The 144,179-nt window shown below is 40.6% G+C and overlaps 1 protein-coding gene across 1 annotated transcript; it reads right to left on the bottom strand.

The window, feature by feature from the left end:
- Nucleotides 1-17,445: 17,445 nt before the first annotated feature.
- On the bottom strand, nt 17,446-76,884 carry LOC124621981 (NEDD4 family-interacting protein 1-like). The gene is made up of 5 exons (XM_047147518.1): nt 76,724-76,884; nt 76,362-76,493; nt 24,883-25,105; nt 20,660-20,845; nt 17,446-18,749 (listed from the first exon to the last, which is right to left on the bottom strand). Exons 1-5 carry the CDS (start codon nt 76,748-76,750, stop codon nt 18,646-18,648), a joined length of 672 nt encoding a protein of 223 aa, XP_047003474.1. The 5' UTR covers nt 76,751-76,884; the 3' UTR covers nt 17,446-18,645.
- Nucleotides 76,885-144,179: the final 67,295 nt, after the last annotated feature.

Consider the following 144,179-nt stretch of genomic DNA (forward strand, 5'->3'; position numbering starts at 1 on the left):
TGTCAACAATTACCGTCCAATCTCCCTTCTAACAGCTTTATCCAAAATTTTTGAGAAAGTAATGTATTCAAGAGTAGCTTCACATATCTGTAAAAATGAAGTACTAACAAAATGTCAGTTTGGTTTCCAGAAAGGTTTTTCAACAGAAAATGCCATATATGCTTTCACCAGTCAAGTTTTGAATGATCTGAATAACCACCCATTGGGATTTTTTGTGATCTCTCAAAGGCTTTTGATTGTGTAAATCATGAAATTCTGCTAGACAAGCTCAAGTATTGTGGCATGAGTGGGACAGTGCACAAATGGTTTAATTCGTACCTAACTGGAAGAGTGCAGAAAGTTGAAATAAGTAGTTCTCGTAACATGCAAAGATCAGCACATTCCTCAAACTGGGGAACTATCAAGAATGGGGTTCCACAAGGGTCAATCTTGGGTCCTTTGTTGTTCTTATTATATATTAATGACTTGCCATTCTATATTCATGAAGAGGCAAAGTTAGTTCTCTTCGCTGATGATACAAGTATAGTAATCACACCTGAGAAACAAGAATTAACTGATGAAATTGTCAATGCTGTCTTTCAGAAAATTAGTAAGTGGTTCCTTGTAAACGGACTCTCACTGAATTTTGATAAGACACAGTACATACAGTTCCGTACAGTGAATGGTATGATGCCATTAATAAATATAGACCTTAATCAGAAGCATATAGCTAAGGTAGAATATTCCAAATTTTTAGGTATGTCCATTGATGAGAGATTAAATTGGAAGAAACACATTGATGATCTGCTGAAACGCTTGAGTTCAGCTACTTATGCAATAAGGGTCATTGCAAATTTTGGTGATAAACATGTTAGTAAATTAGCTTACTACGCCTATTTTCACTCATTGCTTTCATATGGCATCATATTTTGGGGTAATTCATCACTGAGGAATAAAGTATTTATTGCACAAAAGCGTGTAATCAGAATAATAGCTGGAGTCCACCCAAGATCATCCTGCAGACATTTATTTAAGGATCTAGGGATATTCACAGTAGCTTCTCAGTATATATACTCTCTTATGAAATTTGTTATTAACAACCAAACCCAATTCAAAAGTAATAGCAGTGTGCATAACTACAATACTAGCAGAAAGGACGATCTTCACTATTCAAGATTAAACCTAACTTTGGCATAGAAAGGGGTGAATTATACTGGCACTAAAGTCTTTGGTCACTTACCAAATAGTATCAAAAGTCTGACAGATAACCAACAAGTATTTAAGAAGAAATTAAAAGAATTTCTGAATGACAACTCCTTCTACTCCATAGAGGAATTTTTAGATACAAATTAAGAAAAAAAAGAAAAAAACAAAAATATTAAAAAAAATAAAAAAAATAAAAAATAAAATATAAAGAAAACAAAAAACCACACAAAAAAATAAAGTTGTTATATTAAATTAAGTATGTTGTTAAATTAACCTAATTATGTCATGTATTGGAAAATTCGACTCGTTCCACATCATTACGAAATATCGTATTCATGATCCATGGAACTAGTATTAATCTAATCTAATCTAATCTAACACCTCAAAGAGTGTGTGTGTGTGTGTGTGTGTGTGTGTGTGTGAGAGAGAGAGAGAGAGAGAGAGAGAGAGAGAGAGAGAGAGAGAGAGAGAGAGTGTGTGTGTGTGTGTGTGTGTGTGTGTGTCAGGAAGAGGGGGGGGGGAGGGGGGGTGGCTCCATGATATTGGAACCTCTACACCTATGTGTTCCTCAGCCTTAACAACAGTACTGATACATGTATTCCACTGTCAGAGGTATTGGAACAATTTTTGTTTATAATTTTTGACTTGGTCATTTCCAGACCAAGGCCCCTTATTTGAAATTGATGTATTTACTCTTCTCCATCGTACCTGAAAGTTGGGAACAGCATCATAGAATCACCCTATATGTTGTTGTTGTGGTCTTCAGTCCTGAGACTGGTTTGATGCAGCTCTCCATGCTACTCTATCCTGTGCAAGCTTCTTCATCTCCCAGTACCTACTGCAACCTACATCCTTCTGAATCTGCTTAGTGTATTCATCTCTTGGTCTCCCTCTACGAGTTTTATCCTCCACGCTGCCCTCCAATACTAAATTGGTGATCCCTTGATGCCTTAGAACAAGTCCTACTAACCGATCCCTTCTTCTGGTCAAGTTGTGCCACAAACTTCTCTTCTCCCCAATCCTATTCAATACTTCCTCATTAGTTATGTAGTCTACCCATCTAATCTTCAGCATTCTTCTGTAGCACCACATTTCGAAAGCTTCTATTCTCTTCTTGTCCAAACAATTTATTGTCCATGTTTCACTTCCACACATTGCTACACTCCATACAAATACTTTCAGAAATGACTTCCTGACACTTAAATCTATACTCGACGTTAACAAATTTCTCTTCTTCAGAAACGCTTTCCTTGCCATTGCCAGTCTACATTTCATATACTCTCTACTTCGACGATCATCAGTTATTTTGCTCCCCAAACAGCAAAACTCCTTTACTACTTTAAGTGTCTCATTTCCTAATCTAATTCCCTCAGCATCACCCGACTTAAATCGACTACATTCCATTATCCTTGTTTTGCTTTTGTTGATGTTCATCTCATATCCTCCTTTCAAGACACTGTCCATTCCATTCAACTGCTCTTCCAAGTCCTTTGCTGTCTCTGACAGAATTACAATGTCATCGGCAAACCTCAAAGTTTTTATTTCTTCTCCATGGATTTTAATACCTACTCCGAATTTTTCTTTTGTTTCCTTTACTGCTTGCTCAATATACAGATTGAATAACATCGGGGAGAGGCTACAACCCTGTCTTACTCCCTTCCCAACCACTGCTTCCCTTTCATGTCCCTCGACTCTTATAACTGCCATCTGGTTTCTGTACAAATTGTAAATAGCCTTTCGCTCCCTGTATTTTACCCCTGCCACCTTTAGAATTTGAAAGAGAGTATTCCAGTCAACGTTGTCAAAAGCTTTCTCTAGGTCTACAAATCTATCACCCTATATATGCTTCCTAAAATACATAAAATCAGTCACCTAGGACACACCGTTGTGGCTGGATGCTTGACCCCACAGAAACAATCTCTGCCGTTTTGGACTGACACCTTCAGCCTATTATCCATAGCATACCCTCCTATGTAAGAGGAACTAACCATTTCTTCCTCTGAGTCTCCACAGTTCCTGTCCCTTTACCAACAGATGTCCTGCTCATCACTCTTGATGCCACTTACTTCCCTCTAAATGAGCATCCCCAATGCCCATGGCCATGCTGATATTGAGCAGGACCCATCCCAAAGCCCTAATGACTACAGACATACAACCTCCTTCCTGGTCAGTATGACCAACTATGTCCTCACCCACAATTACTAAAAACAAATCCATTGCATGGTCAAGAGCACCCACATGGCACCACCTTATGCCAACCTATTCATGGCCCATCTGTAGGAATGTTTACTAGCCACCTAGAATCTCATATCCCTCTCACCTAGTTCAACTGATTCATGATGTAAATTTAGGATACTTTATATGCACTCTTCAATACTTCCCCCCTCATTCATTTCACCTGGTCCTCCTCAGGCCAATACGCCACTTTCCCTTGTGTCGACCTCCCAACTCACATGTGGCTCCATCAGTATCTCCAACCACACTAAACCTTCCAACTACCAACAATACCTCAATTTCAACAACTGCTACTCATTCCGCAGTGAGATGTCCCTTCCACGGAGCCTGACCACATGCGGTCATTACCTCTGCAGTGATGCCACTGTACAAGGTTGATGGGGACCAGGGAGGAAACTGAGGCAGTGAGACTCACTTCACCTATTTTGGGGAAACCCGTTTTGTCCAGTGTCAGGAGAAGGCAAATGCAAAAGGGTAGGGGTCTGTTAATTGTCGGGAGTTCTTAAGCATGGTGAACAATGGTATCCCTTAAGGAAATGGCAGCAAAGGACAGGAAAGGCCTACAGATGTATTTAGTGTGTATGCCAGGGGTCTCTTTCAACATGTTGAAGATGCTATTTTGGCAGCCATTGAGGGAAAAAGTTGCAAGCAACTGCAGATTGTGGCACACGTTGGAACAAATGATGCCTGTCACCTGGGCTCTGATAACATTCTTGGTTCATTCCAGATACTGGCAGAGAAAGTTGAGAAGACAAGCTTTACGCATCATGAGTGGGCCTGGACTCCTATATAATGGGCCAATAGGATGAGTTGGAAACAGAAGTGTGGCCTTCTATTTATAATGAATAGCGTATGCACAATCTGATAGGACTGTAGTGTCAAATGATGCGCAAGGAAAATTTGAGTGGGAAAGAACTAAACTAAAAGCAATAATTTTAGTGAATATTGATGACCACGAAGAGCAAATCATTGCCCTGGAAATATTTAGTGGATATCACAGAAATAAAAGTAGACTGTCATATTTGTTCTTGGTTAAATTAAGTTTCAAAAGGCCAAATATAATAGGCATTATTCATCATTTGAAGAACTGTAAAATATTTCAAGGTAGTCAGGCATCAACTGATGGTGCTTTGTCTTTGTAGGTTGTGTGTGAAGGTGTCAGCCTCAGTATGGTATGTAGGGGAGTGGTTTTCTTTCAGTATCCTTCCATAATTTCTCCCTTGTTTAACCATCTTTACTCTGTCTTCACCTGCATTTGCCTTTAGAGTTTGTTTAGGAGATGAATCATTGGGCTAACAAGAACTTTTCCTATAAAGTGTAGGTCCTATAAAATTTATTTTACTTGTGAATACACACAAAGGATTTATCTGAATGTGATGAAAATCAGTAAATATGATGTACATGAACAGACTAATGAATGAAAACAGTTTCAGAAAAAATTGGATGATTTATTCACAAGAAAGAGGTACACAAACTGAGCAAGTCAGTAATGTGTTGGCCCGCCTAGGGGTCTTATGCAAGCAGTTGTTCAGCTTGTCACTAATTGACAGAGTTGTTGGATGTCATCCTGAGGGATATCGTGCCAAATTCTGTCTAACTGCTGCGTTAGATCATCAAAATCCCGGGATGGTTGGAGGGCGCTCCCTATAATGCTTCAAACTTTCTCAATTTGGGAGGGATCTGGCAACCATGCTGGCCTTAGTAAAAGACAATCAGTAGAAACACTTCCTGTATGCAATCAGGCATTATCTTGTTGAAAAGGAAGCCCTGGATGGCTTGCCATGAAGGGCAACAAAACAGGGCATAAAGTACCATCAAAGTACCGCTTTGCTATAAGGGTACAACAGATGACAACAAAAGGGGTCCTGCTATGAAAAGAAATGACACCCTAGACCTTCACTCCTGGTTGTCAAGCCATATGGTGGGCGACAGTCAGGTCAGTATTCCACTGCTGTCTGGGGCATCTCCAGACATGTCCTCAGCCTGTAATCTCATTTATTGAGTAGCATTGTCTTCAGTGGTGAGTCCAGCTTCAAACTGAGCCCTGATGACCAGCAAAGGTGTTTCTGGAGATCCCCCAGACAGCGGTGGGATACCAACCTGTCACCCAGCATATGGCCTGACAACCAGGAGTGATCGTCTGGGGTGCCATTTATTTTGATAGCCGGACCCCTTTGATTGTTATCTGTGGCACCGTTACAACACAGCGGTAGGTCGATGATATTCTACACCCTGTTTTACTTATTTATGGGAAGCCATCCTGGACTTGCATTTCTGCAAGATAATGCCCGCCCGCATACAGAGAGTTTTTATTGCTTGTCTCTGTGGTTGTCACCCCTTACTTTGGCCAGCAGGGGCGCCAATGTCCCCCCCATTGAGAAGGTTTGGAGCATTATAGGCAGGGTTCTCCAACCATCTCAGGATTTTGACAATCCTATGCACCAATTGGACTGAATTTGACACAGTACCCCCCACAAAGATATTCAACAATTCTTATCAGTCAGTGTCAAGTCGAATAATTGCTTGCATAAGGGGCCAGAGGTGGACCAATGAATTACTTACTTGCTCAACTGTGAACCTTTCTCTCTTTAATAAATCATCCAATTTTGTTGCAACTGCAATCACTTGTTCATCTTTACATGTATATCACATCTATAGATTTATGTCTCATTCAGTAATTCCTTCATGGTGCACTCTTTTTAATGTCTTATAGTACATACGTAAAAATACACGAAGGTTGTGTGGAGGTGGACTAATGTGATAGTATCAAAATACGTACAAGGCTGCAAATTTGAAATTATGAGCTATTTACAAAACAGGTGCAGAAAGAAAGCAGTGTACATCATGTTACATTGTAAGAAAATGTTCTGCATAAATACTCTTTGGAAGCAGTTATTATTTGATTCTATTAGATTTTTTTCCTCTAGTGTTGATATTTTTCTGTAGGTCATGTCAACTTTACTTGCAATATGATTGTTCCAGGAGCAGGATTCTAAGGTTTTCCACACATGTAAAGCAGGGGACTAGACTGTATTAATGATTTTGGAGTGTTACGTAGAGACCCCATTGTAGTTTTGTGCTAGAAGGCCTAATAAACACAGTTGTACAGCATCATTGGCTGGGATTCTGGTAAGAGGGATGCTCAGAGATCTAGTGGTAAGTCTTTCCACTGGCAGCCATTTTGGTACCTTGTGTATCCCTAACCCACTTCAGTAATCTTACTGGGGAAAGAGGACCTACAGTCTAAGGTGGGATCGGAACTATCTGTAGTCCCTGGCATACCTTCACATCATTGAGAGGTGAAGGCTAGAGTAAAACAGGCTGAAAAATTTCAACATCTGGCAAGGATTCAACCCTGCAAACTTTCAGTTCAGGTTTACCTACGGTTGGTTTGAGAACATTTTTCCATACAAGCAACTTATTGCTTGGTACCCCCATTTCCCTTTTATACTTTCACTAATTGTGATAAACACTGTACACAAATCTTACACTTGGTCTCTCCCCTGCACCCCTCTCAGCTTGGTGCCTCAAGCAGTGCCTTGTGTTGCTTGTGCTTCAAAAATACCCTGGGTTTATCATTAACAAGCCAAACTAATGTGCAAAATACCACTGTCCTACTGGAAAATAAAACCATTTTTTATGTATATTCTGCAAGATGCCGAACTGTGTAGCAGAGGGTTCATCATGTATTGTGCTTCCACTCCAGATACAGTTTTTTTCCACATTCAGATTTGCCTTAAGTATATAAATACATTATGCTGTTCAGTACTGCTTCTGTGAAATGCAGTTCTCCTGCTCTAATACAACTTCCTAAGCATCCCTACACTAGTAATTTAATGGTTGAAATTACTGCACATATTTGGGTTGCAACTGTGTACACACTAATTCTAAAGCTAAAAATATAAGGACAACCAGAAAATAAACTAATCCTTGATACAGAGAAAAATTGTATTGTTTTGATTTGTCTTATTCACCATATTGTCAGTTCAGTTAATTTTTACACTTCTTTTTTCCAGCTGGGTGTTAATGACTTCAAATCCAAAGCTTAAAACAAAAACAGATCACAGGTTAAATTAATGGCAGAATAAACTCAGCTTTATTCAGTGGGAAACAATGGCATGAGTTTGCTTCTCAATATCAGTGAAACTGGGGTTGGTTGTAGCCATTGCTTTTCATAGGTAGTCAGTTGTTTCCTTACTAACTTAAAACACATGCTCTAGCAGATGAAGTAAACATGCAGCCATTTAAACCTGTGCATTGATGCACCCAACTGTCTCACGTAAAAGTTTAGTTTGTGTGCATGACAAACAATCACAATTAACTGACAGACAGCTTAACCTGACTGATGTAATATTAGTGAGAACTTCTTACACAAACAGTATAATGTTTTTCATAGCCAGTTAAGAGAAGGCAGCTGCTATTCAGTGTAGTCTTCATCTTTTCTTCAGTTTATTTTAAACAATGCAAGAGAGAATTTCAACTTCAGTACATTGATGCAACATAGTTCCTGTAGGTCCATCTTAACACTGAACAATATATATTTTTTTTCCCACGTGGAATGTTTCCCTCTATTATATTAATACTGAATAATTTTGAAATGTCAGGAACAACAGAATAATAAAAACATTTGTAATTTTTTACTATATCATGAAAAGGATAGATCACTACTCACCATACGCTTGAGATGTTGAGTCGCAGACAAGCACAACAAAAAGACTGCTAACCAAGTAAGCTTTTGGCAAAAGGCCTTCTTGTGAATTAACCAACACACACACACACACACACACACACACACACACACACACAACTCATACACGTGTGACCACTGGCTGCCGAGTCCAAACCATGAGCATCAGCGTATGACAAGAGAAGCACCTGGATGGTGAGGATAAGGAGGAGGCTAGGGCAGGAGGAGGAGGGGGAGGGTTAGCAGGGTAGTGGTGGAGGATGGTAAAGTGCTGCTTGTGGGAGGATACAGTGAGGAGGTGGGGGAAGGTAGAGCAGCTAGGTGCAGTTTGGGAGGTTAGACAGAGGGCAAGGGGAGAAAAGAAGGGAAGTAAAAAGATTGTGGCTGCATAGGTGGGACAGAAGGCTGGAGTGGGAACAGGGAAGGGGATAGATGGGTGAGGGATAGTGTCTAACAAAGGTTGAGGCTAGGAGGTTTACAGGAATGTAGGACATATTACAGGGAAAGTTCCCATCTGCTCGATTTAGAAAAGCTGGTGTTGGTAGGAAGGATCCAGATGGCATTTCTTGGCCACAGTTTGTCAGTGGCTATTCCTGTGGATGGACAGCTTGTTGGTTGTCATGCCCACGCAAAATGAAGCACAGTTGTTGCAACTTAGCTTGTAGACCAAATAAATGGTTTAACAGGTAGCCCTGCCTTTGATAGGATACGTGATGCTTGTGATTGGGCACAAGTAGATAGCGGTAGGAGGATGTATTGGACAGGTCTTGCACCAAGGTCTATTACAGGACTATGAACCGTGAGGCTACGGGTTTGGAACAGGGGTTCAGTAGGTTGGACAAGGATATTGTATAGGTTCGATGGGTGTTGGAATACCACTGTGGGAGGGGTGGGTAGGATAGTGGGTAGGACATTCCTCATTTCAGGGAATGACGAGAGGTAGTCAAAACGGGTGGAGAATGTGGTTTAGTTGCTCCATTCCTGGGTTGTACTGAGTTAAAGAGGCAATGTCCTCTGTGGGTGGATGGTGGAACTGTGGGAGGAGGTGGTGGGTGACTGGAGAGATAAGGCACAGGAGATATGCTTCTGTACAAGGTTGGAACAGTAATTATGGTCTGTGTAAGCGTCAGCGTCAGTGAGACCCTTGGTGTATTTTAAGAGGGACTGCTTGTCACTATAGATGTGACGGCTATAGGTGGAAAGACTAATGGAAGGAACTTCTTTGTGTGGAATGGGTGGCAGCTGTTGAAGCAGATGTATTGCTGGTGGTTGGTACATTTGATATGGATAGGGTAGTGATGTAGCCATCTTTAAGGTGGAAGCCAATATCAAGGAAGGCGCCTTGTTGGGTGAGGACGACAAGGTGAAGCAAATGGGGAGGGGGGGGGGGGGAGGGTGATGCTGAGGTTCTGGAGGAATATGGATGGGGTGTCCTCATCCTCGATCCAGATCATGACAATGTCGTCAGTGAATCAGACCCACATGAGGGGTTTGGGATTCTGGGTGGTCAGAAATGATTCCTCTAGATGGTCCATGAATAAGTTGGCATAGGATGGTGCCATGCAGCTGCCCATTGCTGTAACCCAGATTTTTTTGTAGGTGATGCCTTCAAAGGAGAAGTATCTGTGGGTGCAGACACAGTTGGTCATGGTGACCAAGGAGGAGGTTGTAGCTTTGTAATCCATTAGGTGTTGAGAAAGGTAGTGTTCAGCAGCAGCAAGGCCATAGGCATTAGGGGTGTTAGTGTAAAGGGAGGTGACATCAATAGTGATGGGCAGGACACTGTGTGGTAAGTAATAGAACAGGAATTGTGGAGAGTCAGAGAAGGAAATGGTTGGTATCATTTATACAAGAGGGTAGGTTGTGAGTAATAAGCTGAAGGTGTTGGTCTACAACAGCAGAAATTCTTTCAGTGGGGGCACAGTAACTGGTCACAATGGGGCATCCTTGGTGGTTGGGTTTGTTGACTTTAGGAATCATGTAGAACGTAGGAGTGCTGGGAGTGGTAGGGGGTGAGGAGACAAACAGACTCTGGGAAGAGGTCCTGGGATAGGGCTTAGAATTTGAGGAAAGACAGATGATCTTGCTGCATTTCTGGAATGGAGTCACTTCGACAGGGTTTGCAGGTGGATGAATCTGAGAGCTGGTGGAGTCCTTCTGCCAGGTGATCCTTGCAGTTCAAAATCACAGCGGTGGAACCTTTGTCAGCAGGTAGAATTATAAGGCTGGGATCAGCTTTTAGGTGGTAGATTGTGGTTCTTTCTGTGGATGTAAGGTTAGCTTGCATGTTGACGGCTTCAGGGAATGACGGTGAGTAAGATTCATGATTAAGAAATTCTGGAAAGTTAACAGGGGGTAAAGCGCAATCTTAGATTGAGTCTGATTGGTAGTGTTGGTAGCAAAACAGTGTTTCCACTGTAGGGACCTGGAGAAAGAGAGAAGGTATTTAGGAAATCCAGTATGATTGAATTTGTTTGTGGGACAAAAGGTAAGGTGTTTGGAAGGGACTGTGTTTTGGGTCTGTTTACATTCTGGATTCTGTATGGTGGTGAGAGTGAGCTTTTGAGGGTGAGGTAAATGTAATAGGTCGGTGAGGCACAGTTTCTCAACTATGAGAGGGTGTGGGGGAGGTTTGGAGGTTGTTGTAAAGGTGGTGAAAGTGTATGGACAGGTTGGAGAGTTTTCTTGAGATGGCATTGTGCATGCTGCTCTAGTTCCTCGAGGGCAAGAGTTTCAATGTGTGACATGGCATCCAGGAATTTGCTATTGCAAAGCAGGGGAATTTTATGGATGGAGAAGAGGCACTGCAAGGAAATTTGAGCCTGATTTACATGGTTTTGCAAGACTATGTTGGTAAGGGTTAAGCACTGGTGGAATCAGAAGAGATGGAGGTCACTGTGGAAGGGGGAGTTGCAGTCGGAGATGGGTAATTTGATGGTAAGGCCATTAGGGGGGATTCCAAGCAACAACTCGGGAACATATTTAGGGCTGGGTTCTGGCTAGGGATATGAAAACTTTTCTGTATTCTACATCTGCATCTACATCCATACTCCGCAAGCCACCTGGCGTTGTGTGGCGGAGGGTACTTTGAGTACCTCTATTGGTTCTCTCTTCTATTCCAGTCTTGTATTGTTCGTGGAAAGAAAGATTGTCGGTATGCCTCTGTGTGGGCTCTAATCTCTCTGATTTTATCCTCATGGTCTCTTCGTGAGACATATGTAGGAGGGAGCAATATATTGCTTGACTCCTCGGTGAAGGTATGTTCTCGGAACTTCAACAAAAGCCCGTACCGAGCTAATGAGCATCTCTCTTGCAGAGTCTTCCACTGGAGTTTATCTATCATCTCCGTAACGCTTTCATGTTTACTAAATGATCCTGTAATGAAGCGTGCTGCTCTCCGTTGGATCTTCTCTATCTTTTCTATCAACCCTATATGGGACGGATCCCACACCGGTGAACAGTATTCAAGCAGTGGGCGAACAAGTGTACAGTAACCTACTTCCTTTGTATTAGTATTGCATTTCCTTAGGATTCTTCCAATGAATCTCAGTCTGGCATCTGCTTTACCGACGATTAATTTTGTATGGTCATTCCATTTCAAATCACTCCTAATGCTTACTCCCAGATAATTTATAAAATTAACTGCTTCCAGTTGCTGACCTGCTATATTGTACTAAATGATAAAGGATCTTTCTTTCTATGTATTCGCAGCACAATACACTTGTCTACATTGAAATTCAATTGCCATTCCCTGCACCAAGCGTCAGTTCATTGCAGATCCTCCTGCATTGCAGTACAATTTTCCATTGTTACAACCTCTGGATATACCACACCATCATCCGCAAAAAGCCTCAGTGAACTTCCAATGTTATCCACAAGGTCATTTATGTATATTGTGAATAGCAACAGTCCTAAGACACTCCCCTGCGGCACACCTGAAATCACTCTTACTTCGGAAAACTTCTCTCCATTGAGAATGACATGCTGTGTTCTATTATCAAGGAACTCTTCAATCCAATCATACAACTGGTCTAATAGTCCATATGCTCTTACTTTGTTCATTAAACGACAGTGGGGAACTGTATCAAACGCCTTGCGGAAGTCAAGAAACACAGCATCTGCCTGGGAACCCGTGTCTATGGCCTCTGAGTCTCGTGGACGAATAGTGCGAGCTGGGTTTCACACGATCCGTCTTTTTCGAAACCCATGCTGATTCCTACATAGTAGATTTCTAGTCTCCAGAAAAGTCATTATACTCTAACATAATATGTGTTCCAAAATTCTACAACTGATCGACATTAGTGATATAGGTCTATAGTTCTGCACATCTGCTCGACACCCTTCTTGGAAACAGGGATGACCTGTGCCCTTTTCCAATCTTTTGGAACGCTACGCTCTTCTAGAGACCTATGGTACATTGCTGCAAGAAGGGGGGCAAGTTCCTTCACGTACTCTGTGTAAAATCGAACTGGTATCCCATCAGGTCCAGCGGCCTTTCCTCTTTTGAGCAATTTTAATTGTTTTTCTATCCCTCTGTCATCTATTTCAATATGACACTTTGTCAACTGTGCAACAATCTAGAGAAGGAACTACAGTGCAGTCTTCCTCTGTGGCCTTTAGTGTGTCATCCTCTGTTTCAGTGCCATTTTGGTCACAGAGTGTCTGGACATTTTATTTTGATCCACCTAAGACCAAAATTTCTTAGGATTCTCTGCCAAGTCAGTACATAGAACTTTACTTTCAAATTCACTGAACGCTTCCTCACACTACATTTCGCTTCGTGTAATTTTTGGTGCAGATGACAAGGGCAAGGCTCCATGGTGCAGGATAAAAACACACAAAAATATGCAATGGGGACTTGCATGGCACCATTCTATGCCAACCTATTCATCGACTGCCTAGATGAATCCTTTCTAACCACCCTGAACCCCAAACTCCTCACCTGCTTCAGGTTCACTGATGGCATCTTCGTGATTTGTATCAAGGGTGAGGACACCTTATCCACATTTCTCCCGGACTCCAACACCTGCCCCATTCGCTTCACCTGGTACTCCCCAAACCAAAAGCTACCTTCCTCGATGTTGACTTTCACCTCAAAGATGGCTACATCAGTACTTCCATCCATGTAAAACATATCAATAATCAACAATACCTCCACATTGATGGCTGTCACCCATTCCATACCATGAAGTCCCTTCCATACAGCCTAGCCACCCATGGCTGTCACATCTGTAGTGACAAGCAGTCCTCAAAACATAGCAAGGGTCTCACTGAGGCCTTTACAGACCATAATCACACTCCGACTCTTGTAAGGAAACAGATCTCCCGTGCTCTATCTCTCCAGTCACCCATCACCTCCCGAAGTCCCAGCAGTCCAGCCACAGAGGAGCATTTCCTTCATGACTCAGTACTATCCAGGACTGGAGCAATTGAATTATGCTGCAACCTCTGTGCTGCATTTACATGGGCATGACAACCAATAAGATGTCTGTCCACACAAATGGCTACTGACAAAAAGCAGCTGGACCTCCTAGTTGCTGAGCACACTGCCCAATACGATGTTTGTCTTTTAAATGACTGCTTCACAGCCTGTGACATCTGGAACCTTCCCACCAACTCCATTTTCTGAACTGTGGAGATGGGAACTATCCCTGCAATATATCCTCTTCCTTGGTTCCACTTCAGCACTACACAGCCTTCTTTTCCATCACTGCGCCCACAGTCTTTTTACTTCCCTCCTTTTACACCCTGCCCTCTCAACTGCACCTAGGTGCCCTATGATCTCCCATCTAGTCCCTATCTCCTCCCACAAGCAGAACTATATTGTCCTCCACTCCTATACTGCTATGCCTCCTCCTCCCCCTTAACCCCACCACCCAGACTGTCTCTCCATCACACTTTGATGCTCACAGTTTGGCCTCATCAGCCAGTCAGTAGTGGTCATGCATGAGTTGCATTTGTGTGAATGTGTGTGTATTCAGAAGAAGGCCTTTCGGACGAAAGCTTACCTGTTTAGCAGTCTCTTTGTTGTTCCTGTCTGCAACTCAACATCTCAACTACTTAGTGAATAACAATCTATCATTTTTGTAATATTGTCACTACCCCATTCGTGATTTTCTTGTCCAATTCTAATTTCTTTTTTATTTTTCTAAGGACATCATATTCATCATTGACTGTAGAAATCATATATTCCGCAACTGCTATTTCAGCAATTCAGTCATTATAGTATGACATTCAGTGCCTAAAAGTAGAATTATGTACATTCTAAAAGCAACAGAAATTTACAACTACATTAAAAATGATTCTAATGACTTACTTAATGACAGACTGATTTAAGAAATGGAAGACTTCCAAGCTATTCTACATGAAAATGATAGAAAAGAACATGTCATAAGGACACATTACTTTGCATCTTATATGGGTTTACTGCTCTAACATTTTCTATAGAAATGCATGTAGCTAGGTTTCATAATATGTATTGGATTATAAGGTTTTTATTTGGTAACATGGAAGAATCATATGCGCTATCCCTTTTATTTTATTCATTTTTAGAATCTCTTATGTGAGGTATTTTACCATTCTTCATAAATGTTATGTAACATGTTTTGTAAGTGCTGCCTATGTTTTATACTGGTTGCAATTTTTATACATGATAACAGAGAGAGTCAAGTTATCCCCACACATTTTATTTTTGTAAATTAATTTTATCCTATATATTTCATTTTATCTTTACAGTGTTTGTCTCATCTATCACTGCATAATTATCTTTCACACTTCTTTCAATAGCATTTTAAGTACTTTGAATTTATTAGTACATATACATATTTTCTACATAACTATGTTTCCCTGATCATGGCTTTGTAAAAAAGACAGATCTTTTATTTATGAGGTAGCATCTTGTGATGTATTGTCTCAATTTGTTATGCTGCACTATTGGCTGTATCAGTGGCAAGTTTTTTTGTGCCTTCTGGTTTTTTATCAGTTGCAATACATATGCAAACAAAGTAATATATGAGATAACTGTTGCTATGTTCTGTGTGAGTACCTAAGCCAGTGAGAGACCTTCTGACATATGCACTTTTCCTCACCAAGTGACGGCAGGAAACAAACACACACACACACACACACACACACACACACACACACACACAAAGGTTTAACTTATGCAAGCTTTTGGAGCCAGTGGTCTTCCTCCTGACAGAAGAACTGACGGGAAGGAAGAGGAGTGAAGAAAAAGGAATGGAGAGATTTAGGAAAAGGGGTGCAGTTTAGAAAAGTCACCCAGAACCCTGTGTCGGGGAAGACTTACTGAACAGGATGAGAAGGAAATACAGATTGTTCAGATTGTTAGGGACTGCATCGGACAAGATTTGAAAACCTGAGAGCTTAAAGGTGGAAGACAGGGTAGTATGCAAGACAGAGATTACTACTAAAACATCATGCATCATGAGTTAATAAGAGTGAAACGCTAAGTGCATTGTATGTAACAGAGGTGGGGGAGGGGGGGGGGGGGGACACTGAAATATGAACAGGTCAGGAAATGAAAGATGTAGAAAACTAAAATGGACTGAAGAGAGGAGTAGTTACTGTGAAGAAATGCTGAGATGGATGGAATTAACATAGATTAAGGCCAGGTGGGTGGTGAGAACCAAGGACATGTTGTTGCATTAGTTCCCACCTGGGAAGAATCCAGATGGCACGTGATGAATCAGGCACTGAGGTAATGACTGTCATGCTGTACAGCGTGCTCTGCAACAGGATATTGTGTGTTGCCGGTATACACCCTCTGCCTATGCCCATTCATCCTGACTAACAACTGGGTGGTAGTCATGCCAATGTAAAAGGCTGAGCAGTGTTTCCATAACAGCTAGTATATACCTGTTAAATGACTGGCGAGTATCCCTTTGATAGTATATGTTTTGCTATTTACAGGGCTCGAAAAGGTGGCAAGAAAGGGTGTTTCGGACAAGTCTTGCAGAGGGGATGGTCACAGGGAAAGGAGCCATTGAGTAGGGAGGTGGGTGTGGAACTATCCAGTTACATTATACTGTCAAAAACTGATTATTTTTGTTTTTATATGTATTTTTACACTACTCTGCTACAAATAAATTTTCCTGTTGTGTCTCCTTGTATCTTACAACTATATTATCATACAGAAGGCTGCATGTTATCAACAGACGTAAAAAGATGTTATGATAAGAAGCTTACAACTGTTATTGCTGGAATGTGGTATCTTTGGTAAGTGCACAGACAGTCCAAGTTGTGAATGAATTTTAGCACCAATTGCCTTAGTTAACATGTAAACAGGGCCTAAGAGCATTGATTTGTAGTGATTTATATGAATGTTGTTAACATTGGTAACAGTTCACATAATTTTCATCATTTTACAACATAAGAGGCTTTGTCCTCATTTGATGTTACTGTATTCCTACAGTGAAAAAACTTAGTTTTGACAGTGACATGTATACATGTAGGAGGATTTTCAAGTCTTATGTGCCAAAGCAAAATGTTAGTGATGTATTATATTCACTATTTTTGTAATGTACTACTGCCTACATGACATGTTTCTGCAGTTCTCTATATACACTCGGTGCCTCATTTTTGTATTCTTTTATCTTTTGTAGTACACCGCAAAAAAGTCTCAAAGGCTGAAACTGCAATTGTGAAATAAATAATTTCTACAGTCAGCAGTGAATAAGACGTCCTTTAAAAAATTCTACTTGACTGTGAACCCCAACCACATGAAGTTAATGAATTGCAAAATATCTGTATAGACATACATAAAAAGAGGGCAGCACAGTTCAAACATTTTTGAGGTGTTTTATGAGATTCCGAAGTATGTGGATATTTTTCTCTAGACTCTCAAATGTGAGTAATTCTCGCCCCTTTATGTAACATACGTATGGAGTATTTTTATTTCATGGCTTAATTTACAGTCTATTCAAGCATGCAACTATGCATGAATATATTCCAAATAATCAATTTTGTATTTTTCAAACTGTAGAACACTCATCTCAGTTTTTATATCCATTGTGATAACTCGTGACGACAAAATGTACAGCATCTTATCTCCTCTACCATCTTTTTAATGAAGCCTGAAAAACCCAAATTTTGGACAGGTGTTATCTTTATTCAGTGTTTCTCATATATCTATTGAAAGGGTATGTTATATATACATATTGAAATCAATATCAGCTCTTGGAGATGACCGTGCATTGCACCATGAAACTATTACACTTGCAACTTCATGGATCAACAGCACACAAGCCAAATTATGAATCATTTATACACGGTTGAGGGGAAAAGGTATGGAGATGTGATAAGTAAAAAGTCATTACTCTTACACAAAATGTTGAGGAAAGAGTTTAATGAGAACAATAAAATATATTCACATCATTATTAGAAGAGACTCTGATGTCTCAATTGTGTATTTTTCACGACTAATAATAAACAAAGTTTTTTTTATTTTTCCTTTCAGGAAAAGCCTATTACACTTCTCTACAAATTTTTTAAAAAATAAGACGTGTTAAGTACAACTTTATGACTGCTGTGACAACTAACAAAACAGAAAAAAAAATCTGTTTTATTACTTACAAAAAGTGCTCCCTAAAATTATATGACTGGAGATACAAATCACATTTTCAAACTTCATAAGTTAAATTTTAATTTTAGGCCTAGCCCCAAATACTGTGAGAGTTGTTGCAACCTTCACATCATCTACTTTATACATTCATGGTTACTTAGAGGAATGTATTTTAAGTATAAACACCGGGAGATGCTTGACAATAAGCGCCAAACACACAGCATTTTTAACACTGTGTGCAAATACTAACAAAAAAGTCCTATATACTTGTTAAGTACCATAGAAAAATAATCACAATAAGAGCATGGTGCACAAAAACAACACAACTGTGCAAAATGTTGTCACTGCTTTTAGTCATACCCTTAGATATAAATTGCTTACAGCCTAGAAATCAACCTTATTATAGGACTAAAGTTGCATTTTTTAAATTCATTTTACAAAAGTGTCCCAGCATCTAAATATCACCACAAATTTTTATTTCATGTGTTGTGCCTACAGTCACTAAAGCCAATATTCTATGATGCCTGAAACCACATTTTACATTTATAGGCAAGCTGTTTCCCTTTTTTTGTGGAGGATAATTTTTCTACTTAAAAAGCACCTCTAAAAAATTCTTACTCATGGCACACAGTTTTTGTATGCTTTCTGTGTGACCCTTGTGTGATACTGTGACACAGACTTTAATTATGCTCCAATATTTCATAGCAAAATAAAAGCCATAGCGTGTCAAGAATAATTACTGCAGCACAACATATTGTTGATCTGAGACTTGGGTCACTTAATTTATTGAAAGCAGTTGCCCCTTTCCTTTAAACATAAAATAAAAAAAGTATGGCTCATTGCAGAAACTAGAACTGTACGACACTCACACGAAAACTGGGAACAATTATAATCATTACTGAGGCAAAGATGCTGCAGTGAAGGATTTTACGTAGAGCTAAAAAGAAATTAAAAATTAATAGAAGAAGAGCAGCCGTTCCTGCGCACTGCCAGACAAAAGTCGCCAACCTCTTTTAATCTTCAGATATTGAATTATGGCACGTACGCATATCAACAAACCTGCAAAAAATTAATAAATACAGAGAACTTAATGATACATCCACATAAACTTCAAATAGTGGCTGCAAAATACACTGCCTGACCAAAAAACAGAAGCACCCAGAAGGGGAAAAGGGCACAAAATGAAACTTCATCTGTGGGAAGATATGTGATGTTATTCAGTGGTTACAAAACTGAGTTAAATCTACAAAGAACTTGGCAGTATGAGCCAACTTATCGCTATGACGTTGCATGCCTCTAGACTGGATGCACACACTGATTTGGTTGGGAAGGGTACCATAAAGCTGTTGTATCATCTTCTGAGGCAAGTTGGCCCCACAACTATTGTGACTGGTCCTTGATATCCTGGATACTGGCACTGGCATGGAGATGATGTCCAATCTGGTCTCACACATGCTCTATCGGGAACGGATCTAGGGACCTTGCTAGTCACGAGAGTACCTCAACATCACACAGATAGCTTGTAGAGACAACTATCACATGTGGATGAGCATTGTCCTGTTGAAAAATGACACTACATTGTTGCATGGGAGGAAACCCTTGAGGACACAGGATGTCCGTGATGTACTGTTGTGCCATCAGCGCACCATCAGTCATTACCAGTCATGACCTGAAGTCATATGCTATGTCTCCCTACACCACAAGTAATACCGCTGCACCTATCCAAAACATTAGAAGAATAGGATTTCTCCCCAGATCGCTGCCATATTTGCTGAAAATGGTTATCTAGGGTAGTGCGGAACTGTGATTTGTTACTGAACTCAACACACGCCACACACAAACAGTCCTTGCTTCTCGGTCACAGGACCACTCCGACTGCATCCATTGATGTTGGGTTGTCAATGGCAATTTACATGTGGGGCAGTAATTCTCTAGTCTGGTTACAGACAGTCACTGACTAATGGTGTGGGATGACACAGAATACTGGATGGAGTCTATTTCTTGTTCTTTCATGGCAAGCAATGATGCAAACGGCCTACAATGTGCTTGCTGCACAATAAGGCGATTCTCTCCTGGTGATCAGACTAGGTCGACCAGAACCTTTATGATGAGTGTGCCTGTCCTCACATTACCATGCCACTGTCACACCTGAATGCCCCACAGATCGGCATATTTCATGATTCAACCAGCTGACCATTTCTGACCATTTGGAGACACAGTTTGAGGGCCCCTAAAACTCTCTCAGGTGCTGATAACACAGTCATAAACAAAACATGTCCATATGGGGAATCCTGGTTTGATTCCCCATACCACAAGGGATTTTTTCCTTGGTGGGAAGGGGTGTATGCAGCCTCATGAGGCCAACAAGGAGTTACTCAACTGATCAGTAGCAGTTCTGACATCAAGGAACCTGACAATGACTGGGAAAGCGGTGTGCTGAACATGCACCTCCACACCTTATCCAATGATGCCAATGGCGATGATGCCATTGGCAGAGGATGACACGGGCCAGATTTGCCTGTCTAGTACCAGAATCTGGAACTTCACTATCTATATCCTACACAAATATGTGGCATCTCCATGTCATTCAATATGACCACACACCATCTGACACTGTTCTTGCCTTTCATATACCCTACCAGATCTGGTAACAACACTAAACATTAGAAATAATAATCCACTCCAGTGGATGTTCTACCTGTCACAGAGAGTTGAATTCTGATCATTTACATATGAGACAACAGTGTGTACTTGTATGAAGTTATGTTAACATCCAGCCATATCTTTTGGGTGCACCACTTTTTTTTTTGTCAGTTACTGTATCTGAAGCACTGCAAATCCTGGGTAATACAAGCTACAAATTACTCCACCCCTCTCTATTAAATGGAATCAAAGAATTTTACAGTTTTTCTACAATATTCTATTTAACAGTACAGAAAGATTCAAACTCTATACGAAAAGTAGCTTACCAAAAGTCATGATTATCCACCACAACCAACTATTCTCACGTGAAGCCAAGTCTGTTGAGTGTTTCACAATCAAGGTCCACTTGGCAAGTGAAAGACCAAAACCGGAAAGAGCTCCATATCTTGCAGCAATTGTGTGACAGAAGCACATCAGCAACAAAAATCCAATCCAGTTGAATAAAAAAGCAACTGAAAAAGACAAGTATTCTGTTGCAATAAACATCCATTAACTGCATAAACATTTACAAAGAAACATTTTATACTGTGTAAAAGTGCATATACGAGATTGAAAGGAAAGAGGAGAATGAGATATATGGGAAAGAAAGAAATAACAGTTGTGAGGAAAGAAAAATGAAAGGAAGATGGAACTTAATGTTCCAATGGCATCGAGGTCATTAGGAACAGAGCATACGCTCGAATTGTGACAAGAATGGGGAAGAAAATCAGCCATGTGCTTTCAAAAGAACCATCCTGGCATTTGCCTGGAGCAATTTAGGACAATCATGGAAAATACAAATCTGGATGGCCGGATGGAGGTGGTTTGACCCTTCATTCTCCCAAATGCGAGTTCAGTGTGCTAATGAAAAAGCCACTAATGGTTTCTGAAACGGAAATGCTTGTACTGTTATGTAATAACATGCACACATGTTAGAGATTATGAACCTGCTCCTAAAAACTTTACTACATTGGTCACGATTTATTTGAACACTTCTTCTCAAATTTTCTCCACATACAAAACAGTAAGACTATCATCAATATTATCCAATCATAACATACAGAAAAGAGTAACTAAAATGAAAATTGACCGGATACAATAGTACATATAACCACACAAAACCAAACAAGGAAATGTGCCCATGGAATAGATGAACAGATACTGACGCACCGGTTGTAAGGACAAGAACTAAGAACGCAGTACACTACCTGACACCAGATCTGTTCACCATCCATACGATTAACATAATGGAATCTCAGGTCTGTGCGGGAGTCACAGAATCCTTCAGTGTGTGTGTAACCACTACTAGAAAAAAAACCACACACACACACACACACACACACACACACACACACACACACACACACACAGAGAGAGAGAGAGAGAGAGAGAGAGCAAGTTGATGCAGAGTATGAGATAATGATGCTGGGTGTACTCCCCTCCAATTAAAAGTCACTGATATTGTGCAGATGTCTTTTATATCAGCCCGAGGATGAAACTTCTTAGCAGATTAAAACTGTCTGCCAGACTGAGATTCAAACTGATGGACCTTTGCCATTTGTGGTAAAGTACTCTACAAATTGAACTACCCACACACAACCTGTCATCACAGTTTTACTTCTGCCAGTACCTTGTCTCCTACTTTCCAAACTTCACAGAATTCTCTTGCAAAACAGTCCGCCTGCTTAGCTGAGTGGTAAAGTGCTCGCCTCCCATGCAAGTGGGCCCGGATTCGATTCCTGGGTGGGTTGGAGATTTTCTCCACTTGGGGACTGGGTGCTGTGTTGTCCTCATCATCATTTCATCCTCATCACTGGCGCACAAGTCGCCCAATGTGGCATCGTCTGAAGTAAGACTTGCACTTGGCGGCTGAACTTTCCTGAATGGCGCCTCCTGGCCGATGATGCCACATGCTCATTTCCATTTTTCATGCAAAACTTGCAAGACTAACACTACTGGAAGAAAGGATATTGTGGAGACATGGCTTAGCCACAGCGTGTGGGATGTTTCATTTTGCACCCATGTTAGAGATTATGAACCTGCCTCTAACAACTTTACTACATTGGTTACAGCCTGTATGAACACTTCATTTCTGGAAACATACCCCAGGCTAAGGCAAAGCCATGTCTCCACAATATCCTTTCTTCCTGGAGTGCTAGTCCTGCAAGTTTGCAGGAGAACTTCTGTGAAGTTGGGAAGATAGGACACAAGGTACTAGTGGAAGTAAAGCTGTAAGGACAAGTTATGAATCATGCTTGAGTAGCTCAGTCAGTACAGCACCCTCTTGTGAAAGGCAAAGGTCCCAGTTATGAGTCACGGTCCAACACACAGTTTTAATCTGCCAGGAAGTTTCATATCAGCACACATTCCACTGCAGAGTGAAACTTTCATTCTGGATACCAACAATGTCCAATGGCTTGCAGAATGGTCTATCTCAGACAGTACCTGAATTGTGTCACACAAATAAAAGATGTCACCAGTGACCTGAGCATAAACCACATTGGCTGTTCTATCTTGGACCATCATGATACCCAGGACTTGGAATCCCTCAAAAGTTTGGTGACATGTCTCAATCAAAATGCAAAGCTCTATCAAAATGCAAAGCTCTGTCAAAATTGTGCATTGTATTCAAAGACAAGAGCACGGAAGAATGAAAATCATGGTCAGATTCAGTTTTGTGCAGCAGCTAAGAGTTTCTTTCACACAGTTTCTTGTTAGGACGACTCAAGGGAAACAGTCAGTCAATTCAATTTTTATGTCCTGGAGCTGTGGATAGAATGTGTGCCTATAATTTGCATAAATGCCAATTACTTTCAAGCATTTACTCTCCTTCTCATTTTCCTGAAAACTGTTTTCTATAGCACCATGCACTACTTATTACCTACCTTCCAGAAGAGAAAATCTTTAGAATGATGCTAGGAATGTTGGTCTTATAGTAAGAAATACAGATATTTGTAAGATCAGTATCCTCACATTAACCAGATGCTGCATTATCTAAGTTAACATATCTCTGCAAGCAGGAGCATTTCATGCCATTTTTTGAATTTTGTTTGGTTATACGATAAAACGAGTAATAATCTTGATCATTTTGAGCTCCACAGCTGACATGTACTAATATTAATGAGAAACACCATAGCCATATTAATACACATTTATTGTCACAACTGCTTTCATTGGTTACATCATCATCACCATGTCATCATGTTGCCAAGTTGTGTCAAAACCATGTTTTAAGAGGTCTAGCCTTTTTGTGTAACATCAGAGACAAAATCTATGTGACAATCACCTATAATATTCTGCCGACTGCCTGGAAAAGCATGGCGAGCAGTAGGTGCATGTGACACGGCATGTTGTATACACCAGACTCTGTGAGCCTGCTATACTTCTGCCAGTAGGTTGGTGGAATGTTTGTGTGATCGTCTTTTCCAGATTTTGCCTCTAATGTTATATATGACATGGTATTGACATAAATAGGCTACCTCATTTTGAGCTAATGAATGAAACAGGTTGTGCCAAAATAAATGTATATCAGTAGGGTTATCACACTTTTGATTGATCATTAATATTAAAATTATAAGGAAATATGATTAAGATATAGGCAGTCAAATTTTGAAAAACAACTGCCAAAATTATAGTAGATATCCCATAAGTAATGCTCAGTGTTTTGTTTTATTTTTAGAATAAAAGTGTGAAATAAAACTATTTTCATACTAGAGATATGGATGTCATCACTGTTTTTGCAATGGTAAGTATGCACTTGAAGCTACTCTGAAGACTGACTAGGTGAGAGTGGAACTGGTAATGTTTGCTTTCTACTATGATAAACAGAAAGACTAAATGTCAGCTCACTCTGGATATCAACAGAACAGAATGGAAGGCAACGTCATCATCAAAGGGAGGTGTGCTCATACAAGATGAAATGTCAACAAGATGCCACCTTGTTTAGCTCAGTACCAAATGATGACAGTAACATCACGAGATACCACCCACGGCACCAAAAGCCTGAATATAATGAAACAAATAAGAACAGTTTCTTAATGGCCAAAGAAAACTTAAAAATGGATGTTCTTTACAAAGTTTGTATCATTAATGGATGAGAAGACAAACAGGGAGAATATTGTCCAAATATAGACACACAAAAACTGCAAACAATATTTGGAAGGCAATATAAAGAACCATTTTACCTTATTCCTAGTTTACTTCTAAGTATCAAATAATATCATGAACTTCTGTATCGAAATACTCTCCTTTAACAGTGCTGAATCCTTATTGGTAAAAAGGTTATTTAATGAAACTTCTTTCAGCAATTTGTGGTATCATTTATGAACAAAACCAAGATGAAGAGACAAAAGCATGATATCCACTACTATAACACAAGTGAACACAGCAGGAGTACGGTGACTTCCGATGATGTTAGCAGTCAACATATTCCGCCTTTTCGCACCTGTCTCCAACTACTAATCAAAATGCAAGCGCTATGTCTAAGATATCTACGAAAAGTACAGCTCACCTAAGAAAGATGTGAAAAACATGAAGTCTGTTCCAAGAAGACCTGACCCATTTTCGTTGTCAGCTGCTTCAGTGTCAATAGCAAGAAATGCCAAAGGTACTCTGCTGGATTCCCCCTGTAAACTTTTCTCTCGCTGAACTTCTTCATATGTAGGTAGCTTTGCTCCTGCATCATACGGAGGAGGTGCAGAGAAATCAGCCTTTGGTGGAGGGATGTCATCAGTCTGAAAAGAATAATAATTGCACTGCAAATATAAGGTACAAACAGATGAATATTGTTCATACCACTTCCTGACAAGAGAGTACAAAATCTTCACTTTTGTATATTTATAATCACACCTGTTTGATAATGTAACACAACTTGCTAACAATAAACTGTACTGCTCTAGTTTTGTTTGCAGTGAGAGTTCCCTGTAGAAAACAGTGGTAGAAGCTTCTCAAAAAAATGGCGGGAAAAACAGTTACCTACAACAATTGATGATACTGGGAGAAGTGAACCAAAAGTTGCTGTTCAACTGATATTTCCTCTCACGTGATCACAAATTTAGAAAGTACTCCTAAAAATGTGAAAATATAAAAATTTCAGGCATGTATTTTCTTTATGTAACAAATAAGAAATTTTACACTACTCAATACAGACACTGATAAATTTAGAAAGCTGCAGGCAGCTCTCCAGCACACAAATTACGATTTTACTTTTAGTAATAATGATTTATATGATGAACTTCTGATAAAATTTATTGATTTCTGAATGAGCTCAAGAAACTTTTAACACTTGACAACCAACAATAAACTACATAAATGATTTAAGTTACCTCTTATCTCACACACAAAACTGATTTTCCAGATCATTTTTAATCTGGTTTCTCTCATCAGAGTTACTTGCAGATGATACTAACATTGAAATAAGTAGCAACTCAAGTACAAGGATTAAGAAACAGCTGCTAATCAATTTTTCACTAACATTATTAGAAGGTTTGAAGATAATTCACTGTCGTTAAACTTTGAAAAGACCCATTATATGCAGTTCAGAATCTGTAAGAGATTTCCTTCCAGCATGTGTATAACATAAGATGTGTAGATCAAAGAGGCTCAAAGTGTTAAATTTCTGGGATTTCAACTCGATAATAAATTCAGTTGGGGAAGGGCATATTACATAATTGCTTAAGCACCTAAATAAGTCCGTATTTGTAGTGAGAATGATGTCAGATGTAGGAGACATAAATATAAAAAAAACTCGAATACTTTGCTTAAATATAAAAAAAACTCGAATACTTTGCTTACTTTCATTCTATTATGTTGTACAGGATCATATTCTGGGGTAACTCATCAAACCAATTTTATGTGATAAAAATAATTTGTGGTGTAAATTCAAGATGATCATACAGAAACCTGTTCAAGGAACTTTGTATCTAACCACTGTGTCTCAGTATATTTATTCCTAATGAAATTTGTTGCAAGTAATACATCTCTATTTCCAACCAATACCTCAATACATAGTGTCAATACTAGGAATAAGAACAATGTAGATAAAGACCTAAAATAACTTACCCTGGTCCAAAAAGGGGTCCAATATTCAGGAACACACATTTTTAATAAATTGCCGGCAACCATTAAAAACTTGGTCTCAGATAAAGCATGGTTTAAACAGAGTTTGAAAGATGTTTTGATAGGCAACTCCTTCTACTCTATAGATGAATACCTTAACAGAGACTGTTAAGCCAGCTTAAGTAAAAATTTCAGTTTTGACAGCACTTTGTCACAACTGGTATTTTGTGTATGATAGATTTATTAATATTGCATAACAATGTTTTGTTCTGACGGCATGTTTACGCTGTAAATATTAGCTGTTCCAGTTTACCGCATAGTATTCACCTATTTTGACAATCTACTGACAAACGATCAGGATAGTAAGAATTATATTCAAATGTTTTATGTTTTTATGTTATACTTTCTGACATGTTGTAGTTCCCTCAGAATTTTACGAAAGTCTGGAGACACTTGTGTTCCAGCCGTTTTGAACACGCATTATTTTAAAGTAGGGCGTAAGGATGAGCATGGGATACTGCACCCATTTATTGTTTGTGCAGGCGAAACTGGAAGGGAGATAACTCATTGGCGCTGGCAAGTGTTCAGCGCGACCTGCCAAGAATAATTAAATACGGCCCGGAAAGTCCGTGGCCGGCTGCAAAGAGTAATGTAGCTTTGTATCGTTGAAAAACAAATGGAGTGACTTGAGATAGACTATTCATTAGACACTGAACTGCTGTTCAGAGTATGTGGACTGGATGTGGGAAGTCAGCCACGATAAAAGCTTATGTATTAATTGTGTTCAGAAATGGGTAATTAACTGATTCTGGGTGCCCGGTAATGTGGGGGCTTACATTATAAAGTTTAGTTGTTTTTTGTACAAAGTGGAAATAAATATGTTCTGCTGCATTGAAGGATATTCCAAGAGTAGCGCATTTTTTAAATAAGAAGAGAGAGAGCGAGAGAGTGAAAATTTCCCCTTCCTAGCAGTGAAATCTTCGGAGAAGCGTCCGGTGCTAGTAGAAGACATCGGCGCTGCAAGAAAGCAGAACCAGCATTCTTCAACAAGTAAGTCCACGAAAATGCTTAACATTACACTGGGCCACCACAATGTTCCACACCCCATGAGAATAATCTCATTTTTTTTGGGTCTATGGAATGAAAACTGAATCTAATCTAATCAATTATAATGGCACATACATATAATAGAAGCTGCACTCTTATATCTTCCAAGCTGTATATATACAAACAGTTCAATTCTCTTGACAAAATTATCAAATGTTGCATTCCATGCATGAAGAACCTGTTTCAACCATATATAGCCTTTTTGAATGTGTGAAGACTTTTTTTTTGATCTGCGACACCTTGAGGGATCTTTATTTAGTTCCTCGTACAGAGCAGCATTTTTGACATCCATTTGGTGTATATATAGATCCTCTTCAACAATGGTTAACACCAGTGTTCTAATGCAGCCAAATATGAAATAGGCACACACATTTCATCATAATCATAACCCTCTCTCTCAGGACAGCCTCTGATTGCAAGCCTACCTGATACCTTTAAGTATCTCCACCTTGATTATGTTTAATTTTGAAGACCCATTTGTTATCAACTGGTTTCTTCTCTGCACTCAGTCAACCCCTTCACCTCATTAAGTTCCAATGACTTTATTTCTTCAGTGATAACTTACCTTCATTCATTTTCATCATGTCTCCCTTGTATATCTTCATATCATTCAGAAACATAATCAACAAATGGTTTGAAATATTGTGTTAGGGGCATAGTTCTGCATGGGTTTAAAACGAACAGTGAGAAATTCATAAATGAAATAATTATAAGCCTTTGAAATATAGTTTTACAGGAGACTTAAAGATCGGATGGATAGACAGAATAGTAGTTGAAGGAATGGTTGATATAATAGTAGGAGCAGGCTGTGATATGAGTACACACAGCAAATTGTCAAGGATGTGGGATACTGCTGTTATGTTGTGAAGAGGTTAGCTGAGAAATGTGACGAATTGAGATCTGGGCCAACCTAACCTTCAGACCCTTAAGAAAAGCTCAATTAATGTAGGCTGAGCTCAGACTGCAATGAGAAGAAATTATTAACTGTTCACTTAGAATTGCCACAAGGGTCAAGAGGATTATCTAATAAGAGGCACTGGCTTTGACCTGTGATGTAATGTTAACGAATGTGGCAAAGTCATCTCTTGGTGCATACTTTTACAGTTCGGTTGTTAGTTGGCAAAGCCAATAAATGTGAAAACCAATTGCCTAGTTACGGTGACAGACTGATCTGCAGTTTACCCCGTTTGAAAAAAATCACCACTGATATCATATTATATAACCATGTTCTTTATGACATTTGTTGCATGTTTCCTGTGTCACTGGTCAAAGCTGCCAACTAATACTAAACATTCCTCTTTGTTTGCCATTATGTGGTGGCTGATGGTAGTAGATGTTGTGATAAAAGTTGAAAGACTTTATTTCAGATCAATATTCATTTGCTTCTGCTCCTTACCAACATTAGTTTTCAATATTGTGGGCAAATAGTGACTTCATTATACATATCTATAAATTTAAACTATTTCAAACTCAATTACATGCAATACTTCTGTGACTTTTTCGTATTACATTCACTTTTATTTAAGAGTGCACAGACATACTGGAAACACTATCATATCTGTTAAATATGTGTTACTACATTGGCTGCACCGAAAACGCTGTCAGCATTGACCAAGGCAATTCGACTTCTATTGGTACAGCTACTTCCCTTAGCCTATGTGCAGTAACTCTTCTTAAGAGTGAATGTTCTGACAAAAATGATTCCATAAAAAAATTAATATTATTATACAAAAGAGAACTTAAAATTAGTAAGTCTATGTCCTCTCCTGCAGATCTCATACTACAAATAAATACACGGTGGCACAAAAAGAATGCACGAATTCGTCTTGTGTAGTGCCAGTGGTGGGAGTGGAATGGCAGGGTGGGCGACATCTTATTTTGTAGGTTACAGTGCCCAGTTTCAGTAACAGTGGCGTAATGAACAGTTCACCACCACCTCTTTGCTGTTGAACATTTCTTCAAAAGTAATGAGTCTACGATCACAGTTCAATGGCTTTTCCATACGCACTTCACATGTTCCATGAAATGGTTCGATACTTGATTGCAACACAATACTGCATTGGCTTGCCTCTTTTCGCACAGCTGGATCAGTAATGAAGCAGACATCCTCACGTGGTTTGAATGCAAGGAAATGTCGATAGAGTAAAGTCCTTGCTGCTCCACTACACAGCGAGCTCCAACTCTGGGCTCGTCTCGTCGCTCAGTGCAGCACATCCTGAAGGATGAGTTACATTTTCATCCTTACAAAATTATGATCATGCAGAAGATTCACGACTGTGATTATGATGAACAGAGACAGTTTTGTGAGAGAATGCTTGTTGTTCTTACTGCTGATGATGTATTGATGATGAGCAATGAAGTGCACCTTCATGTATGTGGTTATGTAAACAAACAAAACTGTCACTACTGGGCAGCAGACAACCCACAATAAGTGCAGTAAAAAATACTGCACACTGCAAAAGTGACAGTGTGGTGTGGAGTGTCCAAAGTGGGAGTCGTTGGGTGTTATGTTTTTGAAGTAGGCAGTGTTAGTGTAATAGTGAGTGCCACATGTTATGTTGCAATGCTACACAATTTTGTGTGGCCACAACTGGACACTATAGGGATAAACATAGTAGACATGTGGTTCCAACAAGATGGCGCCACAGCTCACATGGTTAATGATTTGATGGCAGCTGTTCGAGAAACATTTCCCCAACACATGATCTCATGTTTAGGCAATGTCCACTGGCCAACACACATACCAGATCTGCTGGTACTGTACTGCAACAAACCTCACACATGCAATGACCTGAAAGTTACAATACATCAAAAAATTACTGCTGTTTCACATGATTTATTTACGAAAGTGATGGTGAACTTTGAAGAAAGAGTGTTAACATGTATTCAGGAAGAAGGTCTCTATCTGCCTCGCATTATCTTTGAAATGTGAAAAAGTGACAATTTGTACATTGGGTACATTACCAACTGTAGTGATGTGAGTACATATTGTATGTGAGCGAAATACAGCCAATTATACTAGTTTGAAATCCATGTGTTCTTTTTGCACCACACTTTACTGCCTGTTCTTCACATTGGTATACTGGGAACCAACAACTTTGAAACAGTCATCAACACTAGTAAGGGAAGGCTGTCTTCAAGGCAAAAGCTGGCCTGAAAACCCCAGTGCTTCGCCAGGCATGGTCCTGGTGTAGGCTATGTGGTATGATGTAGCCATATTTCTACCTTAAAACTGACTCACTCAGCCACTTAAAGAGAGACCTACAGTTTAATGTGGACTTTAAACAAAATAAAACTCAGCATTTTCACATATGAAAGTCATTTCCAGAGGGGAAAGAAGCAATATGTAGAAAGAGGAGGGAGGAGTGCAAGAACAGGGCCAACTGATGATCAAATCTCATCCTTGGATTTGTATTCTGACACTTAAACATTTAGCTACACATAACTATCACAATATTAGTGTGTGAAAAGCAATCTATCACATAAAAATCTGGAACAGAAGTAAAATATTTTCAAATAAAGTAACACTGCTAATGCAATAAAGTTTATTTCACCCTGACTCTTAACTCTCTTTTAGGTCTACGAAGTACATGCTCATTCTCATATATTAAGTGAATGTAGAATCTGCCAACACCAGTCATCTGCTCTAACTGATATTACAGTGACCTGAACAACTCACTGAAATTCACTGTGCATAAAATGGATGCCATAAAAATAATATAGTTATTATCCCATCAACATATTTGTAGCTTTGCTGACTCCCACCCAAACTACCTCCTTTCAACATAATCCAGACTTGTGCCACACTATAGTTCAGTTTGTCACTATAGCCAACATCCCAAATAATATGATAAAGTCCAGCCCATCACACCACTGTATTTGAGACCAAGCAATTGGTCCTGAAAGATCTTTCCACTTCAAGGCTCAGTTATAAATTTTGCAGCCACATAATAAAATATTTAAATGACAAAGTACCACCAACTAGTAACTTTTGTGGTCCAAAGCAAAAATCGCAACACTGTTTTGAAGAAACTTTAATTCTATAGCATGAGAAGGACAAGAAAGGACACAAGTTGCACTCCGTCTGGATGCCTGAGGCCATGATTCAACATGCTGAACAGCAGCCATTTTTGGAAAATGTAAGCAACTGCAGACTGTGGCACACGTTGGAACAAATGATGCCTGTCGTCTGGGTTCTGAGGTCATTCTTGGATCATTCCAGCGACTGGCAGAGAAGGCTGAAAAGCCCAGCCTTGTGTATCGAGTTTCAATGAAGCTCACAATCAGCAGCATTGTTGCCAGAACTAATTGTGGCCCTTTGGTTCCGAGTTGAGTGGAAGGACTGAATCAGAGACTCTGAAGGTTTTGTGACAAGCTACGCTGCGACTTCTTTGACTTGCGCCATAGTGTTGAGAATTGTACAGCCCCCTCAAAATAGGTCAGATGCAAACTGCACATCAGAGGCTGCTACTCAGGTAGCTGACTGTGTGGGGGGTGCACACAAGGGTTTCTTAGATCAGGCGACTCACCATCCAATCCAGATAACAATAGCTGTAGGAAACCCAGAAGTATCAGTGTAAGACTGAAAGAAATACCTCCCATAAGCGAGACTATTAAAATCATAATGATAAACTGCTGAAGAATTCGCAATGAAGTGCCAGAGTTTGAAGCTCTCATGAAAAGCAGTGAAGCTCACATAATATTAGGTACAGAAAGCTGGTTGAAACCCGAAATTGATAGCAGTGAGATTTTTTGGGAAAATTTAAGTGTACATCGAAAGGATAGACAAATGGGAAATGGAGATGGTGTTTTTGTCACAGTAGACAACAAATCCACCGAAGTAGAAATTGAAGCTGCATATGAGATTGTTTGGGCAAGACTCAGTATCAGGACTGGGTATGATAACCAGATCCTCATATCACCCCCCCCCCCCCCCCCCCCCCCAGACTCATCTCCTGATGTAACCGAAAACTTTAGAGAAAACTTCACTTCACTTGTACGAAAGTTCCCCAATCACACTGCAATTACCAGTGGACACTTTAATCATCCAACAATTAACTGGGAAAATTAACAGTTTGTTAGTGGTGGGTGTGATAACACATTCTGTGAAGCTTTACTAAATGCCTTTTCTGAAAACTACATAGAAAAGATAGTTAGGAACCCCACTCATGATGGAAGTATTTCTGATCTAATGGCAAGAAATAGACCTCACCTCTTTCAGAATGTCCACATCGAAACTGGTATCGGTGACCATGTTGCGGATGAGGCAACAATGATTACCAAAGTACAACTAAAACAAGCAGAAAGATGTATATATTCAGTAAACTAGATAAAAATATGGTAGGAAATTGAATATTTCAGCTCAGGGCAGGAGCATTTACAGGAACTCAGGCATAAGTTTAAAATAGTTGGTCATGCAGTGGATAGATATGTACCCAGTAGAACAGTTCATAGTGGTCGCAAACCTCCATGGTATACATCACAGTAAAGAAATTTCTAAACGAACAGGGATTAAGAAACAGAGATTACAGCATAATAGGTGTAAAACAAAGCCTAGGGCTATAGAGGGGGGGGGGGGGGGGGGGGATGCTGAATGAAATGTGTTTGGCTGTCAAGAGAGCAATGTGTGATGCATTCAGTGACTACTGTAGCAGAATACTGTCACGTGATCATTCACAGAATCCAAAGGAATTCTGGTCATATGTAAAGGCTGTTAACAGAACCAAACTTAGTGTCCAGTCCCTAGCAAATGAGACAGAAACTGAAATTGAAGGTATTAAAGCAAAGCTGAAATGCTTAACTCAATTTTCAAATGATATTTTACAAAGGAAAATGCAGGAGAATTGCCCCAATTTAATCCACACACTACTGAATAGATGAAAAAAATAAGTGTCAGTGGTGTTGAGAAGCAGCTGAAATCATTAAAACTGAACAAAGCTCCCAGCACTGATGGAATCCCTGCCAGATTCTATACTGAATTTGTGGCCGAGTTAGTCTCTCTTCTAACTATTCTATCGTAGATCCCTTAAACAAAACCGAGCGAGGTGGCGCAGTGGTAGCACACTGGACTCGCATTCGGGAGGACGACGGTTCAATCCCGCGTCCGGCCATCCTGATTTAGGTTTTCCGTGATTTCCCTAAATCGCTCCAGGCAAATGCTGGGATGGTTCCTTTGAAAGGGCACGGCCGACTTCCTTCCCCATCCTTCCCTAGTCCGATGAGACCGATGACCTCGCAGTTTGGTCTCTTCCCCCAAACAATCCAATCCAATCCTTAAACAAAAAACCATACCCAGTTCTTGGAAAATAGCACAGGTCACATCTATCTACAAAAAGGGGACTAGAAGTGATCCATAAAACTACTGTCCAATATCCACGATATCAACTTGTTATATAATCTTACAACATATTCTGAGCTCAAACATATCTTGAACAGAAAGACCTCGTCAATGCCGGCCAGCATGAATTTCGAAAACATTGATCATGTGAAACCCAACTAGCACTTTTATTACATGACATACTGAAAGCTTTGGATCAAGGCAATTAGGTAGATGCTGTATTTCTCGATTTCAGAAAAGCATTTGACTCAGAACCACAATTACACTTATTGCCAAAAGTACTAGCACATGGGCTATCAAGTGAAATTTGTGACTGGATTGAGGCCTTTTTTGGTACAGAGGACACAACATGTTATCTTGGATGGCGAGCCATCATCAAATGTAGAATTAACTTTGAGTGTGCCCCTGGGAAGAGTGTAGGGACCCATGCAGTTCATGTTGTATATATGAATGACCTTGCATACACTGTTTGTTGCGGGGTTCAGTCTAGAGACTGGTTTGATGCAGCTCTCCATGCTACTCTATCCTCTGCAAGCTTTTTCATCTCTGTAACTACAGTGATCTACATCCTTCTGAATCTGCTCACTGTATTCATCTCTTGGTCTCCCTCTACGATTTTTACCCTCCGGCACTAAACTGGTGTTCCTTCGATGAGTCAGAACTTGGCCTACCAACAGATCCCTTCTTCTAGTCATGTTGGGCCACAAAATTCCTTTTCTCCCCAATTCTATTCAGTACCTCCTCATTAGTTACGTGATCTACCCATCTAATCTTCAGCATTCTTCTGTAGCACCACATTTCAAAAGCTTCTATTCTCTCCATGTTCAAGCTATTTATCGTCCATGTTTCACTTACATACATGGCTACACTCCATACAAATACCTTCATAAAAGGACTTCCTGACACTTAAATCTATACTTCATGGTAACAAATTTCTCTTCTTCAGAAACGCTTTCCTTGCTGTAGCCAGTCTACATTTTATATCCTCTCTACTTTGACCATCATCAGTTATTTTGCTCCCCAAATAGCAGAACTCATCTGCTACTTTCGTTCAACTGCTCTTCCAAGTCCTTTGCTGTCTCTGACAGAATTACAATGTCTTCCACAAACCTCAAAGCTTTGATTTCTTCTCCATGGATTTTAAGTCCTACCCCAAATTTTCCTTTTGTTTCCTTTACTGCTTGCTCAATATACAGATTGAATAACATCAGAGATAGGTTACAAACTCTGTCTTCTCAACCACTGCTTCCCGTTCATGCCCCTCGTCTCTTATAACTGCCATCTGGTTTCTGACCAAATTGTAGTAAATAGCCTTTCGCTCCCTTAATTCACCCCCGCTGCCACCTTCAGAATTTGAAAGAGAATATTCCAGTCCACATTGTCAAAAGCTTTTTCCAAGTCTACAAATGCTAGAAATGTAGGTTTGCCTTTTCTTAATAAATTTCCTAAGATAAGCCTCACGTGTTCCAACATTTCTATGGAATCCAAACTGATCTTCCCTGACGTCGGCTTCTTCCAGGTTTTCCATTCATCTGTAAGGAATTCATGTGAGCATTTTGCAGCCGTGACATATTAAACTGATAGTTCGGTAATTTTCATACCTGACAATGCCTGCTATTTTTTTTTTTTTTGGGGGGGGGGATTGGAATTATTGCACTCTTCTTGGAGTCTGAGGGTATTTCACCAGTCTTATACACTTTGCTCACCAGATGGTAGAGTTTTGTCATGACTGACTCTCCCAAGGCTATCATTAGTTCTAATGGAATGCTGTCTACTCCCAGGGTCTTGTTTCAACTTAAGCATTTCAGTGCTTTGTTAAATTCTTCACGCAGTATAAACTCTCCCATTTCATCTCCATCCACATCCTCTTCAATTTCCATAATATTGTCCTCAAGTGCATCGGCCTTGTGTAGACCCTCTATATACTCCTTCCACCTTTCCACCTTCCCATCTTTGCTAATGACTGGTTTTCCAACTGAGCTCTTGATACTCGTACAGGTCTCTTTTCTCCAAAGGTCTCTTTAATTTTTCTACCCCTAGTGATATAAGCCTCTACATCCTTGCATTTGTCCTTTAGCCATCCCTGCTAAGACATTTTGCACTTAATGTCTATCTCTTTGAGACGTTTGTATTTCTTTTGTCTGCTTCATTTACTGCATTTTTATATTTTCTCCTTTCATCTATTAAATTCAATCTCTCTCCTGTTACCCAAAGATTCTACTAGCCCTCGCCTTTTTACCTACTTGATCCTCTGCTGCCTTCACTAATTTATCTCTCAGAGCTACCCATTCTTCTTCTATTGTATTTCCTTCCCTGTTCTTGTAAATTATTCCCTAATGCTCTCTCTGAAACTCTCTACATTACTACTTTTTCCCAGTTTCTTCAGTTTTAATCTACAGTTCATAACCAATAAATTGTGGTCTGAGTCCACGTCTGCCGCTGGAAATTTCTTACAATTTAAAACCTGGTTCCTAAATCTCTGTCTAACCATTACATAATCTATCTGAAACCTTCCAGTGTCTCCAGGCCTCTTCCACATATACAACATTCTTTCACGATTCTTAAACCAAGTGTTAGCTATAATTAGATTATGCTCTGTGCAAAATTCTACCACGCACTTTCATTGCGCACCCCCTGTCCATATTCACTTATTACTTAATAGTAAAATCAAATACCTTGCAGAGAATGCAGTTATCTATAATGAAGTACTATATGAAAGATGCTCCAAAAATATTAGTATACTACTGGCCACTATTGTGGCCAATGCTCTTAATGTGGATCAGCATCTCAGCATTAAGAACATACCTAAGTTAAACATGGATTTGATTGTAACAGGGCTTGCATTTTACCTAGTTCTGGTTTGTGAGTACCTGATCCAGGAAGATTTGCTTTTATCTGCATTACTGATGCACATATTTTCTATGTTTAGGCATCTTTAATATGTTTCATCATCAGCTGACTTTAAAAACTTGTACGAAAAACAGGCTTAGTTACTTATTTCTGAGTTCCTCCATCGGTATTAAAAGTCACATGTGAATATTGTAATTTATTTTGTTGTATAAATTTAACTCTGTTAAAAGTATCTGAAGGTCAAGCACGCTCAGTTGTCACCCTGATTTTCTCTGTCATGGTTGGAGGCCCATGTGCTATTTTCCATTTATTTGTTATGCAAATCTAATATATTCTATGTGTGTATTTTAAATCTGTACTGAACTGACCAACCATTTGGGGCCTGGGTGCGAAAGCTGGCTATCCTGCATTGCCTAATCCGTGCATTTTAGCTCCTTTATTTGCTTTGAATTTATCCTTTGTTGGTCAATAATAAAAAAGTTACATGTTCTGCTTTCATGAAATTTTTTATTAAATGTCTGAAGTGATTTTCAAGCAGCCAAAATAATTGTTAAATCCACTGAGTGCCTGATTTTATGATGCTTTTCAAATTGAGATGATCTGATTTGTTATAAAATAAAAAGGGAATTCTCTGGAATATACAAAGGACAGTAATTTAAGGTTTTGCTAACTTTTTGTGGTGTTTCCTTGAGCTTGACTGTTCACCATTTTTACGTTACATTTGGCCTCCGTGGCAAGCTTGTCGTCGTTCATGTTAAATTCAACCTCCATGACAAATAAAAACACTGAAAATGATCACTTTCTTAATTCTCAGCACCTTATCACTTCCAGATCCAAGCACCATGCCATTTCAATGAAAGCAGAATGTAGTGCAGATAGTGTGCTGGTATTATAAATAAATTATCAATTTTTTGTGGGGAATAATTTCGTTCAGTGTTGGCAAAGTGTACTTCTTGTTTGGTTGATTTCAAATGACTAAGGTGGTACTGGCTGTGGACACGAGAACTGTACTGGGGATACCTTACCTGATCAAGGGCAAAATCCAATACGAGCTCACGACATGTTGCCTACCTGTACAAGGCAATGTGGCCAAGTTAAGTCGATGTTTGCACAGTCCACTGGACTACTACCTCAAGACTGGTGAGGTGGGTGATGCCTGAACTTTATGTGGTATTTTGCTGCCTGGTGTGCAGGCAAATATTGAGTTACTGCAGGGAACTGTACCTTCTCGTTCACAGGTCTTTAGAATTCAGGGCTATAGGAACTATTTGTGTAACCACATTCAGGCTTTCAGTATGATAAATACAGATTCTAAACAAGTCCCTCTTATTGAATAGCTGCATAGTAAAAGCATTCAGTTACAACTTGATGCCAGTTTGCTGAGTTGGCAAGATACTTCTACGCGGAACGAAGATGGTTCGCTTCCTGACTCTCGGTGAGAGGTTAGGAACATCAGGTAGGAATTGTTTGGGTAAATGGAAAATCTTTAACAAATTAAATAGTGCACTTCAGCCAACAGTACAGAGCATTGATAAGTTATTAATAGACATGAACAGTGAGATTGTAGATATTTTGTGGTTAACCATTTGTTTGTAAAATCAGGCAGAAGTCCTGCAAATTACCTATTCTGTCATATTTCAAATTATTTTCTTGTTAGCTTGTGGTAAATGGAGCAGAATAGTAGCTGAGCCCCTTGATATGGGTGAGCCATTTGTTGGCTTCTGTAAAAAAAATTGCTAGAGGGAAACTTTTCAAGTAGAATTAAAAATGAGTTTTGCTTTAGGGTTTCAATATTGGTGGCAGCAAATAATATTCTACAGGTATGTGTTCAGAAGTCTAGCCATGTAGCACCTTCACTAATAAACTGGAGACCTTTGCTGGGTTAGATAAAGCAGTGGCGAGTATAGAAAACACCCAGTTCATGATGAAAGTGCAGCATTCGCGAACCTAAGTTGGAGATCTTTATAGCAAAAATATGCACCCTGATGATAAAACATGTGGCATCTGACAGTACAACTAGTTTTTGGTGCAATGAACCAGTTCACCTAGTGTGAGACTGTCCAGTACCATAAGCATGGTCAAATGGAGCTGACACTATTGGATGGTGGTTCTCGGTAAGAAGTGCTGTGGGCAGCTCAAGAGCTGCAATAAGGTAAATGGCATTTCTAGCTCAACTTTACCATTTGTTTGTACCACTGTAAATCATGATCCAACATGTGCTTTACTTGACTCTGGTAGAAACATCTCTTTGCTAGTCCGCCTGCTTAGCTGGTTGGTTACATGCTTGCCTCCCATGCAGCGGGCCCGGGTTCGATTCCCAGTCATGTTGGAGATTTTCTCCACTCGTGTTGTCCTCAACATCATTTCATCCTCATCACTGGCACACAAGTCAACCAATATGGCATCGACGGAAACAAGACTTGCACTCGGCAGCCGAACTTCACCGGATGGGGCCTCCTGGCCAACAATGCCACACGCTCATTTCCATTTTTATCTCTTTGCTAGATTATCATTGGTATAGCAAGCATCTTCACATTTGTAAACTTCCTTCTTCACAGGAAGTAACTGAGAAATGTTATGGTTGTTGGTGAGTTGTTTTCTGTGTTAGGCGAGATCCATGTTTATTAGGGATTCACATGCCGCCATAGCCACTATGTTTAACTGTTGTCAAGGAGGATCTGTCAACTAATGTACTGTTTGGTTATGATTTTTGAAAGAAGACAGAATGCATTTTGGATTATTCAAGTACAGAGTTTCTTTTCAAGTTTCAGCCTAATGAAAGATATTTTCTGTTGAATGGCGTGTAATGTTAAAAGACGGAGTTGTTACTTTTAATGTAGCTCATCTAAGCAAAACTGAGCCCCATCAATGTCTTCAAGTGCTTGGAAAATTTACTGATGTCCTTACTGATAAATTAAGGGTCAAGGATAAGACTCAGTCAAAATTCAGCTCACTGATCAATTACCTGTCACCATTCTCCCCTAGTGAAAGGTATCACCAAAGTACAACCTGAAATGGTACTTTAATCTGCTTAATAAAATGTATGGAACATGAGATAATGTGGTACAACTGAAATTTAAACATAACATTTAAAATACTAGGAGAGCTTCATACAAGCAGAACCTCCCAGCTGCTACATGCCTAAACTTACAGTGTTACATTTTTAATTACTATATCTACTTTTTCTTGTTCACTGAACTGTTTGCTTATTTTGCTCCTTCCCAAGACTTTAATTACATTTAATTACATGCCATGTATTTTGCATGTTCAGACTGCATTTACTTCATCCTTCACTATTGCTCCTAAGAAAGGAAAAGTGGGCACCAAGTGTTGCTGTTTCAATGAAGAATGATGAATGGAGTCATTTTTTGAGGAAACAAAGGACCAGAAAACTATTTACGAGGTATGCAGCACAAGTGTTGCCGCTTTGAAGAATCTTTGGCATCATTACCAAAAAAATCTATCAAAATATTAAAATTTTTTCAAAAGTTATGCCTTGCGGAATGTATGTCTTCTATGAAACAAAACTAAAAAAGAAAAAATTCTCTTGATGAAAAAGATGCTGGAAACGAATCAGTTGCTTGAGCAAGTTACAAAATAGTGCACAAGATGGCACAATGAGGAAAACCATTTACTGATGACAGCTTCATCAAAGAGTGTGTGATGGAAGCAGAACATGTGTGTCCTAAGAAAGCCTGTTTGTTTGAAAGTGACAGCTTCTGGCAAGTTAACTTGTTTGGAGAATACAGAAAATTGGAGAGAACATTATGGTACAGATATGCAAGGAAATTAGGAACTATTTGGATATTCTCTGACACTGTTTACGTCTACTGACCTCTCAAGTATGTCACAACCTCTCGTGTTCATGGTGTCAATTTAAATTTCAGATAATATAAGAATTGGCATCTATTTGCAGCATGTGTGGGATGACAACATTTTTAAGGAAGAAAAGAAAAAAATACGCAAAACTATAAAATTAAAAGGTATCAGCTTTGAGGTGTTACAGTTGATGAACAAAAAAATGGTTGTCATGAGGAAGGGTCTGGTGGGGTAGATCAGAACTCAGTTGGAAGGCTTGTAAATTCTAGGTTGTCTGTTCATACACTGCATCGTATATCAGCAAGCACTCTGTGAGAAGGCCTGAGATATTTCTTGCATAGTGAAACCAGTTGTTTCAGTGGTGAACTACATTCAGAAATAGGCACTCAATCACCATCAGTTCCAAGCCTTTCTTGAAGAAACTGATTTGAACTCTGTGACTTGCCTTATCATGATGCAGTGAGGAGGCTCAGCTGCCACAAAGTCCTGTTCCATTATTATAAGGTCCGAAACGAAATACGTGTTCTTCTCACTGAAAAAGATAAAGCTGGTGCACACCTGTTAGATACCAGCTTCCACATGAATGAACCATGCTTGAAACTTCAGGGAAAGTGCAAGGTAACAGATTAAATTGAGCCTAAAATCTATTTTAAAAAATCTGCAAACACGAAAGTTGACAAAGAAATATCGACTTTACAGACCAGTTTAAGGTCTATAATACCACATAAATGAAGGTGCACAAACAACTATTTGGTAATAACTATTATATCATGAATGCTCAGTTTAGTATGTATCACTAACATTGTTTTTGTTGTTGTTGCTGTATTCGTGTTGCTGTGGACTTCAATCCAAAGACTGGTTTGATGCAGCTTTCCAAGCTACTCTATCCTCTGCAAGCCTCTTCATCTCCGAGTAACTACTGCAACCTATATCCTTCTTAATCTGCTTACTGTATTCATCTCTTGGTCTACCTCTGCAATTTTCCCTTCAATACTAAACTGGTGACCCCTTGCTGCCTCAGAATGTGCCCTATCAACCGATCCCTTCTTCTGGTCAGGTTCTACCACAAATTTCTCTTCTCCTCATTCTATTCAGTACCTCCTCATTAGTTATGTGATCTATCCATTTAATACTCAGTATTCTTTTGTAGCACCACATTTTAAAAGCTTATATTCTCCTCTTATACGAGGGTTGCAGCTTAAATAGTGGCAACTATTTATTCACAACCAATACAAAAGAATTACCTGTTTGCACCTGCTACTGTCCATCAAAGTAGCCACCAGTGTTGTGTAGAACCTGTTGCCAGCAGCGTGGGAGGTGTAGTATACTGTTAGCAGAGCCTGTTCTGTTAATGGTGCGAATGGAGCGGTCTACTGCCTGTCAAATCTCTGGAACAATTCTGAAGCGAATGCCACAAAGTGGTTCCTTCATCTTCAGAATCAAATCAAAGTCACAAGGACTTAAGTCCGGGGAGTATGGTGGATGGTACGGTACTTCCCAGTCCCATTGACCAAACAGAGCAGCCACAGCTTGCGCTGTATGCGCCCGCACACTGTCATGCAATATGATGGGTGGGTTGCACAGAAAGTGTCGCCACTTCTTTCATAAAGCTGGTCGCAGGTGATGCTCCAAAAATGAACAGTAATACTCTGCATTGACGATCTGCTGTGGCACATTCAATCATGAGCCAACTCCGTTGTTCCTGTTTTGAAAACATAGTGAGACTCACTACGTTAAAACAGCTCGCTCATAAGTGACTATGTTTCCCTCGATTGTGAGAATGCCGGGGACATGGGACGCGTGAGTCCGTTTGCTCGGAGGTGAGGTAGGTATGTCAATGTCATGTGCTATCGGCGACAATAATAAATTCCGCTGCATAGTGTCTCCACAGCAGTGTTGCCACTATTTAAGTTCGAACCTATGCACAAACTGATTATCATCCATGTTTCACTTCCATACTTTACTACATTCCATACAGTTACTTTCAGAAAGAACTTTCAGACACTTACATCCATACACAATGTCCTCCCTATTTCGATCATCATCAGTTATTTCGATTCCCAAATAGCACAACTTATCTACTACTTTAAGTGTCACATTTCCTAATCTAATTCCTCGGCATCACCTGATTTAATTCGACTACATTCAATTATGCCCATTTTGCTTTTGTTGATATTTGTCTTATATCTTTTCAAGACACTGTTCATTCCATTCAACTGCTCTTCAAAGTCCCTTGCTATCTATGACAGAATTATAATGTCATCGGCAAACCTCAAAGTTTTATTTCTCCTTCATGGATTTTAAGTCTCACTCCAGATTTTTCTTTGTTCCTTTACTGCTTACTCAATATACCGATTGAATAATGAAGTGTACAATCCTGTCGCATTCCCTTCTCAATCACTGCTTCCCTTTTGTGCCCCTTGACTCTTATAACTGCCATCTGGTTTCTGTAAATAGCCTTTCACTCCTTGTATTTTACCCCTGCCACCTTTAGAATTTAAAAGCAAGTATTACAGTCAACATTGTCAAAAGCTTTCTCTAAGTCTATAAATGCTACAAATGTAGGTTTGCCTTTCCTTAACCTATCTTTTATAAGAAGCCGTAGGGTCAGTATTGCCTCACGTGTTCCTACATTTCTCCGGAATCCAACTGATCCTCCCCAAGGTCAGTTTCCACCAGTTTTTTCCATCCATCCGTTAAGGATTTGAGCCAGTATTTTGCAACTGATAGTTTGGTAATTTTCACGTCTGTCAGCACCTGCTTCTGCTTTCTTTGGAATTGAAATTATTATATTATTCTTTAAGTCTGAGGGTATTTTACGTGTCTTATCAGGGGGTTATGTTTTTATACACGGGCGTAGAATTTCCCGTCAATTTAGAAAACGAAACTCAGGGAAGAAAACCCCTTTTGGAAAGGTTTTTGATATGCAGCAACATGTACGCTGCATATTTTCGTATTACGAAAGCATAAATTAGAATTCCACCAAACACCACATGTTACTTTCTGAACCACTGAAATAGAGATTGCGATCCGCTTTTGTAAGCCAGTCGTAGCTCATGTCACGTGATCCCGCCAGACGATGACAGAGGATATTCAGACCACAGGACAGGTGATGTAGTCAGCTAATAGCAACATCACTGTTAGGTAGCGCGGACACACAAACAGGAAAAGTTAATGTTTTAAATTCATATACACAGTTTTACTACAAGAAAAGCAAAGCTTTCAGATATAATATTGGTCTCTAAGGTTAATAAGCTGCAAGAGAAGCTAAGCTTTCACATATAATGTTGATCTTCTTTGCGCGTGTTACACTTCAAAAAATGGTTCAAATGGCTCTGAGCACTATGGGACTTAACTTCTGAGGTCATCAGTCCCCTAGAACTATTTAAACCTAACTAACCTAAGGACGTCACACACATCCAGGCTCGAGGCAGGATTCGAACCTGCGACCGTAGCAGTCGCGCGGTTCCAGACTGTAGCGCCTAGAACCGCTCGGCCACCCCGGCCGGCGTTACACCTAAAGATAAGTCACACAAATGTGCCAGTAAAATCTTTAGCCGAGTCCAGGGACCTGTCCTCAAAGTGTTCCACAAATAAATTAGCTACCGCAGAAGAGAGCGAGCTTCCCGCAGCACTACATCAATTTGCTCATAATAACGACCTGAATGTCTTATATTCTGGGCTCTAAATACTCCTAAATGGGTAGTCATCAAACGCTCTGTGATTTAAGAAATTCATCGTACATTCGAGGCATATTTCAATTTGCGTAAAAGGAAATTTACTTTGAAAGTAACGCTTTTCAAACCACCATTCGCAATATTTTCCCGCGCCCAGTTAGAAATAGATACGTTTCGGTAGTTGTAAGGGAGCGCTAGGTAACAGGCGCCACCGCGCTTTAAGAGCTACTATGACCCAGGAAGCCCGTATGTTCGTACGTGTAAAGCATTAAAAGGTCTTACGTCATAAAAGAAAAAAGACATCATCCAAGAGCATCGGAATTTCGTGAAACATACTAAAATGGCACATTTAAAGTGCATACTAAAAGAGCACATTCGTATTTCCAGATTCCGTATGAAGTAGGCTTCGACCTGATATCATGCTTTTCATTGTGGGTTTCGAGATGTAAATTTTATTGGAGTTCCAGTACTGTATTAACTCATATTTGATTATTATGCCATACTTGCTAGAAAATGACAAAGTGCACTTGGAATGCAGCGAGCAGTTGAAATTAGCCAATAGTGTGGAACTAAACACTTCGTTTCAAATACATTTACTGCCTCAGCGTAAAAGATTAATAAAAACCAGATTTCTATAGCAAACCGACAAAAATAACTTCATTGTTCTACAAGGCGATAAATCCATCACTGTCAGAAACGTGGAGATAAAATAAAATCTGAAACTAATAACATATATTTGCCTTCCGTAATTATGTGACTATATTTTAATTCACTTGATAGCTCCCGGTCACAGAAATTCGTTTTGTTTTCATTTGACGTGAGGGCAGTAAACGAAGAGGAAACAGCAAAATCATTAAATGTAAACAGGGGTCACGTGGAGACTACACATTTCCCCACTATAACTCTCACTGCTCTGCGCATCAGCCCTGAATGTACGATATTTCCGAACCGAGACGATACTAGATAGCGGCAGCCCAAAAAATTTCTGACAAAATTTCATTTTCTTGGATACACCGAGAAGATAATACGTAATCTTTCTTACCTGTTACTCCTGTTAGTCGTTTATTTCCACTCTGGTAGTCTGAATCTACGGATTTCACTAATAATTATAACAAAGCTGATCATTCGCAAGCCCATTCAACCACATAATCAGACAGCGATTGGCGTTCACTCGTTCGGATTTACTCCGCTCAGCTCGTATAGCCGGCCGCCTTTTGCCTGCAGGAAAGTTTTATTTCTAGATGCGACGAGAATTCCCCTCATAGGGACATCACGTATACTATGCACGCATTCAAGAATCAACTTATGATTAATTCAGAAATCAACTTACAGAGTGTGTTCAAAAACCAATAGGGATGCGTTTAAAAATCATATGACCAATCGATAGACCAACGTGCGCTTGATGCTAGGCGCTTTGTGAAATAAGGTTTTTTCTCCTCGTGTTGTTGTTGTGGTCTTCAGTCCTGAGACTGGTTTGATGCAGCTCTCCATGCTACTCTATCCTGTGCAAGCTTCTTCATCTCCCAGTACCTACTGCAACCTACATCCTTCTGAATCTGCTTAGTCTATTCATCTCTTGGTCTCCCCCTACGATTTTTACCCTCCACGCTGCCCTCCAATACTAAATTGGTGATCCCTTGATGCCTCAGAACATGTCCTACCAACCGATCCCTTCTTCTGGTCAAGTTGTGCCACAAACTTCTCTTCTCCCCAATCCTATTCAATACTTCCTCATTAGTTATGTGATCTACCCATCTAATCTTCAGCATTCTTCTGTAGCACCACATTTCAAAAGCTTCTATTCTCTTCTTGTCCAAACTATTTACCGTCCATGTTTCACTTCCATACATGGCTACACTCCATACAAATACTTTCAGAAATAACTTCCTGACACTTTTTCTCCTCAAGAATACGAATTTGGCACCTCCCCCCGCATCACCCCTCCCACCCTCATAGATACAGGCCTGCTGCGCATGCGTGAATCTGGTAGCTTGGGCGCGGCAGTAAAATTTTCCCGGTTGTATCCAGCTGCTTACACAGTCAACAGCCACATTCCAGTAGCCAGAAGCGGGAAAGGGCACTACTCATACGCGACTCAACCTGCGCATGAGCATGAGCCCTCTCGTAACTGCTAAAACGAATCTAATGTAAACAGTTGTGACGTCACGCTAATCGGAGCCAAATTGTTGTTATGAAGCATTGCATAGTCTTCCTAAAGCCTTTGACACATTTTACTGTTGGCAGACACTTGTATGAGCACTGTGTTTTGTTGTTGTATATGGATGGCACACGTCCTTTTCAAATTATGTTTTATTTTCTTTTTTTCTCGTTCGTGTTTTATTGCTGCAGTATTATCTGCAGTAGCGGGATACAGTAGTTACAGGTCAAAATTACAAAAATTTAACCGAAAACTAAAACAACGAAAAATTCCGGGAATTCTAAAGAAGTCCCGGGTTTTCCCGGATCTCCCACGTCGTATACACCCTGAACTTTACATCTTGCTCACCCCCGTTGAGGAAGCAAGTGACGGCTGCACGGACTTCAGGGTCACTTTTGAAGTGTCCTTCCCTTGAGGCTGTAGCTTACTGGGAAACTTACTTTTGGTACAACCCTCGTATCGCCCTTCTCATCTTTATCTGTGTCCTCTTCCATTTCCATAATGTTGCCCTCAAGGACATATCCATTGTATAGGCCCCTATATAAGTCCACCTTTCTGCTTTCTCTTCTTTGCTTAGGACTGGTTTTCCATCTAAGCTCTTGATATTCATACAGGTGGTTCTCTTTTCTCCAAAGATCTCTTTAATTTTCCCGTAGGCAGCATTTGGCTTAGCCCTAGTGATATATGCTTCTACATCCTTACATCTGTCCTCTAGCCATTCCTGCTAAGCCATTTTGCACTTCCTGCTGATCTCATTTTTCAGACATTTGTATTCCCTTTCATCTACTTCATTTACTCCTTTCATTGATTAAATTCAATATCTCTTGTGTTGCCCAAGGACTTCTACTAGCCCCCATCTTTTTTATCTACTTGGTCCTCTGCGGTCTGCACTATTTCATCTCTCAAAGCTACCCATTCTTCTTCTACTGTATTCCTTTCCCCTGTTCTGGTCAATCGTTCCGTAATGCTCCCTCTGAAACACTCGACAACCTCTGGCTCTTTCAGTTTATCCAGGTCCCATCGCCTTAAATTCCTTCAGTTTTACTGTGCAGTTCATAACCAATAAATTGTGGTCAGAGTTCATATCTGCCCTTGGAAATTTCTTACAATTGAAAATCTGGTTTCGAAACCTCTGTCTTACCATTATATAATCAATCTGAAACCTTCTAGTGTCCACAGGTCTCTTCCACGTATACAACTTTCTTTCATGATTCCTAAACAAAGTGTTAGCTATGACTAAATTACGCTCTGTGCAAAATTCTACCAGGTGGCTTCCTCTTTCATTCCTTTCCCCAGTCCATATTCATCTGTTACTTTTCCTTCTCTTCCTTCTCCTACTATTGAATTCCAGTTCCTCATGACTATTAAATTGTTGTCTCCCTTAACTATCTGAATAATTTCTTTTATCTCATCATACATTTACTCAATTTCCCCCTCATCTGTGGGGCTAGTTAACATATAAACTTGTGCTACAGTGGTGGGTGTTGGCTTTGTGTCTATCTTGGCTACAATAATGCCTTCATCATGCTGTTCATAGTAGCTTATCAAAATTTCTATTTTTTTATTCTTTTAAACCTACTCCTGCATTACCCCTATTGGATTTTGTATTTATAGCCCTGTTATTCATCTGGCCAGAAGGCCTGTTCCTCCTACCACCGAACTTCACTAATTCCTTCTATATCTAACTTTGACCCACCCATTTCCTTTTTTAAATTGTCTAATCTACCTGCCCAATTAAAGGATCTGACATTTCACAGGGCGTTCCGTAAAACGCCAGTTTCATTTCTCCTGATAATGACATCCCCCCGAGTAGTCCCCACCTAGAGATCCAATTGGGGGACTATTTTACCTCTGGAATATTTTGCTCAAGAGGACATCATCATCATTTAACCATACAGTAAGTCTGCATGCTCTCAAGAGAAATTACGGCAGTAGTTTCCCCTCGCTTTCAGCCATTCACAGTACCAGCACAGCAAGGCCATTTTGATTTATGTTACAAGGCTAGATCAGTCAATCAACCAGACTGTTGTCCTTGCAACTACTGAAACCCACCAATGGCTAGATCTATGGTTCATGGGTATATAATTATGTATTAATATTCTTTTTTGATGAAACATATGGAAGGCAGGGGTCCATTTCGGGTTTTACATCTGACTGGTTGGATGATCTACAAGTGCCAAGTGGCTTGCAGGCATATTAGAAAAGGCACTACTAGCTGAAGATAAAAATCCCTATTTGTGTGTATTAAAGCATAGAGTCAAATTTTAGATAGTGAAATAAACTCTCAAATTTCCATGTATATTGGTGATTCGAGAACTGCAATAAACACATGGAAATAACATGTAACTTTATTGAGTAAGATATTTGAAGCACTAATAGAAGGGGGAATGACACACAGATTAAAGGAGTGTGATTTTATAAGGAAAGAGATAAAGTTCCTGGGATACATTGTTACCATCAAAGGTACTGAAAAAAGTCCCGAAAAGATGAAAGCCATATAAAACTGTCAGAGACAAAAATCTCAAAACCAACAGTAAAACTTTTCAGGCATGTGTTCATTTTATCACAAGTATGTAGATCACCAAGTATTTCACGATCCAAATTTTAGTAATTTTCTCAGAAAGATCAGTGCATTTGTATGGACTCTGTAATGCACTGTAGCTTTCAAAAAGTTGAAAGATAGTTTGGCTAAGGGTATTTCATTATTCCATCCAGATTTAAGGATACCATTTCACTTGGCTACAAACAATTCAGATTATGGGTTGGTAATTTCAGTATTTCAGGAAACAGAAACAGACGGAAAGGCAAAACATAAACCGATTGCTTTTGTCAGACAAATCCTCAGTAAATTTTAAAAAGATTTACAAAGGATCTGAGGAAGAGGCTTTAGCTATACTGTGGGGATTCAACAAATTCATAAATAATTCATGGGGCATAAGACCATCATACATACCAACTACAGGGCTCTGACTTTTTTTAAAGGATTGTTGACTGTTGTGCTACAGACTCACTAGATGGGTGCTGTTTCTTCAACAGTTTGATGTGGAAATTAGATATAACAATAGTATTGACAATTATGTACATTATGCATTATAAAGTTTACTGGAATATACTGAAGTGCCACATAAGATTGAGGAAAATGACAGAACTTTCCAGCTTAGCTAATTTAAAGTTATAGAATGGCTGGATGTCATCATGAATTTTTGTCATAATGTGATATGATGCCAGAATGCAGAAAAGGACCTGAAACCGGTAAAGGTCAAATTTGACAATGCTGATGCCGTCAATATTAGAGTACCTTATATGGGGGAGGGAGGGGGGGGGGTTGTATTTAAAGAGTGCAATTGATTCTGGTACATAGGGGATTTGATGGCCTTCACAGTTTGTTAATTAAATTGTGGATCATTTTCATTTGGCGTATAGGCACTGTGGTGCCTAAAAATGCCCTGAAAAAGTTCTAGAGTACATAACATTTAACAATTTGATGAGAACGTGCAAAGAATTAGATCATGCAACACTTGTCAAAAAGGCCAAACTGTCAAATGCTACCAACAGATGGACAATGCAAACAATTTACACTAGATGATGTTAGTGTGTGTGGTTACCTTGGATAATTTCAGTCAATTAACAAAGGCATTGGGTAACTTTTCATATACTTTAGTAGCTCTGGAGCACTCTTCCAAATTTATAAAACTGTAGTCATTGACAAAAGCAACTGATAGAGCAGTATGTAGTAAAATAGCCATGGATTACTTCATGAATTCAGAGTGTGTTATCTGTTAACGGCACTCAAGTTTGCTCTAAAAGACGGAAAGGCTGATAACCATGTACAGGTCGTTCATATATCCGTTTACTGTCCTTCAAATAATACAGCAGAGATATACATGCGGAAGACAAGAAGACTGTCGTGAAAATTATGAACACATTAGCTGAGTACCCGGTGTTGCCCAGGTATGTATTTATTTATTTCAATTCTATTAGTTTATCTCCTCCTCTGCCCTTTCTCTGTCCCCCCCCCCCCCTTTTGTAGGTACATTCAGTGGCATATGTGGATACAGTGTGCTAAATGTGTAGTGAATACAGTTCGTAGCCAAGAAGTCACAAATTAAAATGTCATGCATGATGTGATAGTTTTTCAAACTGTTCATGTTTATTACATCATGTAGCTTGACCCATGCGCCGTACGATGATATTTTGCATATATATTCAGTGCTATATACGAAAACTGTCTGCAAAATGTGTCGTGAATGCAGTAATTAGTAAAGAAGTAATAAATTAAAATGTCACGCATGATACAACAGTTTTACTGCATGAAGAGCGATAATGTAATATGTGATACAATTTTTTTCTTTAATCATTTTGTGTGAGTTGTAAGGGGGGAAAATTTTCCTACAGATTTCAGGTTGTGTGTAAAGTTTATTGCAAGTCACTAAGTAGCCTCTCTTTCAAATACTAGGTAGCCTGTGTAGTAGCTATACATTGTGCAACTTTTACATTATGCAACAAATAAGTGTGGAACTCTTCCTGTAAAAGCGTGGATTAAATACACTGAAGACTGTGTAAGCATTGTATTTATTATTTTGAATAATATCACACAGCACACATCAACCAAGAAAAGCATTTTTACAAATATAATGAAGTTCAAAATTCAAAGAGTAAATATTTTTTCAAAGAGGAAGCATTTTTTTTCTAGTTCATGTAATATTCTTTAACTCAATGAATACCTTGTGACACAAACTTTATAAAGTTTCTAAGGGTTCATGCTATCTCCTTACCAAATATCATCAAAATTGGTTGAGCAAGTTAGTAATAATAAATTTAAAGATGATGCATGATGCAGCAGTTCTTCACGCATCTCACTGTTTATGACCTAGTGTTTCCTGAACGATGTGTCTTAAAATGATATATATGGTATCTATCCACCATCACTCAGCCAACAGCCGACAGCGGCAGGTGCCAACGCGAGGCCAGCCGTGCAGCTGCAAAAATAATACATGCGGGCCAGGCATAAAGATTCCACGACTGGCCGTGTAGTCCATTTCGAGATGAGCACTACAAGGCCAGCGTGCAGAGATGGAAGCTAGCCTCCACTCGGCCCCTGGTGCCACCACATACCGTATTCCTGGACTACCAGGACAATACATAGGCCACTGCAGCAGCACCGTACAGGCAGTCCTACGTCTTGTGACTAGTGAACCCACGTACTACAAAGCCTGTGGAACTCAGGATACTGTCTCAACTATCTTGGGTGTGAACTGGAGTGCCCTGGACTTGTGTACTTGCTACAAATTGCGAAGTGCTATTGTGAACCGGTATCATTGCGAATAAATCATTTAAGTATTTTGGATGTTATTGTGTTATTCTGATATAACAATATAATCTTGAAGGTACACTCAGTGGTATATGCGAACACTGTCTGCATACTGCATCGTGAACACATTTAACAGTAAAGAAGTAGTAAATTAAAATGCCATGCCAGATGCGAACAATGTAGTACCTGATAGAATTGTTTCCTTTTATCATTATGTGGTGGCACCCATGAAAAAAAGTTTTGTAAAGGTTCAAAAATATTTGTAGTGTTTGTTACAAGTTACCAAGTGCTCTCATTCTCAAATACTGGATGCAGGAAATCTGAGTATTCACGTGCTGTGGCCTACACTTCTTTTTCACCCCCACCCTTACCCCTTTGATAGGTAGGTGGTCCTCACCACCACAGTGATTCTTTCCAGACAGTAAGTGATATGCGCATCACATATGACTGAAATAAGACCAGAGGTTTTGGGTAGATGTGGAACATATATACATTTTTATAGTATGTATGAATACCTTTCTTTCCCTGATCTGATTTTGGTAAATGGTGCACAAACTACACTCAAGTTACCTGCGAAAATGCCATGAAAATTCATCAAGTACTTTTGGAGATTAGCATGTTCAAAGACAGACAGACAGACAGACAGACACGACAGTTTTATAGATTTATTATTAGTATCTTTTAAACAATGAGAGTACAGGTTTTACTCCAGAAAAGATACTGAGAAATGAAAAATCAAAAAGGCTAGTGGAAGATTTACTTGAATTTCCTCCATGGAATGATGAAAAGACTGTTACACATTGAGTTTTTGGCCAAAGTCTTCTTCAGAAAGCATGCACATATATTCAGACATGCAAACACCTCTCACGCACAATTGCCCACTACCTCCAGCCACTCCATTCAGAATGCAACTGTGTTGAACGGGAGCAGCAGTCTGGAGTGGGGAAGGAAAGGGGGAGACGTAGCAGGAAACAGGTGGGAGGAGAAAAGCGAGCGCTCTCATCAGACTGTATAGGGAGTAGAAGGTGGCAAGACAAGGCTTCCAGGTGCAGTGTCAGAAAGCTGTGGGTGAGGGAGGGGGAGCTGGAAAGGAGAGGAAAAGACCACTGGGTGCACTGGCAGAGAGCTGCCCACAATGAGGGTGAGGGGACGTGAATTGGGAGGTGGTGATAGGAAACGGGGGTGAAAACTGTTGGGTGAAAGGTGTGGGAACAGTAACTGGTGTGGAAACAGTAGGTAATTGTATGAGGCCAGGATGATTCCCATCTGCACAGTTCAGAAACCTGGTGGAGGAGCGGAGGATTCAGATTGTGAAACAGCTATTGATATTGAGCATATCAGCTTGTCAGAAGTCCTACCAACATAAAAAGCTCTGCAATGATTGCCGTAGATCTGGTATATGACATGGCTGGTTTCACAAGCGGATGGCCTCTGATGGGGCAGGATAAGCCTATATCGGGGCTGGAATAGAAAGTACTGGCTAGTTGGATTGGGCAAGTCTGACACATGGGTCTTCCACAGGTATATGATCCCTGCGGCAAGAGGATGGGATTGGGACTGGCACAAGGATGAACTAGGATGTTTCAGAGGTTAGGTGGGCAACAGTACACCGCTTCTGGGGGGGGGGGGGGGGGGGGAGAAACTAGGGTAGGAGGTCCCTCATTTCAGGACACCATGATAGATAATCAAAGCTCTTCATCAGGGTTCTGGTGACCTATCATAAGCCCTGAAACGAGGGACAGTGTATGTCACAAACAGTGGTTTTTGTTACAACACACATGCAGATGAACCACACGTTGTCCCAACTGATTTGCAAGCCACAGCCAGCAAGATAGACTGTGGTTTCCAGACATTAACAGTGTGATCCTGTGCAATATTTAAACATTGCTGCAAGCAAAAGCATATAATTCCAATTAACTCATACTTGTTATTTCATAATTAAAAAGTTTAATACCAATTACAACAAAATTGTGTGTCCGGCTCCACATGATCAGTTTAGTAAGAATTTAACAGGTAGCTGAAATGGGATATTGGTGGGTTCGTTTATAAAAGGGTAATGCCATCTTTGATCTCTGCAGAATTATCAAAGGATTTAGGAGAAAGTTGTCATTGTTTGAAAAACAACTGGAAGGAGAAAACTTTTCTATTTTCACTGTTTCCAAGAGTTTGTAGCTACATTCCTCAAATATGTCAATCTTGAATTTAAAAAACATGTGACTTGAAGCAGCATTTGGAGGCATCTTTAGACCTTAACAAAATTGAGAATAACATTCTTCTGTTCCACAATTAGTTTGATGTGCCAGTATACCTACAAGTAGAGCTGATTGATTTTCAAGCAAACAACTTATTGAAAAGATAAGCACAGACAAAGAAAACTTGTTGAATTTTATCGCTGCTTAGCTGATGCTGAGTTTCCAAAATTGAAGAAATTTGCTTCTGGTATGGTATCAGCGTTTGGAACAAGTTATGCCTCTGAGCAAACATTTTCAAAAATGAAGCATGTGAACTCGGCACATTGAATGAAATTGATGATGAAGATTTGAGAGCAATTCTCTTGATTGGATGCACCAACCATTGATGACATCTCAAAAGCTAAACACAGGTTCACAAATCTCAGTAACGTTTTTTGCTGGATAGTTTGTGAGGTTCGAATATGCATATACTAGGTCTGATGAAGCTATCCTTTTGCTTATTTTACCTTATTTGACAACTTTTTAGTAAATAAATATGTTAGTTGTTTTTTGTGCATTACATGCCACTTCACCCATGATTAACATGGAATGCTGAACTTCAGTCTTTCTTCTTTTTCCCAGAGCTTTCTTTCAGGCTTGCAAGTATTTTACACGTGGTGATGATGTGACACATGCTCATAATTTTGTCAGTTATCTGGCCTGCTGTGAAAAAAAGTTTGGTGACCACAGCTCCATCGATTCTCTCCTCTTAAAATGAAGAAGCTACGTAAGATTATTGATAAACTTTTGGAGGGTGGTGTGACTAGGCATCAGTGTCACCATATGCCTTGTCTATTTTTCTAGTTCCTGGGCTCAGTGGCAATGGTTATTGATCAGCGGTTGATTAGCGTTCCATTACTTGAAAGGTGGTATTAGAATCAATGCCTTTATCTGCCCTTCATAAGTATTTTACCCAGTTTTCGGGAGCTTGTTATTTTACCATTCTTGACCTTAATAAGACCTATCATCAGGTGGCACTGGCCGGACAGTCAAAGCCTCTCACTGTGTTTTGTGCTGAATGCAAACTGTTTGAATATAATAATGTCCCTTTTGGGTTGGCCACCATGACTTGTTTGTTTGTTTGTTTGTTTGTTGTGTGTTTGCTGGATCCTAAGCTAAGTGAGTTAATGTTAAATGTGTTTACAATTATGTAGATGATAATTTAATATACAGTTTGAAATTCTTTGAATGTCTTTGTTATTTACCCCAGGTCTTATGCCATTAACCCAAAGCCGGACTGACTGCAGAACCTCCACGGCAAATTTGGACTGTCAGTAGATTTCCTTTTTGGGAGAAATCGGGTCTAATGGTATCGGGGTTGATCAGGATTGCATTAAGGCTGTCAGTTCACTCCACCTAGACACAAGAAGTGTGTGACTAGGATTATAAGAAAGGTAAGTTTTTTTATACAAATTTATCACTAACAAGGGAATGGTCAGACTTGTCATGTCGAAACCTGTGTTGCTTTTTTTACCACTGTGAGTTAACATTGCAAGAAGTCTGTATGCAGAATTTTAGCTGCTGACATGACCTGGAAGTCTGTAAACAATTTCATGAAGTAAGACATTATTGTCGCATGGCTTCCGAGCTTATAACTGCCTCTTGTACAACCGACACCTCTCTCGCTACGTTATACCAACGCCATCTAGGGACAAGGTGGCGTTAGCTATGCGCCGCTCTCTTGCCACAGCAGTGAGAGAGCTGATTCCCCAGTGAAGGCGATCGTATGATAATTCAACATTCGTTGACAAATATGACTGATATGTTATCTACAACATTCTTTTCCAATAGCTATGAAATAGACACAAATAAATATACGATTTACAACACGTCCAAATTTTATTTCTTGTAATTACCGCAAAAATGCGAAATATTGATACAGTGTTCAAAACATAGGTTTTTTGTGCACAAAGAACATACAAGCAAAGACGACATACGACAGCTCTGCGAATCACAGACGTTGTTAGATGTCCGTAACAAAACTGGGCTGGTGTTAGGAATGAATCAGGCCTATTATCAGTATATTTCGAGGAGTGCCACGCATATTTAATCAAATTCTGAAACCGTGGGGAGGAAAATTAATAATGTACTACTGATTGCAGCTTGAGAATATTGTTACGTTGATAGATAGAAAATTGCAGTAATCTGCACACAATAATTTTCTGTTAGTTTTCTGTAAAATGCCCTCCACTGACGGAAAAGTACTCTGTCTAAAGGTTGAATTACGTTCGTCGTGCCGGATGGAATCTGAAGTATCTCTACTTCTTTGTCAGGGTGGGCTCGAAATACAGCTTTTAATGAATCAGACCTTTTATGACCTGACCACGAATCTAGGAGAAGAGATTTGTTCCCGCAGAACGGAAGAAAAGTATGACGCATGAAAAGTGTAACGTTTTCATTTCCCATTTTTCCAGACTTCGATGCGTCTAGAGAAGATTGTTTGCGTAGAACATTGTTCTTTTGACACGTGGTACAAAACGTCCAGTTGGTTCTTGAAGACACACTTATAGTTTGGGCAGAAATGAACCATCCAGACTAATTATGGGCATTATAGTGTATGAATGGGTGAGTGCAGTCGTGGATTGCGCAATCGCCTCAATATGTTTTTCCCCTTTGAATGACAGTGCTCTTTTCGCACGCATTTCTTTTTGAAAACCTGACTGATCTGCATTGTACACGTACGATTCACAAACTAGCGATCTTATTTTTTGCATTCGTAAGAAAAGCTATCATTTCGATTTGTGTCACTTCATTTTCCGACCTGTTTCTCGATACAAATTTTGTTATTTTTATTGCCACAATTTTATGCGATCTTGTGAAGCGACTAATCCAACTCTGAGAAGCTGTAAATTCTTTAGCGCCTATCCCGTTGGCAATCTCGAACGCCCAGTCACGCAAAGTTGTATCGCTGACACTAAATGACTGTTGTCTGGCATCGGTAAATACCTCAAAAAGTCGCGCATTTGTCTCCGTCGTAATTTCCAGCGACTTCCTTTTTCCATCTATACAATTCACATTCAGAACGGATAAAGTGATACTTATTTTGAACAGTACTGACACGTAGGCGTTTCTTATCGCTTTCGTTCAACCAATACGTCACCGCTTTTTCTTTGTCTGATAAGGTAATTGTAGTTGCTGGTGTTACTTTCGGAGATAATTGACGATGGTACGTGGCACTATCAATCGAAGAGTCTTCATGAGTGCAACTTCCGTCGGTGTCTGCGCCATTTACATGCTCGTCTAGAAGTTTAACAACCATGTCGCACAACACATAGTCTTCACGCGTGTTTTCTGTTGATTGCTTCATTTGGCGTCTGTGGTATATCTCCATGGCAAGCACCAAAACATTTACAGGGTTCGCCATCACCTGTGAGGGGAGATTGAATGTTCACCGTAAAGTGGCTTGCGGAGTATAGATGAACATGTACAGAACATCTCTCACATATCTAACCAGTTTCAGGACGGTATGTTTCGAAATACGTACCAGAAATTAAAAGGACGTGCATGCGACAGAAACGAATATTCGTTTCCCCTTTCCACCAAAACCCTGCAGCGGTATTCCTCTTTAGTGAACGCCGCGATAAGACGGCCGCACTTGCCGACCATGCGCACAACGCTCGCGACTCGCCATTTCCAGGGGTGGCCAGCCGTCACTGCAAGCGCCAAGCAGGAAACACAGCCATGTTCGTGATTTTTTTTTAGGTGACTTCCAGTTCATGTCAGCAGCTACAATTTTGCATACGGACCTTTTACACAGTTAAATGACAGTGCTAAAAAAAGCAATACATGTTTCGGCATGACAAGTCTGACCATTCCCTTGTAAGTTTGCCCAATTTGCCACACCTTTGTATCACTTGCCCAGAAAAGGCAAACAATTTCATTAGACCAACATCCACCAATCTTTGTTCGATGCCCTAAAAATGGCCTTGGCTAGTGCTCCTGACTTGGTTGTTAATGATTTTAGTCACGGGTTTATCTTGCAGACTGCTGCTGTGTTACTCCAAGAGTGTGCTGTACAGCTGAAGTCGGTCACCTATGCTTCAAAGTCCTTAGCTGCGAAGTTAAGTACTCTTTATATGAGCTGGAGGCCTTGATTGTCTTGTTTGGACTCAAGAAATTTAAGTGCTACCTCGAGCACAAACTATTCCAGCTCGAAACGGATAACCAGGCTCTGACCTGGGTACTGGCTAGGCCTTGTAAAACAAGCCGTATTGTCCACCAAGCAGTCAGAAATTCCATCTTCCATTTTTAAGTGAAGCATGTCAGAGATGCAGACAATGAAGTTGCTGACGCTCTTAGTTGCATGTTCCAGTGGACCCGTAAATTGTTGAGCCCCCCACAAATTAACCACCAACACGTTTGTGTTTCTGCAGTCCTAGGTGAGAAACCTAGATTATTTGACGACTTAACACAGAAACAAGATGAAGATGCTCAATTAAATAACACAAAGCAACAACTTGACAGTCAACAGGTGTCAAAATATCACATCACTAAAAGCTTCTTGTGTTACCATACCCACTGTGATGGTAAAGTGAAGATTTGTCTTCTGAAGGAATTGGTACCAGCAGTTTTTAGGTGCTTTCACTATTCTGTATGTGGGGACATCTAGGTACCAAAAAATTGTCATAAGCATTACAGGGGATTTAACTTGGCCGAATTTAAATGCTGACATAGGGAAGTGAATCACCCAACATCAAGAATGCAGAATGGCTAAACCCAATTGTTGTACCTGCTGGTGCAGTCTGGCTTCCAGTCAGCTAGAAAACCCTGAACCCTATGGATAAAGTGTTTATCAACTATCTGGGGCCTCTCCCCATATTAAAAACTGTAACTGATACATATTTGTTGTGGTTGATGCATTTACTCCTTTTTGTTCGGTTGCTTTCAACTCAATCTGTGAAATCTGCAGTTACTATTCAGCACCTGGCCAAAATATTTTCAGTTCAGTAAGCGATAAGCTGCTGACGATTTACATGGATGTGTGGCATCTGTTCTTTCAGATATGTCCAAAAGAACAGACACAATGTGAAATCTAGAGCTGTGCCAATCTTTTTGTCCTGGGAATTAAGATGGTTTTTCTTTTAATAGTGTGATTTCTCACACCATGATCACCGCCTATTACCTACTACCCACAGCCATAATTTGTGTAACAAGTTATTGTATCTCGAAATCATCCCCGATTATTTTCCGTGCACAGTCTCAGGTGAAGTGGGAGCAGTCAATCAACTAGCTTTAAATTCACATTTAATACAGAGATGCATGAAACCCACAAAACAGCACCTGCCGAATTAATGTTTTTGCTTCCAGTTAACTCACTATATCAAACCCTGTGGTCAATTATTGACCACCTTCCTGAGGGCATTAATCCCAATGTCATTAGAGAAAACTGGGATGCTGCAAGGAACATCATTTGTTTTGCAAACCAGAGGGAGACTATCGGGTATGATGGGCAGGCAGCCTTCCTCATTAAAGGCTGGTGTTCGTTTCTTAAAGAATTTCTGGGATCCTACAAAGTAGTACAGTTACTACTAAGATGCACCCTCGCTTTGTGGAGGCATACACCATCAAAGGTGATCTGCTCAATCAGATTTCTTGTTCAGGTCAGAGACAGTTCATGGCACATTTAAGTTAGTGCAAAGGTAGTCCCAGTAACTGAGATGCTGAAACACAGGTAGACCTTCAAATTTTGAGGTCTTGCCACTATCACCCCCTCCCACCCCATTTTCGTTTAAGAGAGAGTGGAGTGGGGGGGGGGGGGGGTGTGAGGGGGGAAGTGGAGGGAGAAATGAGCCATGTATGCATTCTCATTGGCTTCTGTGGTGTCACGGTACGTGGCGGCAGAGGTCAGTTGTGGGTTGACCATCAGTGAAAGTGTCTGTCTGGATAGTAGTCTGAGTCTGCAGTTTGCTAGCCATGTAGGTCCACTCACCGAATTTGGATGGTGGATGTCAACTTTGTAGAGCATGCCTACGCCTACTAGAGTGTCACAGTTTCCATCTGCCTCTGTAGCATCAGGTCATACTTTGGAGTTCAATTAGGTCTTGTTTCTTGCTGCCTTGGTTGGTGGACCTGGCCCCATACACTGTCTTTAATTCTCCCACAGCTGACACAAGAATAAATGGTGAGCACTGTTCTTGCATGCAGTAAGAGTTCACCATGGCTCATGAAAAGCCCTGTGCTTTTGCAACTGCGTTTTCATTTAGCGTTCTTATCATAAGTTGGTCTGGTGACAAAAGTCATGGGACACCTCCCAATGTTGTTGTTGTGGTCTTCAGTCCTGAGACTGGTTTGATGCAGCTCTCCATGCTACTCTATCCTGTGCAAGCTTCTTCATCTCCCAGTACTTACTGCAACCTACATTCTTCTGAATCTGCTTAGTGTATTCATCTCTTGGTCTCCCTCTATGATTTTTACCCTTCGCGCTGCCCTCCAATGCTAAATTTGTGATTCCTTGATGCCTCAAAGCATGTCCTACCAACCGATTCCTTCTTCTAGTCAAGTTGTGCCACAAACTTCTCTTCTCCCCAATCCTATTCAATACCTCCTCATTAGTTACATGATCTACCCACCTTATCTTCAGCATTCTTCTGTAGCACCACATTTCGAAAGCTTCTATTCTCTTCTAGTTATCGCCCATGTTTCACTTCCATACATGGCTACACTCCATACAAATACTTTCAGAAACGACTTCCTGACACTTAAATCTATACTCGATGTTAACAAATTTCTCTTCTTCAGAAACGATTTCCGTGCCATTGCCAGTCTACATTTTATATCCTCTCTACTTCGACCATCATCAGTTATTTTACTCCCTAAATAGCAAAACTCCTTTACTACTTTAAGTGTCTCATTTCCTAATCAAATTCCCTCAGCATCACCCGATTTAATTTGACTACATTCCATTATCCTCATTTTGCTTTTGTTGATGTTCATCTTATGTCCTCCTTTCAAGACACTGTCCATTCCGTTCAACAGCTCTTCCAAGTCCTTTGCTGTCTCTGACAGAATTACAATGTCATTGGCGAACCTCAAAGTTTTTACTTCTTCTCCATGAATTTTAATACCTACTTCGAATTTTTCTTTTGTTTCCTTTACGCTTGCTCAATATACAGATTGAATAACATCGGGGATAGGCTACAACCCTGTCTCACTCCTTTCCCAACCACTGCTTCCCTTTCATGCCCCTCGATTCTTATAACTGCCATCTGGTTGCTGTACAAATTGTAAATAGCCTTTCGCTCCCTGTATTTTACCCCTGCCACCTTCAGAATTTGAAAGAGAGTATTCCAGTTAACATTGTCAAAAGCTTTCTCTAAGTCTACAAATGCTAGAAACGTAGGTTTGCCTTTTCTTAATCTTTCTTCTAAGGTAAGTCGAAAGGTTAGTATTGCCTCACGTGTTCCAACATTTCTACGGAATCCAAACTGATCTTCCCCGAGGTCCGCTTCTACCAGTTTTTCCATTCGTCTGTAAAGAATTCGCGTTAGTATTTTGCAGCTGTGACTTATTAAACTGATAGTTCGGTAATTTTCACATCTGTCAACACCTGCTTTCTTTGGGATTGGAATAATTATATTCTTCTTGAAGTCTGAGGGTATTTCGCCTGTCTCATACATCTTACTTTCCAGCTGGTAGAGTTTTGTCATGACTGGCTCTCCCAAGGCCATCAGTAGTTTTAATGGAATGTTGTCTACTCCCAGGGCCTTGTTTCGACTCAGGTCTTTCAGTGCTCTGTCAAACTCTTCACGCAGTATCTTATCTCCCATTTCGTCTTCATCTACATCCTCTTCCATTTCCATAATATTGTCCTCAAGTACATTGCCCTTGTATAAACCCTCTATATACTCCTTCCACCTTTATGCCTTCCCTTCTTTGTTTAGAACTGGGTTGCCATCTGAGCTCTTGTTATTCATACAAGTGGTTCTCTTCTCTCCAAAGGTCTCTTTAATTTTCCTGTAGGCAGTATCTATCTTACCCCTAGTGAGACAAGCCTCTACATCCTTACATTTGTCCTCTAGCCATCCCTGCTTAGCCATTTTGCACTTTCTGTCGATCTCATTTTTGAGACGTTTGTATTCCTTTTTGCCTGCTTCATTTAGTGCATTTTTATATTTTCTCCTTTCATCAATTAAATTCAATATTTCTTCTGTTACCCAAGGATTTCTATTAGCCCTCGTCTTTTTACCTACTTGATCCTCTGCTGCCTTCACTACTTCATCCCTCAGAGCTACCCATTCTTCTTCTACTGTATTTCTTTCCCCCATTCCTGTCAATTGTTCCCTTATGCTCTCCCTGAAACTCTCTACAACCTCTGGTTCTTTCAGTTTATCCAGGTCCCATCTCCTTAAATTCCCACCTTTTTGCAGTTTCTTCAGTTTCAATCTGCAGTTCATAACCAATAGATTGTGGTCAGAATCCACATCTGCCCCTGGAAATGTCTTACAATTTAAAACCTGGTTCCTAAATCTCTGTCTTACCATTATGTAAACTATCTGATACCTTTTAGTATCTCCAGGATTCTTCCAGGTATACAACCTTCTTTCATGATTCTTGAACCAAGTGTTAGCTATGATTAAGTTATGCTCTGTGCAAAATTCTACAAGGCGGCTTCCTCTTTCATTTCTTCCCCCCAATCCATATTCACCTACTATGTTTCCTTCTCTCCCTTTTCCTACTGACGAATTCCAGTCACCCATGACTATTAAATTTTCGTCTCCCTTCACTACCTGAATAATTTCTTTTATCTCGTCATACATTTCATCTATTTCTTCATCATCTGCAGAGCTAGTTGGCATATAAACTTGTACTACTGTAGTAGGCATGGGCTTTGTGTCTATCTTGGCCACAATAATGCGTTCACTATGCTGTTTGTAGTAGCTAACCCGCACTCCTATTTTTTTATTCATTATTAAACCTACTCCTGCATTACCCCTATTTGATTTTGTATTTATATCTCTGTAATCACCAGACCAAAAGTCTTGTTCCTCCTGCCACCAAACTTCACTAATTCCAACTATATCTAACTTTAACCTATCCATTTCCCTTTTTAAAATTTCTAACCTACCTGCCCGATTAAGGGATCTGACATTCCACGCTCCGATCCGTAGAACACCAGTTTTCTTTCTCCTGATAACGATGTCCTCCTGAGTAGTCCCCGCCCGGAGATTCGAATGGGGGACTATTTTACCTCCGAAATATTTAATCATACAGTAAAGCTGCATGTCCTCTGGAAAAAATATGGCTGTAGTTTCCCCTTGCTTTCAGCCGTTCGCAGTACCAGCACAGCAAGGCCGTTTTGGTTAATGTTACAAGGCCAGATCAGTCTATCATCCAGACTGTTGCTCCCGCAACTACTGAAAAGGCTGCTGCCCCTCTTCAGGAACCACACGTTTGTCTGGCCTCTCAACAGATACCCCTCCGTTGTGGTTGCACCTACGGTACGGCCATCTGTATCGCTGAGGCACGCAAGCCTCCCCACCAACGGTAAGGTCCATGGTTCATCGTATTGAATCTCTTTTTCTCCGGAAAAGTGCAGTACCTCGATGTGATATGGACTCAACTAGCCGTTGGAAGTCCCCTGGAAAAATATTCAACCGTGCTGCCTCTATAGCCATCCATAGTTGCGGAAGTGTTGGGTTGGGTTGTTTTGGGGGAAGAGACCAAACCGCGAGGTCATCGGTCTCCTCGGTTTACGGAAGGATAAGGAAGGAAGTCGGCCGTGCCCTTTCAAAGGAACCATCCCGGCATTTGTCTGGAGCGATTTAGGGAAATCACGGAAAACCTAAATCAGGATGGCCGGACACGGGATTGAACCGTCGTCCTCCCGAATGCGAGTCCAGTGTGCTAACTACTGCGCCACCTCGCTCGGTTGCGGAAGTGTTGCCAGCACAGGATTTTGTGTATGAGCTGATCTCTCAATTATGTCCCACAAATGCTCGATGGGATTCATGTTGGGCAATCCGGGTGGCCAAATAATTTGCTTGAATTGTCCAGAATGTTCTTCAAACCAATCAGCAGATGTACACAGAGCAGTCTGCTCTGTGTACACTAGTGTTTGTATGTTTGCTTCTACAAATGTAATGTTGTGGCTTAAACCATTTTAACACTTATCTGTGAAGATGGCCCATGACTGAAATTGGTTGATATTTGGGTTTAAAATAAAAGCAGCTGATGGTCAAACATGCATTTTATACATTACCTGATGGTTGTTGATAGCCACCTTCCAAAAATATTTAATTAATACACGAGGGTTGTTTTTTAAGTAAGGGCCGTTCGCGCGTATAGTCCCGTAGTTCGCGCGGACGCCGTAACAAGCCACCGCGCCACTTGCCGGCATCTTTCCCGTTCACACTGATGCAAGTTGCAGCTCTGTAGCTGACGTGTACGCACTGCTGTGCTACTTTATAATGTTTACGATTATTGAATCGCCCGCCGCGTGTGAGATACGGTCAGTGATACGTTTTTTGACCGCGAGAAGCCTATCAGCTGCAGAAATTCATCGTCAGTTAACAGAAGTTTATGGCTTGAATGCAATGAGTGAAGGTAAAGTGTGTCAATGGGTTAGAGAGTTTAAAACTGGCCGTCAAAACATCCATGACAAAGAACGCTCAGGCGGGCCCTCTGTGATCACTGATGATTTGGTGGCTGCAGTCTAAACAAAGATTCGTGAGGACAGAAGATTCACAATTTCCACTCTTTCTTTGGAATTTCCACAAGTTTCAAGATCGGTTTTGTACAAAATTGTGTCTGAAAACCTAAACTTTAAGAAACTGTGTTCTCGGTGGGTACCCAGACTCCTCACAGAGGACCACAAAGGGAAGAGATTTGCCACTTCATTGGACTTTTTGATTCGTTACAAGGAAGAAGGGGATGACACGTTGAGTCAAATTGTCACTGGAGATGAAACATGGGTATCCCATATCACTCCCGAAAGCAAGCGACAATCGATGGAATGGCGACACACAACCTCACCCGTCAAGGTCAAAGCTAAACAGACGCTGTCAAAGCGCAAGATTATGGCAACTGTGTTCTGGGACCGGCGCGGTGTTTTGCCAGTGGACTTTATGCCACGAGGAACGACAATCAACTCAGATGCCTACTGTGCAACTCTAAAGAAGCTCCGCAGAGCAATTCAAAACAAAAGGCACGGCATGCTAACAAAAGGAGTTTTGCTCCTGCACGATAACGCTAGGCCTCACACCTCTCAAAAGACTCGGGATTTGATTGATTCTTTTGGCTGGGAAGTTTTGGACCATGCACCATGCAGCCCCGACCTTGCTCCTAGCGATTTTCACCTTTTCTGGTACCTGAAACACCATCTCAGCGGGCAGCGCTTCAATGACGACGATGAAGTGAAAGCGGCCATGAACTCTTGGCCGTCGGAGCAGGCGGCCAAATTCTTTGAAGAGGGAATTAAAAACTTTGTTGTACGGTATGACAAGTGCTTAAATAAACAAGGCAACTATGTAGAAAAATAGGTAAAAGTGTGTAGAATCAGAAAATAAAAGTTTTTTTACAAAAGTATTTGTATCTTTTTTTAAAATAAAAACGGCCCTCACTTAAAAAACAACCCTCGTATTATTCCATTATTCCTTAGATAAACATGTAGCTCTGCTGATCTTGTCACAACCCTACCAACCTCCTCTTATTTGTAAAAGATAGCATTCTAAAACCGTCTTATGTGACGAGTTTTTGGCTGTTCCTGCAAAGCAGTGTGACCGTGTCACCACTTCGGTTACCTTTCCTAACCCATAACTTTCGACTTGCAACTAAACCAACAATACATACATTTTGAACACTACTTTTATATAACATGCACACTCACACTGTAATTAACTGCATTTGTACCTCTTTGAAAATTAACTAGGGAATATTGCTGCATCTGAATCGTTAATTGGACCAACTACGAGTCATTGTGAAACAAATTGTTTCGACAAATGATGTTTTGCACTAAAGTACAGTGCATCACACACTATTAGGTTAGGATCAATACTGACTCACCTTGCGAATGGTCCTTCTGAAAAACAATTGAACACTTGCTACAAAGAGTCGCAAAGTCCTGAAGGCATGAATTGGTAGAGTCAACTTATTAATTCAACTTAAAAGCGATACTCAATTTATTGTTTCATGAAAGTGATGTTTGTGGTACCAAAATGAAATCTACAGACTAAATTACTTCACATACAAAATTACTTTAAAAACTTGAAAGCAAAACTGAAGTTACTACTGGTCTTTAGGCATCATTTACTTTCATATGGAACTTTGAGTGAATGAATTTAAGCCAATAAAGAGTCAGGCAAAGGATGAAACAATGTGACCCATCAAATTTGTGTGACTCATTTTCTCGCATTAATGCACACCAACACTGTTGCTTCAAATGGTGCAACTTTCCAACCAGAAATTAGTAACTTTAACAAAGGATTTAAATGAAATGAAATAGGTGCTTGAAATGAAATGGTAACACTCATTACAGTTCACAATCTATGTATTTAAATCAAAATCACTTTTCACACAGTTTTAAACAGCATGAGTCTGGCTCTCCTACATAGTAATATAGCATAAACTGTCTGCACCTTTCCTTTGCTGATGTAGTGCAGATGAGGACATGGTGCTAAGATATTCCTGCATATTCTTCTCATCTCTAATAAACTGGGTAATCAAAAAACCATAATAGCTACCCCTGATTAGCATACTTGAAGCAATATGGTGCTACATTAGACACATCTTATTTTGCCGGTAAAACTCTTGCACTCAAAATAACGATATTATAGAGACAACTTTCATTTGCAGAACTGTTGGTTACTACTCATGTTGCCATCAACTGTACCAAGGATAGCACAAATGTCTTTCAAAACATGTCACATGACCTGCCATTATCACTGTTAGCAGGCTACTCCCCACAGCTCAAGGCTGCACTATACCACATACTGCCTAAATGGTATTCACAAAACTGAGAGTGGGAAGGCCTATATATTACCCTTTCTCAGTGCTGTTTGCTGTGCCAACCTACTACATAATTCTCTTTGTAGAGAAAGTGCTCCAGAACACAACAAGAAGGCTGTCTTCCAGCCTAATGGCTGCTATACATTTAATGTTTGTGTATATGCTTACGGCTAGAACAATAGATAAACAGATGTTATCAAATCATCTTATAGTTTCACAAGGTGTTGATTACCTCTCTCTACATATTAGCATTATCAAATATTCATAAATCAATCAAATAATAATATTATTATAACACACTGTGAACAATTTGAAGTAATACTGTTCCATTATATACTACTTGTAAAGTTAAAATTTAAGATTGCTTCATTTAGCTTAAAATTCCAGTTGTGACTACCTTGTTGTAATCCATAATCTGTTTTCTTAAGCCTCAAAGTAATCCATAATCTGTTTTCTTAAGCCTCATGATACATCTATCATGAACAGTTGTAGTGTTAATATCAATTTCTTTGGATTTTGATGTAAACTTCCTCTTTATGCCTAAGTGCTCTATATTTTCGTCATGTTTAGTGCCTAAACCAAACAGATAGCTTACGGAATTATTGTGGAGCACTGGAGCACATGTTTCTCCACAGCTTAAACCCTTTGTTTATATGCATCCTTGAACTACCAGCTGTGCTTCATACCTGAAAATGTATCCTTGGAGAGTCTTTTTAGTTTTGAAAAACCACGTGGTGTCGATTAGCTTTATATCTGAGGGTAAAAATTCCATTTCCATGTCTGATTTTCAGCAGGTGACTGCAATTCTTCTTTAATTGCTTGAACGCAATTGTGTCCGTAGGATAGCAGATCATGTAATCATTCACTCTTATTGGTTTTGGAATTCTTGATAATCTTCTAAGCATTTGACTTTGCTGTGAAGAAACAGAATTTTTATTTGTCTCTCATGAATTTCAATTTTCTAAGCTGCTTTGATTGGATAAAGTACATCTTGAGCCATCATTATTCTCATCAGTAATGGGTTCAGATTCAATTACTTCTAGTTCACTCTGCTTAATTTCAGAAATAACTGCTCCTACGAACTTGCACTGTTATATCATTCTTCTGTACAGTATTTTTGTTACGTATCACCTCTTATGTCTTTATTAATTTTTGTTAGTTGGGTTGAAATAGCCAACATGCCTTGCTCCGTTCAGAGTATCCTACCAGTAAAATACACATTCAATGTTGTTCTTATCCAATTTATGCGTACTTGCTTCAAGTAGACTGATTAAGGACTTGCTGCCAAATATTCTTAAATCCGAAGGTTTGGTTTTCTTCTGACAATAGTTTCTTCTGATGTCATGCCTTTTAAAAATTTTCTAGGTGATCTATTAATGAAATAAACAGTTGTAGTGACTGCCTCTCAATTATGCTTTAATGGTACACTTGCAGCAAATAACAAGTGCCTATCTTTTTCTACTAATGTTCTGTTACACCTTCCTGCTAGTCTGTTTATTGCGGTGTTTAGGATATTGTAGTTTGATGAATTATTCCTTCATTCTTTAAGAAGTCTACTAGTTCTTGGTTCACCTATTCATTCCTGTTGTTTGAGCACAATGTGTAAATTTTACAACCAGTCTATTTTTCCCCTGGCTCCTTGAAATTACTAATACTTTCTGGTACGTGATGTTTGTCATTTAGTACATATAAAAATATCTAGTAACTCCAACTGATATTGTTTCATCCAGTCCACACAAGTCACAATGTTTTAATTCATGGATACCTTTTGCTCTCAACGCAGAATGCTCGAAAGGTAATCTTCTCTATTTACCTTCCAAGCACATAACACATGGAAAAGCAATAGCTACTCTGTAATTACTGCCCTTAGCCACACCTTTTTGCAAAGTTTCCATTCTGTCAGGGCTTAAATGTCTTAATCTTTTATACCACAAGTTTGTGTTGTTCATTAGTGATATGCGTGTGACTTTCACTAAACAACTATCTGGTTTATCCAATTTGTACATGCCACTATCAAGCATTGCTGTTGCAAATAGTTTCTTTTGTTTATCATTAATCAACAGTTTCATTTCAGTGGCGATGAAATGTCCCTTTTCCACTATCTTACTAAGTCTGCATCTAACAAAAGTAACTCCAGGTTGGAATATCAATGATATGAGGAAAGACAGATTGCTACTCACATAAAGATGACATGTTGAGTTGCAGACAGGCAAAAAAAAAAAGACACTTACATAATAGCTTTCCGCCAAAACGTTCTTCAGAAAAGGAAAACACACACACACACACACACACACACACACACACACACACAGAAGCACGCACACCTCATACACATGTGACCGCCATCTCTGGCAGCTCAGACCAGAATGCAACTGTGATGTAGAATGGAAGCAGCAATCTGGAGGGGGTGAGGTAGTGATAGCAGGGTGGGGAAAGAGAAGAGCACTGTTTGTCGAAACATGTAGTGACTAGATTGCCAACAGGTGCAGTGTCCAGAGGCTGTGGGGCATGGAGTGGGGGATTTGGGGGGGGGGGGGGGCAGGGAGGGCAAAAGGAAAGGAATGGGGAAGGGTGCGTTTGATGATGGCGGCACACAAAAAGTATGGGAGTACGAGAATAGGGAGGAGGTGATAGGACGGACGGGGTGGAAACTGTTAGGTGGATGGTGCTGGGACAGTAGGTTACCATAGGTTGAGGCAGTGATAATTTCGGGAGCAGAGAATGTGTTGTAATGATAGCTCCCAACTGTGCAATGGGAAGTGCTGGGTGGGTCAATTGGGCAGGTCTTGCTTGTGGGTCTTCCGCAGGGATGTCATCCCTGTGGCCAGGGACTGGGATTGGCATAGGGACTAGAATGTTGTCGAGGTTGTTTAGGTGACAAAACATAATTTTAGGAGGGGAGGTGGTGATAGGTAATCAAAGGCCTGATGAAGGGTGCGGTTCTTTTGTTCCAGAACACGGTGGTATCTGGTGATTAAGGGAGTACTCCTCTGTAGCTGGTTCATGGAAGGATTGGGGGTGTGTGAGGCAATAGTACAGAAGATCTGTTTGCGGACTGTGCAGGCCCTGATGTGACACTCAGCATACTGGGCAATGGAGTTCTTCACTGCAGACATTCAGGTCAGGCTGCATGGGAGGAATTTTTTGGTGTGTAAGGGATAACAGTTGTCAAAATGCAGGTATTGTTGGTGGTTGGTGGGTTTTAGTGTGGGTAGAGGTGTGAATGGAGCCATCAAAGAGGAAGAGGTCCATGTCACAGAAGGTAGCAGGCTGGGTTGAGGAGGACCAGATAAAGCAGATGGGAGAAAAAGTGTTGAGATTGTGAAGGAATGAGGATAGGACATCTTGGCCCCGAGTTGAGATCATGAAGATATCATTAATGAACCTGAACCAGACTACATGATTGCCGTTTTGGGAGGCTAGGGACATCTCCTCTAGATAGCTCATAAACAGGTTGGCATAGTGGGGTCTCACTGGGCGTCCATGGCTGTGCCGCAGATTTGTTTGTGTACCTTCCCTTCAAAGGTGAAGTAGTTGTGAATTAGGATAAAGGCATTAAGGTATATGAGGAATGAGGTAGCGGATTTGGAGTCTGAAGGACGCTGGGAAAGGTACTTTTCAATAGTGGTAAGTTTATTGTACTAATGCATGCATGTAATATTCAGAACACATGCACATATACAAGAAAAAAGAACATGCATGGAAATTAACTGCAAAGAATACATAATTTACAGAGACACAGATTCTCATTTACAACATTCAGCATGTCATCAGAAAGACAAAAAACCACGTACTATGCACCAAAAATTCAAGCATTTTGGAACATTATTGGGCATGAAACAGTGGAACACAAATGAACATAAGTCCAACTTGACAGTAGCTGCAATACAAATCTACCTGTATGCTTTGTCCCATCATGCCATCAACACGCTGGCCACCCAGGTTTCACGCACATTTGAGATGGCAACCACAAGATAGATCGTAATGCTCGCAAACAAATACAAGTAACATCTGGAGTATTTCAGTTTACCAATAAAACGAAACTAAAGGGAGAACTGTAGGAATTAGGGACTTTGGTGTGATGACAAACTAAAAATATATCAATAAGAATAATATCACTCCAAAACAAACCCAAAAAAAGAAATCCTCAAGAATAAACCAAACAAAAAGGGTGCACAAGAAACACAATTTGAAATTTCACTTGACCTATACAGCTCGAATGGTGAAAGTGATACCAGGATCTCCCACACAGCTTGAAAACCTGGTACTGTAAATTTAGCTTCACCAATGTAGCTCAGCTCAAATGAAGACCACGCACCAACAACCCGTAAGTAGCAAAGCTATTATAAAAAACTAACAAGACAAAATAACAACAACACACTCCACAATATGCACCAGGGTAAACTATTAAATATGACCTTCAGCTACAAACCACAAAATCAAAAAAAGTACTCCAACACCAATTTCGATACCCACATCTCATCTCAAAGAAAATTATGAACTTAAAGAAACACAATACTCTTTTTACAATAAGGACCAAAAGGGCATAAAAACGTACTTACACCCAAAAATCACCTAATAAATGAATCTAATTGGGGCACACATGCATGCATGCCCCCCCCCCCCCCCCACACACACACACCACACACACAAAAAACCCAAAAATATAATTACTGAAACTCAATGAGAACACCGTGATATATACTCATTCCTGGTTTGAGATGCAAAGACTTTGCTCAGTTCCACAATTTCCACGCACTGATGATATGTCACTCATTCCAACCAGAGACAATACAACTGGAGATATTTTATTTTAGATACCATATCAGTACCAGTAGCAGCAACAAATGAACAACTAGTAAACTTTATTGTAAGATGCATACTTAGTAAAAAATTTCCAACAATGAACAACACAATGAACTAATAATTTCAAAATGGAAAAACATTAGTAGCCAATAACTAATGGCATTAAAATAACTCATTGACAACAAAAACCAACAACCAAAAACACCAAGTAACAACAGCATTAGGTCCAATGACACCCTAATACCACTCGCAAACAATTTAGAAAGATAAACATTCCACACTTGGATGCACCACTGCTTACTACAAAACGCCCTCTACAAGCACGAACTATTTCAAAAACACCGCACCTCCTTCGCATCACACAACACAAAAGGGTTATGACATAGGTCAACGCCAATGAGTGGAACTGGAGGAAATGGTCAATCCCAAGGTAATATGAAATTCAAATCACTAGCTGCTAAATTCAGTGGATTCTTCCCAACAGAAATTTATAACACATGGACGAAGATGGTATCAAAAGCAGATCCCATAAACTATATTATACAGGTAATGCATACTCCATCACCAAACATCAGATTTGCCACGCCACCTGTTGAAAGATATTGCAAATACACTCTAGAGTAGTAAACGATTATGATGATATCTCAATCGAAGTATTACAATTTTATGCTGACTTGGTAGTAACACCCTTGTGTTACCTTTCAATCCAGGTGGTGAGCCCTCTGTGTTCACAAATTTACACGAGAATACTGAATGTTCAGCAAACCCGAAAATTGCAGTACCACCCATGATCTTCAACTCGTGACATCATCAATAGTGCGAAGCATATATAATATGATGAACATGACATCACTCATTACATCCATGAACAAACATAAATAACATGCTAAATATTTAACCGCAGCAATAGAATGAAACTAACAGGACAACTACGCGGGCTGTAGGGGGTGTTGGGCAGGGAAAAACTAAATATATGACAATAAGAATAGTGACACAATTGCAAAACAAATATAATAAAAAAATAACGCGCACAAAGTTCAAAGCTCTTGGAAAAAAAAAAGAGTAAGTATTCTGAAATTCGCATGCCCTTTATATGTGGGTTACAATATCAGTAACCCACACACAGCAGAAAAACCCAGAGCTGCTAATTTGACTTTGTCTGTATAGTTCAAATGAAGCCCTTGATACTGCGAACCTGCACAAAACACAATACTGCAATTTTCACTTCACTTCCATGACAGTTAAAACAAAGCCCTCAGTACCATAAACCAACACACTTAACTCATCAAATCCATTACTGAAACCTTCACCTACCCATCTAAAACGAAGTCTACAGTACAATAAACCAAAAGTCGTTCACATAATGACAAAAAGTAATGTAACCAATGATCATAACCAATGTACACAACACCTACCAACCACAATCCAACACAATTACCAAACACTAACAACAAAACCCTGAAATTCATGAAAACTTGCATAATCACATTTCTATGTATACGTACAACTACAAGTATAAACACACCCACTATAGAATTCCACATAAAAAATAAAAACCACAAAAATACTTACCAACCAAAGACACCATCTCATAAATCTAGGCTGGTCAACCCCCTCCCCACCCCAATCTAAAAAGCAAAACGAAATTCATAATTACACCCATACTTCCAAACCCAATGCTCTCCAAATAAACCCCCTCCAAACAAAAGAAGAGCTAAATCACTCCTAATTCACCCTCTTCCCACATTAACCACATTATATGCCCCCCCCCCCCACAAAAAAGCTCTTTGACTAATGACCCTCGGCCTAAACATTTACCCTATAGCCCTTAGTACTCAATGAAATGGACAAAAATCATCCGTAACATTCTTCTGCTAAAAGTATTCAACTAGATGAGACTGCAAAGTGGAACAGTGCCTCTTCCCTTTCTCTACAATGGATTTAACAGACCCACAATACCCCTCTAATATATTTGTACAAGCCTCAGTACTGCAATCCTTCAACTGAATATTGTGATTAAATCCTAACTGTTGATACCCACTTTTCCCTAAATGCCTACGGGGGGAAAAAAAAACACAATCAGAAACTAGTTCTACCCCTCTAAATATAATCCTCAATCAAACCCACTAATACCCATTTAGTCTATCTCTAAATCTGAAAAACATCTGAAAACCAGCTCCCTGACATAGCTCCCCACCCCACTACAATCCATACAAGGACCATCTCTCCCAAATTTGCTTTCCCCAAATTGTGACTCATCTATTTCCACTAGAACTCTCCCCTCCCCATTTCCCCCTAAAAACAATTAATTGCAAGCAAACTTCCCTGCAAAAAGAACAATAACAAAAATAATACATCACGAAAACAACCTCTCAAATGGCCAACCTAGAAGTTAATTTCTGTAGTATCTGTGACTGGCAAAAAAAAAAAAAAAAAAAAAAAAAAAAAAAAAAAAAAAAAAAAAAACAACAAAAAAAACAAACATTAAATCTCGACCATAAGAAACACATGGCACTGATCATTCCAAACTCAAACATGAATCCATCAGCCATAATATGCAAAATCGAAACAACTCACATGCAAAACAGCACTAACTCTTCTGATAATGACCTGACACACTCCACTCTCAATGCCAAATGACTCGCCAACATACCTAACAAAAAGATTTGAAACAAACAACCAAGACAAGAGAGCACCATCAATACTACAACACGCCATCTACAAATACAATCCGTCTGAAAAACACCATGACATTATGGCATGACACAACGTAACACAGTTACATCACGGGTCAAAGCAGAAAACTTTAGATTGACCCGACCCTTCTTTCTGAGAATTACCTCTTAACAACAGCTTAATTTCACTTCTGTAAAAAAGAAGGCAATGTATGATCTTACAAATCAATAAAAATAGTAATTTTCTTTGATCTTGTAAAATCTTTGGTAGGTCATTGAATTTGGATAATGAAACTAATATGGTAGGCCTATAGCATTAGATGTCTGCCCTTGCATGGATCAAGTCATCTCTTAGCAACTGAAAAAACAGGGTCGCTTTAGCAAATGACACAACAGGAATAAGATTCAATTCAGAGTGAGGAAACATTAGGCCTACATATGGTGCGCCAAAAGGTTTGGTGCTTGGCCCATTCCTGTTCTTGATCATCTTAAATGGTTTACCCACGATACTGGAGGGCTCTTCAAATACTTGCTGATGGGTATGCTATATTCAAAAAGGACTTGAACTCATCATAACTGATACTGCCATGAGAATAATGAAACAGATTTAAAACTGGTTCACAGCAAAACAGCTTAATCCTTTGTTTTATGAAACAAATGAAAAAGATTTAAAAACGTAACACAAGTAGAAATCAATGTGCACACATAGGTTGAGGCTCAATGTACATACTTCATGGGCTTCCAGTTATAAACATACATGGCAACAGCATTTGGACAAGTTAACCAAAAAGCCCAGTTCCCCCTCTTTGCACTCAGAAATCTCTCTCTCACTTTGTTGATCTGCACACAGTGTTGTTGATGTATTCGCATATTTGCTCTGAGTTCTGTCTTACGACAATCTTCTGGAGCACTGCAGCTAATGTGAAGAGAGTTTTTATGTGAGAGAAGAATGCAATAAGAATATTGTGCACAGCTGATAACTGAATATCTTGCAGAAGAATTTTAAGTGACCTAGGGATTTGTACACTCGCATGCCAATACTTAAAGTCCCTAATACTATTTGTGTTTAATAACAAGAGTGAATTTAGGATGAACTCAGTAACTCACAACCTCAATACTAGTAGTAGGAATAACTTCCAAACAGACTGTGTCTCTTTCTCAAAATGGAGTTTTGTATCCCGATGCAAAAATTAGGTTGTCTGAACCTGCCAATACCTGAAGATGGCATTGTCTCAAAGCATGACGATGATGTGGCACGTGATGCCACATGTGCACAAACATAAAGAGAATTGAACATTGGCTAAACTTATTTTGTGTCTATCTATATTACTTTCTGAAACGCAGGTTCTAATGACAGACTGATCTATAGAATAGCCTTGGTCTCGGTTGGGTTGGAACGTCACAGTTTGACAGTCGGCTGATGAAGCAGTATTCAACATTTCAGTTAGACCCAAACATATATAACAGGTTGCTAGTGAAAATCAGAAAGAAAATTGAATATCCCTAAATATTTAAAACAAAGTAAGAGAATAGATCATTAAGCACTCCTAAAATATATCAGAATACTGAGGAATATGCTCATGAACATAACTACAAGACTAATATTTGTATTAGCGATATCCTGACTTTATCAGTATACAGACAGCTGATGGCGGTATGCGCGAAGACGAACAAGTGTATGTAGGCCTACCTAACTACCATGATTAGTGGGTACATAAGTGCTAGTCAGTTCATCTGTTGTGAGCATACTTTACAGACATGGCAAGCTATAGTTGCCTGGCTTTCACTATATAACTTAATTTGTGCCACATCCCTTAAAAACTGTTCTTCATGATAGGATTTACAGAACACGATGAGTGAATGAATGAACTGTTCCTACACACAATGTGCTTCGAAAACTTGATATGTTTAGCTGAAACATTCATTTAATATTTTTCCATTATATAGATGTCTACTAGATACGTCTTGATTCATGTGCAGCTAAAATAACCAAATGAAGAAAAGAGGTTGACACCTTACCATATCATCGTTGTATAGCGGTGCTGATGCTGCATTCAGCGTGGTGTCATCATGCAATATATTACTGGTAGGTAATGATGTACTCAAATTAATGGGTACTGTCGGATGCTGAACGTCGCTAGGAGCCGAAGCCTGTTGGTATTTAGAAAGAAATTGTGTCCAATACAATACATTGTTCGAAGACAAAGCATCGCTCAAGCGAGTTACGTCAACTAGAAAACCATTTATATGGGCGGACAATAGGTTGACAATGTTTCATGTATAGATATGGGGACAAGATATGTTAAATATTTGATAGCCACGAAAGCTCAATAAATGAACCTTCGCTTCCGAAATAAGGATTTGAGGTAACATTTACTCACTGTGCCATATGTATTGTTTACTTCCATGACAATCTCTTTAGCTACACTAATTTAAAAAACTACTAATTTTTATTACAAGTGACACTAAAACAAAACTATAAATAACAATCACTACCCTTCCCAAATCGATGGCTGACAGCCACAGACATTATACAATAACAAAGATGCAGCGATATCGCAGGTCATACAAATTTCTACTGATATTAGTAAAAATGTACCGGTCCTAGAAACGATTAACGGAAGGCACTCGATATTAATCAGCACAAATTCCACCAGTTAATCCGATTTTCCATAATGTGCTTTGCAGTTTCTCTGCATTTCTACTGTCTCTCCAGTGAGTTGTACCTTTACTTCGTTGTCTTACGGTATTTTCAATTGCATTGTAGTAGCCTACTGTAATGTTTCAAATTCGAACAAATTAGCACATGGAGTGTATCATGCACTGCTAGATGTTAATTCAAAATGTTGATTTGTTTCTAACTACAATAACTGGTTTTCGGCAGTGACAGTAGGAGGGTGTGACTGTTGTACCGTTCTATGCGTCTCTGCAATCGCTGACGCTGACACTATCAGTCGTTGCCGGCATATTACTCTTGGCATTTCACTATTACTGTGACCAGTGTCCTCAGACTGAATATTTTAAAAGATAAATTTGAGGCTACGCTATAGATTTGGAACGCAAAATTACACTTTTAAGAAGTTTTTGTTTGTAATTAGAATTAAATATAAGTTTTTTGTTGACGACAGTCATCGTAATATTCATTTCCTGAACACAGCTTCTTTACGCTACTGGAGTTGCCACATTAATGTCTGTGCCTGGTCAATCTCATGGCAACACGATATTTTCTATAATGTTTCCGCATGTGAATAGTGAGGTTTAAGGGCACCCTTCAAACTGTGCAGCCAAATATCATCCAGCTCTGCTATCCCAGCAGTCGCGCGATTTACTTCTTCCATTTACTTGTGTTCGGTCAAACTCTGTGTCTCACTCTTGAGTCTGAGGACATTGCACCCTGTGAGTGTTTTTGCAGGCACAGATTGCCTATGCGTCTTTTTGTGGGCTCACTTTGTCAGACCTCAGCTCCATAAGGCAGACTGTATCCATTTGATGAGTGTTTACGGACCATCAGCGTCTTCTCTGTTTCAGAACTGTTGCGATGACACTGTATTGGGTCTTTCAGAGAACTCTCATGACAAGAGAACTTATGTAACAATGAGGAATAATATTTAATGGAAAAAACTGTAAAGGCTTTGCCTGGTAACACTATCAAAAACTGCAATGAAAAAGACGAATGTCATAAACAATAGCGAATATTGTTTTATTCGTTTCATAACATACAATTTCTAATCATATGATTAGTGTACCGGAGACACGTCAAAAAATGGATCACACAACTTTGGCCTAATTGGTTTAAAGAATTTTAACATTAATATAAACTTTTATTTTTCTTTCCTCGCTTTTGTGAAGGACAGCTACATTTACACACAAGACTATATGTAAATTTATCCTGCTCAATGTTCAGTTCATCCTTCATGAACTCCTCAACAGCGTAGTAGCAGAGTTTGACAAGTACATCATATAGCTTTGTTTTCAGTGACTCTGGGTTCATACTCAGAAAATTCTTTCCTTTTTGCTTGGTATGAATTTTCATTGCCATATACTAAGGAGACAGCGTATAGAGGTTAAGCGATGAGTGGGAAGCATAAAATTGTCTTTGTTTCTCATGTTAAACGTGTGATTGAAACAGTTTTTCTCGAATAACTCAAAATTGCTGTGTAGAAAGATGATAATATCATAGATGTATAGGAGGGAACTGTTAATAACTGTTGTTTTTCAAATAGTGGGCGACATGATGTCCTTGGATGGGCAGTAAACATGTCCCTTATTATTCTTTTCTGTAACTTTCATATGCACAATATATTGCTTGAATTTCCCCAAAAAATAATACCATACCTTACAACTGATTGAAAGTAGCTGTGGTATGCAATTTTCCATGTATTCATGTCTGTTGCAGCAGCTAATATTTGCATAGCAAATGCAAAGCTACATAATTTGTTTAACAGGTAGTCAACATGTTTATTCCAAAAAAATTTTTATCTAGGTTTAACCCTAAAAGCTTCACATAATCCACTTCTTCTATATCCTGATTTTTATGAGTTATTTTAATTTCTTGGGGCTTTGACTGTTTTGTTCTGAATTGGACCATGTGGTTTTTGGGGATGTCAGTATTAATCCATTCAGTTGGAACCATGTTCCTAGTTTGTTCAATGTGTTTATTATGTAGAGAGGGATGTTTTCTGGCTCCTGGTTTTCAATTAATACAGATGTGTCATCTGCAAATAAAATCGATGGAGTATTTATATTGTTTGGCAAATCATTAACATAGAACAAAAACAAAATAGGTCCTAGAATCGAGCCTTGAGGGACACCTTGGGCTACTGTTTTCCATTTTGAATAGTAATTTGCTGCATTTGATGAGACAATCACTCTTTATTTCCTATTTGATAAGTATGACGTAAGCCAATTTAGAACATTACCTTTGACCCCATACTTGTCCAGCTTATAGATGAGCAGTGCATGATTTACAGAGTCAAAGGTTTTTTTTGAGATCACAAAAGATTCCTTTACCTTTATTATGGTTGTCTAATGATTTGCTGATCTTGTCGATAAACTTATTAATTGCGTCAATAGTACTTTTGGCACGCTGGAAACCAAATTGGTTTTATGTAATAATATTATATTTCTCCATAAAATTTCGAATCTGTATAGCAGCAGCATTTTCAAAGATTTTTGATAGGACTGGAAGAAGGGAGATGGGACGGTAATTCCCCATATCCTCTCTTGACCCTTTTTTGTGCAACGGTTTTACTTCTGCATACTTCAGCACCTCTGGGAAGCTTCCTTGTTCAAAGGATTGGTTTATTATTTTAGATAGTGGGTATCCTATTATTTTACACACAAATGTCAGGACTTTTGCTGGTATTCCATCCCAACCAGCAGAATTTTTGTTTTTTAGTTTTAATATAATTTTTTCTACATCTATTGTTGAAACTGTTTTGATTTTTGTGAGGCATTCAGAATTATGATTTAGTTCAAATGGACATACATTGTTCTCATAATCTGCAACATTAAGCTCTGGTTTCACTACATTAATGAAGAAGTCATTGAATCATTCTGAAATTTTAGCCAGATTTACACTGATCTCATCTTCAAGCTTAATTATAACTAATTCCATGTCTAGAGGCTTTGATACCTAATTTGTGTTTTACATCTGACCACAATGCCTTTGATTTATTCTCATGTTTTAAGATTAATTTATTATTTGTCATTTGCTTTGCTGCTTTGACAACTTTCTTAAATGTACTTTTGTATCGTTTAACATATTCAGTAGATTCAATTTTTTTTATTATGTCTTAGTTCTTTATGTAGCTGTCTTTCCTTAGCACTGGAGATTTTTATACCTTTAGTGATCCATTATAATTTTCTCATTTTATTAAAATAAGTTCTTTGTGGAAACATTTCATTGAAAACACTTAGAAAATCCCTTAGAAATGCTTCAAAATTTGCTGTGCATAATACATTTTTGTCAAAGTGCCATTCTGTCTCCTTCAGCTTATAATCGAATAGAGTCAAAGTTTGTTGGTTGAAGATCCTTTTTACATAAGCTTTTTTACATGGGACTTCTCTACCTGCTCTGGGTAGCTCAATGAATAATGCTGAATGATCAGAAATTCCTAGATCTAGACAAAATTTATATCTATCTTCAAATACGTAATTTGTTAAAATATTGTCAATGCATGTAGCTGACAGAGCATTCTCTCTTGTAGATTCAGAAAAATTTAATTTGAAGCCATATTTTTTTTATTAATTTTGATACCTCACATGTTTCATTCAACACATTGATGTTGAAATCAGCAGCAACTATAATTTTTTTCCTCTTTTCTTTACTGAGGTATTCTAACAAACTCTGAAATTTATGTAGGAAACGCTCAGTTGTCACTCTTCCCTGGGATTCTATAAATTGATATTATAACAACATTTAAGTCCTTTAACTCAACACAGCAACTCTCAAAAATACACTCTTCATTAAAACAATTGAAGTCACATCTTACATGGTAATCTAAATCAGAATGGATGAGTATGCATGAACCTCCTCATAACTTATTTATCCTATAAAAGCTGGTAGCTACCTTGAAGTTTTCAATTTTATTTAAGATTTTTATGGTATCACTACCAAGCCATTGATCATTTAAACAAATTACTTTAACATTTAGAAATTCAGATAAAAAACTTAGAGCTTCTGTTACATGAGTATTCAGCACTTAAACCATTTATATTACAATACATTATATAGTTACTACTAAGATCATTAATTTTATTTTTTAAAGACCTAATATTTAATAATGAGCCATCCTCACAAAAGGGTAGGTCTGGATTCTTCTGTAGCAGCCCATCAGCTTGCTCACTTGGCTTGTACATTTCTTTGTCACTTTGCTATTGTGTACTTACATCCACAGTTACATTCTTGATGGCACTGGATCTGGATGGCGCTGAAGTGATTTCCCTGGTGCCAGCCATAAAAAAAATCACTGTTCCTCTCTGGAGCTTTCCTTGTTCTGGAAGACACACATACAGCAGCTTGTTTGTCTCTCATTATTTTTGGAGCTTGCAAAATTTGTGCTTCATTTCTTTTTGACTTGAACCATTTCATAATTTGAGTTTGTTTCCCAGCTTGAATGTTACTTTCTGGCCTATTGGTTTTAAACCATTTTGTGATTTGACACTGATTGATGGCTATATTGTTCGCTGCATGAAAAGAACGCTTTGTTACTTGTGATCGATTTCCACTTGTCCTGGGTACTTCATTGCACCGCTAAATACGAGTAAAAATTTTTTCTGTACGTACCTCCTTTCCTAATGCATTTAAATGAAGACTGTCAACTGTATGGAGCCTTCGCTCCAAACTGTTTACGTCAATAACGTCTGCATTTACGAAGTGAGTACATTTTTCACTGAAACTCTTGTTTGCATCATGAATTTCACTGTTTACACACAACCACCTCGGTAAATCGTGACGATGCAGGATATTTACAACGAGTACATTCATGTGAGATAAATTATTGAGGCATTTTCTCAGTTCTGTGCTAGCCTTGAACGACTCATTTCTATATACGTCATTTCATCCTCCCAGTAATACAACAAAGCCATCCTTACACAGACTATTTACTTCACGTAATTTTGTAAGGTTTTTCAGTTCACTTAATGGAGCCCCAGGCTTCACGAAACCGTTTGCCCTGTAATTGCATTTTTCTGTCAGCACTGCGGCAATTCCACGGCCGTGGCTATCGCCTAATACACATATTTTTCCGTATTTTACAATGTTAGCAGTCGAAAGTTCATCGAGCAACGGTTTGTTTACTTTTTGTGGTTCATTTCGTAACTTTTCGACTTCGGCTGGCGTGTTCATTTCATCTTCAGTAGTGAATACTCCCACAAGGTCGTTATACGTTCTAGTTTGACAGTTTTTATGCATTAAAGTTTCACTGCTGCTTTGAGATTGTACTTTCTAAGTGCAGTTTTTATCCCCACTGTTTATACATACTGAAGTTTCACTGCTATTTTGGGATTGTACTTTCTGAGTGCAGTTGTCTCCCGTCATTGTTTGCCACTTGTTTGCAGATGTCGAGTCTCCTTGCTTCTTCAGCAACTCACATTTTTCCGCATGAAGTTTCTTTATGTCCAGCTTTAAAGCACCGACTATAATTTGTAAACTGGATATTCGTTCGTTTAGCTTCGAGATCTCGTCCTTACAATTTACACTCGTATTCTTTTTACTACCGAAATTTACTTTTTTTCGTGGGGATACAAGAATTACTTTTACACTCGCCGCCATCTTGCCAAAGTGATAAATCATGTTCATGGAATTCCGTATGAAGACAGCCGAGAATTAATATCCGGTATGAAAACCCCCTTGTGACTCAGAGAAGATTCGTATGGTCTGAATTTCCAGTCTTCGAAACAATATTTTTCCAATAGACCTTAACCATGGAGATAGAATACCGTAAAGAGGCAATGCCACGACCAGAATGAAGAAAACTGATGAAGGCTCCGCCATGTTTCCGGAAGTCAAATGAAAGGGCATGGTACATGACAGTGCGTAAGGAAATTACGACATTGCATCTATTAGCGTTTATTAACACTATTTTCTTTACGTATAGCGCAATTACAGTTTATATAAATCATCTGTTATCAGTGTCTGTAATTTGCATTTAAATACTGTAAACCCAGATGGTCACTAGCAGAGCATTTACAAGTAGGAGATGCGGTCTGTAAAATTTAGTTTAGTATCCATATTCATGTGCTTCAGTGAACCCTTTTCTACAGAGAACTTTCGAAGAATAGCAGTCATTTTAGAGAAGAACGTTCTACAGAAATATTACGTTAATTTTGGTCGTATGTGTCGATCATTTCACTTTCACAGTAAAAACTGTGTTGCACTGAGCATGGAGACACCTCCCCACACTGTAGGTATACTGCGATCTAAGCCACACAGGCAGTCGAATACGCAATGAAGTTTATAGTTGAATGTATATTTACTAAAATAATAGCCAAAATACGCCTTTCTCTTTCTCATGAATCAGATTACTCTGCTTAGATGAAGTTACGTAAAGAACCAAATTTTGCGAAGTTGCGTAGAAGACTCCCCTTATATCTTTCGTAGTTTATTTTTGATATATTTTTATAATTGCAGCAAAACACTTGGAAACTTGCCCATTATCTACACTCCTGGAAATGGAAAAAAGAACACATTGACACCGGTGTGTCAGACCCACCATACTTGCTCCGGACACTGCGAGAGGGCTGTACAAGCAATGATCACACGCACGGCACAGCGGACACACCAGGAACCGCGGTGTTGGCCGTCGAATGGCGCTAGCTGCGCAGCATTTGTGCACCGCCGCCGTCAGTGTCAGCCAGTTTGCCGTGGCATACGGAGCTCCATCGCAGTCTTTAACACTGGTAGCATGCCGCGACAGCGTGGACGTGAACCGTATGTGCAGTTGACGGACTTTGAGCGAGGGCGTATAGTGGGCATGCAGGAGGCCGGGTGGACGTACCGCCGAATTGCTCAACATGTGGGGCGTGAGGTCTCCACAGTACATCGATGTTGTCGCCAGTGGTCGGCGGAAGGTGCACGTGCCCGTCGACCTGGGACCGGACCGCAGCGACGCACGGATGCACGCCAAGACCGTAGGATCCTACGCAGTGCCGTAGGGGACCGCACCGCCACTTCCCAGCAAATTAGGGACACTGTTGCTCCTGGGGTATCGGCCAGGACCATTCGCAACCGTCTCCATGAAGCTGGGCTACGGTCCCGCACACTGTTAGGCCGTCTTCCGCTCACGCCCCAACATCGTGCAGCCCGCCTCCAGTGGTGTCGCGACAGGCGTGAATGGAGGGACGAATGGAGACGTGTCGTCTTCAGCGACGAGAGTCGCTTCTGCCTTGGTGCCAATGATGGTCGTATGCGTGTTTGGCGCCGTGCAGGTGAGCGCCACAATCAGGACTGCATACGACCGAGGCACACAGGGGCAACACCCGGCATCATGGTGTGGGGAGCGATCTCCTACACTGGCCGTACACCACTGGTGATCGTCGAGGGGACACTGAATAGTGCACGGTACATCCAAACCGTCATCGAACCCATCGTTCTACCATTCCTAGACCGGCAAGGGAACTTGCTGTTCCAACAGGACAATGCACGTCCGCATGTATCCCGTGCCACCCAACGTGCTCTAGAAGGTGTAAGTCAACTACCCTGGCCAGCAAGATCTCCGGATCTGTCCCCCACTGAGCATGTTTGGGACTGGATGAAGCGTCGTCTCACGCGGTCTGCACGTCCAGCACGAACGCTGGTCCAACTGAGGCGCCAGGTGGAAATGGCATGGCAAGCCGTTCCACAGGACTACAATCAGCATCTCTACGATCGTCTCCATGGGAGAATAGCAGCCTGCATTGCTGCGAAAGGTGGATATACACTGTACTAGTGCCGACATTGTGCATGCTCTGTTGCCTGTGTCTATGTGCCTGTGGTTCTGTCAGTGTGATCATGTGATGTATCTGACCCCAGGAATGTGTCAATAAAGTTTCCCCTTCCTGGGACAATGAATTCACGGTGTTCTTATTTCAATTTCCAGGAGTGTAATATACGTTTTCCATACTTGCACTGCAGTTTTAGTTGTTATGAGGAAAATGCGTTAAATATGGCAAAGTGCAGTTAAATAAGGGGTGACTGTAAAATCAAGCTTTGCTACAGGTCAGTCTCACTATAAGGGAGGGAAGTGGTGGGAGGGTGAGGGGCGAATATCGTACTTTAGTCCCATGACTACCCTTCCACATATCGATTACTAAGATTCAGTACCAGATTAATATACACATTGCACATTGTACCTTAGCTACATAATGATTGGAAGCTATAAATTCAAATATCTAGCTGCCTGTTATAGATCGAAGCATTGGAGAACAACTATCACTGTACAAAGTCATACCAATATTTACTAATGGAGTAATTTGTACTTTATACTTGCATATGAAGGGCTTCTATCATAAGCTGAAGCTATAATTTAAAACAAATAACTGTTTGTTCACAGCAAATTAAAGAGCTTGCCTCCTGTAATCTATGTTTTCTAATTTGAAAGCATGTTTCAGTTTTCAGAAAGCAACAAAAACAGTTACTGCAGTAATGCCCATTGCAACTGCCAAGAAACTGAGTCATGTAAAACGGACGTAATTGACCACACTTTCCAACCAGCAACCAAGTTAGTAGTCACAAAAAACAAAACAAAAATGCCTACCGGTAGAATTTCATGGTCCTGACGGATCAGCAATGCTACTAAGTATGATTCAGGCCTTTATTAGCTTCTCCAACATCACAAAATTTTCAGAATATAATATGCTTTGAAGAACTTAGATCAAACGACCTTTATTACACAAGTAAACAAATACATCACTGTACACGAAATCAGAAGTTACAGAGCACAATCGTAAGAATAATTACTCGAATTTTCAATCTTTTTTCTATATATATGCGTCCATTTATACTCTATGCACACTGCACACGCGACTCTGAAAAGAAACTCAGCAACTGTGTAGCTTATGAAACCATAAACGAACTCTCTAACATTTAAAACACCCGCAGAATGGTTTCCTGAAAAATGACTACAACTAGTACCATGTGACACCGCAGGGAGCGCTAAATAACACGCCACAGCCTCTCTATGGACTCTCTATCTCTTTGAGCTTAGCACAGATACACCATCCAATATCACTGGAAGAATCCCTTCAGTCTTCCTTTTCTTGCATAATTTTTAATGTGGCTGAATTTCGTACAATTTATGATCATGTGCCTTCTCCAAATAGAGCATTAAAATAATCACACTGACAGTAGTATCAGCACTAAAGTATACATTTCTCAGTGAATTAAGTCTTTGGAATTGCTGTACCATTATGTAGCTGCATACGGATAAGTCTGGCACTGTGTCTACATCCCAACAGCTAGCATTATTCAGTGATGAGGTCTCTACTTTAAGATTCAATAGCTTTCTGCAACTTGATGCTTCAGCCACATATGTGTCCTGAGCTTGATAAAAAAACTCAAAAATAGCAAATGTTACAATCATATTCGTAGAACTGTCAGAGATTCTCCATAAATACATTAACACAGCATCGAAAACCACACTGAAAGTCTGTTTTGGCTTTCTTGTAGTCAGTTAGTTGTTAATCCATCCATAGATGATTTACAAAATGATGTGAAACATGTTATCTTAATTAAAAATGGAAACAATTTTTAAAAAATCTAGTTTATGCATCCAAGAATATTATCCTGTAAAAATCCTCAAACATTATTCATTTGTATCACAACACTATTCACTGTCCACACAAACACACACTTCACTGAACTGCAATGCACTGTGATCTGTGAGTCTATTGTCTACTTTTATAGGAGCAATTTGTTTTCACTTGATTTGTGGCCATAAAATGTTTCCATACTCTGCACACAATTGCTTTGATTGCAGGCTTTCCTTATAAAAATATTAGGGGCGTGAAAAAGAGTGAGCGATAAATTAAGAATAAGAGCGACCATCCACTGAAAAATTAAACTTCTTGTATGAAGAGGAAACAGTTGTCAAACAAAGATATTTTAATTTGTCTTTAAAAGTGTTCTTATATTCTATCAATACCTCCCATATGCCAATAAGGTGGTAAAATATTTTGAAGTAGTGATGACTCGTCCAAAAAGACACATGTCCCACAAATTTTCATTACGAAAATTATTTTGTCTATGCTGCATTTTTTGTACAAGAAGTGATACATGTACTACAATACCTTTATGCCATACTGTAGTTTAAGATCTTAGCTAAACGACTCTGCTGTAGATTTTGCAGTATGATGTTACCTCTGTCCCCAAGAGGAGCCAAGGTATATGCTGCAACAACTGACCCAAGATTAATTCACAACTGATATACCCAAAGAAATAGAATACCACAGACAGACAACACTGAATCAACACAGAAGCAAACCAGACAACTTTATGACATGTTTTACGTCATCAAAGAAATGGTCGTGGTATAAGGTAGTGGCAGATAATGTCCAAAGTAACTACAAAATAAAATGCAGCTGTTAATGTTCAACAGTTACAGTCAAAGTGAAACTAGCTCTGGTTATGATGGATAAACACATAATACATATAGTATTTCAGCAGCGGCTGTAAGATATACATACTAATATTCTATTCCCAGACGATCTACTGCATTGGATTCAGAATAAGAGGACATTCAATACAAAACATTCCCAAATCAGCTGGAGATATATGAAAACCTTGTCAGGGTCATTGTAATTTGGGCCGACTGACCTTTGAAATGACATATTCAGTCTGAGAGTAGTAACTGAGCTGGATTAAAATTCTATGTTGATGAATAACTGAATATATTTACTAGCTCGAAAAACAATCGCAACAGGAGGTCAGCAGAAGATCACAAACTATTCAGTGATACCAATAACATTCCTGAGCTTAAGAATATTCCATGAAAAGCAGGAGAGTTGTTACTACTGTAACGAGGAACGACAAATAATAAGTACAGAGCAACTACACATGGAACAAACAAAAGCATATCAAAATTCACACATCAAGGAATTAACAACATGCAGAAATCACAAAGGCATATACAAAACACAGCTCCCCTGGCTGCAGGCGCGGAACTGCCTGATATCTACGATTCACTTGTGATTCTTCAATTTATCCAGGCGTATTTCATGACGAAATAGATCTCGAGTGAACAGCCTGGTGTGATTGTACAAAGGACACAATATTTTGGCAATCGATCTTGTAGCCATCATCAGTTGTGCAGGAAAACGCACATGCCGCCAGGACACAAGGATACAATATTTCGGCAATCGACCTGGTTGCCATCATCAGTTGTGCTGATGATGGCAACAAGGTCGACTGTCGAAATATTGTGTCCTTTGTACACTCACACCAGGCTGTTCACGCGAGATTTATCTCGTCACTATTTACTTGTCGCCGTGCACATGTGACACTACACCACTGAATACACGTAGCATCACTGGTTGGCGTGAATCTCGTCTGACGCTGCGACCCACGTAGCAGACGCTACATCACCCTCTTTGGTGTAAACAGTGCATTGTCTTGGAAATGGGCAGGAAAACGCACATGTCACCAGGGCTGGGCTGTGCGAACTTGTCGTTGTTCTTTGTCAGCTAGCTGCCAGTGTTTGCAACTCTGGTGGAGGCTATGGCGCTAGTGCAGGGAGATGATGCGGTCTTGATGCAGTTGTGGACTTGTTTTTATGGCGATGTCTAGCGTCTGCGTATCTTTTTCATAAGACACGATATGGGCCAGTGAGAGGGGGGGTTGTGGAGGTGGCGTGAAACTGGCAGTTTGGAGCGTTAAGTGCGAGCAGTTGTCTAAATCGCGATGCATGTAAGTGGTTGGCGTGGCATGTCTGGAGGCCTTGGGAGGTTGGATCTGAGCAATGTGGTCTCTTAGCCAGCAAAGAGAATCCTTTTGGTCTTGCATTGAGGTCTGTAGAGAATTACGAGTAGCATCGAAAAAGTTCCCAGGAAAGAGCAACGGTTCGCCATAGGCTAGTTCCACAGCCAAGGAGTCAATGTCCAGCTTACATGTGGTTTGTAGGCCAAGGAGATCTGCCAGATGGTCAGACATCCAGGTGGTTTGATGGCACATGAGCACCGCCTTCAGGGAACGATGCTAACAGTAATAGTATTACTGGCAGGATGTAAGTCTTTGTCTTGTGAAGTATATACACACAGAACTTTGCCAGCTGTGTGAACACATCAGATCCGAACTGCTAGCTGCAGTCAGTAGTTAAGAGCTGTTGGCAGCCGACTCTTGCTAGCAATGCCGATGCAAACTTGGAGGCTAAGGGTTACCACAGAGATACTGTCCACCAGCACTGCCTCCGGCCAGCCCATAAAGTGATCAGTCATGGTCACCAAAAACCACTAACCATTTGACAGAGGAAGCAAACCTACAATGTCAAGGTGTTCATATGCAAAACGTACAGTTCCCTCCAGAAAATCGTTGACTATAGCATGCATCACGTAAGATGACACTTCCGTGTATAGAGGCGGAGCAGTGAAGGGACGTGAACTGCGCATGTGTGGCTAAAGATAGTGAGCGAACAAAGTCCATGTTGCCAAACTGCGTTGCTGTGAACAACAGGCAGGCTCATTTGCCTATGGTACATCGTATTATACGATCAAATCTATGAGGGGAACAGTAAATATTAAAACCAATTTCGATCAGTCGTCATCAGAGAAATATTAATTGGCATTGTGACAATGTTGCATCCACTGCTCCAGGGATTTGGTGTGCCTGAAGTCGGGAGGCGTGAACAGCTGACACAGCTTTGTGAAGACGTGAAGTACATTTTTTCTCAAAATGACAATTGTCTAACGACAAGATCATCGAAACTGTTTGTAATAATTATCATTTATTGCGATTTGAACTTTATTATAAATAAAAATGTAATGCACATCAAAATTAACTTCAGGTACAATATTATAAGTAAAAATTTAATGCACAACAAAATTAACTTCAAGTACAAACCGAAGTCATTATATTTGCTTGACAACTGCTTCTACTCAATAGAATTTTTAAAACTGTGTATAAGATGTGTGTGTTGATGTGTTTGACTGTAGTTTAGTGTAATCACCATGCATAAAAAATAATTAGTGGTAGAAAAGACTAATGAAAAGTCTGCCATAAAAATGGTCAGTAAATTGTCATACTTTTGCTATCAGCAAGCATAATGAGTGTAAACTATCTTTTCCGACATTACAGTGAGAGACCAAAGTTATACTCTATTGAACAAGCAAACAATTAACGGTCATCTGCGAATAACTCTGGAGGAATGATGACCGATAACATCGAAAACCATCGATAAACAGTTACTGTCATTTTAGGGCCTTATCTAGTTTGTGCCTTGGAAATGACAGGGGTTTACATGTGGAAATATCGGACTTTTGACAAATTTATCCAGCTGCATTCTCGCACATTAATAGAGCATACAACATAGTGGGAAACGTCTTCTTGGACAATATGTTGAACATTATAATCTGCATAATTCAAAGGATACAAAGTCCCAATCGAAAAGGCTAGGAAGTTCTCATTTTTATATGCGCAACAGATATATTCACAAACACATTTGTTAAATCATAAGTCTTTAAGACTAAGATATATTATTATTTTGTTCCAAAGTCTGCATCACAATACCATCGTCACTTCTATATGAATCTGTTTCTGAACAATCTGACTGTAAATTTACGATGATAGGTTCAAGGCTTATATCCATCATCACTTCCCTGTCAAATTATTCTTTCTGAAGCTTTTCAACATGCCACACAGACTGTGCCCACGCTACAGGTGGGATGTTGCTTATTGCCTCATGCTCAAGCGATTCAGCGAATGTTTTCTTGAATGGTTTTTTTCCTCCAATACAGCCTTATCCTTTGCCCAAATTAATTCAATAGGGCTAAACTGACAGTGACACATGGCTAAACGCAAAACTCTGTGGCCCCATTACGTGGAAGGAAGTCACGTTTGTACATTCTGCACGTGACTTGTATAAATTAACAAGCTGCAAGGGATAGGCACGAGTCTGGTTTATACTGTATTCAATATTTTTATTTTTAAGCTAGGGAAAAATATCCGCTTTTCTGGTGTTTATACTTGATGTGTTCTCTGTAGCAGTAGAATTATATCTGGCCTTGACCGACTTCGAAGCAAGGTATGACAAGAATTGTGAATCACGTCACGAAACTGACAGCTTTCATTTTCGAATGGTAGTCACTGCTGTTTTTCTTACACGTAAATACAAGTTTACTCTCAGAAACAAAACCAGAAGAAGAATGAGCATGCAGAATAATTATCGAAGAAGCTATTCGTATGAAAACTTTAAAACTGCCAATATCATCACTCATTTTCCAGCAGATCTTCCTGGAATGATTCTAATTGACCATGTTTGTTCAAGGTAGTATACTGTTGAATTATCTCTTTCTCTTGTATCATGAATCTTTATATGGGATGTAGTTCGTGCTGCACCTATGTCACTTCTTTGAACTAAAAGTCTCGTCATAACATATCAGGAACACACGTTTTTTAAAATTCTTTACGTTGAAGAAGCGCTTACGATTGAAGTAATTTTCTCCTATATAACTGTAACACGTTTTTGTGATGTCGTGCATCCATCAGTCACATGGAGCATTTTAAAACATCGTTATTAAAACTATCCATTTGTGTTACAGGTTCCTTGCGATTTCAAAGCTTTCCAGAGGACAGGAAACCAACTTTTTCCATGGTTCCTAGAGCTCTGAAACTTTCTTTTACAGTTCTCTTGGTTCTGGAGTCCATTCTTGCGTCTTCAGATGTCAACAGTAGGAGACCTGCTTTCAAATTCACGTTTGAAAAAAGCATAAATGCGGTAAATAATCCCCCTCGCCTGCTTGTGAGTACTTCACATTTATTGCCATCACCTGACTTTTTTAAATTCCACTTAAACATTCACAGATACACCTTCACACCTATACTGCTACAAGAAGAAAAAATAGAAAAAAGAACTGTCAGTTGAATGAATAATTCAGTTGTCACAAAGTACAGCAACAGTGCAGCACGTAGGCGCGAGATTCTCGCTGTCTGGCTGTAACTCGCTGCTAGCCGCACGGAAAGAGAGTGAATATTATTGGCTGCCAGTGGCTAGTGGAGGGGGATGCGCAGAACGGCTGAAATTTGGGCCGCCTTTTAACATGACGCGGACTGTAGTGCGTGAACGTGGCAGGTCACGTTATAATGCTGACATTAGTGACACATCTGTGTTCACTCCCGGCAGTCTTTTTCCATCCTAGGCCATACGAAACGTTGCGACACTAGAGAGAAGGTTGGATGGGTTTCACAATGGCACAGATTGCGAAAATTGTCGAAAACTTGCTGTAGAATCACAGTCCGTAGGTATGGGCGCCATCTTCCTTGCAAACCATCACAGTATATTTGGTCATCGTCACCGGAAACATTGAAAAGTTGTAATTCCAAACCTGATGTGGCGTTTCTGATAAAGGTCTGGAGCTGCTGGTCGTCCCACTCAGCTTTGGACAGTTCTGAAAAGTCTTCAGTTCTTCTCACACTGTTAATGTGCGAGAGACAATTGGCTACTACATTGTCGATGCCAGAAATGTGTTTAATGTCCACAGTAAATTGGTTTATAAACTCTAGCCACGGGGTGTAGCCATGCGGTCTAAGGCACGTTGCCACGATCCGTGCGGCTCCCCCCGTCGGAGGTCCTAGTCCTCCCTCAGGCATGGGTGTGTGTTTCGTCCTTAGCATAAGATAGTTTAAGTTAGATTAAGTAGTGTGTAGCCCTAGGGACCGATGACCTCAGTAGTTTGGTCCCATAGGACCTTACCACAAATTTCCAATTTATAAAGTCCAGTGATTGTATTGCCTAGGAGACCATTTGTTGCTACTCTGCCTGACAGCATAGATTAGCAGCTTGTGGTCTGTGTAAACCGTAAATTCTCTCTTTTCAATCTGTGGCCAGAAGTATTTAACCATCTTGTATGCAGTCAGCAGTTCATGGTCATACGCTCTCCACTCCTGTTATGATTGTGACAATTTCCACTTGAAGTATTCAGGCAGTTGCCATGAGTCATCTGACAAGTGCCGTAATACCACGCCAACAGCTGTTTGGCTTCTGTCTGCCACCAATTCCAAAAGTGGGTCAAGCTTTGCGTGTACAAGGAGTGCTGCATTCGCCATATCCTGCTTTGCAGCCTCAAAAGCAGAGCACATCTTCTCATACCACTACTGGGGTACCCCCTCTGACCTTTGGGACGGTAAGTGTCACATTTAAAGGTATCTGCAGTTCCACAGAATGTGGTAGACAGTAGCAGTAAAAGTTTACCTTCCCTAAGAACTGCGGTAATTATTTAATTGTGGTCGGTCTTAGTGTTTATTGGATGGCTTCGACCTTCTCTGTTAATATTAAGGAGCCTGCATATCATATCTGGTGGCCTAGGAATGCGACTTCAGGTTACCCAAACATGCATTTGGTCGCATTCAGCACCACACCATACTGCTCCAAATGTTTAAATACCTCTTTAAGATGCTGGTGGTGTTGGTCTTTGGAAGATGACTACATGTGTACATCATTGACATGGACAAAGCAAAATGATAGAACTTACAGGACAGAATTGATAAACCTTTGGCAGACTTGAGCTGCCTTCTGTAAACCAAAAGTCATGAACTTGCTTTCAAAAAGTCCAAACAGAGTGATTAGTGCTGTTTGCAGAAAGTCTTATTCCGCCACAGGAAACTGCATGTAAGCTTTGGTGCACTCTAAAATGGTGAATTTTGTAGCTCAATGTAAAGTGTAGTTGTAGTCACATACCAAAGGCCTGGGATGGTGATGAGGTACAGTTCTAACATTGAGTACATGATAATCACTGCATGGGCGCCAAACTCCCTCTTTCTTTGGAATGACGTGTACAGTGGGTGACCACAGGAGTAGTAGGGCAAGAGGATATCACCCCATATTGTTGGCTGTATACGTTCAGAAGCAAGCATACATACAGGGGCAAACCTATTGTTATGCTACTTGATTTATGACCACCAGGGGATAAACTGTCCTTCTGAGAACCCCCCACCAACCCTCCCCCTCCAGCTCCCCCGCCCTTCTGGGAAACCTCCAACCCTCCCCCCTCCCCCTCATCGGTACAACCACACTTTCAGGACTGAGTTATTCGATTAGCCCTCTCCCACTCTATCAGTTTTATTGACTAATTAACAAAATCGATAACCTTTTATGTGGGACAGCTTTCCTTAGAGGACAATGCCCTCTACTGGAAATATTGACTGATTGGCTACCTAGTGTATGAAATATTGTTTACACAATTCCCAGGAGACAGGGCAATGTGTGAAATATTGTCTGTTTAAATAATAAATGGGATACAAGGCAGTGTGTGGAACATAGCTTATTTATTTATTTAAAGGATTTGTCTGGAAATTAAATACAGTGTATGGAATACTGTCTATTTAAACAATTTGTTGGTGACAAGGCAGTATGAAATATTTAAACAGTTGCAGTGCTTGAAGCACACACTACACATAATTACATTATTAAACGTTTTCCAATCACATCTTCCCACCAACTGTAAGACAGATGTGCTGGCTGCCTCACATATTCCCCCATGCACAGATCAGGAAAGAGGCGTGCACACAGGACAGATGGCTCATGCAGCATGCACACCAGAAATCACTCTTATTCCTGAACAAAGCATCGGGTGGCGGCCACTCTTTGATATTGATACCTAAGAAATCCCCGTTGAAACACGTGTTCTCTCTCTCTCTCTCCCTCTCGCTCTTCCTATCCCTCCCTCTCTCTCTCTCTCTCTCTCTCTCTCTGTCTATCTCTATCTCTCTCTCTCTCTCTCTCTCTCTCTGTCTCTCTCTCAGGTGGCTACTACCCACCTAGCGAGCGTCTGTTGTGTACTGCATTAAACCTCTTTTGTCCTTAACAAAGTAGTCGATATCTGGTAAATCCCCAGCTGTAGTGTCTTGGAAATATTCCGTCACTCTAGCAGATTGGTTGACTAATGCATTAAGTTGATACCCTTAGTATGCAGGCAGTTTTTCCTTGCATCCTATTGGTGGATTCTAGGACTGGTATATTTGGTGGGATTCGATCCTGCAACCACCAACATTCCAAATCCTTCTGAATTTATTCCCTTGTCTCCTATTAGTGGATACTGACGCAGTTAGGTCCTTTAGTTGTTGTTGTTGTTGTTGTTGTCTTCTGTTCTGAGACTGGTTTGATGCAGCTCTCCATGCTACTCTATCCTGTGCAAGCTTCTTCATCTCCCAGTACTTACTGCAACCTACATCCTTCTGAATCTGCTTAGTGTATTCATCTCTTGGTCTCCCTCTACGATTTTTACCCTCCACACTGCCCTCCAATGCTAAATTTGTGATTCCTTGATGCCTCACAACATGTCCTACCAACCGGTCCCTTCTTCTTGTCAAGTTGTGCCACAAACTCCTCTCCTCCCCAAATCTATTCAATACCTCCTCATTAGTTATGTGATCTACCCATCTAATTTTCAGCATTCTTCTGTAGCACCACATTTCGAAAGCTTCTATTCTCTTCTTGTCCAAACTATTTATCGTCCATGTTTCATTTCCATACACGGCTACACTCCATACAAATACTTTCCGACACTTAAATCTATACTCAATGTTAACAAATTTCTCTTCTTCAGAAACGCTTTCCTTGTCATTGCCAGTCTACATGTTATATCCTCTGTACTTCGACCATCATCAGTTATTTTGCTCCCCAAATAGCAAAACTCCTTTATTACTTTAAGTGTCTCATTTCATAATCTAATTCCCTCAGCATCACTCGACTTAATTCGACTACATTCCATTATCCTCATTTTGCTTTTGTTGATGTTCATCTTATATCCTCCTTCCAAGACACTGTCCATTCCGTTCAACAGCTCTTCCAAGTCCTTTGCAGTCTCTGACAGAATTACAATGTCATTGGCGAGCCTCAAAGTTTTTACTTCTTCTCCATGGATTTTAATACCTACTCCGAATTTTTTGTTTGTTTCCTTTACTGCTTGCTCAATATACAGATTGAATAACATCAGGGACAGGCTACAACCCTGTCTCACTCCCTTCCCAACCGCTCCTTCCCTTTCATGTCCCTCGACTCTTATAACTGCCATCTGGTTTCTGTACAAATTGTAAATAGCCTTTCGCTCTCTGTATTTTCCCCCTGTCACCTTCAGAATTTGAAAGAGAGTATTCCAGTCAACATTGTCAAAAGCTTCCTCTAAGTCTACAAATGCCAGAAATGTAGGTTTGCTTTTCCTTAATCTAGCTTCTAAGATAAGTCGTAGGGTCAGTATTGCCTCACGTGTTCCAACATTTCTGCAGAATCCAAACTGATCTTCCCCGAGGTCGGCTTCTACCAGTTTTTCCATTCGTCTGTAAAGAATTCCTGTTAGTATTTTGCAGCTGTGACTTATTAAACTGATAGTTCGGTAATTTTCACATCTGTCAACACCTGCTCTCTTTGAGATTGGGATTATTATATTCTTCTTGAAGTCTGAGGTATTTTGCCTGTCTCATACATCTTGATCACCAGATGGTAGAGTTTTGTCAGGACTGGCTCTCCCAAGGCTGTCAGTAGTTCTAATGGAATATTGTCTACTCCCGGGGTCTTGTATCGACTCAGGTCTTTCAGTGCTCTGTCAAAACCTTCATGCAGTATCGTATCTCCCATTTCATCTTCATCTACATCCTCTACCATTTCCATAATATTGTCCTCAAGTACATCTCCCTCGTATAGACCCTCTATATACTCCTTCCACCTTTCTGCTTTCCCTTCTTTGCTTAGAACTGGGTTTCCATCTGAGCTCTTGATATTCATAGAAGTGGCTCCCTTTTCTCCAAAGGTCTCTTTAATTTTCCTGTAGGCAGTATCTATCTTACCCCTAGTGAGATAAGCCTCTACATCCTTACATTTGTCCTCTAGCCATCCCTGCTTAGCCATTTTACACTTTGGAGTTATCTGAGAGTTTCAAATTTCAGGCCAATTGCATGCTAAGTCCTTAAAAAACAGTGGAGGGACTGGATTGATGTGTGTCCTCACAGTACAAGTATCGGTAACAATAAACTGATCAATCGGGAATTTGATGGTGCAATTGGCTTTTTAAAGCACTATATAGTCTCTTAAGTTTATTCTTTCAGTTACACCAGGACGAAGAGTGAGGAGGAAGAGGAAGAGAAGGAGGAAAGATCTACCTCATGACTGGATGGTAACAACAATGAATACCAGACCCACTTTTCTGCTGGAAGACAGAGTCCATCAGACCGTATTTAGAGCGGTAGTTGTCAGGACTGGATGTCAGAGGTCGCTATGAAACGTCCCCTTTGAACAATTATACAAGACTGTGCTTAAACTCACACACAATATTTTTTTAGCGCAACGCAATCTGACTTTCAGTAATCGCTACAAAGAATGGCCCTGACTAACATTAACCTATACCTTTCACAAATCACTTACCTCACAAAAATCTTCGTTACTCTAACTACTGCAATACAGCGAGCGCCACTACCGCCAACTAAATAAAAGATTCAAACTACTGAAGGCACTAACCACTGATAGGCATAGTTAGCAAATGAAAGATTTTGATAGAGAACAAACAATGTATTTACCTTAATAGTGTTAAAAAATCATAATATACATAGCAGTTCATGACATTCACTCTTACAAATTTCAAAACTCCGCCATCTCTCTCCCCACATCCACCACTGCTGGCGGCTCACCTCCAACTGCGCAACGCTACGCGCTGTTCACACCCAGCTGCCCAACACTACAATGGCGGACAACAATGCAAACTAGCCACAGACTGCACAAAGCACAGCCGGTGATTTTCATACAGAGCGCTGCGTAACGTTGGCAATAAGAAAACATAAACAGCCTACTTACATAGTCCCCATGCTCCCCACAAAAAATTTTACAAATTGTTTTGGGCAGTGGCCAATAATGATTTGATAAAATTTTTCATAATTACAATAACAAAGATATAAAATGCACGCACTTATTCATACAATGTTGGTCAAAAGCTAAAATTTTCTCACAGTCCATAAAGACAGTCCTGATCATTCATCACAGTAAAATTGCAGTGTTTTTCTCAAAGTCTGAGCAGTAAAAGAGAAGGCACATGGAAGTAGTGAATTTTCATGCCATCTTGAAGAAGTAGTGTTGTCCTTCCAACGGAAAGACAGTACTGACTCTTGACATGCACACAGGTAATGGGCCACAACAGAGCAAACCCACAGCAGAGTCAGTCGAAGTTTTGAAGAATATTGGTAGGTAGGCCATCACAGAGCAGACCCACTCTATTCCTGGTAGAGATAACGGTATTGGTGGGCCACCAGAGGTGCAGACCCACTGTAGTCCTGGCAGAGATTGTGGTATTGGTGGGCCACCAGAGGTGCAGACTCACTGCAGTCCTTGTAGAAATAATGGTACTGGTGAGTCAGCAAAGGTGTAGACCCACTGTAGTCCTTGTAGAGATGGCCAGCAGCCATCTGTTGTGACTGTGCAGGTGCACAATCACCACTGAAGAGTCTTGCGGATAATATAGCAAGTCCATAACCACCACTTGTGCACTCACAAAGTTTTTGGAATTGTCCTTAGAACCAGCAATGCTGTTATCCAGTCCCTTGCTGAATTATTAACACACATGCAAACACTAAAAGTCCCTACTTCTCACATATTGTCCATATACTATGACCAACAGAAATGTGTGCAGTGAAATGTAACTTACAAGTTACTTAATTTGATGAACTGGTGTCAATTACAATTTTATAACATGATAATACAATAACAAAGGTACAAAATACATCATTAAAGAACATAACAATGCAGATAACATTTGTAGTAGTAAAGGCTTTACAAAAGAATAGAAATACACATATAAATCAGTGTTACAAGAATTATGACATAAGTAAATACATAAAAGATCAGAATAACTTTCGAAACGTCAACTTCACACATGAGCATTAAAGCATTTCGTATAACTTCTCAATGCATTTCTTCCAATGCATTGCAAGTCATTCTCTTATATAGTCTACCCCCTCTTAAGCTAACTTAAATCTACTGAGCTCAGATGCTAAACTAAAGGACGAGGCAATGCAGCAGCACAAAACAATTAATACAAACAGCAATGAAAAAAATGCAAACTGGCAAAGCAAGCTACAGTAAACGTAAATTACCAAGCAAATGCAACATTACAACTAATATGAGCCAATGTGCAGCAACAAGAAAAATAAATCAGTAGTAAAACTGGCTTAACAGAGTAATACAAAGCTCAATTTAGTAGCACTATGCCTGGCACATAGCAGCAGCAAATGCAATAACTTATACCTAAGCATGACAAAGCTCAAGCAGAAAAAATATTACAGTAAAAATGGCCATGTTTAATACCTATGTCACATCTTAACACTAGGGTGATGCATCACGAGAACTTATGCTAGCAGATAAGTTACCAAATCGTAAAAAAATTATTTATGCAATTCCTGTGAAGGGAGATGTCTATTTATGTGACCTCATTTTCTTGGAAGTAGATCATAAATTTATAATTGACTGGATCTGTAGGCATAAAATAACTATATTAGTACATCTATTAAATTTTATTTTAACCAATGCTGCAGTGTAGCTAGAAACTAGATATTAAACAAAATGAGTAAATAAATACATAAAGCAAGCCATATGGCATTTCTCTCAACTAGCAAGACAATAGCCGTGAAATGTTTCTCATCGTTTCATTAGGCATTTTAGTAAATATCATAAATTAAGAGCTCCACAGTATAATCATATGTTTTCAAGTTTGAGCGTGTTGTATTTGCAATGCTTTCTACAATGGAATGTCAATAGCGAGGATAATGGCCTCCTTTTTTTTCTCCACCTGTGCCTCTGAAAGGCACACACTAATGGCTTTTTTTCCAGGCGACTGTCGCGCAGCTGGGTGCCCACGACGCATTAGGTGCAGGTGGTCACTTATCTTTCTTACTGAAATATTTACGACACCAGTTTGCACTACAGTGGCAGTCTCATATACAAAATTACACGGGTCGAGAATTTGCGTTGCAAATGTGTAGAAATAAAATCTTATGAATATAACAGTGTCCAAAAAATTTTCGCCGGCATTGTGATACATTCACGCATTTACACACATTTCATAACTCTTAAAGTACGATTCTTGGTTTCCAACATCCTCTTTCACAAGTCAGAGTCCCTAACCACTATTCATTACTCCTTACCTTATTACACACACACATATATATATATATATATATATATATATATATATATATATATATATATATTCGTCGACACGTCAATCTTGCGACGACACTTCAATATTTCATCATAATAAATACATGTTGTTGTTGTGGTCTTCAGTCCTGAGACTGGTTTGATGCAGCTCTCCATGCTACTCTATCCTGTGCAAGCTTCTTCATCTCCCAGTACCTACTGCAGCCTACATCCTTCCGAATCTGCTTAGTGTATTCATCTCTTGGTCTCCCCCTACAATTTTTACCCTCCACGCTGCCCTCCAATACTAAATTGGTGATTCCTTGATGCCTCAGAACATGTCCTACCAGCCGATCCCTTCTTCTGGTCAAGTTGTGCCATAAACGTCTCTTCTCCCCAATCCTATTCAATACTTCCTCATTAGTTATGTGATCTACCCATCTAATCTTCAGCATTCTTCTGTAGCACCACATTTCGAAAGCTTCTATTCTCTTCTTGTCCAAACTATTTACCGTCCATGTTTCACTTCCATACATGGCTACACTCCATACAAATACTTTCAGAAATGACTTCCTGACACTTAAATCTATACTCGATGTTAACAAATTTCTCTTCTTCAGAAACGCTTTCCTTGCCATTGCCAGTCTACATCTTATATCCTCTCTACTTCGACCATCATCAGTTATTTTGCTCCCCAAATAGCAAAACTCCTTTACTACTTTAAGTGTCTCATTTACTAATCTAATACCCTCAACATCACCCGACTTAATTCAACTACATTCCATTATGCTCGTTTTGCTTTTGTTGATGTACATCTTATATCCTCCCTTCAAGACACCATCCATTCCGTTCAACTACTCTTCCAAGTCCTTTGCTGTCTCTGACAGAATTACAATGTCATTGGCGAACCTCAAAGTTTTTATTTCTTCTCCACGGATTTTAATACCTACTCCGAATTTTTCTTTTCTTCTAAGATAAGTCGTAAGGTCAGTATTGCCTCACGTGTTCCAGTATTTCTACGGAATCCAAACTGATCTTCCCCGAGGTCGGCTTCTACTAGTTTTTCCGTTCGTCTGTAAAGAATTCGTGTTAGTATTTTGCAGCTGTGGCTTATTAAACTGATTGTTTGGTAATTTTCACATCTTTCAACACCTGCTTTCTATGGGATTGGAATTATTATATTCTTCTTGAAGTCTGAGGGTATTTCTCCTGTCTCATACATCTTGCTCACCAGATGGTAGAGTTTTGTCAGGGCTGGCTCTCCCAAGGCTGTCAGTAGTTCTAATGGAATGTTGTCTACTCCTGGGGCCTTGTATCGACTCAGATCTTTCAGAGCTCTGTCAAACCCTTCACTCAGTATCTATCTAATAAATACATAGTATAGTCAAATTCCTCATATAGCATCAGCTTATTGATCATAAACATACCTCAAAAGCATAATACACATCGTCGTCGTAATAATAACATCATAACACCTCAGTCAAATCTCAAAATCGTCATAGCTTTCTGCAATAATTTCAAAACCTAAAAAAAATTCTCTGCTCATTTCAATAGTGACGTCTACCTCAAACGTACTTTAAAAATCATGATCTCATGCCAAATACATCATTCAAAGCTCTCATAGTATCACAATGGTTCTGAAAAAATATGAACAGTTCACAAAGACCTAAGTCTACAGTATTTGCAATATTGTGTTCTGTCATTTCGGATTCCTGAGGCGAGCTGTTGCCGACCGATCGATCGATAATGGTTCCCTGTTCACTACTTGTTTCATTGTCTACGCCATTATTTGCCGCCCGCTCCATTTCCCTATGCACAATTACCAAATTACTACTTTGAATGTCTGTTAATTCACTACGCAGTGGTGCTGATAAGCTACGCTCGTCGTCACTATTATTTCTCAGTTTACTGTGGAGCCTAGTGTTACGTTTTTCACACGCCATTATTGTCACAATATTTCACATGATAACAAAGAAAAGCACAATTTGAAGAGCAAAAATAAAAGAACACATTAACATAGCACTGAAAATAATATCTAGTTAATTGCAAGCGCAGCTGCGAAATACTTGGTGCAAATCTATATGTGTGCCACACCTGTTTTACTGTACAACAATGAAAGACTGCAACTACAAAGGAGATTCTCTCTACAATTACGCGCTAGCAATAAACAAAATCTACGCTAATTACACAAACTACAAGAAAAAATCAGAAGATTCCAGTGAGGTATCCTAGGCTAAGGGTCGACATATGAAACGTCTCCTTAGAAAAATTACATATGACTGTGCTTAAACTGACACACAGTATTTTTTTAGCGCAACGCAATCTGACTTTCAGTAATCGCTACAAAGAATGGCCCTGACTAACATTAACCTATACCTTTCACAAATCACTTACCTCACAAAAATCTTCGTTACTCTAACTACTGCAATACAGCGAGCGCCACTACCGCCAACTAAATAAAAGATTCAAACTACTGAAGGCACTAACCACTGATAGGCATAGTTAGCAAATGAAAGATTTTGATAGAGAACAAACAATGTATTTACCTTAATAGTGTTAAAAAATCATAATATACATAGCAGTTCATGACATTCACTCTTACAAATTTCAAAACTCCGCCATCTCTCTCCCCACATCCACCACTGCTGGCGGCTCACCTCCAACTGCGCAACGCTACGCGCTGTTCACATCCAGCTGCCCAACACTACAATGGCAGACAACAATGCAAACTAGCCACAGACTGCACAAAGCACAGCCGGTGATTTTCATACAGAGCGCTGCGTAACGTTGCCAATAAGAAAACATAAACAGCCTACTTACAGCTAAAACACTCGCACATCCTGCATGCTCACGTCTCAATGTCCACACGCAGTGCCCCAGGCCAGATGTCGCACACTGCTAATTGCTGCTGTGAAAGCGTGTCTCGCGCCAGGTCTGCAGCCGCCAGAGAGGACCGCCCGGTCGTGGAGAGCGTCCACGTTGACCGCAGCGGCAGGAATTCGGATGTTATCAAAACATCCAGTGGCAACACTTGTCAGTGACTGATATTGAAACTTCTCAAATACCCACTAAAAATCGGAGGATACTTGCGACACACGCAATCACGAAGGAGCCCAACACATACTGAGTATTAGTTCACTATTCACCAGCCCAGAGAGCGACATGGTTAGGTCAACTGCATTCCTGTTTCCCAACTGACTGGTTTGGTAGACTCAGTGACGGCTCACACTTTAAGCTGGAAATGTCAGTTCGTTCCGGTCACCAGCTACCCCTTCCACGCACCCGGATGGCGGCAGATTCATCCTAGGAAACCAGCCACATATTTACAGTGTAATTACAATTGAATATTACGACTGCAACTACAATCTGGTGATATTCGACAATTAGCGAAGTGTCACAAATACCTCCTCCTGATTGCTGTGGCTCTGGAAATATCAATTGCTCACGTAAATCTATATCCTTCTTATGACTGGAAATAATTTTCCAGGTAAAATCTTCCATCCCCCTTACGGCTATCGACAGGATTTGTCATTGGTGTAAAGAATGGCAGCTAATTCTAAGTACAGATAAATGTAAATTAATGCAGATGAATAGGAAAAAGAATACCGTAATGTTTGAATACTCCATTAGTAGTGTAGCGCTTGACACAGTCACGTCGATTAAATATTTGGGCGTAACATCGCAGAGCGATATGAAGTGGGACAAGCATGTAATGGCAGTTGTGGGGAAGGTGGATAGTCGTCTTCGGTTCATTGGTAGAATTTTGGGAAGATGTGGTTCATCTGTAAAAGAGACCGCTTATAAAACACATACGACCTATTCTTGAGTACTGCTCGAGCGTTTGGGATCCCTATCAGGTCAGATTGAGGGAGGACATAGAAGCAATTCAGAGGCGGGCTGCTAGATTTGTTACTGGTAGGTTTGATCATCACGCGAGTGTTACGGAAATGCTTCAGGAACTCGGGTGGGAGTCTCTAGAGGAAAGAAGCGTTCCTTTCGTGACTCGCTACTGAGGAAATTTAGAGAACCAGCATTTGAAGCTGACTGCAGTACAATTTTACTGCCGCCAACTTATACTTCGCGGTAAGACCAGAAAGATAAGATAAGAGAGTTTAGGGCTCGTACAGAGGCATATAGGCAGTCATTTTTCCCTCATTCTGTTTGGCAGTGGAACAGGGAGAGAAGATGCTAGTTGTGGTACGAGGTACCCTCCGCCACGCACCATATGGTGGATTGCGGAGTATGTATGTAGATGTAGATCGATGCACTGAAATTGCAATCTTCTACGTCAAATCTGTACCTCCCTTACGACCACACGTAGTCATTTTCTTTGCACACGTCGGAACACTGACCGTAGTAACTTTACACACCAATACATACTCTATAAGCCTGCTCATCACAGCGAATCTATTACACATTCCCTACTATGTATAATACTTCGCCAATAACTGAATTCTGGTGGCACCAAATAATACTGAGCTAAAATTCCGCGATGGAAGGACATGCTCTGTTTGTTTTTCTTTCGAGTGGTACCAATGTTTCACCAGCTGCGACATAGTCGCGTATACAAACAGTGTCAAATGTTTTTTATCCACGGAACTGGTATTGTTATCAAAGACTGGAATAAAAAAACATTTGGTGCCAATGTGTCTTAGGAAGACACATTGCCTTATAAGCGACCAGCTAAAAAACTGTCAAATGTTTTTTATCCACGGAACTGGTATTGTTATCAAAGACTGGAATAAAAAAACATTTGGTGCCAATGTGTCTTAGGAAGACACATTGCCTTATAAGCGACCAGCTATTGAAAACACGATCGCAAACGACTACGTTAACTGTCACCCTGCATAAAAAGCGGTCGTGGTTCTACAAGCACACACAAGTATTACTTACGATATCCATGTTAAAATCTATTCATGCTTTGTAAATCGAGGTATGGTATTGCTTCCAAATGAAGTGGTCTTCCATACAAGTACCGCGACATTGAACATAAATGGTGATTGCTGGGGTTTGTATTAACAGACGTAGCCAGCAGTGTAAGCTTTTGCTAAAATCACCATTCTCACCGGATTTAAAAACTGAATCAGTGAAGGAACGTGGTGTTAAGCTGATATTTGCAGCTCCCTCACGCAGCTGCTAGATATTCCTCTCACCAACAAACAGTATTTGTAATGCATTCTATCTCAATGACATGCAGACCATGTAACAGAGGTTCCACGATATATCCACGGGGTTATAGGCGAGGGAGGACGATGGTTGACTGAGAATGATCACATACAGTAGATGGTGTGCTAGCTGTGTAATCACTTAAAAATGCAATGCTAGATTGAAGTTGTAAGAAATGTACAAAATCCTATGACCAATACACTAGCTTTTCGGATCTATAGCGTTACGCTTTCTGGTAGAAATGCTGTCTGCTATTTGGAATCAAGTCTCCCCATTCAACCACACAACAGTGTTGGATCCTATGGAGATGTCTTTTAATGATTACAGGCACTAGTGACTCATATTCGTGGTACTCTCATATCTCGAAACGGGTCACCTTCCTCGAACCTATCCACGAAGGAGCACATGCAGCAAAACTCCAGCGTTGTTTTAGACACTCCCTCTGCATCTTGTAACTGTTCCTCAGTCTCTGTTCCGCCATTCCCCCAGCTTTGCCCATGTGATCGCTCCCATTTATGTTGGAACTGAGAGGAAGTCAGGGAGTGCTATATCTACCACCATCTTCATCCTGTGGAGAAACAGGAAGAGCATCGTCAATGAGACAGCACCATGTTTTGACCATTCAATGGAGATGGGGATATATTGTCATAGTTCTGCCAACCGCATAAAATGTGTAATGCTAGCGCCAAACGAAGATTTCTCCTGCAACATGAGGTAGAAGAAAAGACAGTCCGAGCAGCTATGATGATGTTTCTTATCGGGAAGATTAGGAAGACTTCACATCATACTGGAACCGAATGAAGGACCAGGGTTTTTCTGCTGCATTGCAGTGGGTTTGCAAACTACTTACAGCATTGCAGTTTGATGGAAATCGGCATCTCTCAGGGTGCATTCATATCCGTCACCCAAACATCTCTCTCTTTCTCTCTCTCTCTCTCTCTCTCTCCCCCCCCCCCCCCCCCCCCCTTGTTATTTTTTACCATCCAACAGAGAAACTACGAACTATATACAACCAAACTTTGAAACTCCATACCATGCACTGTAATAGCACTTAGCGAACGTCGTCTGGTAGAGGACTCTATGAGATTTTACCATGTCTCTCTTTCCGATACGTCGAAAACAAATACAGTGTGTGTGTTGGCATCGAGCATATGTTGTGATCCCATTAAATGAGAGGTTTCTTGTGTTATAGCCTTGTAAGCGCTTTCATGCACTGTTTTCGCTGTAATTCAGCCAAGCAGTGTACAACAACTGCTTTGTACAGAGTCAGACAATTTGTTTTCTTTTCCACCACTATTTCGAGGTCTGTACTGAACTGACATTAAGATCCATTGACTATCACAATAATCCGGACATTACACAGTGTAAGGTAAGGTGTTCAAACAATGCATACAGGGTTGTAGAAACAAAAGACAGAGGCGATGTTTCTTATTGACAAAATGTAAGTTGGTCTACGGTTGGCGTCCGCCATCACTTGCCTGTGTAAGCTAGTTATTGCGAGCCACCTTCCACACTTAGAGTGCACCTCTGTTGTGTATGGTGATCTGGACTATCAAGTAACCCCCAGCACAGCTCTGGGTGAGTTGGCTAACTTAACACAACAAGTATGACTATTTCAATTTACTTACTGCCTACCTATCTAACTGATTCTCCCCTCCAGACAAAAGGTGGCAGGTGGGCAGTGCCAGGGAATAGTGTATACAGATTGGAGAAATGCTGTAACTCATTAATAAACAATGATTTATCGACTAAATGATACTTTCTCATAAACTGTACATAAAGTTGGTTATGATTGGAATATTTTCCAGAAAGAAAATTCATTCACTGACACCTTGAGACATCAAATATGCTGGCAATACTTCTAGTTGGACGAGTATGAAGATTGTGAGTGCCCAGTATGGCGCTATCACACCTACACTATCAATTGGAATGGACCATTAGCAACGGAAATCGATAGTCCGCAGATGCGGACAACCAAAACTGAGAATTCAAACCCTTATGCAAAATGCACAAGAGTACAGAAAACAACCGTCTGCTGTGACGACCACGATAGATCTCACCTAAACTTCTCTCCTCAGCACAACCAGAAGCTACTCTGTTTTTTCAAGAGAGGGGTCAATCGTTGCTCTGCAACAAATTTTCTACCAGTCGATTCTCTTCCCGCCCCTCGCATCGGCGGCCCAATTCTAGTGCTGAAGTGTAAGTCAGTGGGATGCTTCTCTTTTTCTGGGACGTTCTACGCGACACCGTGGTGTGAGATCGACTTCCTAGAGTTTGTATCACAGTGCCTTGCTGACTCGAGCATCGTTTCCTGTCCCTCTTCTTCAACACAAACCGCGGTTTCACAGCTCTGCAGTGCGAATGGAAGCTATTTCGTGAGGCTCCAGGATTTTGAGCTTCGGAACCTTGAGAAGAAACCGCCGGTGGGTGGGTGAGTTCACAGTCCCCTCGCCACATGGCCGATACTTAGGTGCCAGTGCCAATTGCCTGGCTGTAGGGTGCGTGCATGTTCGAATTATGGCCCCGCGGTACTTTCTCTGAGTAGTCTGCCCGTCTCGTTTCACCAGCTTTGCAGGAGAGACAGAAGATATAGCTTTGTGAACAAGAAATGGTTTTTCTTACACATTCACATACAGACTCCTTAAATGCAAATTCGGAGCCTCTGTTCATTGCTCTTACCCCATCACGCTGACCCAACTGCGCTATGCAAATCGTATTTCGATATGCAAAGAGACTCGATTATCGATAAATATGGAAGATGGGTCGGGTTATATGGCTTTTCCGCATCTTGTGGAGGAACCAGAAGGCCTGCCATCTTTCAAAAATGTGGATGATATTGCAACATGTGGAAACTGGAAGAGGTAATCAATACAGTCTGATATTTTGCTTTCGAAAGAGCATAATGCGTGTTCTACACAGGCACAACCGACTGAAGCCAGTGATACAGACTTTCATTCTCATTGCAGTATTGTTAACTACCACTCAGCAGAGACTGTTCGATACCAGTCTTGCTCATGGCATCCATCCAAGTAGACGTGATCTCTCTAGATTCATGCTTACTGATGAGGTATAACAGATATGAGCCAGAAACATTTTACAATGTTGTGGTGATATAACTGAAGGTTAATAATAAGAAGAAAAGTGTGGTTTATGCATGATGGGTCTCCAGACTGACCGAGTTTGAACACTTTATGTAAATCACTTATCATATCCATTTCCGAGCATTGTCGTAGTGTCTGGAGCCCATATCAAGACAGTAATGGAAAGAAGTGATCTTAGAACACATACATTCCAAAGGCTACAGGTGTGGGCTCCTGTCCACTCGTCTCTTATAGGGCAGTGTTGCCAACTCCTAAAAAACGTTCCCCTTAGGATCAATTCGAAATCCCCCTAAATTTTTCTTCGAACCCCCTAAAATTCCGAATAGGCATCTGTGTTTGATAGAAACTTTGAAGTATTAATAAAAACATTTGACTAGGAAGAAATGGTGATTTTATCTATGTAGTTGTTTTTTATACAAATCAACTTATAATCTAAATACCCTATTATGATAAGCAGACACTGGCGAATTTTTTCGACTAATTCTTAAGCGTTGTGATGATGTTAACTGATTTTTGTGCAAGGATTTTTATTATTTGAAAAACTTAGTAATGCTATTTGTTACCTAACTTTGAGGTTTGTAAATCTGAAAGTTAAGACAGTAATGATAATGGAAAAAAAGCACAGTACGAGTTTTTCTAATTAAACATGAAACAAAAATATTTGGGGAATGATAAAAATGTGTTCCAATTTCGACTTACAAAACATCGAATATTTCGTCAAAGGCTTGAGTATCATGTTGCGTTTTACTATTGCCTGGGCGTTTGTGATCATACATATTGACGTAGAACGGTTCGAGCATACAAATGGATGGAACGAATTTGACACATGAATCGCAGTCTCTTTGCAATGTAAATCGTACCATCACGGTGCTTTGAAGTACTTCAGGAGACAGATTATTGCGTAATTTATTTTTAATTACACTGTATGTCACAAAAGCACGTTCGACACTTGCGTTTGATATTTGTATCGCGAATAGTGCCATTGAAAATTTGGCTACATTTCCAAAACGCTTTTCTCCAGCGGAATCACAATCTTGAAATACCTTGCGTGTCGATAGGAATGAAATGATAATGATTAAGACAACACAACACCCAGTCCCTGAGCGGAGAAAATCTCCGACCCAGCCGGGAATCGAACCTGGGCCCTTAGGATTGACATTCTGACCACTCAGCTACTGGGGGCGGACTTTTGAACTGGTGAGAGATCTGGAGAATGTGGTGGTCAGGGCAGCAGTCGAACATTTTCTGTATCCAGAAAGGCCTGTAAAGGACCTGCAACATGCGGTCGTGCATTATCCTGCTGAAATGTAGGGTTTCGCAGGGATCGAATGAAGGGTAGAGCCCCGGGTCGTAACACATCTGAAATGTAACGTCCACTGTTCAATGTGCCGTCAGCGCGAACAAGAGGTGACCGAGACGTGTAACCAATGGCACCCAATACCATGACGCCGGGCGATACGCCAGTATGGCGATGACGAATACACGCTTCCAATGTGCGTTCACCGCGATGTCGCCAAACACGGATGCGACCATCATGATGCTGTAAACAGAACCTGGATTCATCCGATAAAATGAAGTTTTGCCATTCGTGCACCCAGGTTCGTCGATGAGTACACGATCGCAGGCGTTCCTGTCTGTGATGCAGCGTCAAGGGTAACCGCAGCCATGGCCTCCGAGCTGATAGTCCATGCTGCTGTAAACATCGTCGAACTGTTCGTGCAGATAGTTTTTGTCTTGCAAACGTCCCCATCTGTTGACTCAGGGATCGAGACATGGCTGCACGATCAGTTACAGTCATGCGGATAAGATGCCTGTCATCTCGACTGCTAGTGATACAAGGCCTTTGGGATCCAGCACGGCGTTCCGTATTACCCTCCTGAACCCACCAACTCCATATTCTGCTAACAGTCACTCGATCTCGACCAACGCGAGCAGCAATATCGCGATACGATAAACCGCAATCGCGATAGGCCACAATCCGACCTTTATCAAAGTCGGAAACGTGATGGTACGCATTTCTCCTCCTTACACGAGGCATCACAACAACGTTTCACCAGGCAACGCCGGTCAACTGCTGTTTGTGTATGAGAAATCGGTTGGTAACTTTCCTCATGTCAGCACGTTTAGGTGTCGCCAACCTTATGTGAATACTGTGAAAGGCTAGTCATTTGCATATCTACTTCCTGTCGGTTAAATTTCGCGTCTGTAGCACATCTTCGTGGTGTAGCAATTTTAATGGCCAGTAGCGTATTTTACCTTTTTAAAGAAAATGTTGCGCAAATCTTGGCTGGTCTTCTGGTCTGGAAGCTTTGAAGAAATTCTTGCATAATAAATATTTATTGAAAGACTCAAGATTTACATGACTATTCATTACATATTGCTGCAAAACAATGAGCGAAGGAAACAATCTGACTGCAGAAATTAGGTTATGTCCCTAACCTCATTTTACTTTTCAATTTAGATTTTCTGTGATCACATTCGGTTATTCTTTTCCACGGACAGAGTATGATGAGGAGAATATAATATTTCCACTAGAATGCGATATATTATGTACAATTTTTATACCAATTTTAAAAAAGCTTGGCTACAAACCTTTGAGTTCTGTATCCGTCTCCCAACATTTCACATATTTTTGTTGATATCGTTTCGTGTTTTGTTTTGGCATACTAGAATGAATATAAGCACCAATTGTTATTCATTGATGTTCTTGTTCATTTCGTGGTACATTAGGAAGACAATTATAACTTACTTTGTAATTTTAAAGAGTAGAATGGAATGAAGGAGACTAGAGTGAAGTAGTGTGCACAGGATAGGAGAATACGTGGCACCAGCATACTGGAAATCCGTTCTTTCGATAGTTCCGTGTTCTACCGCGAGCGGCGCGAAGATGGGCAACATCCACCAATAGCAGTACAATACCGTTCAGCGCTTGCGCGGTACGAAGCTCTTTCCCGTTGCCTTGGAGATAGAGTAAACCTTTCCTATCATAGCCCCGTCTAAATATATATACGTCTTAGATGTTGCCGACCACAAGAGGTAGGCATTTCGTGTCCAGTGCTGAAGCATGCTGTGCACACTCCTTTGCTCTAGTCTCCATGATCTCAACCGCTGTTGTTTGCGCGCACTTTCTGTCTTTCTATCAGAGGACCCCCAAAAATTCTCCCATAAAAATGAAGCCCCTACATAAAACCCTTTCCATCTATCTTCTCCGTAAATTTGGGGGAAAACCCCTAAGTTGTCAACACTGTTACAGGGTGACTAAAGGATGCTGCCTTCTCAGATAGCTACACAACAATTCAAGCAAATCACATTAATAGTTTCCATTACAATAAAGTAGATTGATAATACTTAACTTCGGTTTACAACGAGTTGTCACAATCATTGGGCGACATGCAAATAATAAATGTCTTTTGCTGTGTACAATGTGGTTTCTTGTCCGGGTCTACTGATGTCCATTTACTACCGTCCGGCCAAGGCTGGTTGGAGTGGCGCTTATATTCTCTTCGGATAGAGGCTGTCCGGTTGTGATGTGGTCCTAGTCAGCAGACTATTGGCTGACTTCGTCTCACAGCCTTCTCTGCTCCTGCGTTCTTCATCTTCATGCTGTCGCTTGTTGTTATGCTAGAACAACAGGGTTCTGCAATTAAACACATTATTATGTGAAAGCAGTGCGGGTTTCTGATACATTACTCGTATGGAAATATATTCCCAACATGTCCCATATAGCTACCCCATAAGTTTTGTGCCTCAATCATTATTGTGAAAAACTTTAAGGTGAAAAAGTTACTACATTCTAGACCAAAGGAATAAAATAGGTTCATTGCTATACATGCGCTACATAGATTTCTGGAGGTGTATAGTGCCCACACTTCACACCAGATTATGGTTTGGAAATTATGCTATACTCCATTAGTCCTTTAAAATGTTCATCATCAACGAAAAATGCATAAAACAGCTAAATTTTATTATGAAACAGACAAATGCGTAGCAGCTGTGCTTGACATGTGAAATTTCACACCACACTGTACTAACTCCATGAACAGAACACAGTCTTTTCCATACACAACAGCTGTCAAGCAAATGTGTACACAAGATTTGCAGTACTTCACAAACCCCTGTCACTAACCTATACAATAAAAATATGAGTGTCACGGCGGCTGGAGTGTAACACGTGTTAAGTTCGGCTCGCGAAATTTAGTTGAATTCGAAGGTGTTCTCGCAGGTGGTGTTGTCTAGTACAAGTGGAAATCGTGTAAACAACAGTGTTCTGTGGAGTAGTGCTATTTTTTTTCTGTGCTCCGCCAATATCTTCGAGAAAATGGTAAACAGAAGAGTCGACAGCAGCGCCTCCAGCAGCGGGGAAGCAGCAGGTGCGGCGGGTCTGCTCTTGGCGGAAGGTGCGGCCGCGGCTCCCGGTCTAGCGGAGCTGGTCCGCTCTGATGTAAACGCTGCACTTCGCGATAAAAACAATCTCGATCTGATAGTAGGCACTATATCAGATACTGTAACGGCAGCAGTATTGGCCAAAATGCGTGAAACTGTTGAGGCCAATACTGCCGAAATTACAGCACTAAAAAAGTATGTGTCTGAATACGAGAAAAAGGCACGAGAGTTGGAAGTGAAACTATCTGCCGCAACAGACGAGTTAGAACAGTACCAAAGGCGAAATAGTCTACGACTGTTTGGAGTAGCAGAAAACATGGAAGAAGACACAGACAACCAGCTTATACAGGTTGCGCGTGAAAAATTAGGCGTTGAAGTGACCAAGGCAGACATTGACAGGAGCCATCGGCTGGGACGAAAACTACCAGGTGCTACCAAACCTCGTCCAATAATAATTAAATTTGTCTCATACCGAAAAAGGGCAGAGATCTTTACCCAGAAGAGGAAGTTAGCAAGGACAGGGGTTACAATAAGGGAAGATCTGACACACGAATGGCTAAAGATTTTAAACAGTGCCATATCCCATTTCGGTCTTGAAAGGTGGCTACACTGAGCCACAGCGCCAGAGATTGCGCCAAAGAGTATTATTCAGCCGCCTCCACTGGCTGTGCTTGGGGAGAACTTGTAGTAGTCAGTGCTTGTTGAGATGTGCTAGTGAAAAGTGCTTGTTGAGAACTCGTAGCAGAGAGTGCTTGCTGAGATGTGATACTGAAAAGTTCTTGTTGAGATGTGGTAGTAGCGAGTCGGTGTGGAGATATATTGTAATGATTAGAGTGATTTTCGTCAATATATGAAGGTAAAAAAAAAATTTTTTTTCCTTTTCTTTTTATTATCTCAATGTCTTGAATAATGCGTCACTACAGGTTCAGTCAACAAAACATCTGGCGTGTGTTCTTGTATTAGAGTGTAATTCTGGGTTTCTTGCGCAATTATAGTATTTCTAATTTTTTTTTATCACGTCAGTATAAATGGTATTTGAAATTTCTTGTCTTATTGAAGAAGAACCGTGCCAGATGTGTACGTTGAGTCATACTTCCACACACAGAACAGTTACACTTGTGTTTTGGTTTCGTAGGTTTTATAGTTGCTGGGGACTTAATTCATTAATTGTATTAACGGAAATTTTCATTTCATTCTTTGTTGTTGTTCTATGCAGTCAGATTGCGTACTAAAACTAGTCAGGGCCAACCGTTTACGAGAAACAGCGTAATCGGACTTACAGTTACTAAAAATATTTGCATTTTATTCAAATAAGCCCCCATGCACGTGGCGACCGCTGCTTCGGATCGTCCCTTGGAATCTTCTGATTGTAAAAATAGTAGACAGTAGTATTGTTGTAGTAATTTGTAGTTTATATTGCATGTGTAGATTTGGTAATTGGCATTCTTCTAATGGTATTTTTCAGAATTTAATTTGTTGTCTTGTCTACGGGTTTGACAATTTAGCGCAATTATTTCAATTGTTCGTTAATCGTGTTTGAGGGAAATATTTCGTGTGAGTGGTATTGTTGAAGATGAGGAGTCATTGTGTGTAATTTTCATATAGTGACGAGTTTTGTATATTTTGTAAATGATTACGCGATCAATGAAAAAGGCAAAAATGATGAATAGTGAGAATAACGAAATTGTTAACATGGCGAACTCGCCAACAGAGGAAAACAGTATGATGGATAATGAAGTGGAAAACAATGTAATAAGTCGGGAAAATAATCCGGAACCATTTCAAAATTTTTCTCAATCAGAAAATTCTCAGAATACGAGATTAACGACAGCAGATTCTGTAATAGCATCGAACACAGATGGCCTTACAGCTATGACGAAGGAAGCTGGTTTTGTGGGAAATGTTAGGGGCGAAAGGAATTTTGAACTAGTTCATACAGAACAGCCGATGAGTGCAATATTAAATTTGGGATCACAGTTATGATCTGAATTAAAAACAGATAGGGGAACAATGGAGCAGTTTCGATCTGAATTTAAAACAGAGATAGGAACTTTACGATCTGAATTAAAGACTGATATGGGAACACTGGAAACACGGTTAGACTCACGAATAGGGACATGTTTCAAAAATATGAAAGATGAGTTAAAGAAAGAAATCAGAGAAGAAGTACAACCGATTTTGAATTCTCACAATAATAGATTAATTGCAGTAGAAATCAGACAAAAGGAACAGTATAGAGAACAGGAGGAAAGAGATCGCGTGATAGTACAGAAATTTTCAGAGTTAAATTTACAACGTGCACACGATAAGGAAGAAATATTTGAGAGAATCGAGGAATCCGTACCAAATGACAGATTAAATAACCTAACACAACAGTATGAACAGCTAACTACTAAATGGGACAACACCGACACCCGAGTCCCGACATTTACAGAAGACGTAAATAAACAGGAAGAACAAATAGGTGATTTATCGGAAAGAGTTGAGGAGATTTCAGACAAATTGACAAGTCTTAGTTTAAATGGGCACAGAGATTCAGATGATACAGCACCATTGCCATTTGCAGAAACCGAAGAGTATCAGAACATAAATAAACATGTTGAAAATCAGGGAAAATTTAATGAACGCGTTAAAAGGGAAGTTGAGGCATTACGAAAGCAAGTCAAACAAATCGAAGGCGAAATTGTAGGAAGAGACAGCAAAAGAAATTTAGAATCACAGATACCAGAGGGGTTTGAAGAAAATAATTTGTTTCATTTATGGGATGCAACAAGAGAGCGCCAGGTGCGTGAACTTGACAATAATCAACATTCGGACTGGGACAGACGCGGTAAGTCTTTGTCGCCACGAGGAGAAAACTTTGACTATAAACACTTTTTGACTGTTCGGAAATTTAAGATCTTCCGCAATTCTAAGAATGACATACACAATCTTGAAATACCTTGCGTGTCGATAGGAATGAAATGATAATGATTAAGACAACACAACACCCAGTCCCTAAGCGGAGAAAATCTCCGACCCAGCCGGGAATCGAACCTGGGCCCTTAGGATTGACATTCTGACCACTCAGCTACTGGGGGCGGACTTTTGAATTGGTGAGAGATCTGGAGAATGTGGTGGTCAGGGCAGCAGTCGAACATTTTCTGTATCCAGAAAGGCCTGTAAAGGACCTGCAACATGCGGTCGTGCATTATCCTGCTGAAATGTAGGGTTTCGCAGGGATCGAATGAAGGGTAGAGCCCTGGGTCGTAACACATCTGAAATGTAACGTCCACTGTTCAATGTGCCGTCAGCGCGAACAAGAGGTGACCGAGACGTGTAACCAATGGCACCCCATACCATCACGCCGGGCGATACGCCAGTATGGCGATGACGAATACACGCTTCCAATGTGCGTTCACCGCGATGTCGCCAAACACGGATGCGACCATCATGATGCTGTAAACAGAACCTGGATTCATCCGATAAAATGAAGTTTTGCCATTCGTGCACCCAGGTTCGTCGATGAGTACACGATCGCAGGCGTTCCTGTCTGTGATGCAGCGTCAAGGGTAACCGCAGCCATGGCCTCCGAGCTGATAGTCCATGCTGCTGTAAACATCGTCGAACTGTTCGTGCAGATAGTTTTTGTCTTGCAAACGTCCCCATCTGTTGACTCAGGGATCGAGACATGGCTGCACGATCAGTTACAGTCATGCGGATAAGATGCCTGTCATCTCGACTGCTAGTGATACAAGGCCTTTGGGATCCAGCACGGCGTTCCGTATTACCCTCCTGAACCCACCAATTCCATATTCTGCTAACAGTCATTCGATCTCGACCAACGCGAGCAGCAATATCGCGATACGATAAACCGCAATCGCGGTAGGACACAATCCGACCTTTATCAAAGTCGGAAACGTGATGGTACGCATTTCTCCTCCTTACACGAGGCATCACAACAACGTTTCACCAGGCAACGCCGGTCAACTGCTGTTTGTGTATGAGAAATCGGTTGGTAACTTTCCTCATGTCAGCACGTTTAGGTGTCGCCAACCTTATGTGAATACTGTGAAAGGCTAGTCATTTGCATATCTACTTCCTGTCGGTTAAATTTCGTGTCTGTAGCACATCTTCGTGTTGTAGCAATTTTAATGGCCAGTAGCGTATTTTACCTTTTTAAAGAAAATGTTGCGCAAATCTTGGCCGGTCTTCTGGTCTGGAAGCTTTGAAGAAATTCTTGCATAATAAATATTTATTGAAAGAATCAAGATTTACATGACTATTCATTACGTATTGCTGCAAAACAATGAGCGAAGGAAACAATCTGACTGCAGAAATTAGGTTATGTCCCTAACCTCATTTTACTTTTCAATTTAGATTTTCCGTGATCACATTCGGTTATTCTTTTCCTCGGACAGAGTATGATGAGGAGAATATAATATTTCCACTAGAATGCGATATATTATGTACAATTTTTATACCAATTTTAAAAAAGCTTGGCTACAAACCTTTGAGTTCTGTATCCGTCTCCCAACATTTCACATATTTTTGTTGATATCGTTTCGTGTTTTGTTTTGGCATACTAGAATGAATATAAGCACCAATTGTTATTCATTGATGTTCTTGTTCATTTCGTGGTACATTAGGAAGACAATTATAACTTACTTTGTAATTTTAAAGAGTAGAATGGAATGAAGGAGACTAGAGTGAAGTAGTGTGCACAGGATAGGAGAATACGTGGCACCAGCATACTGGAAATCCGTTCTTTCGATAGTTCCGTGTTCTACCGCGAGCGGCGCGAAGATGGGCAACATCCACCAATAGCAGTACAATACCGTTCAGCGCTTGCGCGGTACGAAGCTCTTTCCCGTTGCCTTGGAGATAGAGTAAACCTTTCCCATCATAGCCCCGTCTAAATATATATACGTCTTAGATGTTGCCGACCACAAGAGGCAGGCATTTCGTGTCCAGTGCTGAAGCATGCTGTGCACACTCCTTTGCTCTAGTCTCCATGATCTCAACTGCTGTCGTTCGCGCGCACTTTCTGTCTTTCTATCAGAGGACCCCCAAAAATTCTCCCATAAAAATGAAGCCCCTGCATAAAACCCTTTCCATCTATCTTCTCCGTAAATTTGGGGGAAAACCCCTAAGTTGTCAACACTGTTACAGGGTGACTAAAGGATGCTGCCGTCTCAGATAGCTACACAACAATTCAAGCAAATCACATTAATGGTTTCCATTACAATAAAGTAGATTGATAATACTTAACTTTGGTTTACAACGAGTTGTCACAATCATTGGGCGACATGCAAATAATAAATGTCTTTTGCTGTGTACAATGTGGTTTCTTGTCCAGGTCTACTGGTGTCCATTTACTACCGTCCGGCCAAGGCTGGTTGGAGTGGCGTTTATATTCTCTTCGGATAGAGGCTGTCCGGTTGTGATGTGGGCCTAGTCAGCAGACTATTGGCTGACTTCGTCTCACAGCCTTCTCTGCTCCTGCGTTCTTCATCTTCATGCTGTCGCTTGTTGTGTTGTTATGCTAGAACAACAGGGTTCTGCAATTAAACACATTATTATGTGAAAGCAGTGCGGGTTTCTGATACATTACTCGTATGGAAATATATTCCCAACATGTCCCATATAGCTACCCCATAAGTTTTGTACCTCAATCATTATTGTGAAAAACTTTAAGGTGAAAAAGTTACTACATTCTAGACCAAAGGAATAAAATAGGTTCATTGCTATACATGCGCTACATAGATTTCTGGAGTTGTATAGTGCCCATACTTCACACCAGATTACGGTTTGGAAATTATGCTATACTCCATTAGTCCTTTAATATGATCATCATCAACGAAAAATGCATAAAACAGCTAAATTTTATTATGAAACAGACAAATGCGTAGCAGCTGTGCTTGACATGTGAAATTTCACACCACACTGTACTAACTCCATGAACAGAACACAGTCTTTTCCATACACAACAGCTGTCAAGCAAATGTGTACACAGGATTTGCAGTACTTCACAAACCCCTGTCACTAACCTACACAATAAAAATATGAGTGTCACGGCGGCTGGAGTGTAACACGTGTTAAGTTCGGCTCGCGAAATTTAGTTGAATTCGAAGGTGTTCTCGCAGGTGGTGTTGTCTAGTACAAGTGGAAATCGTGTAAACAACAGTGTTCTGTGGAGTAGTGCTATTTTTTTTCTGTGCTCCGCCAATATCTTCGAGAAAATGGTAAACAGAAGAGTCGACAGCAGCGCCTCCAGCAGCGGGGAAGCAGCAGGTGCGGCGGGTCTGCTCTTGGCGGAAGGTGCGGCCGCGGCTCCCGGTCTAGCGGAGCTGGTCCGCTCTGAGGTAAACGCTGCGCTTCGCGATAAAAACAATCTCGATCTGATAGCAGGCACTATATCAGATACTGTAACGGCAGCAGTATTGGCCAAAATGCGTGAAACTGTTGAGGCCAATACTGCCGAAATTACAGCACTAAAAAAGTATGTGTCTGAATACGAGAAAAAGTCACGAGAGTTGGAAGTGAAACTATCTGCCGCAACAGACGAGTTAGAACAGTACCAAAGGCGAAATAGTCTACGACTGTTTGGAGTAGCAGAAAACATGGAAGAAGACACAGACAACCCGCTTATACAGGTTGTGCGTGAAAAATTAGGCGTTGAAGTGACCAAGGCAGACATTGACAGGAGCCATCAGCTGGGACGAAAACTACCAGGTGCTACCAAACCTCGTCCAATAATAATTAAATTTGTCTCATACCGAAAAAGGGCAGAGATCTTTACCCAGAAGAGGAAGTTAGCAAGGACAGGGATTACAATAAGGGAAGATCTGACACACGAACGGCTAAAGATTTTAAACAGTGCCATATCCCATTTCAGTCTTTAGAATGTGTGGACTCAGGATGGCAGAGTAATCATTAAGACAGCAGCCGGAAAGAAGACAGTCACAAACATGACAGAACTGAATAGTATTAAGTGAAGCTACTCGAGCCAAAAGTGCAAACTTAACACCATTTGCAAATTGTAGCAGCCCTATACTCAGATATAGTCTTGTAATTGTATTAACTTTTTAATTATACCCATATTTGTACCTTCAACTAATTGTTTTTGTAACTGTATTAACTTTTTACTATTTTTTGTGTCTGTAACTCTAACCGTTACTTAATTTTAGTTACTGCTAATACTTTTTTTCATTTTCTCAGTTTATTCTCTTCCATTCTGTAATAGTTCTATTGCAATTATTAGTCTCTCCTTTAGTTCATTAATCACCCATCTCTTCGGTTTAAATTGTTCATAACAAAAATCACTATCAGTATCACTTTATCAAATTTCAATCTAATTGTAGCTTCCTACTATAATCTCCACCAGTATCACTTTAGTAAATTTCAATTTAATTCTAGCTTCCTACGATAATCTATTAATTATTAAGCTTACTTCTCTCTGCTGGCAGCATCGGCCTCTTAAATCACTCCCCTTTCCCTTATTTCCACCCTAAGCTGTTTCAAATACGCTAATTACATTTCTTCTCTTACGACATAGGGTACACAGTGACACACAGCCGTCACTATTTGGGTCATATTCTCCTTGCACCGAATACCACTAATCCATTTTCTACACTCCCGCAACCTCAGGAAATCTCTTGCAGTCGCCTTTCTTTCAGCACTCGTGGAGTCACAAACAGGGCACGCAAAATCTCGGACACCCCTGGGTTATGTCACCTGGCGGAAGCAGCGGCCAGTGCCCCTCGCGGCAGGTAGTGCCTAACAAAGGGACAAACCAGTCTGCCACCCTACTCCAGGCTGCTCAGCGGAATGCGTCAGAGCTTTTAGCAGCTCACTGCAGCATCCAGTCTTTACCTGCACATTACGAAGAACTTAGCCTCCTCTTCAACCAACTAAACTACCACGTAATCCTCTTATCCGAAACGTGGTTGAAACCACACATATCCTCTGCATCTATTCATCTCCCAGGGTACACATTTCTTAGGACAGACAGATCAAAAAAGCGAGGTGGCGGGGCCGGCGCGTATATACGAACAGATCTCAAAGTGAAAGTCTTATGTACATCAAATCCTGCTGAAGAAAAAGAGGCTGAATTCATGTTCATTGAAATAAATATACAAAGTCGGAAATTCTTGACTGGCGTCGTGTACAAGCCGCCAAAAATAAGCTCAATGAGTTCCTTCCAGTCGGAATTACATTCACTTCAGTGTCAATACGAACATCTCATCGTAATGGATGACTTGAACATAGACCTGCTAAGTGACACTCCCTCCGCAATAAACCTAAGAAGACTGTTTAGTTGCAATAGCATGAACATACTTCCATTACAACCTACACACCATATGGCGCACAGTCATACTCTTATAGACGTAATCGCAACGAAACAGACTGACAAAGTAAGAGATGTTGGTCAAGCATCGGCCCCTGGCCTCTCAGCACATGATGTAATATTCCTGGCCTACTCTGTGCAGCCCCCAAGGATCAAATCGCGTTACATAACTTGTAGGAACATGAAACGTATTGACCTTGACACTCTAACAGCCGATTGCTCAGAAATCTCATGGCATCAAATAATCAGAGAACCTACAATCGATGGCAAAATTAATGAACTTGGTGATAAACTCACTGCCCTCTAAGACGAACATGCACCTGTGCGCACAATCCGTGTAAGAAAATCTCCTGCTCCGTGGCTGACAGCTGAATTACGTCAGATGATGACTAATAGGGATGCTGCCCACAGGCGTTTCAAGGCAGATCCGAAACCCGAGCGTTTCGAAGAATATAGAAAGCTACGGAACAGAGTGAAACAATGCATTCGCAATGCTAAAATCAGGCACGCTCGCTCCCTTGTATGCAGCGATCTGACGCCCACGACTCTATGGAAGAATCTCTGTAGGTTGGGGGTCGGAAAGGAAAAATCGGAAACTACTTTTCATGTGTCAGCCAACGCATTAAATGAATTCTTCTCTGCACCTCTGAATACCCGCACGACTGATAATTACAGTCCACAAGAATCCCCAAACAGGATAACTAACAACGATACCTTCCATCTAAAACATATAACAGCAAATACGGCAAGAAAAGCAATAATGAGAATCTCTTCTGATGCAATAGGCAACGACAGTATCGGTACAACCATGATTAAGAATGTTGCCGATATCTTAGTACCTGTCTTAACTGACATATTTAATTTTTACCTTGTGAACAGAATATACCCCACTGCATGGAAAAGAAGCATAATTCGACCCATCCCTAATATCGAAAACCCGCAACTGTCTAGTGATTACCGACCAATTAGCATACTGCCTGTTGTTTCCAAAGCACTTGAATATATTGTTCATGACCAAATCACTGAACACTTGCATGAATTCAGCCTATATGACAAATTTCAATCCGGTTTCCGTAAACATCACAGCAAAAACACTGCTCTAATTAAAGTAACTGATGACCTGAAATATGGCATCGACAATCGAAAGGCAACAATACTGACGCTACTGGACTTCAGCAAAGCTTTTGACACTGTTAGCTTTGACATATTGCTCAGAAAAATGCAACATATTAATTTCTCTGATAGTGCAATGAGATTGTTTGAAAGCTACTTAAAAGACAGACAGCAATGTGTTGTCTGCGTAAATGAAAAATCTTCCTGGAAACATGTTTCCTTGGGTGTGCCACAAGGATCAGTCTTAGGACCACTTTTGTTTTCTTTATATGTCAACGATATTTCGTCGGTTCTGTCCTCCTGTAAATATCATTTCTATGCCGACGACCTCCAGCTCTACATAAGCGTCAGACCTGAAGATGTAAACACTGCAATCGCTCAGATGAATGATGATCTGTCTTCAGTAGTGACATGGGCGAAAAACCTGGGGCTTAAACTAAATGCAAAAAAGACGCAAGTAATCTTAATAGCCCATCAGAAATTAATAAGTTCAGATTTCCGCGAACGGCTACCTCCTATTCTGCTTGACGGTACTCCAATACCATATCAGAAAACAGTGAAGAACTTGGGTGAAACTTTGGATGAGCATCTCAACTGGGCGGAGAATACAGTCGCAGTGTGCCGAAAGACGTCTGCTTGTCTCTATGCTCTCAAAAAGTTTCGGAACATGTTTCCACAGGACTTGAAACGCCAGCTCGTGCAAGCACTTGTTCTACCGAACCTCCACTATTGTGACGTGATTCAACAAGGCATGAGTAGTGAAAACAAAAGACGGCTAGAGCTAACCATGAATGCCTGTGTGCGTTACACCTGCAACATTCGCCGATATGATCATGTTAGTGCTTCATACTCCGAGCTAGGGTGGCTGCAGCCGGACAAATTGCGTGACTACCACACTCTATGTCTACTTCACCGACTCCTCGTCGCGCAAGCACCCCAGTACCTTGCTTCAGAGATTAAAAACCTGTCATGCCATCATAATCGAAACAGGAGGTCACTCTTATTTGGTATCCTAACTGTGCCCACTCACAAAACAAAAACTTTTGCAAACTCCTTCTCAGTTATCGCTGTCCGCCTCTGGAACAAACTGCCCCTTACCTTGCACAAAATTCAATCTCCTGCTGCTTTTAAGAAGAAGTTGAAGCATTTCCTACCATCATCCTCATAAAGTTCTCCACAAAATTAATGTACAAGGCCAATCCTCTCATCTGTCAAACAGCAAAGCTAGCGTATCCTATCTTGCTCCTGAGATGCCTTCCTCTTCATCTATCTCTGTTAGCCATGCAATCTTCTTTTCGTTTATATTTCCTTAATTATGTTTCATCATGTCTCTCTATTCTTCTCCTCCCTTCACTATGAGTCTCCCTCATACTCCCTGCTGCCAGCACTCCTATATAAAATCTGTCTCTTCAATAATGTCTAATTATAACAGTACTTATGATCTACAAATATAAACTCTACATGTATGTATTTTTCCAGGTGTACCTTTCTAATTGTTTATTTCACTTTTTGTACTAGATGTAGTTTAACATGCCTACTAAAACATATGAATGTCTAATAAGTAGAATGCCTGGTTAGATGTAAGAGAGGGCCTCATGGCCCTAATCTTGCCAGGTTAAATAAATAAATAAATAAATTTAAAATATTTTATGTAATTCACTTGTGCTAACACTTCTGCATTATTTGATACGCCCGCTAAACCCACCGGGCAGAACAGGTAGTAGGATAGTGGAAAGGACCAAAGGTTGAGGTCAGTTTCTCCTTCAAATTGTCATTTATTATAATTTAATAACCTGTACAACCAAAGCGGCACATAGCCGAATCTTTACCGATTGCAACTCTTTCACGGCTGAAGGCCTCCAAACGAGAAATCTTAACAAATCAACAAGATAAACATCCATTTAAGATAGCATTAAAATAATTAAAAAAAAACAGCAAACATATGCAACGTGCAATACAAATGGCTGAGGGCCACAATTAAATTTTAAAATTTTAGAATATGTTACCATATACCTTTAAAGGCAGAAGGCCAGAATGTTTAACAACAAGAAACCTTAAAAATCAACAAGATTAAAATACAATATCAAGGATGCAGGTGTACTTCGCGAGGCTTCATGAATGGCGGTATTAAAGCAAAACTGAGCCAAGGAAGACTGGAGTCCCATTTGCTGGGCGTTTTCTGATGATAAATGATCAATGCGGACTGGAAGTTTCGATTTACCCTTTCCGCAAAGGACCCATGGTGACATTCTTAACTCCATTCTGAAAGCAGAAAGCCTTAAAGGGGCCCCAAAAGAAAGGCTGGAGCGTTTTCACTAACCAACTGCTTAGGCGGCCCGAAAACACTAAAGACACTAGTCAAGTGATTAATCTAGGTGGTAGCGGCAACGTTGCGGCTCCGAAGGAGACAAGTAAACCTAGAAAATGCATCAATCATAACGAGTACATATCGATGACCCCTTTTGGTCCGAGGCAAACGCCCCAAATGATCAATATAGAGCTTGTGCATGGGAGAGGACTGTCGTTCAGAGCTCAACCAGCCTGGTTGAAGGGCATTGTTGGGTTTGGCTATGCTACACAAGCGACATGGAGCTACCATTCATCTAAACTGATGGTCCATATAGGGCCAAGTTAAATGCTCCTTGATCCTTTGGAGCGTCTTATAAGTCCCTAAATGGCCGCCCACCAATGAATCAGGAAAATAACGAAAGACCGGACGCACCAAGGTAGCAGGCAAACAGATCTTAAACTGCTTAGCATTGCCCACCTTCCTGCAAAGAATCCCCCTCTGAATCTCATATTCTTCCGAGCGCTCTCTGGCCAATACACGTTGCTTAATAGCAGCCCACACAGGGTCCTGATGCTGATGGTGCGCAGTGTCTTGAAACAGAAGGGGAATTTCACCTAACACCATACAATTAATATTGTAACCGTCTACCTGCTTGCTTCCCTGACTAGACACGTCTTCGGTAAATATCCGGCGGAGAACATCCGCCAAGACATTTTCACAACCTTTCACATGTTTAACTTCGAACTGAAATACCGAGATACGTACTGCCCACCTGGCAATACAGCCAGTCTTACGCGGCCTCTCCAGTACCCAGCTCAACGCTTGACTGTCGGTTTCAAATTGGAAAACCCGATGCTCAAGGTAGAACCGATACTTCCGTAATGCGAACAAAACGGCCAAAGCCTCGCACTCATAGACAGAGTACTTAAGCTCGGCATCTGTTAACCGCCGAGATGCGTAAGCCCCTCAAATTCTTGGAGGAGAACAGCTGAAATACCAGCGTTAGAAGCATCAGTCTGCACAATAAACCTCTTGCTAAAATCGGGTACCCCAAGAACCGGCGGGTTGGCTGTCGCAGTCTTAATATGCTCCTGGGCAGGTCCCCACTCAAAACGCACGACGTTACGGCGTAACTAATTTAAGGGTGCCGCCAACTGAGCAAAATTCGGCACAAAACGTCCAAAGTAGTTCGTCGTGCCTATAAATTTAGCGATTCCCCGCTTATCAGCAGGAGGAGGCAATGCCCGCAGGGCTTTCGTCTACTCTTGGCCAATGCGAATACTCTGACTTCAGACAATACGGCCCAAGAAGGATACCTCCCGCCTAGCTAGCGTAGTTTCACTAGGTTTAACAGTTAGACCAGCTCGCTGTAACCTCAAAAGAACTTGCCGGATATGCTCCAAATGATCCTCAAACGAACGGCTATAGGTAACCAAGTCGTCCAAATAATTGTAGACACAAACTAACTTCAAATCCCCAAGAATATTATCCAACAAACGAGTAAGCACCGCCGCTCCGGTAGCTAACCCAAAGAGGACTCTGTTAAACTCGAACAAGTTCTAATCAGTACAAAAGGCGGTGACATGTTTACATTCCTCAGCCAACGGAATCTGATAATAGGCCTGATTCAAATCAAGAACAGTAAACCAATTAGCGCCGGCAAACCAGGCAAATCCGGCAAGGTACTGATTCGAGTACAACCTTAGCGTTCAAACGCCGGTAGCCAATAACAGGTCTAAAACCTCGCCCCTGATCCTTAGGTACAAGAAAAGTTGGAGAAGCATAAGCAGAAGTGGAGGGTCTGACGACTCCTTGTTCCAACATCTGAGATATTTTAGTCTTGAGTATCTTAACCTTCGGGGGTGAGAGGCAGTATGGAGATTGCCTAACCGGACAAACGGATATGATATTCAAGAACACTGGTGACACCCAGGTTATCGCTGAGCAATTGAGAAAAACTGTGCAACAAATCGCGTAACTGAGACGCCTGATTAGGCAAGGGGTGGGCCAGATCGAATTGATTAGCTGCCACCTGTACGCCGAAGGTCCCGGCAGTTCGCCATGCACCAGGTTTAGCGCACTTGCAAAGGCCAATCTTCTCGGCAGGAGAGAACCTAAAGGAATAGGTGCGTCCGAAATAATCCAAAATGAGGCCGGTTTTATAAATGAAATCGCACCCCAATATCAGATTAACAGGCAATCCCTTAACCAAGGCTAAAGATACAGGCCAGGAAAAATCGGCAACCTATACACTCCGTCGGACCCGACCCTTCAAAGGTACTACCTGGTCATTGGCCACCCGACATCTCTGCACCGGGGACGGGACCAAATGAAGTCTAGTAAGATGCCCAAATTCCAAAAACCACTCAAAATTCAATAATGACACGGAACTACCAGAATCGAAGAGAGCGCTGACGGGCTCGCCACCTACCCGAGAACAAACATAAGGCAAAATTGATGATGCGAGTGTGACTATGCGAGTACACTAAGGCCTAAAGGTTGGAACCCGGGTTCGCGTACCAACCCAGTGTCACCTATTAGCTCTAAGAGCACGACGCTGATCACAAGAGCGTGGCAAATGAGCTGAACTACTGCATCTGAAACAACGCCTAGGTTCCCTTTTGCTAACTCCCACGGATGTGGATAACCCAGAATCGGCTCCTATGTCGCACCCTGTTACCTCCCGACGCCCGTGGCTTCCAAGAGGTACACACCATGATGGACAGCGATAACAGGTGAGGGAAGGACACTGCCTAAAATTATGTTAGTGGCCAGGGCACGTAACCGGAACACTAACGGCCACTAGGCAGAAAATTCTGCTGGTACACTTGAATTTGAAACATGGTAATACAGTTAACTTCACTCAAAAGAACACTGCCTCAATTTACGTCAGTGCCGAGGGTAGGTAACTAGAGCACTAACGGCCACAAGACAGAAAATTCTACTGGTGCACTCAAATTGTAGTCGACCAAAAATAGTTGCACCACATGGTGGCTAAATTTCAGCAGTAGAAACACTCGGTGTTGCCCATAGGACAGCCTCCCCAACAGCAAACCATCGAAACGAACCACCACAACATGAATGGATGTGGCTTGTGTAGTTGAAACCACTACTCAACTTTGACGACCTGGGTCGGTGAACAACGAAGCTCGTAGCGATCGGACAGCTCCACACACGCTCCGACACTGCACAGGGGCTGCCAGAGGCCCCCGCCGACTGCGCCGCGCGGTGATAACTTCCCTCGTCCGCCACAACCGACCGACTGCCTCCAGACCTCCTAGCTGGAAACTATATACACCAAACCAAAGATGGTACACGGCGCAAATATCGATACACATCACTGCTGCCACTTATAGAAGAAAGAAGAACCACGACAACCGCAACTAGGGCGGGAAACCAAACACAGATAGACAGCGAAATTCACCAAAACGCATAGTTGGGAGCGAGCACTGCTCAACCTGCACTGCACCGCGCGGAGATAACTTCCCTAGTCCGCAACAACCGACCGACTACCTCCAGACCCCCTAGCTGGGAACTATATGCAACAAACCAAAGATGGTACACGGCGGAAATATCGACGTCTGTGCAAAACGTCTTCGGATTTTCACAGTGGTTTCCATTTTGAGACCGTGGGGAACTTACGTTTCCAATAGCTCTTGTATATGGTCATATTGCTGACATACCCTTGCATTGTTTAATTTCCTAAGGAATATTCACGTGTCTTATTCACCAACCTACTAAAAAATCCTGACTTCCCCTCTTCCCCATGACCCAAATGCTTGCATTTCGGATAAGACAATCATGAAAAGTATTGTAACAGTTGCTTCGTGTCTATACGAGGCTCAACGAGTGGTGCAGATGACGGATGTATTCGAAACTCGAAGTCTGGAAACAGTTCCGTGTACTGCTCCGACCCATAAGAGAGCTCATCTGCAGACGCATGTAGTGCTGGACTTGATGGAAACTCAAAGTCTGTAAACAGTTCTACATGTTCATTTCACTTCCACTACATCGTGTAAGAATCTGCAACAGGGAGTTGAAATGTGTACAGACTTGATTCCTGTTGCCGCTCAGATTTTTTCCAATAAGTATGTAATCTTATTGCGTACCAGATGTGCTTCGCTGTTTCTGTTTATACCGTCGAACTCTGATACATACCCACAACCCTGTCAAGTTATCCACAAACTATAGTCTTCAGGTATTTATTTTTATTACCCTAGTAATAAGTCATTCTTTAGTCGACACAGTGTGTCGACTGCAGGTAGCAACCTGGACCATAAGAGTCTCCCTTCTCTCTCTATCTATAGAGTGTATCTCCTTGGCAGCATCATTTATAGATGAATAGTTAGCGAGTTATGCGTCCAAACCGCAATAAAAACCGTTGACAACTCTACACACTTACACATAGAGACTCTGAGCGCATATTACCAATCGCGAAGTCTCGATTTCAACCACTCGTATGTTATTTTCGACAGTGCTACAGCTCTGCAAATACTCTTCGCGAAACGGTCCTGCAGCGAATGTAAGCACATTTAAATGCATCCTGCTAAAGAGCATAACATCTTGATATATTGTATTACCAATATTTGTAACAAGATTGTCTAGATAACAACCATCCAAGGCGATCTACTGGGCGTGTCACACATCCTTCTATACACTAAACATCCATGATGATGGCCCACAACCACCCCAATCGCGCTGTTTTGTGTGCTAGATGTCCGTTGGATGGAGGGAGATAGTACTTCGTGAGTACCATGCTTGTATACGAGATAGAACAACACGTTAGTCGGATGGTGACTGTATAAATGACTCTGCCAGGTAGACACACACTGTAGGGAGGGAGAGGGAGAGAGAAGAGAGGCTCTTATAGTGTAGGATGCTACCTGCAGTCGACACACTGTAGACTAACGAATAACTCATTACTAGGGTAATAAAAATAAATACTCGAACGCTATGGTTCGTAGATGTCCTGACAGGGTTGTGGGTATGTATCAGAGTTGGAAGGTATAAACATAAATAATGAGACACATGCAATAACAGCATACACTTACGGGAGAAAAGTCTGAGCAGCAACAGAAATCAACTTTGTACACATGTCAACTCCCTGTTGCAGATTCCTACACGATGGAATGGAAGTCAAATGCACATGTAGAACTGTTTCCAGACTTTGAGTTTCCATCAAGTGCAGCACTACATGAGTCTGCAGACTAGTTCTCTTATGGGTTGGAGCAGTTCACGAAATTGTTTCCAGACTTCGAGTTTCCAATACACCCCTCATCTGCACCACTCATAGAGCCTCATATAGATATGAAGCAACTGTTACTATACTTTTCATGATTGTCCTATCCGAAATGCAAACATCTGGATCATCGAGAAGAGGGGAAGTCTTAGGATTTTTTAGTAGGTTGGTGTATAAGATACGTGAATATTCCCATAGGAAATTAAACAATACAGGAGTATGTCAGCAATATGACCATATACGAGGGCTATTGGAAAAGTAAGTTCCGAGCGGTCTCAAAATGGAAACCACTCTGAAAATCGGACGAAGTTTTGTACAGAAATGTTGGGTAGTGTCTCCAGTATACCCGTCGATCACGGCACGTTGCTCTTCTCAATTCTGAGCGCACAGTGAACACGTAACGATGCCTAGAGAACAGTGCTTTCCGCCAGGTAGTGAGAGATTTCGCCTGATGGCGTGCAGCCCATATAACATAGCTGTCAAGCGTTTCGTTCTTCATGACAATTCTCTACCGCACTCTGCCTGGGCGATGAAGATGCTCCTGGAGCGTTTTCGATGGGAAGTGTTTGATCAACCACAACACAGCCCGTTATTGGTTCATTCTGAGTTTCATCTCTGTTGACATGAACCGCTGGATATGAGGACTAAATTTTGGCACAGACTACGAGCTGTAGACGAGCGTATAAAATTGACGGGAGTCACAAGCGGCTGCCTTGTATGACGAGGGTATTGGGAAATTGGTACAACGCAACGGCAAATGTCTAAGTCGGAGGGGCGACTATGTAGAGAAGTAGCTGTAAGACGTAGCTTACGATTACAAAGAAAATATTCTTGATTTTCACAGTGATTTCCATTTCGCGACCAATCGTAACTTACTTTCCGAATATTCCTCGTACATATGGAAAACCGTCGAAAAATATGAAAAAAGACATAAAATTGCTAAAATTCGAGGAAGATCCGGCATTATCACGAAAAATTAATGTGAAATATGTAAAATTGAGGGAAATACGATGAAATATGTAAAACTACGAAAACGTAACAAAATTAGGGAAACTGACTGAGGATACGAGTACATGAAATTAGAGAAAAAATACCGTGAAATGAGTACTGACCAAAATCAATAAAATTGCGTGTTCTGGAGTGGACTCATGCAACACACACACACCTTAATAATGGAAAGAGGAGACATTCTAGAGATGTGGTGTCAAGGCGAAAGGACCATATTATCCCGCACATCAGCAATACAGACTAACATCGGACCATGACTTGTGTGTGCAGGAGGAAGGTTACCAGGGTCGGTGGTAAACTGCGATAAGAGCGGTGCGTCTCCTCTGTCTACTGGTCGTGTTGTTTATTCCTCGTAAGATGTCGCTGTTTCTTCGTATGCATTTTCAGCTGCTGACGCTCATTTTATAGGACTATTGTGAACATATCTAATTTCTGAATCATAATCGGGCTTGAACTTCATAAACAGCAGACGTCGTGCACCGCCGGAAGCCTATGTAGTGTTTGCGTTTTAAAGAATCGATGTCTTCTTTGGTGTGCAAGGTACCTGTTTTATCACCTTACAGTTTGTCACTACAGTTTATTGGAGAGAAACTTGCAGGGAAAATGTATGTCATGCGCTGGAAATACATTTCTTGCATTGGAATATTAAAAACGACGCATTCCACACAGCTAATAGGTCGAAAACTGTACAGCTCTAGCATTATAGCATGGTTAAACGCAGAACCGTGTAATCCTTGGAATGTGTTTATGTTCAGTGATTATTTCTCTCTTTAAGATACCTTCTTGGTATGGATACCATATGCTGGATAAATACTTCAGAATTGTTAGCACATGTGATTTACATAAAATATTTCAAATTTCTTTTCTAAGTTAGTGACAAGGGTTTGTGAAGTATTGCAAACACTGTGTATACATTTGCTACACAATTGTTGTGTTTGGATTTATTTATCATATGGCAATACACATATAAAGATTACAAATTACTACACATCAACATTTAAGCACAGCTCTCCAGCACAAAATATCACAAATAACGACAGCTATAGATGGATATCAAGGTCTTTTATGTATTTTATAACCTCACTCGTCGCTGTGAGGCAATCTTCGAAAGGACCCTAGTAGGAACGTGCGGGACATATCGATAAAACATGAGCAACTGTCTGTCGTTCGGCTCCACAGTCACAGGATGGTGATGAAGATCTGGTCCACTTGTTGAGAGTTTCGGCACATTGTCCACGGCCTGCTCAGATGCGGTTCAAGATAGTCCAAATTGCCTGAGCCTTGTCGAATCCAGGGGGGTCTTCTGGATGCAGGGCTGCTTTAGGCATTGTGGGAAACAGTTTTGTTGCCAGCAGCGTTTCCATTCATCGATGGGATTGAATTCAGTTTCCACGAGAGTCCTGGCTGTGATGAGAATGGGATGTCTCGATCTCAGTCTTTTTCGCTCCGCAGGGAATACGTCGTCCATTATTGGAAGGTCGGTGTTATTAGCAAACTTCTGGTATTCGCGCAATAGCACGCTCTTCCGTCTGGTATCAGGAGGTGGAATGTGGCTCAAGATAGATAGCCAGTCTGTGGGAGATTATATTGGCCCACTAAGATTGTGCATGGCTTCGTTAAGTTGTACGTCTATCTTTCTTACGTGTGCACTATTAAGCCAGACAGGCGCACAGTACTCTGCTGCTGGATATACCAAACCGAGTGCTGATACCACGAGAGTGTCTGGTGACGATCTCCAACGAGAGCCGCAGAGTTTATGGAGAATGTGGTTTCTGGTTTTGAGCTTAGCAGACGTTCATGTCAAGTGCTCCATAAAAGCAAGTGTCCTATCTAATGTGATGCCAAGCTATTATGCGTGCATATTATGATGAAGTTCGTATCCTTCAAGACAGACATCGAGGGCTCTGTGTGCCAATCTATTGGGCAGATGAAAACATGGAACTTCAGTTTTATTCGACTTTGGACGTAACATCCATTTGCGGAAATAGTGGCTTCAGATGTGTAGATCAGAAGTTAGGATTTCCTCAGTTTTTTCAGAAGTTTTGTGTTGGGCAGCTACTGCGCAGTCGTCTGCATGACGAAGCTTCCTGGACTGTGTGGGAGGGATATCAGTTATATATAGATTAAACAAGAGAGGAGCAATGGCAGATCCCTGGGGAAAGCCATAGTTCAATACTTTTGGGCAGCTAGCGTCTTTTCCTGTAGTTATAGTAAATGTCCTGCCAGTTAACATGTTGTCAATTAGTTTTGTTGTCCTTTTGCATTGGGACAAGTTGCAATAATTTATAAAGCAGTCAGTGCCTACAAACTGTATCATATGCTGCACTTAGAGCGATGAAAGAAACCGATATTTTCTGCTTCATTTGGTATTGCTTCAATAAATGTTGTTCAGGATAAGACTTGATCAGCGCAGCTCTGTCCTGGGTGGAATCCAGCTGACTCAAGAGGAAGGTTCTGGAAGATCACTGGACTAATCTAGTTTCACAGATTCTTATAAGGAAATTATAAATAGTGCTCAATAGTGCGACTAGGTGGTAGTTCTTAGGCTGATATGGTGTCTTGCTGGGCTTGAGTGTTGCTATGATTTTTTGTTGCTTCATTTTTTGTGAGACTGAATCAGCTATCATAGTATCAGAGCAGAAATCCGCCAGCCATCTTTTAGCATACTTCCAACTGCGCAAAAGAAATTCTGGGTGGATTCTGTCACTTCCCAGTGCCTTTCCAGGTTTTAGAGCTTTAAGAGCAGCAGAAATTTCAGGTATCGACAAAGTTCTTGAGAAGTCAGATTGTTCCTTCGTGTTATTTTTGAGCAATTTAAGTTTGCATCCGATGTACCTTGTACGAGTTTTATCCCTTGGTGCTCTTGATGTGGACGGTAGGTGTGGAGCAATCCTATTAGCTGATACCGGAGTGTTGCTCCTTACTTTAACTTTGTTTCCATCCAACTTCCTTAGTAGAGACCATGCTGTTCTACTTGATGTGTGAACATTGAGTGACTCAACGCTCTCTGTCCACCTAATTCACCTGGCTGTATCGTTATGAGGAAGGTTATCCGCTATTTCTGGGTCTCTGATTTTTAAAAATACATCATATTAAACTTCCTGGCAGATTAAAACTGTGTGCCCGACCGAGACTCGAACTCGAACTCGGTCGGGCACACAGTTTTAATCTGCCAGGAAGTTTCATATCAGCGCACACTCTGCTGCAGAGTGAAAATCTCATTCTGGAAACATCCCCCAGGCTGTGGCTAAGCCATGTCTCCACAGTATCCTTTCTTTCAGGAGTGCTAGTTCTGCTAGGTTCGCAGGAGAGCTTCTGTAAAGTTTGGAAGGTAGGAGACGAGATACTGGCAGAAGTAAAGCTGTGAGGACCGGACGTGAGTCGTGTTTCGGTAGCTCAGATGGTAGAGCACTTGCCCGCGAAAGGCGAAGGTCCCGAGTTCGAGTCTCGGTCGGGCACACAGTTTTAATCTACCAGGAAGTTTCATATCAGCGCACACTCCACTGCAGAGTGAAAATCTCATTCTGGATACATCATATTGTTTCTCAGTAGTTTCATTCCAACCTGGAGTATATTGCTTCCAGTAGCCTGTAGGGACTGCATTCTTTGGTGCACTTATCATAGCTCCAGTAAGCCTCTCATTGGTTTTTGCTTTTAGGGGAATCCAGCCAAGACAATTGTCCAGATTTTTAGCAAATACATCCCACTTTGCTTTCCTAAAGTTCCATCTAGGTCGTGGAAAGGATTAAACGGGTGGGATATTTGTCCCTGTTTCAATTAAGATTGGTCATTGTTGACTGTGTGGAAAGGCTTGTAATACAAACTGAGAACTTTGGAGAGGCAATTTACATTCGTTAGTTGTTACATAGCATAGTTCGGTATTGTATTGCTGTCTCCAAGCTGCTTAAACGAACGTGCCTTTATCCTTTGCATCAAACACCAAATGTAAGCTATTGTCTTCTACCCAATTTACAATGACTTCACCATTTCTATCACTTTCTTTATACTTCCACTGAGTATGGTGGCTGTTAAAATCTCAGAGGTATATGGCGGGGTGTTGTGATACTGGAATGACCTTTGGAGGCTAAGATATAGCTGGGAGTTTGTATACATTAGTTACTGTTAGTTCTTCTATTTTTACAGTAACTTCATGGATGTCACTGAGATCAGATACAGAGCATGGATGTGCATTCTTGATCGTAGATCGTCACGTATGTTGCCACTCCGTAAGCATGGTGGTACATAGCTCCTAGTAATTCAACCAGGAATTTTTCCCCTCTCATTCATTTGCTTTTCATTTTCAGTATGATTGTTCTGAACAACCACAACATCGATTTTATATTTTGATAAAATCTTCTGAAAGACTTGGCATTTGGATTTACTTATGCCTTCAGCGTTGATTTGACATATCCTGATGACCGGTCCAAGGTTTATAGCTGGAGGGTCCTGAGAAGAACCGTGTATGTCCATGTCCTGAGACAGATTCATTTTAGCCAGGAGATCTTTGAGATTATCTTGCTGCCTCTGCTTCTTGGCTTTAGATATTTGCCTTGAAGTGACTGTTCATTAGCACCAGCCAGAGGACATGTGTGACTTACGACTTGTGGTGTGTCACGGATGCGAACAATGATTGTCCCCCGTGTACTTGGAAAAGACTGTGTTCTGTTCATGGAGTTAGTGCAGAGTGGTGTGTAATTTCACATGTCAAGTACAGCTGCTATGCATTTGTCTGTTTCCTCATAAAAATGTAGCTGTTTCATGCATTTTGCGTTGATGACAGTCATTTTAAAGGGCTGATGGGAGAATAGCATAATTTCCAAACCCTGATTTGGTGTGAAGAGTGGGCGCTAGTAGTGGGATTAGGGGTTTCTGGTGCTCTTTTGATACCAATTGATACGAAAATTAAATAAATTGTGACAGTTGATTGATCTATGACCTTAACCTACTCTTCTACTATGTGGTTCATCTCATGACCGCCTGAGGGTTGTTTATGACCCCCTGGGGGGATAATCAAAGCTTCTAAGAAACCCCCCATACCTCTCCTCCTCCTCCCTCCCACCCCTCTGGGAAATCCCCAACGCCTCTCCCCGCCCCCCTCACCGATACAAGCACACTTTTGGTATTAAATTAATTGACTAATCAATTAAATTGATAACACCTCCTCCATCTGGATATTGGTGGGAAAAGACTCAGTCGTGATACGAAATTGAAGTCAACGCTAATTACAAAGTAAAGGAGTTACTGTTTATCTATAAAATTCTATTTTCAGGGGCTTTATCTCTTATTTGACTTGAAAAGCTCACATCCAACAACTACATGTCCTAATTATGTAACTGCACACTGCTGCAGATTGGAGATGTTGTCTTGTGGGAAAATTTTTGTTTGTGGGCTCACCTTGTTATGCAGGGATCGACTGAGCTAGTGCCCAGTGCCACTACCAGAGGACGTTCGACCACCCCCCTCGCACCCTCCCTTCCCACCACCAAGAAAAAATTGGCAGGAAAAAGACTCTTCATCTGTGCCGGAGAAGAAGGATCTCACGAGACGAAATTCAAACCAGTGTCAAAAATATACTGATGCATATTCTTTATTTAAGTGATCTGCAGGAGACAGGACCTCCCCACTTTTGTAGAACTGCACCCCTCCCCCCCCCCCCCCCCCCCGACCCTGCTTCCCATGACGTAATTATCAATGAGGAATGGAATGAAGAGTGGTATACTCCCAACCGTTTGGGTCTCCTACGCGTGTCTTTGTAGTCGGGGCGCCGCCACGAAGGTCAAAAACCGATCAGTGTCCTAATTAGAGATCATGTTGCTAAATACCACCGACCACAGATCGGATGTTGGCGTCCTTTGATGTCGCGGCCCCAAACAAAACATCATGTTTATCGGGAAATTCCAGACTCGTTTCCTGTCACTGTCCCTCCAAGAGGCTACTTCCTGTTTGTGTGTCTGAACCAACGTCTCGAAACATGCAGACAGAAGTTTTCATCTCTCCTCATAATATTGTATTCCAGTTGTCTAATGCTGGAGGTAAAGGGAGAGCTGAAGCAATTTCGGTATCAAAAATAAATGGAAATAGTCCTTTTGAACTACCCTATCAAATTAATTATTTAACAATTTACAGGAGCCAAATAGATCACTTACAACATTCACTAGGTTACGAGGATACTTCTTCGTGATAAAAACACATTTTCAACGTTTAAAGGCACATTTGCATGCTGAGCTTTTATTAGCAAAAGACGTAATTATAAGTAACGAAATAAAGAAAAATTTGAGCCATAGATATAATCCACGCTGTGTAAATATTGTATGCAGCCGCTGGAAACATTTGAAGATTTTTGATCGTCGTATTATTGACGAAAGAGGAAGAGTCAGCTTTTATTTTCTAGGTCTTGTCCAGATTGGACTTATGTGGCACACCGCTATTAGTACTGCATTATTTCATTATCTTATTCACGAGTTGCAACCAAACGACACTCATAATTGCATAACGTGTTATAATTTAAATTGTGTTTTTATTTCAGAATATATTGTTATTACTAACCTATGTATGTTTTATTTTGTATCTTTAGTCATTGTAAGATTATTGGGTGACTTGGCATGGCAGAAGGTTCCGCACTTTAAGTAAAATTCGTCCAGCTCGATTTACCGTCGTCTTCGGGTGCTGTCTTATTATGAAGTCGGATTTTAGTGAAAACACAGAGAGAAGAAACACGGCTAAAATTACATGAACGGACCATTAACAGAAAAAGACGCGCTCAAGCGCCGAGAGTTTGTATGAAACATATCTTACCAATCCGTAAACTTGTTTGATCTCTATTTTTAATATTCATTACTATAATTCATTGTATGGCCTCGATCCAGGAACAAATGAGCAAAAATAAATAAATAAATAAATAAAATAAAAAAAATTAATTAAATTGGCGACTCGTGTCTGGACGCATTGTTATATGTACTATATTGTCTTCCTTTTGTTACATGTTTATTGGAAACTACAAACGGTACTCGAGACCGGAATACATTGAAGACAAATTACTGGGTTGTATGTCGACACCTGAAATTACGCTGCAGTCGCGGATACGAGGTAAGGCACAGCATCTTTACATCAGCAGTCTTGTCCAAGCGTTTTGTATTACCGTAGCTTGCTTGGTAGATCTATCACAATTTTCCGTTTCTGTAGCAGTGATTTTTAAGCTACATTGTGGTTTCCAAAATTATTTTCATTATTCATACAGTGCAACAATAGTTTTATCAGTTCACAATATGGCCGACTTTAGTTCTGTAGGACGTAATATGGCATAGAGCCATCTATATTCAAAATTACACCATTACTTTCGACAATTAATTTTCTTGTTCAAACATTGTTGCATAGCGAGATTAATTTTTACATTTATTCTGATTACTCAAACGAGTTTAAATTTTCATTGCGTCATACATTACGGGTGGCGTGGTACTGACCAGAAAGCAATTAGCAAAGATGGAGAACCAGAAACTGCAAACACAGACGCAATCCGACTCTGACATGCCATTAAATGATGAAAGTGACGTTCGGTTGACACGAATACTAACGATCGACATATTATTGACTATTCTGGTGACGCAAATTTAGAAAATAGATCGTCTACCAGTAATATGCCTAAATCTAGTTCTGAACCCATTTGGGTGTCTGACGTCATGTCTAACGACTTGGCGGGGGCGGAACATATGCACATCTGTTATTACTTTTTGTTGTAATTTCACGTACTGACACGTTCCATGACCTTGGAGATTTGCTCCTCAATTTGGTCCTACGAAACTTGATGGGTAAGTAAATAAATAAAAATCACTAGTATTGCCAGAATGTTCGATGCTATTATGAATCAAATGACACAACATAAACAGGGACTTCGACGCACGTATCGACCAACAGATGACGTCTATACGCGTCACTTTGAAAACAGCTCATGATGAGATAAAACACGACGTGATGAAATTAAATCAGATTTAGCTGCACTTAAAACGTCAAACGACACTTTGTGTAGCCGTGTTGAGGAGATAAATAACAGAATGACTGGATAAGTGTCAGACCTCTAGGCGAAATTTTCAGAGCTTTCATTACAGCAAGAAAACACTAATAAAGATGTGACAGATATCCAAGCACAAGTAAACAATCTCAGTAAAACATGCGATTCTGTAGTTACTCAGATTAAATCTTATCCGGCAGTGCATGATGATATAAAAACACGTATTGCCGATGTCGAAAACAAGTTGACACCATTGACAAAACAGCTTTCTGATAAAGTAAGACTACGCACTGACAATAATTTCTCATGCACCAATTGAGAATTTCACAGTTGGGTAGAGCAGAAAGACAAATATTTTGACGAGTGCTTACAATTACCTGCTGTTATCCACGGCACTGTCGCGGAATTTATAAACAACAACAAACATGCATTCAGTAAAGCAGCGCAGTCTGCGCACTCGAAACAGTTTGACAATTACGTACAACAGCAACCAAAACACACAGTTTGGCAATGAATACAAGTACATTTATGACGCATACACACCGCATACTACGTACTCACAACAGTACGCACCTCTACATGACACACTGCATTGCAGTCGTGATAATTATCAACATTTTCCTTGCCATTCGCCAGTTGAACCTTACAGTAATCATTCTGAAACTAAACTTTACTATGATGCCAAGGAAGAGGAGAGCCTCATAAAACATAGAAAATTTCAGCCATTTATACCGGATGATCAAAAAGTCAGTATAAATTTGAAAACTTTGGAATGACATGGGGTTTTACTAGAAAAAAGTTCACGAAATGTCCGACAGATGGCGCTGGACAGCAAAACGTCAGTGACTGCACATGACAATCGTGTATAAATGAAGCTGTAATAAGAGAGAGAATCAGATGCACCAGCAGTCGCAGCATGTTGACGTTACCTGAAAAGGCGCTTTTAGTGAAGCTCTATTATCAGAACGGAGAATGTGCTAGTTCAGCGTTACGATCCTATCGCCATAGGAAGGGGAATCGAATGGGTAAAGGTCCGTTGACAAATGCAGCTGTGGCGAGAATGATTTCGAAGTTCGAGGCCACGGGTTGTTTAGACGATAGACCCCGTAGTGGCGGACCGAGCACAAGGCGTAATGCTGCTGAGAGAGTTCAGGAAGAAATGGAGACTGTAGCTCAAATGGCTCTGAGCACTATGCGACTTAACTTCTGAGGTCATCAGTTGCCTAGAACTTAGAACTAATTAAACCTAACTAACCTAAGGACATCACACACATCCATGCCCGAGGCAGGATTCGAACCTGCGACCGTAGCGGTCGCTCGGCTCCAGACTGTAGCGCCTAGAACCGCACGGCCACTCCGGCCGGCCGGAGACTGTAGCGGGTTCGTCCATGCACGGGGAAGTGAGCGCTCATGCAGTCGCACGTCGCACCAGCATTCCATTACACTACTGTTTGGTTGGCACTTAGGCGTACCGTCCGATGCTATCCGTACAAAATTCATCGGCATCATGTACTGTTACCTGGCGATTTAGTGAAGCGGAGGGCATTTGCGGTGTAGGCGTTTCAAAAATTGGCGGAAGATGACGATTGGTTGAGTAACGTGTTATGGACCGACGCAGCTCATTTCACGCTCCGAGGGTCTGTCAACGCCCACAACTGCAGAATTTGGGCTTCACAAAATCCTAGAACTGTCGTGGAAACTCCATTGCACGACGAGAAAGTCACGGTATGGGTTGGATTTACCACATCTACCGTTATCCGGCCTTTTTTCTTCGAGGAAATGCGTGATTCTGGTTTTGTAACTGCTACAGTGACGGGTCAGAAGCACGCCGATACGTTACAGAATCGCATCATCCCCAGCCTGGCTGATAAACACCTGCTGGAACGTACGATGTTTATCCAGGATGGCGCTCCACCCCATATTGCTAGACGCGTGAAAGATCTCTTGCGCCCGTCGCTTGGTGATGATCGTGTACTCAGCCGCCACTTTCGTCATGCTTGGCGTCCCAGGTCCCCAGACCTCAGTCCGTGCGATTATTGGCTTTGGGGTTACCTGAAGTCGCAAGTGTATCATGATCGACCAACATCTCTAGGGATGCTGAAAGACAACATCCGACGCCAATGCCTCACCATAACTCCGTAAATGCTTTACAGTGCTGTTCACAACATCATTCCTCGACTATAGCTATTGTTGAGGAATGATGGTGGACATATTGAGCATTTCCTGTAAAAAACATCATCTTTGCTTTGTCTTACTTTGTTATGCTAATTATTGCTATTCTGATCAGATGAAGCGCCATCTGTCGGACATTTTTTGAACTTTTGTGTTTTTTTTTTTTGTTCTAATAAAACCCCATGTCATTCCAAACATGTGTGTCAATTTGTACCTCTCTATCTACACTATTCCGTGATTTATTAAGTTTTCAAATTTATACTGACTTCTTGATCACCCGGTACATGAAAAAAGACCGAATATCCTGCCATCTTTCTTATAGGCTTCAGAAATGCATTTCCTCGTGCGTGGGGTGACCGAAAGAGGATAACTTACGTTGTCGGTTATATCCAAGGCGACGCACCTGTATGGGCGTATAATGAAGCCGACAGATGCGTCATGTACGAACAATTTGAGAGAGCCTTTTTATCTAAATTTTGGTCACAATCTGTACAGGAATGACTTAGTAGGCAGATTGTGGATCCTGAACAATTCAATCCTAAACACGGCAATTTGCGCCGGTATTTTGAGAAATATGTAAATATGGGACGTTTCCTTGGCGAACAGCTTGCAACGCGCGACGCCCTCCGCGGATTGAAGGCAAGACTACTGTTTAATATCAAAGAAAAACTTCTGCACATCCCAGACAACGACGCAGAGTATTTTCTCACAGTGCTCGATTTTGTTGATATGCTTTACGAGGACCAGCGTTCCGTACGGCGAAACAACTGCTACAATGTTTACACCAGCGCCATGCAAAATACGCAGGATAGCCAACCCAATTCCGGCGCTCAGGCTGCTGTCGGACACGCAAGCCAACAGAATCAACCACTTTAAATGGCAAACGTATATACACAACAGAACCAACATGCTCAACACAGCACAAATAGCAATTATAAGACTTCTTATTCTACTGGCGGCAATCCAAATAATCATCAATCCCCACCAAACCAGCAACGCATCTGGAGTAACAACTACTACGCTGCCCAGTGTCAAAACTCCGCAACATCACCGCAGCAAAACAATAATACAGGCCAGTGGAAATTGCCGCCGCCGCAAATGCAAACTCGGAACTGGAATGTATCTACAAACCTGCAGGTGAGTCAAAACATGAAAACGCAACGACCGCCACAGTTCGGAGACTGGAATAAACAATACCCAAGTGTAAAGCCTAGTTTACACGACGACATTGGGTTAGGCCACTCTTTGTATGGAATGAGTTGCACGCAGATGGTTTCATAATTGAAGCGTGCGCACGAATAACGCTGTATGGCACATTTTGACATTTCGTAGAATCGTGTGGAATAATGCTGTATACGGCAGTCTGCATCGCCTGCTGTTATAATTGACATGTTCACCGTCCGAGGGCAGCACTAAACAGCGACGAGACGCGCACAGTTTTCGCGCCTCTGCGCCAACAGTGGTGTGTGTTACAAGAATGGCGGAGTGCAGTAAGGTGACGTTTACCGCAAGTGGTTTGAAACGTGCAAATAATGCACGGAAAAGGAAAATTAACATTGGCAGTTGCCAGGATATTAAGAGGAAAAGGCTTCGTGATACTGGACTGGAACATAAATCACGAAAAGGAAAGGTAGTTCCTGCGAAACAGCCTCCAACACAGGTGAGTGGAAAAATGCTGTATGGGTTTTGTAAAAAGGTGTATGTCTTTAGAGAAGCATATGTGTCCTGTAAAGCGGCGACGTGCCCTGTAGAGTACATGGCTCTAATGACATGTTATGTGTATCTTCTGAAAACATTACAGTAAAAGTATGTAACGTGATTGAAATTAACTACAGTTCTGTAGTTATCATTGGCAAAAAAATAGAATACTCAGTCTGAGTAATGCTATATTATTAAAAGAGAATGTGAAATTTGATAATCTAGTTGAATATTAGGTAGTAATAGTGATTGTTTTCGTGATTCAGGATCGTGTATGCAATACAGAAGTGTGCTCAAAAGAAGGATGCAAGGACATAAACCTGGAAATGAAGTTAAAGCTGTACGAAGAATATCATGCCTTACCATACGATGAGCAGTCCATATACTTAATAAAATCCATGGAAATAGGAGTGCCAGCCAGGCGCAAGAGAGGAAAGACAGACGATACTTCGCGGAAAAAAACTACTTTCAAATACAAAGTTTACTCAAAAGAAGTGTGTCAAAAAACATTGCTTGACATATTCTCCATCACCCAACGAAGAATGCAGACTCTGCAACGTAAAGTAAAAGGTGGAATAACCACCCCCTAAAGACGGTAGAGGAAAACATTGTAATAGGCCACATGCCATATCAAATGACGACAGGGCTCTTATTCCGCAACACATATCGAGTTTTCCAAAGCAGATGAACCATTACAGCAGGAATAAATCCTCAAAAGAATGTCTGCACCCCGATCTCAACCTCTGTAGAATGTATCGGTTGTTTACCGAAAAGTTTCCTGATAAGTTAATAAGCAGGTCACACTATCAAAGTGTGTTTCAAACAGATTTTAATATGCGTTTTGGAACACCTAGATCAGATACTTGCAGACTGTACGATTTGTTGTTTAACAAAATGATTGCAGCTTCAGATGAAATAGAACAGCACAAGATCGAAATTGAGAGTCAGTTGCATCATTCGTTGCAGACCAAGCATACAAAGCCTTAAAAAACGATACGGAAATGGATAAGAGGAATAACAATATACATGTTATATGTGTTGACCTACAACAGGTTTTACTTTGTCCTACATTGACTCATTCCACGGTCGTCGTATAATTTCACGATTCGTCGTATAATTTCACGATTCATGACGTTGGTACTGGAAACATCACCGTAAATTTGTAGGATGAATCCACCGCAAGGAGAGGTTCAGCAGAAATAGTTTCCTGTCTGCTTAAATTTGTGACGCACAAATATGATACAATGAGAAGGTATGGAACGAAAACTGATTGTTTGATCTGACCGCTGTATACACGGCGAAACCAGTATACAATTCAGTTTCGTAGTTTTGTGGGTTCCTGAGTCATGTCTGAAATCGAAGTTTTGGCAGCTGCACGTCGCACGAGTTGTGATGGAGTTAAAGCTTGTTTCGTGGAATCGCTGCATAAGAAACAAGTAAGAAACATGTTTCGATTCTTGACTGGACGACGGTTGCTCAGCATCCCTGCTGAAGTAATTTGTAATGGAAGACCCAAGAAGTTCTTTTAATT

Source organism: Schistocerca americana, chromosome 7 (genome assembly GCF_021461395.2).
Source record: "Schistocerca americana isolate TAMUIC-IGC-003095 chromosome 7, iqSchAmer2.1, whole genome shotgun sequence".
In the NCBI taxonomy this organism is placed as follows: Eukaryota; Metazoa; Arthropoda; class Insecta; order Orthoptera; family Acrididae; genus Schistocerca; species Schistocerca americana.

Coding starts and splice junctions, on each gene's coding strand:
- LOC124621981 (XM_047147518.1), bottom strand. CDS start 76,750: ATGGAAGTAAACAATACATATGGCACA. Junction 25,106..76,361: donor CGCTATACAACGATGATATG/GTAAGGTGTCAA, acceptor TATTCTTTTCAG/ACTGATGACATCCCTCCACC. Junction 20,846..24,882: donor GTTTTTCACATCTTTCTTAG/GTGAGCTGTACT, acceptor TGTCTTTTTCAG/TTGCTTTTTTATTCAACTGG.